Consider the following 140,854-nt stretch of genomic DNA (forward strand, 5'->3'; position numbering starts at 1 on the left):
CTGAACCGTGACTGTCTGTCATTGACCAGGCTGGTGCCTGGCGAGGGGGAAAGCTTTCTTCCTGTGGCTGGGATGGTAGAATCAAAATCATGTGCAAGGTCCTTCTGTTCCTGTTGGATCTATGATTGATAACCAGCGCTGGGAGTGAGAGCTCCTCCTGCTGGCCTCCTGACTCTCTACGGTGAACTACCTTTCCTTTTATTACTTTCCACCGCGCACAGAAGTGATTCATTAATGCTGGGACACTTCTTCATGAGCTCTCTTCACCGATCATGTATGAATATCCAGCTAGAACATGAAAAAGAATTCAAAATCACAAATCACTAGAGAAATGCAAATTAAAACCATAATAAGATACTACACCATGCCAAGAATGACTGAAGTTAAAAAGACTGACCTAAAAAAGGAAAAAGACTGACCTATCAGGTCTTGGCAGGAATACATAGCAACTAGAAATCACAGACATTGCTGGTGGGAATGAAAGATGACTTGAATTTGAAAACCTGGTAGCATCTTGTAAAGTTGAACATAATCTTAACATACCACCCAGAAATGCCAGTCCTGGGTATTTATCCAAGAGAAAGTGAATAAGGGACAGGCGGGGCTAGGTAGGGAGAGAGAGGTGTGTGTGTGTGTGGGGGGGGTTACATGACCAGGCTCACAGAAATCCCAGATGTGGAAAAATGCTAAGGGGTAAGAAACCAGAGATAAGAGAACATAACCAGACCACCCCTTTTGTCTTAAATGTCAGAGATGAGATTTTTTAAAAAAAAGATTTGATTTATTCATTTGAGAGAGAGAGAGAGGGGGAGAGCGAGCAGGAACAGGGAGGGGGAGGCAGAGGAAAAAGTGGACCCCCTGATGAGCAGAAGACCCCCCCCCCAAAATGTGTGGCTCAATCCCAGGACACTGGGATCATGACCTGAGTTGAAGGCAGGCGCTTAACCAACTGAGCCACTCAGGTGTCCCTGGAGATGAAATATTTTTTATGACAGTTACAGACTGACAATTAAAAGCCACTAAACTTCAAAGGAGAGGTAAACTTGGTGCTATCAGTGGTAGAGACGTTAAGAAGATTTCAGTTCCCTGGTCAGTTTTAAATGAAAGACCGACCATTAAAACCTTCAGTGGCAACCCACTTGGGACGCTTCTCACTCTGGAGAACTTTTCTTTTCTGTTCTTAACTTCACTTAATAAACTTTCACTTCACTTCACCTTTTTTTGTGTCCTCAAGATTCATTCTTCAACCCCCCGAGACAAGAACCCTGCAATTCTGCAACAAAAGGAAAACTATGTTTGCACAAAGACTTGTATGTGAATGTTCTTAGCAGCGCTAAATAATCAAATAACCAAAACTCCAAAGCAATCCAAGTATCGATAAACTGGTGAATGGATAAACAAATTATATTATGAAACACTACTCAGCAACAAAAAGGAATGACATATTACTGTATGTAGCAACATGGATGAATTTCAAAGTCTTTATAGAAGAAAAAAAACACAAAAGACCATGTCGTGTATGATTTCATTTATATGGAACTCTGGAAAAGATAAAATTATAGTGACAGAAAGTGAATCAGTGGTTGCCTAGGGCTGGGGTGGGGAAGGAGTAGATTGTAAATGAGCAGGAGGAAATACTTAGGGAGCATGCACTGTTATATACCTTGGTTGTGGTGCAGGAGCATAAATGCATCAATCAGTGTACTTAAAATAGGTAAAATAGGTGGAGCTTATTGCATATAAATAATAATCAAATATAAATTTTAAGTTTAAAAACTCCCACACCTAGATACATCATGGGCAAATTTATAAAAACCAAGGATAAAAGGCAAATCTTGAAGGCAGCCAGATATACACAGAACAAAGGACTAGAGAAGACTTCTCTTCAGAAACTATGTAAGCCAGAAGCCAGTGGAGTAAAATCTGTAAAGCAGCGAAAGAGAAAAAATGTTAACCTAGGCTTGCAAATGCTGTGAAACAATCTTTCAAATGTGAAGGTGTGATAAACACTTTCAGACAAAGGAAGGCGACAGAGCTCATAGCCAGCTGACCTTTGCGAAAAGAAATTAGTAAAGGAAGTTCTTCAGACAAGAGGAACATGATACCACATGGAAATTCGAGTCTATGCAAAGAATGAAGAGCGTTGAAAACGGTAAAAATAAAAAAATAAAAAAAATAAAAAAAAAAGAAAACGGTAAAAATAAATGTTAATAAGTTATAAAGATACCATTACAAGAACGAAATGGATGAAAGGGGTCAAAAGGTGTAAATTTTCAGTTATAAAGTCAGTCATGGAGATATAAGGTGCAGCAAGATGACTGTAGTTAACTATATTGTGTCACATATTTGAAAGGTGCTAAGACTACATCTTAAAAGTTCTCATTACAACAAAAACTTTTTGTAACTATGGTGGTGGATGTTAACTAGACTCATTGTGGTCATTTTGCAATAATCACAAAGATCAAATAATTATGTCGTACACTTGAAGATAATGTCCCCTCTCTCAATTATTTGTCAATAAAAAAAGATTTGAAGATGCAGGGGCAATCGGCACCTTTTTATAAAAAAAGAACGAGAAACAGGTCATAAAGCCTCCAAATCGCCAGAAGGAATTCCGCGGCGAGCCTGTGCCCGGTGCGTGGAAGACAGGTGCCCGGAATCAGCGACACCTAGTAGATGAATAAGGGCGTGGCTTGGTCCCGGTTGCCAGGCGCGGGCAGGACCTTGGGTACAAACCTCTCAGCGCGCTGCCGGCAGGGGCGGGGCTGGGAGCCGCCGCGCGTCCGTTGCTAAGGTCGCGACGCCCTGGCGACCGGGGCCCGGCGTCCCGCGCATGCGCCGCGGCCGACTCCGGTGCACTGTGGGATGGGAGCCCGAGCGGCGCGTCGAGGCCGGAGCGGGCGGCGGCGGCGGGGCCGGCGGCGGCCGGGGAGCGCGGCTTAGGCTCGGCTGACCGGCGGGGGCGCGGGCGCGGGCGCGGGCGGCGCCGCCATGAACGCCGCGGTGGTGAAGCGGACGCAGGAGGCCCTGGGGAAGGTGATCCGGAGGCCGCCGCTGACGGAGAAGCTGCTGAGCAAGCCCCCGTTCCGCTACCTGCACGACATCATCACGGAGGTGGGTGCCGGGCCGGGGGCCGGGGGCCGGGTGCGGGCCGGGGGTCAGCGTCCCGGGTGGGGGTCGGGACCCAGGCGCGGGCCAGTGCAGGTGCAGGTCGGGACCCGGGTGGGGGTCGAGGCCCAGATGCGGGCCGGGGGCCGGGGTGCGGGCTGAGGGTCGGGGCCCCGGGGTGGGGGTCAGGGCCGGAATTCAGGACCCAAGTGCGGGCCGGAGTGGGCCCCCAGGTGCGGGTCAGGGCCCAGGAGCGGGCGGGGCGGGGGGGGGGTCAAGGGTAGACGTCCTGGGGCAGGGCGAGCCCGGGTGGGGGGTCAGGGCCGGGAGTCAGGGCCCAAGTGTGGGGTGCGAGCTGGGGTCCGAGCCGGGAGTGGAGGTCAGGGCCCATTTGCGGGGTGCAGGCCGGGCCGGGGCCAGAATCAGGGCTGACGTCAAAGTCGGACCTCCTATAGCCTAGTGCAGGTCCTGCCAGAGGAGCATCCACTAGGCCCAGTTCTGTGGTGCCACTGTACTGAGTTCCTTGCCCTCATCTCTGCTCTCCCCTTCTCACCCCTTCTCCTGGGCCGGCTCTTCTGGCTCCTTGAGCATTCTTTCTTTCCAGACTACCCTTGTACCTGTTAGCACTCTTCTAACACCGTGCCTGGCAGAGTCGTTTCTGGGATTCTTTTCCCCCTTCAGTGCCTAGCTCATGAGAGGTGATCAAAAATCGTTGGGCAATTAAGTGATTTATTTTTTTATCCTCATATCCTCAGTTTTTCTGCACACTTCTGTCCATGGTGATCACGTTTAGGATGCTTAATAAATACCTGTGGATAAACTTGCTGAACGTGGTTGTAGTGAGACCCACAGGGGAAAACTGTACGAGAGCAGGTTGATGTTGGCTGATGAAGGGCACAGCTTCACCTCCGTTGAGATTGGTCGTCTGTAACTTTTTCCCCGTGGAAGGTGAATTACTGGCTGATGGAGACTGTACTTGTTTGTTGCCATATCCTGGATTAGCTGAACTGGGTAAGGTACACAGAAGGTGCACAGCACACATTCTTTGTTGAAGGAGGCTGTCTAGGCTCCTGGTAACTCATCTCCATGGTGCACTTAAGAGCATTGAACTCAGGGACTTGGGCGTGGTCTCTGGTCTCTGGGAGTTAGGAATCAGGCTGAACTTGCAGATTTCCAAGGGTTCCACATATTGGTCCTCAAACTTCATTTCTTACTCTTGCTAACAGGTTGGGTGTATTATTCTCCACAAGCTTTGCTTTATCATTTGCTGCCTCTACTTAGTTTATAATGTGTGGCTCTGTGTTGAAAACCCTAACTGTGCTTAGAACTCTCTGAAATCCCACACACATTCCAGCGCTGTCTTGTCTAGCCTCCTGTAGCTGGGGCAACACTTCCACCTGTCACTAGACGGTGTTTGGGGAAGGGACACGGCTGTGTGCTGCATTACTTTCGAAGTAGGCAGGTAGTGCCCTTGAACCCGGAAGGGAAGAAGTGAGTTAGCAGTGACTACAGCACTTACCATACCCTCACGCTTTTATCTTCTGTTAGTTCTGTCTCCCCACTGAAGTGGAGAGCTGGGGGGCAGGTGGCGGGGATAGGCCTCCTTCTGTGGGTCTTGGTGTGGCACTGGGCTCCTGGAACGTCAGAGTGCCTCGAAATGGGGAAGGGGGAGGGACTTTCAGGCAGGAACTGACTTGGTGAACCAGCAGCCAGGTTGTGTGGAGGCAGTTAAGAAAAAGTGGTCTGCTTTTCTTTCATGGTTTTTTCCTAATCTAATGCTGAAATGAATTTCTCTGCTTATGGAAAGGTAAATACATTAATTGTCACCTGCTTGTTAAGGATTTTAGAATGATCGACATATTGGAAAGCATTTTCATATAAGAGGTAAAGAGCCTCCTGAAAATCTTAACTCTGACTGTTGTTTTCACAAGTCACCACATTAGTAATTTAGCCACAGCTAAACTGTTTCTTTCATAAATCAAAGCATTGATCTTGTAAGGTTAATGTTTCTGGTCCCTTTGCTTGCCAGCAATGTAGGAAAACCTCAGAAGAGACAAAATGAAAAGGCTCTAGGAGTATTAAGTGTAGGATACTCTTAATATTCCATCTGTCTTCTCAGGAGAAATGATAGCACGGCTCTTAGGTAGTTGATGAGAGTGAGAGCCAGCTTACTAGTGAGGTGTGCTTGGTCTCAGAGAAATTGCCTCATGTTAGCATGGGACTGTCCATTTTCCAACGAACATGACTTGCATGAATACATGTGCTTTAATTCCACCCACAACACAACCATGTAGGTGTATTCATACTTCCTGCATACAGGGCAGCTGGCACTTTCCTTTCTGGTTTATTTTTTGAAAAAAGAAAAAGAAAAGAAAAGAAAAAAGCTTGTTGCTACTCATTTTGTTGACTTTACAGGGACTGCTTGCATTTTCAAAAGCCCTGGTCTGAGAGAACGAGGAGCCTGGCTATCTGTGGGCATGGGGAGGAACAGGGAAAATCACCACCCCTAAAGCTGGTTCAGGGTAATGGGGAGCTACAGGTTGACTGAGGGGAGGGACAGGAAGGGAGAAAACAAAAGTGACAATTGCACAGAGCATCCCCCTATTGTAGTAAAGTGAGTGAGAAGAAAGACCTTTCCATCCAGGCTCAAAATCCAGGCTGAGAGATTCCTATTCTTTCCAAAGTCCATTCTCGCCCTTGGGTCTGAGTGACCCTTGTAAGATGCTATCCCCCTGCCTTTGAACCTTTCAGGGCCTCCTCGGGGTCCCAGGTGAAAGTCTGTATTCTTGGTGGCTTTGACAGCCATCTGGATCAGGCCCTGCCTGACACCGGCCCTGCCAGACTCTGGCCTCAGACTCCTCCTGAGCTGAACTTGTTCTGCTCTCTTGAACAGGACCTTCTGGGCCCAGGACCTTTTGTAGGGATTGTTTAGCCTGGCATATGGGTCCTAAACACCCCCACCTGCCACTCAGCCCGTGGGCTCAGTGTAGATCCAGCGTCTTCCAGGAAACTTCCCCTGACACCCTGGCCTCTCCTGTGCTCGGACCAGGGACTGATCCTGTGCTCCCTCAGCACTCTGCAGGTCTGTTGCAGTGTTTACCCGTCCACACTTCCAGGCTGGGTTCCGCCTGCGTAAGGTCTCCAGGACAGTAGACACTCAAAAGCTGGCTGAGTTATGTGGGAGGGAGTTAAATCCTGGATATGGACAGACTCCAGCTCTGACAGTGTGTGGTTCCAGGGCTGAGGCTGACACAGAGGCTGCCGTGATAGGTGCTGACCACGGCCTTGATCTTTTGAAGGTGATTAGGATGACCGGTTTCATGAAGGGCCTCTACACAGACGCTGAGATGAAGTCCGATAATGTTAAGGTAGGCCGGGGGGTGGGGGGCACCCCTCGTCCTAATAGTGGATGTGTATCGTTTGTGTGCTGATGGGTGTTGAAATACAAGGTCGATTAATTCATGAATTATGCTGTACTCTTTCTCATTTCATTTTCTTATTCTTGACAGCTGCATATCCTGCTAATTTTATCCACTGAGAAAGGGAACTAGTGTTTTAAAGGTCCCTGCTAGCCTCCCACCTCAAACTAAATGCTTTATTTGTTTTTCTTTTGTTACGAAGAGTGAATATTTCCACATCTGACCTGCTTTAAATAGTAAGTGTGCCTGTTTAGCAAACTGAAGATGATGGAGACTTTCTTGGATGGGCTTTTCATTTGCATTTTAAATGGAAATCTTTCAGGATAAAGATGCAAAAATTAGCTTCCTTCAGAAGGCCATAGACGTGGTGGTGATGGTTTCGGGAGAGCCACTGTCAGCAAAGCCAGCGCGGATCGTGGCCGGGCACGAGCCTGAAAGAACAAATGAGCTGCTGCAGAGAATCGGCAGGTGCTGCCTCAGCAAGGTAACGTGGAGGGGCTGGAGCGCAGATGCAGCAGTCCTGAGAGACAAGTCGGGGTGACAGGCGCCCGCAGGGCCGGGGGCAGGGTCTCAGGAGGGAGCCCTGGGTGGTGTCTGCCAAGCGCAGTGCTTTGGAGCCTCAGAGTTCGGGGAGGACTGAGTCAAAACTATACAGTGAAACAAAGGTCTGCCGTACCAGGTTCTTCAGGTGCTAAGTATGAATGAGGGAACTTCAGGGACACTGGCTCTTGGGGTTGGAGTGGCGTGCCCAGCAGCCAAGCCCTGCCGGCTTTCTCCTTTAGAGCCTCCTTCCAGGGCAGAGGCTGGGGGCTGGATGACTTGCTGGGCTGCTTCCTCGGGGCTTATGGCATGGCCCTGAACTCTGTCTGCCTTTGCAGCCTCTGGTGTCTGCTTCTTTCCTTCCATTCCTTCCTTCCTCTCTTCTCTCTCCCCTCTGCCCTCTGTTTTTCCGATCCTCTCCCTTATGGCTAGTACTAACAGCGGAGCTGCGCTGCCTTCAGAGAAAGCCGGTGTCACTACATAGGGACTGATTCGCTACTTCCTGAGATCCTCATTGTGGATTGGAGACTTGGCCTCTCTGCTTAGATCCAGCCCAGGCCATGCTTACTAGGGACGCCAGAGGGCATCTCGGCTTGACGATGCCAGCTGGGCATCTCCAGGGCCTTTCTTCTTTGTGGGACCTAAGTCAGAGGACAGAGCTAATCCGGCCCTTCATGTACCTGATGGGTTGTGGGCTGGGGCTAACCTTCCACGTTTCCAAAATAGGCAAGAGGGTGGGTTTCAGCCTGCATTGCAGGGGTGGGGTTGGGGATGGGGATGGGAGCTGGTGACATCAAGGAGGCCTCCAGTGCGTCTTACCCTGATCTGCATCCAGATCTCAGGTTCGGAGGCACACAGCTGATTTCGCCCGTGCCCTGACTTCGTCCCCACTCCCCACCCCTGCCTCCTTCCTGTTACTTCTTTTTCAAAACACTTTTGACTCCCATATTCCCTGCTTAATCCTTTGCCAGCTTCCTGTTGCCTGTGGGCACATCCAGCTCTGTGACCTGGCTCACTAGGGTCCTCGAGCTGCTGCTACCCCCTCTCCTCCTCTCTCAGCTCCCACATCCACGCCTGGACGCTGAGGTCCCTGGCCTTGGTCAGGCCTTTCGTTTCTTCGTCTGGCTGTGGTGGTGGATAGGTTGTTTCCTGGAGCCCTGGCCTTTCCTCTCTCCCAGGCTGGGTAGGCACACTGCTGTTTAGCTGCTGCCTCTGTCCTCTCCTCTGAAACCCAGTGTGTCCTCAGCATGACATCTGGTGCCCGGTGTGATGGTCGCTCCGTGTATCCTTGGGGAGCGAGTGAGCATGTCACTGAGAGGGATGCCTGCCTGGAGGTGTTGGAAACTTCTGCGTGGAGTCAGGAAGGCTGTGGGAGGGTTTTGCGGTTCAGTCGAGCTTGAGTCAGATCATTCCGGGAGACCCTTTCAGTGCTGGGCCTTTGCGATCCTGTGGGAACCATGTGGCATCTGTGGAGTCACGCGCGGTAGCCGTGTTGTCCTCCAATGACATGCATGTCTACACTTGAGCCAGTTTGGGGGGGTTGAAGTGGGATTCGCTTAGCTTGGGTCAACTCTTCTGGTCATGTCCGGAGTGGTATACTTGGTGACTGATAACAGCATTTCCTTCTAGTAGCTTATCCTTTGACTTTCACATCCACATGTTTAACGTGTTTAGTGAACTGTCCACGAATGTGGACGCTTGCATTAGTCTCTTGTACTGATCTCGTTTTCACCTTGTGTTCCATTTCCTCCCATTTGGACCACAAGCTCTCCAGTGATGAGGCGGTGAAGAGAGTGTTAGCTGGAGAGAAGGGGGATCTGAAGGGAAGGTCCTCACTGATGTCAAAATCTCAGGAATTGGACAATAAGAATGCACAAGAAGAAGAGCCCAGAGTTCATAAAGATAAAGAGGTGAGATGCAGGTTGCACATATTTGAAAATAATGAGTCTTTCTAGAGTTCAGGTAAACGCATTTATAAGTGATATTGTTGTTTGACCTTCTTTTCAGGATAAAAGGAACTCTGAAATAAATGAGAGGAGTACAAGCAGAGATCGGAAACAGAAAGAAGAAGTGAAGGAAGAAAGCAAAGCAAGAGAGAAGGACAAAGAGAAGGAGAAGAGGAAGGAGAACGACCATGAGAGACATAAAGATCCTGAACGAGACAAGCACCGAGATGGGGAGAGAGAACGAGCCAGAAACCGGGCCAAGCAGGACAGAGACCGAGGCAACAGAGACCGCGACAAAGATCTGGACCATGAGAGAGAGAGAAGGAATGAGGGAGGAAAGGAGAAAGAGAGGTGGAAAGACCGGGAGAGAGAGCATGAGCGAGACAAGGCCCGGGACAGGGACAGGGACAGGCGGAAGCTGAAGGATGGGGAGCGCTCCAGGGACCCTGACAGGGAGAAGAGCAGAGAGCATGACAAACCCGAGAAAAAGGTAAAGTCCTGCTTGAAAACCTCTGTCTTTAAGACAGAGTTTGTGTTATTCTCAAAGGTGTTTCCTATCTTTGTCGCAGTGCGATGGGGACTCTGCTTCTCTTCAGCGCTACGGTAAAATGATGCCACTCAGGCATTCCCAGTAGAAACCCAGACTGACACCAGTTTTGCAGGGGCTCTGAGCCTCTGGCTGCCTGTGTGCGTCTGGGTGCTTTTTGAAGATGGGGGGGCCCACCCTGTAGCTACAGGAGCAGTCCTTCCAAGCTGCCTTGGTTATGTATGTGCTCCTGGGCGTGGCTCAATGTATGGAGCCTCAGGGCTCCTCTCTAGGTCTTGTGGGTGCCAGCAGGTACATACAAGATCTCCGATTACTGTAATTTTTGCTTAATTAAATTTTCAGGTATATTTGTGGTTGGCCAGAAATTTTGTTCGGTTGCCGTGTTTTCTAAATGTGCAAGTTACTTTTGGGTTCATTATAGGTGGTTCAGGTCTCTGTTAGGGGCTGGCCCTGCACATGGCTGTTCTCATGGGGACAGTGTGTTACAGAGTGACTCTGGAGGGTTGTGTGAAAGTCTCTTGGTCTCCAGCTGCCAGGAAGGAGGGAGTGGAGGTCTGGACAGATTCAAGGTCAGCAGCGTGGGGAGGGGCAGGGCCTGTGCCGCACTTATGACTCCTGTGGTGAAGGACCAGGTGTCTGGCTGGTGGTGCGGTGCCCCTTACCCTAAGGGGACAGCAGGCTGGGCTGCGCAGAGCCTGGTGCCTCCAGCAGGAAGTTTCAGAACCATCGTTGAGCTTGACGGTCATCCCTTGTTTTTCAGTCTCCACCGGGCACAGGGTCCGCGGCCTAGTCTCTTCTAGGCCTTACGTCAGGACGTGTTGGTCAGAGACTTGACTGTGGCTCTGAGCTGGGGCTTGCGGGTGCCCTGTACTTCCCTTTGGGAATATTTCCTGATGGAGAATCTGAAGCTTTTGCTTGACGAGAACCCTCTGTTGGAAAGTTGCCCCCCCCCGCCCCATAATGAGCCGTGGCTGTGTTTCCTGGTAGCTGGCAGTTTCTCTTGTTCACTCCTTCCCCTGTTTCCAGATTTCCACCTGTTTTATGGGGGCGTGTCCAAGAGATTTGGCCTGGTGTGGGCATCCCATGGGTCCCGCTGTCCCAGAGTTTCCTGGGAGGTGCTGCCCCAACCCCCTTTGACCCTGGCCTGCCCCCCTGGGAATGATCTGGATGGCCCTTGCAGAAGCAGGCCACGTACCAGCCGCGGACGCTCAGGCCTGGAGGGGGATGGATGCTCGTAAGGGAAGGGTGCTCTTACTGCTGCTCAGCAAGAAACATCTTGCACCTCGATGTGGTTTTAGGTGTCACAGATTTGAGTCATTCTAAGAATATGATGAAATTTTTTCTTAACAGTCCTCGAGCTCAGGGGAGGTGTCCAAAAAGATGCCAGATGGATCTTTGAAAGACTCCAAAGCTGAGACAGAGGTAAACTTTGAAGAATAACTTCCAGAGACATGAACCATGGCTGTGTTGACGTGGTGACATCATGCTATGGTCTCCTCTAGTCTGTGGGGACCCTGGGGTGGGGGGGATGTGGTGCAGGCTCTTGCATGAGCCCTAACTTCTATGCTGGGCTCTGGGCTTCCCTTATGTACTTATTTGACGGGTGTGACGTGGGGTACAGAGGGATGTGGGAGTCATTTGGGAGAGGGTCTGGGTGAGGATCCAGTCTCCAGCCAGGCTGGGACAGCTAGGCTGCTGGAGGGATCCCTCCGAGTTCTGTTTTGCCTCTGTGAGGTCTGGTGGCGCATGTCCTGTGGCCGGAGCAGATCGTCTTCCTGGAGGTTCGACGCAGGCCGACTTCCCTAAAGCACTTTGCACTTCTGGGAACGTGTCCAGGCAGCTGCAGGGAAGGTGGACTGGGCGTGGCACAGAGGCTGGGAGGCTGGTTAGGAGGGCGTCATGGCAGGCTGAGCAAAACCTTAGGGCTGCTGTGTGCTCGGTTTGAACGCGTGTGTATTTGCACCCAGAGCTGTCCCGATGCATGCGAATAATGAGCAGATAGCAAGGGAGATGGGGTCCTCATAAACATATCTGGTAAGACCATACTCAGTGTGGTTGGCGGGTTGCTGGGCTTTAGAGAGCTTTGCAGAAAGAAGGATTTCTGAACTTAGAATAAGGGAGGCCTGAGTGTCCTCTGTTCACCCTCAGGTCTGGGCTGCTGAGCTGTGCGGAGTTAGTGGTTGGTGTGTCCTGTTGCCTCTTTGTTCTTCCTCTAGCAGCGTCTGCCTAGTAAATCTCGATGCACTGCTGTGTCGTGCCTCAACTAATTCTGTCTGTTCTCCTTTCTTTAAGACCGAGATTTCCACTAGAGCGTCCAGGTCAGTGGCAACGAAAGCATCAAAACGGCGATCCAAAAATGCAGTGGAAGGTACTGAGGATTTATCATATAAGGAGCTGAAAATACGGGTATTAATCATAGTATCTAGTAGAAAAACCACCCTGTGGTCAGAATGCAGATCTGCCATCGGGGGGAGCAAAGACTATGTGAAAAGGATGAAGATATGTCTCTCTTTCTCGCTCTCTCTCTCACATGCATACACACACACACCCACGTGCGTGCATGTGTACGTGTGTGAGCGCATGACACCAGCGGCAGAGTACCACCTCTTTGCTGGAGATCTGTCACGATCTAAAAGATGCGATCGAACTGTAACTTTCCAGAAATAGCTATCAGTCACCCTTGTTTCGTTGACTCGTGTCTTGGAAGTGGTGGCTCAGTGCAGTCCTGACTCAGTGGCCAGCAAGGACTTGGGGTGGGGGGATCACTTGTAGGTGATGTTCCTGCATTTCAAAACAGCAGGCCCCATCTCCTGGGAGTTGTGCTCCTAAGAGCTGAGGTTGAAGTGAGCAAGCCTGGCCGGGGGTTTGTCTGAGGGTCGCACCGGTTCAGCCCAACCAGCACGTAGGACAGGAGGGTCCATCCAGGGCAGGCAAGTGCTGCCCGGGGGCCAGTGCTGTTGCAGGTTTTCAGATGAAGCGTGAGGTTACTCTGAGCAGTGTAATATCTGAAATGGGGCCCTTTTTCTAAACTGTTAGAGCAGCGTGGCAAGAGAACCATGGTTGGAATTTCTCCTTCAGAATAGTACATGATGCTTTCATGAGCTTTTCCCTCTGCGGGCCATCTCCAGGGACAGGTTCCCCAGGGAGGCCTGGCACAGAGGGCAGGGATGTTGGCCGTGTCGGCTGTGGGGTACGCTGACCGAGCCCTCTGCCCTACGCCTTTCCCACGGCTTCCAAGGCTTGCTGAGTCTGGGAGGTGAAAAATGAGTGGTGTTAGCTCTTTTGAATTGCTAGGGAAATTGTGCATTTTTATGTGTGTTCGTAATTTTTATTGACTCCTCGGGCTTGTCTGTCCTTTGCAGGACTCCTCACTGCTGTGCTGGCCCTTGCAGTGTTATTCTTAATTTGCATAATCTCACTGTATGTTAAGAACATCTGCCAGTTTTTACATGAGTGTCCCCTCCACCCCCAAGTTCATTTCTACTCATTATGTTAGTTCCTGACTTGCCTGAGTGTTTAATTTTTATGCACTGGAAGTGACCAGTCTTTTTTTTGGTTTATCCAGAGATTTGAGAGATGAAGATTTGTGTTTTGTCATGCATTTTTGTATTTAATCTTTTTAGTTATTTATTATTTTAATTCATGCTATAAGGTGACATTTATTTTTTCAGAGTAACTCACCAGGTGTTCCAGAATCATTAATTTGAAGCCATTTTATGTGTTTATTCTTCTAGATTATTTTAAAACCATTGAGCCAAAGAATCTCCCCTCCCATAAACAGAACTAATAAACTGGTCAGGTTTGTGTCAGACCCATGTTAAACTTACGCTTTCTGGATTTGGGGAAGATTGGATATTTCTGACCCCAAGTTAGTATGGGTGTCTCCCTGTGCACGTGTGGGGCTGTGTCTGTTTGTCATGGATCATGACAGTTTGTTTTTGGTTGGTTTCAAAGTGGCATCTCCTTCTCCTTGTCCATTTCTCTGTTGACTGCTGGAGTGTAGAAGCGTAGTGGACTGTGGTCCCTGCACTGCAGACCTCGCCTTGTGTTCAATTGTAGCCCGCAGCTCTTCTGTTGAATTGTGTTTTTTGGTAAGCGGACAGTTGCTATTGTCTGCTCTTCTAGTATCTTGGCATGTGCATCTGAGTTTGCTGGTGAGCGGGTTGCCCACGGGCTCCTTTTCTGTGGCCACTAAGAGAGATGATCACCGAGATTTGCAGGCTTCCTGATACTAGCCTTCCTGAGCCAACAAGCTGATGGCTTGCCCCGCTGGCGAGCTGGGCACAGACCTCACTGTGCGGCTGCACCCAGCACAGCCTGTGCTCCACCCTGACCTTCTGCCTGACTTTAATGGGTCGCATTTGGGTGACTGTCCAGCATCTGGCAGGAGGGGGAGGCACCCCGCGGCCCGAGAGGATCAGCCTTGCTTTTACTGGAGTGTGGGGTATCCTGTTTGTTAAACATATTTAGAATCTTTTTTTTTTTTCTTAAAGATTTTTATTTATTTATTTATTTACTTGACAGAGAGAGGGATCACAAGTAGGCAGAGAGGCAGGCAGAGAGAGAGGCAGGGAAGCAGGCTCCCCTGCTGAGCAGGGAGCCCGATGTGGGGCTCGATCCCAGGATTCTGAGATCATGACCTTAGCCAAAGGCAGAGGCTTAACCACTGAGCCACCCAGGCACCCCCATATTTAGAATCTTAAAGCTATTCTAGGATCTCTATAGAATCCAAAAAACATTCTTCTCGAAAGTACAATACTTTCGATTTGTTGTTAAGTGGCAATTATAGCAGAATAAGGTACTAAGAATGGGTATACTCTACAGCATTATGAATTAAGCTTAATATGTACTTTCATTATGCAATTTCATATCAGGAAGAAGGGGCTCTAGAGCCAGTGAAAATAGTCTTTCCCCTGAAAAAGAACATAACTCTTCCTACAGCAAAGCTAAGAAGGAGCACACCGTGAAGCAGCTTGGTAAGACGATTCAGGCCCCAGTGGGGGCTGCGACTGTTGGGGAGTCGGCACCTTGCTTCCCTTTGACCACCGAGCAGGTGGAGCCCTGTGGGGGGTGCCCTGCTGGACGTGGGGGCTTGGGCCAAGAGCGGAGCTGGGGCAGAAGGGCCGTGAGCCTTGCCCGCTGAGTCGCGGGGCCACCCCAGCCACCAGCCTAGCACGGATCAGTCACGGGTGGGATTGTGTACTCGGGTCTGCCCTTCTTTGTTCCGCGGATATTGATGGAGGACCTGCCCTCTTGAGTGCACAGTGTGGAGGGACCGGACACGTAATCAGGAGACCACAGGGTGTGCCCTTCCACGTTAGCAACGAGTCTTCTGATGTCAAATGTAGGGGCGGGTGCACAGGCGGAGAGGCTCTGGGGAGGGGACGTCTGGACAGAGAGTTGACTGGGGGAAGGAGGACCTGTGAGTGTCCAGGCTGGGGCAGAGGCCCTGAGCTGGGGACACCCTTGCCTGTTGGAGGGCAGGAGGCCTGGCAGTAAGGATGGGCGGGGAGGCAAAGCGATAGGGTCTGCAGGAATAGGCAGGCCCGAGGCGTTGGGCCACGCAGGCTGAGAGTTTTGTAGTGAGCGTGAGTAGACATTCTCAGAGGACAGTAAGCAGGACTGAGGCATGACTGGACAGGTGTTAGAAGCATCCCCTTTTCAGAATGTGGAGGCATAGAGGTTGGACAGCAGTTCGTGTCCCAGTGAGACTGACGGCCGGGACCTGAGCGTCGCTGCTGAGGATGTGCTCAATGGAAGGGATGACGGAGTCGCTGTGACTAGGTGGCCCTTGTTAGAGGAGAGGGCACAGTGAGAAGACCCATGGAGGGGTCTGGGCACCCAGGCGGTGCTCTTACTGGAGTGCAAAAGCTTTGGGGGAAGCCTGTTGCTGGGCTAGGGGGCAGTGCCAGGAATTCTCACACGTGGAATGTGAGGCACCCGCCACCGCATGGCCCAGCAGTGTGTCCAGACAAGAGTGGAGCTGGAGGTCCGCTCTTCAGGGAGGGAGTTGGGGCGACTAAAGGTAAAATCAAAGAAGTTGGGGGGTTTTTCCGTGATGGTGTTTCCTGCTGTCACATGAAGATCCATGTGAAGTTAGTGTAGGGGAGCGTCAAGACAGTGAGCCCCAGAGCCAGCCAGGACCCATGGCGAGGGGCGGTCCAGCACGTGGTCCTGGTCAGAGAGCCCTGGGAGGGAGGAGCGGCGGTCAGGTGCGTGTCCTGGGGCCCCAGAGGGGAGCAGGTAGTGTGAGCCTGGTGTAAACCCATTTATCCTGACCAGAGCCTCCCATAGGCAAAAACCTCTTCAGTGTTTTAATCTGTCACTATTTTACATCAGGAAGAAAGGAAGATAATATTTCAGCTAAAATGTTAGATCCTGTAGTGTCTGGATTAAATCATGAAGCAGATCAGGAAACTACAACTTCAGAAATTGGTAAGAAAAAGATACTCTTTAGTTTATATTTCTCAGCACCTTGATATGAAATATTTACCTCTCAACGTAATTGTATATATATTTTAAGATTTTATTTATTTGAGAGAGAGAGAGAGAGAGAGAGAGAGAGAGGGAGTGTGAGAGAGAATATGAGAGGGGAGAAGGTCAGAGGGAGAAGCAGACTCCCCATGAAGCTGGGAGCCCAATGCAGGACCTGTCTCGGGACTCTGGGATCATGACCTGAGCCGAAAGCAGTGATGTAACCAACTGAGCCACCCAGGCGCCCCAATAAAAAAAAAGAATATTTTTTTATTCTTCTAACCACAGGATAGTGAAGATCAGAAATGACTTGATACACCACTTGCTTTAATTTCTAAATTATATGAGAAAGATTAACTCAGTTTTAGTTAACTCTTACGTGCCTTTCTAGGTGTGACTTACTTTCGTATCTAGATAAAGATGCTTGCTTTATCTTGCTGCTGGGATTCCGCACGGTGATGTAGATGGTCAGAGAGAGAAATGGTCGTTCAGCTTTCCCATTCTGCTCTGCTGTGTTGTATTAAGAAAATGCCCCATAATAAGGATTTTAAGGTGGTTGCCAGGGCACGCTGGGGAGGTTGTTCCCCGTGGCAGGCGGTGCAAGGGGTATGCGTGCATCCCCACCCTGGAACAGTGAGACATGTGGACTGGGGATTTCAGATGGGCTGATCCTTGATGAAGAGCAGAATTTGCCGTGATGTCAAACTAAATTCTTAAGAAATACTAAAAATCTTGAGTGACATATAGGGGAAAATAGAGTGTAAATCTTGACTCCAGGAAAAGATAAGAATTTGTCTAGGCTGAACTCGTATCTTTTTGACTTTCAAAAATTCTGTGCCTGTAGCTAGAATCATGGGAAGCACATCTTTTGGGCACGAGCTTTCCCTTTAAGAGGTTGGGCCCCGGAGAGCAGCTGTGTTTTTGGGCAGACAGCTGCTCTGTCCTGTGTTCCCTGGGCTCAGCAGGGGCGCAGGGAAAGGTGGGCCTCTTGAGAGGTGGTCCCCACTGATCTTATTCTGAGCAGGTCAGCCTTTCATGGTTTATGTAGGTCCTTAGTGGTGTGTGGTGACCAGTGTGGGGTGACTGGGACTGGGGGTGCCGAATGGGAGCAGAGGATGAGTTCTCACTTGACCTCGGGCTTGCACCGTGCAGGGCTGTGCAGTCCTCCTCGGGGGGCCTTGTCTGGGCTGCAGGCTGGTCCGTCCAGTCTGAGCAGGGGAAGTACCAGGTGGTCCCTGTGCAGCAGGAGGGAGCTTGGGTAGTGCTGCCCATGTGGGCAGATGTGCCCACATCCCAGACCAGTGGGAAGATCCTGTGCCTCCCGTTTGCCCACCTCTTGACCTCGAGCTAGCTTCATGGCACGTCCTCTGAGCCACAGTGACCTCGTGGTAAGTGACTCTTTAAACGTCTGCCATGAGACTCAGTGAGGTCTGTCCACAAAGTGGCTGGCATGTCGCATGTGTGCCTGGCAGATCTGCTTCGTGGATCCCAAATTTAGTGACTGCAAGCCCCACGTCAGGGTGAGGCATTGCATCCTGGGATGGTAACGTGGATCCAGAATAAAGTGCAGAGGCCACTCAGACTACAGTAGTACTAATTACTACTGTAGTACCCAGGACTACCAAAGTATCCTCACTTTGTAGACACTACTGACTGCTCAGTGTTCAGGGAGCGTGGTTCTGGGTGGAGAGTCGGATGGAGCCTGGTGCCATCTGGTGGTCAGAGTGGAGTCCTGCACCCTGTCCTGGTGGTCCTGTGACCCCTGGTGCTTCCTCCCCTCTCCCTGCCACTGCCTGGGCCCTGGGTCCCTGTTGTCACTGTCAGTCAGTGTCATGCCAGTGACAGAGGTCACCTGTGCTGCCAGTCATTTGACTTTGGGATTCGGGGTTTGTCGGAAATTGTCACAGCTGCGGAGTTTCTCACTGAGTGTGATTTCCAGGTGCAGTGCTGCTGGGCCTGGTCTGGGAGCCTTTCCCCCTGCTTGCCCTTCACCTTGAGCTGGTGCGTACCAGCCTCACCGTGCCCCTGCTGTCTCTGGGCCTGACGGTGGCCGCAGGGCCGTCACAGGAGCACTTGTGCGCTTCCTCTTTCAGGGACACTAAAGAGCTCAACAAGGAAATTACCCATTTCTTTCTCAAACATGAGCCACTTCTTCCCTGCTCCATCTTGGAATGCTTGTGGCGTGATGAGCCTCGTTCTTTTTACAGTCGTTCGACAGTCCAGGTTCTCCTGGAGCGCTGTGCCGTCCACGTGTCTTCACCTTGCTTGGTTTCTGTCACTTACGTCATTTTGTCCAGTTGTGTAAAGGTTTTTACTATGAAAATGCAGAGGAGTAGGAAGAACTTTGAACCCCCTCCGACTCCTCACACAGATTTAGCGGTTCTCATGTCTCATCATATGTGCGTTGTCTAGAGCCATGTATTTTTATGAATGATTTCAAAGTCTATTAAACATCCCAACACTTTAAATACTTCAGCATCAGCTCAGAAAACAAGAGAGATGTGCTGGGACGCGCCCCAACATGGTTCTCTGTAGCAGGGTTACTGTTACCCTGGTAGTGTCAAAATCTTCATGTTTCCAAAGTATTATTTAAAAAAAAACCCAAAAAACAAAAAACAGGATTCCATTAAGATGAACACACTATATGTTTTTTATTCTTTTACTTTTTAAATGAGTCGAATCTCCACAGTCCCCTGACCCCGTACGCTCCCGCCTTACTTTTTTAGTCTAGCGCGCTGGCTGTGAAAGAGATGAGGTGGCCAACCTTGTAGAATGCTCCGCCCTCTGGACACTTGTCCATTTCCTTGTGATGTCACTTCACTTATGACATTCCTTTGCCCCTGCTTCTCCCCGTGTTTCTGTTTGATCTAAAGGCCTCATTAGCTTTGGGTTGAACATCTGGCTTCGCTCTGACCCTACATAGGCTAGCTGTGCCTTTGTCTTGTGTTCTGTCTGGTTACACTAGTGCTTCCGTGTCCCATAACAGGATGCTCACACTGGTCGCTGGGCCAGGCGGAGCCCCTTGTAGGGCCTGGGTATCTGTTCGCGTTTACACTTGGATGTCATCAGCAGCCCTGTGCTGTGAGCATTTGCACAGCATGCAGGCAGAGTGGGAAGTGGCTTGTGGCGGTGTGGGGGGCTCTACCTGGTGAGTTTCAGGGATGATGATTGACAGGCAGGCGCTTGGCCAGGCACAGTGCTCCCTGCTTTATAAAGCACACGGTCCCATTACCAGAGCGCCATAAACTGGGGGAAACCGAGGCTCTGAAGAGGCGAGGAGCCCGCTCAAGCTAGGAAATCAGGACGCTGGGACCACACCCTTCCCGGATGGGTTCATTCATTCATGGTGATTCGGACAACAGATTTTTTTGCCAGTTCATAATAATTTTTATTTTCTAAGGGTGTGTTATTTCTTTTCTTTAAAGGTGTTATTTTGCAGACTGGTTAATCTGTCCTCTGATTAGGAATTGATTGTGGTATTATCAGAACATATAGTCTGTTTCTCTGTGTGTATTGGAGTTTTAGTAAAGCTTACTTAAGAATATTAGGAAAGACATTAAAACGACCATCATAGGCCTCTCAAAAAAAAAGTGCCACTAGACCTTTGAAGAGAGGAATGGTGCAGAGTGTCATCAGTCCCCTTGGGCTTTGGACAGAAGATGTTGCATTTGGAAGTTAGTTATTGTGCTGGTAGGCTTTGAACGGTGTAGGAAATTTTTGACACTTTCAAATAAAATGTAACAATCTAAAATTCTTGCATGTTTTCTTTTAAAATACAGTTGCCAAGCATATGTTTATTTTTACATTTGTTTTAGAATTTAGTATTTCATATTGATTCTTTGGCTACCTTAGATTTCATAAATAATTACTTGAATCACTGTTTAAATGATCATTTTTATAGATTGAAAAAAATTTCCTTAGAAAATTATGTCATCTACTCTGTGAAGTTCTATTACATAAATCCAGTTCTTTGATAATGATAGGTTGATTCTGATATAAACTGTTTATTTGAATACTTTTAAGAAATTATAAGATTGTATTTTAGGAAAGGGAACATTTTTTGAATTTTATTTTTGTCTTCTCCTTGTTTAATTTTAGAGTGGGGTCCTTTAGTGGTGGATTAGTTTTCTACCCTGAGTCCTACCACATTAAAATCTTTTCCTCCAGCACCTCCCTGCCCCCTCCTTTATTTTTAATATAAAAAAGTTATTATTTCTCTGGTATTTGATATTTTTTTGATTTTTATAGACATTGATACATTAGTTAGTAGTTCACGGGGGCTTGGGAGCTTTCAGTGTGTCTAGGACTATGGACTGTAGCACAGGAATCTTTCTTTCCCTCCTGCTTTGCTACAGTTGTCACTTATCTGCAGCTTCTCATCTGGGCCTGGCTGCAGTGAGGAGGTAGTGGATGGAGACAGGTAGCGTCAGGAAGTTTCTGGAAATGGGGGCAGAGGGACCAGTTTGCTTTGGCTTTGGGGATCCCAACCTCCTCCTGGGCTGAATGGGCCTGGGTCCTTCTCCTGTTCTGGGCACCCCTTTCCTCTTCTGATCCCACAGCCGCAGCTGGGAGGAACATTCTTTGGTCAGGTGTGTGTAAGCTCGCAGTGCGGGAAGGCGTGGACAAGTAGGCATGCTCTCTGCTGTCGAAGCCTAGAGGACCAGCCTGCCATGAACATTGTCCTGATTCGTTTTACACTGTTTTCTGTCAGGAACAAAAGAAGCTAATACTAACTCAGCTAGTGTTTCAGATGATAACTCAGCGAGTGTGTGGCGGGAGAATGTTGAGCCTGAGCCAGCAGTGAAGCAGAAAGGTAAGAAGGACGCCCTGTCTTTGTCCCTTTCCCGGTGAGGGAGACCAAGCCACTGCACTTACACGCTGAGGGCACCTCTCTGCTATGGGGTCCCCACGGCTCTCTGACCCGCATGGGATGCAGGCCCTGGTTCTTCACACCAGCAGGACCAGATGTGGCAAATGACCCCCTTGTGCCGTCTTACGTCAGCCAGGGTAGGGCATGCAGTCCTGCTGTGGTGGCCCTGGCCCCTCCCAGGTCCCCGGTGCTCTCGTGGAGGTCGCGTGTGAAGCCTGGCAGTGGTGAGAGGCCCCAGACACAAGCTTCGGGGTCTGTTCTGGGGAGGCCCACGGGCCGAGCCATGCACCCCCACATTTTTTGTTCAGGGAGGACTCTGAAGCAGCTGGAAACACTGTCCTGACCCAGTGTTTCTGTCTGTAACGTTCTCTGGGTTTCTTCAGCTGTGCCTAGGTGACATTCTGCTTTTGGCACCGTCGTTGCCAGCACTTAACACTGTGGGGAAGGACACATTTGGACCCCGGAGCTCCTGGCAGTCGTGGTGGGTGCTGGCACCTGGTGGCCCAGTGTGTGGCACCCCGGGGCCAGCGCCTGTCGGTGTGTTTGCCTTGGTGGGCAGAGCTGGCCTGGAGGATGCCCAGGGCTCAAGGGATGTCGCCCCGGCGTGGGGGCAGGGAAAGCCCCTGCAGGAGGCTTTATCCCATATGCATTACGTTAGTTTAGGAGCCTTAGCAGCCTGGGCTAGAGTGGGGGATGGGGGGACGGGCAGGTTCCAGGGTACTTCGGGCAAAGGTTGTGCCAGAGATGGCCCATGAGTGGCCCGGGGTGTGGTTTCCAGGGCGAGGGAAAGAGGGCCTGCATGCCTTGCTGGAAAGAGGCTGTGCTGGTGAAGGGTCCAGAGAAGACCCGAGTGTCTGGGGGGCAGGAGCCCTTGCCAAAGGGTGGGAGACCCCCATCTGTGACAGGGGGGTTTGCTGTGCACACTCTCCCTTTGGGTGTCGGCCCTGAGATCCAGCAGTTGCACCCCCAACACTGATGGTAGGAGCTTGGAAGAAAGCCCCAGGGTCTGGAATCCAGGGCCCCATGCCGCACATTGGCTGCCAGATGCTGGGCTCTGTCAAGCACACTCCAGATGGCGTGGCATTGAGGAGAGACTGCCACTAGCTGCTCTGGCCCTGGGGCAGTGCTGTCCCTGGGTCGAGCTCCAGTCCTGCATTGCTGTCACCCCATCCTTATAGTGGCGCTGTCTGGAAACGTGATTTCCAGGCCCCTCCTAACCCACAGTTTGTGAGGCTCTGTGGGTGCTGGGCCGTTCTCTGCTCTGTGCAGTGTGCCCTCTCGGAGGTTCCTGTGTCCCATATCCAGAGGTCCTGCAGGGCCTACCACTTCCCCTCGCCCCATAGGCCTGGCTCTTCTTCCCAGAGTCACCTTCTTTAGGGCACCATTTGTGTCGGTCTTTGACTAGTAAACAGATATCTGAAGTTCATCTCAGCAGACAGACTGTGGTGTCTGAGGAGTGCCGTGTGCCCTCGGGAGCCCTGGACTTGGTCCTCATGTGTGGGATAGGTCCCTGTGTGGAGGTGGGCTTGTAGTTAATGGGGGATGCCTGGCAGCTCCCCGGGGTCCTTGGCTCCGACTTGGACCTGTGCCATCCTGGTGCATCTGAGGGTTTGGTCCTGTGTCTCAAGTGTGTCATGCAGAGTATCCTCTTGGGACTTTAAGTCCACCCCCCAACAGTGCTCTCCAGCCCATGTCCTTGTGGCCACGTAGGTCCCATTTGTCCCTAAAACACAGCACTTGAAGAAGGAAGTAGGCCATGGGGAACTGGAGAGATGTCCTCGTTCAGGAGCTGATGGAAGAACCCTTGCTGATGAGTTCGGGAGGGAGGGCCCTGCTCGCTGTCACCCCGTCATGGAAGGGGCGTCACATCTTCTTGTCCCTCATGCTCCCTGGCTTACCAGCTGTTGCCTCATCTCAAATCTCTCATTTGTGTCTGTGACCCACTCTCTTCATACTCCTGTTGCCTCTCTTCATTAATAGCATTTTAGAATTCATAGTTTGCTTTGTTCTCTGACTTTTGATTTTTGAAAATAAAGTATTGGTAGTGGGACACTAGGAATGGCTCTGTGTTCCCTGACAAGTGTCCACTGTTACTTGGTCTGTGTTTTTCCATAGGTCTGCTATTTAGTGCACTGAGCTTTACCAACATGGAAGTCGTTTTTTCTGATGTACCTTATTATTATTATTTTTTTTTTTTGCAGGTGACTCTCCTAGTGATGCAGGTGAGGAACGGCCTGAACTGGGTGTTTGATATAAATTTTGCATGTGTGTGTAGATACTAACATGTACTCTCAGATTTGTTTTACACACTAAGTTAGTGAAGTAAATTAGGGAAACATAACTATATTACTTTAAGATTTAATTTATGTATCTTATGTTCCAGAAGAATGTATTTCACTTCCGAGAATAAAACGTGTATTTCTAAATTCAAAGTCTGATTTATCCTATTTTCTAAAATACAAAGCCCTTTTACTTAAAATGCAGGAGTAAATTTAAGTTCCTTAGTAATTAGGGGTTGTTACTTATTGATTTAATCTTTTTATTAAAATGAAGAAAGCTTTACTCAGATTATAAAAACCATTTGGCACATACCCAAAGTAGAGTTTTTTAAATGCAGAAAGATATCAAGAAGGAAGCGAAAAACACTGTTTCTAATCTAAATGAATGTCCATCTAGAACCCCCATTGTGTGTGTGTGTGTGTGTGTGTGTGTGTGTGTGTGTGTGTGATTAAATATGTTACTATCCTCAGTTACGTGTTAGGACGGTGACACTGTTTTATGCCGAGGGTCTGCTGACGTGACCCACCGTTGACACTAACACAGGTGGTGGGTGGGGAACATCTGGACACACAGATCACACGCGTCCGTCCCTGTCAGGTTGTATTTCCTTTATGTAAAATTGCTTGACTGGATGAACCTACCTTTTGCATTCCATTTCTTAAGAAATTGAACCAGTTTGTATTTCCAAGGTTTGAGTGCACCCGTCTCCCCAGATCTTCACCGAATCTAGACATGAATCGTCTGTTTTATGTTGATGAAAATAAGAGATGAATAAAGCTCATGTATATTTGCGATTATTGGATTGCTGTGTTTTCAAGTATTGATTACCTGTTTGTGTTTCTTCCTTCGTGAACTGCTCACTGGATCGTCACGCTTCAGAAGGAGAAGTTGGACCTTCTGGCCCAGAGAAGCCTGAGGTGTCTGAGAGCTCTGAGCTGCCGGGCGAGCTTCCAGCCAATCTCAGGTTCGTGGGCCCCTGTCCAATGCCCAGGCCGCCGCCGCCACTTCTTTCTGCATCTCCCCCAGTTCGTTTAGTGCTTGAGCTCAGTTATAAGGAGATACTTGTGCAAAGAAAGCAGAAACCATTTAATTTAGTTTTCCTGCGTTGGATAGAAGTTACTACACATAGGACATTATAAAGATTTAGGGACATTCATAATTATGGTATTTGATTACTGAGAGTTCCATGATTCCTTTTGAGCCTTAAAATTAATGAAAACATAAGATTAAGAGATGGACACTTTTAAACCTGTCAGATTAACGGGATGTTCTTAACATTCTGCAGACTGTGTCCCGACGAGCATGTTGATGGCGGGAAATTAGGGGTGTTGTTGATCTTTGTTTCTTGTCCACTTTGAAATGTCCAAGTGTGTCATGTCCCCTCTTTGGTTTTCCCGTGTTTGGGTTTAGAAGAATACCTCGGCCTGGGAGTGCGAGGCCAGCACCCCCCCGTGTGAAGCGCCAGGACAGCGTGGAGGCGCTGACACCAGACAGGTGAGTCCTCTGTGGGGGGGCTGTGCTGGGTGGGGTGGGGGCGGGGCGGGGCCACTGCCACCTGACATGTGGGTAAGCCGGGTCAGGCCACATGCCCCCGGCCACACACTTTAGTTAGCTGAACAGAAAATGTGCTTTATATTTATAGCATGGGGTGGGGGTGTAGGGAGTTATTCTTTGAGAGAAGTTGGGGGCCGGGGGGAGTATTTTCTAAGCATAGAAGCAACAAGGGGGAAAATAGGAAAAAATAGATTTCAAGGCTTAATTGCACACAAATATAAGATAAAAGGTCAGAAAGTCATAAAGTATGTGAAAGCAAGCCACAGACAGGGTTCTCTAAGTGTTACAACTATCCCTGTGGATGTAGTGTGATCTTTAGAGGAAAGTACAAGAAATCAAAACATAAAAATAGAAAAATAAAGCAGGCCAGACCGGCATGGTTTGAAATAGAGCAGGAGGCAGGAACTGGGGACATGTGTGGCTACATTGTAAGGGACATGAAGGATTGATGCAGGAGGTGGCAGGAGGGAGAGGTTGTGGGAACATTACTCTTTACTGTTTCTGAGATGAGGAGACTGGTGCATGTTTCTGGTGATGGGACCGATCTGAGGAGACGGGGAACTGGGGAGGTAGGAGCTACGGGGGTGGGAGGATTGTTGGAACATCGTCCCCGAGGGGTGGAGGGGACACAGAGGGACTGGCTTTGGAGGGGATGGTGCATGTCAGTGAGTTCTAGAAGCTGACCTCCCTCTCCCCCACTCCAGAGCTCCACTTGTCTTGTGAACCCAGAGCAAGTCTGGGCAGGGAGGCCCAGAGCCCCGCTCCCAGAGATCGGGTGTCGAACTGAGCAGAGGGTCCTCATCTGGGGTCATATCCTCCCCCAACCCCCAGCCTTCTGTGGGGCTATGTCTGGAGATCCCGAGTAGTGTCAGGACTGGGAGGGCCTAGAGGGAATGTTCTTGGCATCTAGCTGGGCAGTGGGGCAGGGGTGAGGTCGAAAGTCCCCCTCAGACTGGCAGCCCCACCCAGAGGACCGTAGGCCCAGAGGTCTGTGGCACAGCGGGCGAAGCAGGAAGCTGGGCTGCCTCCGGGTGCACGTGGTATGAAGTGCTGCCGTGGACTTTGTTCTCCTGCCGTGGGCAGGTGCCTGGTGCGGGCTCTGGGCGGGCACAGAGACAGAAATGTGGGCGATGGTGGTCCGAGAGTGGGGTGCTCAGATGTGAGGTTGGGGGCATGCTGCCAGTGGCGGTGCCCAAGGGTGACCCTGGATGTGTAGCTGGGTGATGGAAGCAGGATGGTGGCAGGAGGGCTTGGGGACCCTAGAGCCAGGCTTTGGGAAGGGCTATTTCTCAATAAAGACATGGTCAGTGTTGGCAGGGAGCCAAGAGTGCAGGGGGGCTGCCTGGCAGCTGGCAGCGGTGACCAGGGGTTGAGGGCCAGAGAGGCTGTGGTGTGGAGTCAGAGTTGGCAGACTTGAGAGAAAGTGATCTGGAAGACACAGTAAGCACAAGAAAGCTGCTTTCCCTCTGGGCCTGGCCATGGGAGGCTGCTGCTTGAGGCAGGGGAGAATGGAGAGGGCTTGCTGATGAGGGATGGTGTGTGGGAGGGGCTCGAGGGGTACAGGGCTTGGGGGAGATATGGGGTGTGGTGAGGCTGGCCCTGGTGGAGGCAGGACATTGCCTGTGAGGGTTGAAGGGCCCAGCGAAGAAGCTGAGGGTGTTTTGGGGGAAATGTGTACTGTTTTGAGAGCTCATACCCAAGTGCACGGGTTTCCTGCTGACCTTGTGTGTTGCCCTAAAGCAAGGGAGAGGGTGTGTCTGTGAACCAGTGATCGTAGGGCAGGGGGAGGTTAAGGGCACTCAGTAAAGCAGGGTTGTGTTATGCTGCTACGTGAGAAGTGAAGGCAGGTGGGACTGATGGGGAGCTGGTGGTGAGTGTCTGGGTTTGGAGCCTTGTGACCTGGGCCCAGTGTGGTTGGCGTGAGGGCCTAAGCAGAGGGCAGCTGACTGTGGCCTCCAGTGGGGTGACAGTAGGTAGGGCTGTTCCAGTGGGTGGCTGTAGGAGGTCTAAGAGAGCCCTTGGATGGACATAGTCACCTGCGAGGACAGGTCCAGGCCTACAGGCCAGGCATTTGGGTATTGGACTGGCCCAGAGTGATGGTAGGTCTTGGTGGAGAGGAGGTGCTGGGCAGGGAGTTGCAGCCAGGAGGCCTCTGTGTTGGGGCAGGGGTCTGGGGCCGCATCGCCACCCCTGCCTTGATGTTTGTGACTTGGAAGACTAGGGCTCCCTGGGTGAGGGGCTACAGGTGGAGGGCTGGTGTCCAGAGAGTGCAGCCAGGGGAGGAGTGAGGCTCCGAGGGCCCTCCGGAGGTAGAGGTGTAGGGAGGGGGCAGGGGTGGAGGGAGCACAGAGGGCAACTCTCATAGGGACCCAGGCGTGGGTCTGCGCTTGGCTTTCACACCTGGGTTTTGTGACATTCTAGAGGCAGGTAGGCAGGAAGTGGTTAAACTCCTCTCTCCGAGCCTGGGATGCAGGGGATTGATGCTGGACAAGCGATCAGCAGCTCTTCTGATGTAACCTGATTCCTTTTTCTCTTTAGGACCGGAAGTGGGAAAATTGTTGCCAGTGTGATCATAGACGCGCAGAACTCTGACAATGAGGACGACAGTCAGTTTGTGGTGGAGGCGGCCCCCCAGCTCCCTGAGACATCGGAGCTGGAAGTGGTGAGTTAATGGGAGCATCGGTTTCTGGCGTTGCCCCTGGAAGGCCTTGGAACTCCTAATCCAGCATTGAGGTTTATGTAGACAAAACGAGCCTCTGATTTTTCAGTCAGATTTCTGCCTTCTTTAACCGTGTCATTGCCTTGAGGAGATTCATGGAAGCAGCATTTCAAGAATCAGCTTTTTCCTTCTTGCTTTCCTGCCCAGGTGCCTGCGGTAGACATGGAGGCCGAGGAGAAGCACGGTGAGTGGCAGGCGTGGCTGCGGGAGGGTCTTGCACACGGGAGCTCCATGCACCCCGCATTGGTCCTGGTGGTATACCAGGGCACGGATGGGCTCCTCCTCCATTGTGGGTTTAGTCTCAGAGCCGATGGGTGCTGGGCCCTGGGACCCTGGGGCTGTCTGTCAGTGGCTTCTGACGTGGCATGCACTTAGATTAAGGGTTAGACCTCTGGGGTCGTTCCCAAATCGACAGTATTTGTAATACTACTTTTCCTTTTCCCAAGTATCTTCTTTGATTCCAAACATTTGCAGAAGCAGAGCGAGTAGTCCAACGAACCCCCTGTACCCGTCACATGGTGTCCATGGTTGTTGGCTCATGTTTTCTGTAAGCCTCTGGCTGCTGCAGACCCCTGCTCCCTTAGACTGTTCTCAAGTCCCAGAGAAGATCGTGTTTTCGGTTAACATGTTAGATGTAGCTCTAAAAGATAAGGGCTGTCTTCCAAAAAACATAACCATAAAAACAAAATACTTTCCTGATATCATCACAGTTTTTCTAGTTATTTTGTATATTTTTTTCTAGTTTGAGTCAGAATCCAAATAAAGTCCTACCACTGGATTCGATTGAACTCTTGGGTCTCTCTTAACCTGTACGTTCCCTCCCTCCCCTTTCCCTTGTAATGTATTTGTGGAGGAAACTGGTTGGTTGTCCTTTGGGTTTCCCATAGTTGAGTGTTGCTTATTACATGCCCATGGTATGGTTTTTTACATATTCTTTTATTCTTGTAACTTGGTCCTAGAGACTTGGTCAGATGCAGGTTTTGAGCAAGAATACTGATAGGTGGTGTTGGTTTTTCCTAATGTCTGCTTGTGATGTTAGCCTGGATCATTAAGGGCTGCAGGATGGTAATGTTCTCATCTACCCACCCTTCTTCAGGGTTTGGCTGGAGGATGCCGTGGTGCAGGGCTCCCCACCCCGCCTAGCCTCTGACCCTAGTAGCACAGCCCCTAGGAGGAGGGTTTTCCTCAGAGTCAATCTGTGCCCTGGCACCATCATTGTGTCTGAAGAGGTCATGTGGGGTGGTGGTTGCTGATAGCTGTGTGATACCTGTGTGAAATCATGGGTTTACCTCTAACGCATTTGAGGGGCCTCATTTCACACCAAATCGGTTCTCACCGATGTTCAGATTGCCCAGCATGTAATTGGTGGGTGACTGTTGGAGCTGTTCTCTGGGGCCTGTTGACACAGCCTGGGAGACTTTGCAGCTTCCTTGTTTTCTGAGAGGAGCAGATGTTCCAGGCTCATGTGGTGTATTTCCTGCCCCAATGCTGGAGCCCTCCGTTTCTCCAAGATGCCTGACTGTACTTTACTTCTGGGTTGTTGTTCTTAAGGGCATTCTTACCTTTTTTTAAAAACAATGAGAACGTGTATCCAAGCTCATACTGATATTTCCAGTGCAGCTTTACTATTCTAGACTCTGTTCTAAATTTTTGATTTTTACATGCATGTCTATCTCATCCCAAAAATCCTGGCTCCCAGTGTCGGGCATCTGTCTGCTTCACCCTGGGGCTGGCATGCACACGCAGCACCTTTGGAACACCACCAGCTATCAGCGGCATCAGTTTGCCGGACACCGTGTAGGGTTTCTGTTGGGGTCTATCTGTCCTCAGGTATGTCCCTTCAGGGATGGAAAGCCAGTTACTCTGTTGTAAGTTTCCAGAACAATTCTGTCAGGCTCTGCTTGCCGGCGTGATGTTCTTAGGTTTATGGGTTCCATTTTGGTTTCAGTTTTTAGGCATTGAAAAATCGGATATAATTTTGTTTTATTTCTGTAAAATAGTCCTATTTCCAAGGTCAAATGTACCAGAGGAGGCATATTCTGAGATTGGGGCTTCCACCCTGTCCTCTCACTCCCCCTGTAGGTGACAGTAAGGAATAGGGCTTACACTTTGATTTTAAAAATTACAGGTTATGGGGCGCCTGGGTGGCTCAGTGGGTTAAGCCGCTGCCTTCGGCTCAGGTCATGATCCCAGGTCCTGGGTTCGAGCCCCACATCGGGCTTTCTGCTCAGCGGGGAGCCTGCTTCCTCCTCTCTCTCTGCCTGCCTCTCTGCTTACTTGTGATTTCACTCTGTCAAATAAATAAATAAAAATAAATAAATTAAAAAAAAAAAAGAAAAAAGGAATAAAAATTACAGGTTAATACCTGTGTGTGGTGCGCGCGCGTGTGTGTGTATTTGGCAGGATCTCCGTGTGTCCCTCTTGCTCTTGTGACTGGGCAGTGCGTGCTGACATTTGTCCCTTGGCAGTGTGGACGAGCCCTCACCGCAGCTCCCAGGACGCCGTCTCGAGCGTCCACAGCCACTTTCCCGTGGCTGCGCGTTTGGGTGAGGCCATATGCTAAAGACAGTGTTTTGTGTGATATTTACCCCATAGGCAATTCTTTTCTTCCTTTTTCTTTATTTTTTTTTTTTAAGGAAGTTGAAGATTCTTGACCTCATATTGAAGGAGTATTTCTGCTTAGAAACAGCTTAGGATTGCCACACCTGTTTGACAAAAGGTTATCATCTGGAGTGTTAATCTACATTTCCTCCTAACTGTTTTCTATTTCCAAAGTTTTTCTCTCTCTCTCTTTTTTTAAACCTTTGAGCTGATTTCTTTGAAACACTCTAAAGTTTTATGGTTAATTTCCATCACCCGCTGTATCAGTCTGCAGTAGACCCTTTTATCAAAAAAAGATTATTTGAAGCTGTGCTCATTATAGAAAGAGGAAGAACACCCCTTCACCCATTTAGAGTAGAATAGCTCCCTAGAGAATAACATAAAACCACTGATTCTCCACAGGAGGACTTGTGAAAAAGATTCTGGAGACCAAGAAAGATTATGAGAAGTTTCAGCGGGCACCCAGACCTGGAGAGAAGGTAAGGAGTGATGTCTGCGCAGGTGCTGACGGACTTCAGCGCTCCCTCCCACCTCCTCATTTGGAAGGATAGAAAATCCAGGGCTGCTCCTGAGTGTCCTAGAGTCAAGGTCACAGGCCAGTTCTGCTCTGACCCCATGGCTGTCCCCTTCCCACCTTATCCAATCCCTTCTCCCTGCTTGCAGAGCTGGGAGGCGGGCCGCCTGGCCCTGGCTGATTGCAGAATAAGAGATGGGGGAGTTTTCATGTCTGGCTTAAATCCAGGTGCTGTTGGAGACTGGCCTCCCCGCCGCCTTCCTTGCAGTTGTGGTCTTGTTGGGACCCCCAGGTTCCTGCCAGCCGCCACCCCTGGGCCTGTGACTCTGGGATAAATACCTGCAGGCCACGCAGCGAGCCTCAGAAGTCACGGCTAGGCTTGTTACAGCTACTTTCAAAAATAAGAATATGTCTTCACTTAACCACTTCTGTAACAGAAAGACCGTTCTATCGGCAGCCGACGTTTCCAGTATGTTTTACACACTCACACGCAGAGATGATTTCGCCTACAATGTCCTAGTTTTTCGTGAATCTGTGGCCAGAAACAGTTGGTGAGGGGACCGTGTAGTCGCGAGCGACATCGGAGGGGTCGGGGAACAGTCCCAGGAGAAGAGTGCTGTCTGGGGCTTTAGTTGGCGGCACCCCGTTCACTCGTCCGGAGGGCGAACTGCCTTTGCACGGGCCGTGGCCTCTTGCTGTGGGGTTTTAGCAGGGCCTCGTCCTTTTCATGGCCAGAGGGCTGCCCTATGGCCCTGGTGGTATTTCTGGGAGCCGCTCGGAAACCACGAGTGTGTAGCTTGGGGCTGTGATGTGGGCGAGGGCGAGGCTCCGGGGGTCCCCATTTACCACCTGTGCGTGCCCTGCGCAGTGCTCTGGGTCCATGCCACAGGCTGCCCGCGGGGGTGCGCTTCAGGCTGGAAGCTCTGACTGCAGGAGAGGCGGGGAATCCGTGTCCTCAGTGGTGGACACAGGCTGCTCTCAGACAGCACAGCCAGTCGGGTCGGAGCCGGGGCCGCATGTCTGTCACGGCCCGGGGCATGAGCCAGCCTTATCGTTGTTGGTGCGCACAGGGGCATCAGGCTGCAGTTCCACTCGGGGGCCCTCAAAAAACGGCTTTGAGGTTTTGAAATAAAAGAAATTAAAACCTTCGGGGAGACTTGATGTCCTTTCTGCCTTGGCCGCAGCCCTGCTGTCCCCAGGGCCCTCGGTCCCTGGGTCAGAGTTGGCGGCAGCCTGACCTGAAAGGCCACTGCCTGCGCTCGGCAGTCGTGGGTCTTGCCTGGGGCAGACCTTTGACACCAGTGCTGGTCTTGGGTGGCGTGCTGTTCCCAGGCCCTCCCAGGGTGGGCGCCTGGCGTCTGGTTCTTTGGTCTTCGTTAGCTCTGGTTCTGGGGACTCCGGTGTACCTGCACTCTTGGGCTCCAGGGCGCGTTGGCCGGCCTTCAGGTGCCCACAGGTCCGCCAGGGGGAGGGGATGTGCACGTGTTCAGGGGGGGCCCCATGGGCTGTCACGGCTTCTCGGCCCTACAGACAGCCTGGCAGTGGCTGCAGCGCCAGCAGCAGTGGAAACTTGTGTGGCTGTGTGGCGGGAAGGCTTCACAGCCTGGTGCTGGCATGGGCCCAGAGTCAGGGACAGGGGCCGGCAGTGCCCGGGTGCGCTCCCATGTCTGAGAGGCTGTGCCGCCCACGCTGGGGATGGAGGACGTGGGCCTTGCCGCCCACAGGTCCCGGCGAGAGGGGACCCCCTTCCTGCCCGGTCCAGTGGCTGCTGCTCTGTTCCTGGTCCCTCAGGTTTGTTTCCCAGATGTGTGGCCGTGTGGGCTCGGTACCTGTGCTCCTGTCCTGGCTAGCCCCTCTCTGTCATCGTCCCCATTGGGGTGATGCTGCTGGAATAGCTCCTTCCCTTTTGTTGTGGGTCATGCCTGTTGTGAACGTGCCCTGGGTGTGTGTCCGCTTGTCGGGTGAGGGCGTGGGGGTTGTTGGGGGTTCAGTCCTTTGGAGGGAAAGTTGTGGAGAGCATCCTGCATGTCCTATGTGCACGGAGACCGCTGGTCCCTTGGGGCGGACCCGATGAGCAAGAGTGCGGCGCGCGTGGGTCTTTTTGAGAACCTGCTGCGTCCTCCTTGCTCCCTCCACAGTGCCCGCAAGCGCAGTTCTCCCGCCCACGCCCCACTCACGGTGCTCAGTGTCTCTAGTTTCTTGTGTAGTGATGTGAGTTCCCTTCATGGCTGACGTGATTCTGTCCCACTGCCAGTTCCTGCTCTTTTCTTAGCTGGACGACTTGGGTTGCTGTAGCTGTTCTGTTCTTTCAGACTGACCCTTTGTTTGTCTCACCAAGGCAGTTTCTTGAGTGGGTGTATTCCGTTTTTCTGTTCCTTTGGGTTGGGTTGGGCTGTGAGTGAAGGAGAGACCCCAAGTGTCAGTGGCTTAGATGAGCGGGGAGTGCTTCAGCTCCCGAGCCAGAGGGTGGATATAGCAGTGGCCCAGGCATCTTCTACCCATCCCCCATGTGCGTGACTCCTGCATCTTGGCCCCTCATGGCCCATGGAGACCGTCCAGGTGCGGCTGGCAGGAAGGGAGGGGATGGAGGAGCAGCGGACAGGAGCGCGCCCCTTTCCTTTGAGGCTTCTCAGAAGTTGTGCGTCCCACTCCCATGTCTGTGGTTCCGGCCAGATCTTCACTGCGAAGGCGCGTGAAGTGAAACCGTTATTCGGTGCATTGTTTTGCTCAGCCAGTGATCAGGATAGATCTGCCCAGTCGTCTCGCTGCCTGGTGCGCTCAGAAAATGACAGTATTTGCAAGGCACGTGGGTGGGTGGAGGAGACCGGCCGCCTGGCTGGGGTCCGAGGGTTTCTGGAAGCAGCCTGTCCCCCACGTGTGGGCTGCGACCAGGGCAGGACGCTTGGCCGTGGGAGGTAGAGCAGAAGCCAGCGTCGCCAGGCCCTCCCCAGCCTCTCTACAGCCAACTGTTCCTTCTCTTTTTACTAAGTCATGGCATCGGATGGTTCACCTGTGCTTTTATGATTTTATAAATATATATCTACAGTTCACAGTTTTCCTGCTAAATCTTTTTTTGTTGTGTTTTGTTTTCTTTGATGAGACTTTAAAGAAGCTATTGAAAAAGTCACCCTCTAGCAAAGACCCAACTTCTGGTCTTGTAGATACTCGCTTTGGTTTTCATTTCACCGATTTCTATTCCTTATTTTTCCTTTTAATTTCTTTGGTTATTTATGTTTTTAGTCTCTTGTGGAAAATACTTGGCTCGTCCATTTTTAGTCTTTGTCACTTTAAATGAATGTTTAAGGCTATGCTTTTTTTTTTAATTTTAAAATTTGTTGTAGAGCACACACGTGCGTGCATGTGAGGTGGGGAGGGGGAGTGGGGGGCGGGGGGAGAATCTCTGGCAGACTCTGTGTTGAGCACAGAGCTGGATGTGGGCTTGGTCTTAGGACCCTGAGATCATGACCTCAGCTGAAATCAGGAGTCGGATGCTCAACCGACTGAGCCACCCTGGTGCCCCAAGGCTCTACATTTCTCTTTAAGCATGATTTATTTAAATTTATTAAATATTAATATAAAAAATTCTTTGAATTTTAATTTGAAATACTTTCTTTTTATCATGTGGGCTATTTAGGAGTCTGTTCTTTAGTTTTGAAACATAAAGGTTTTTAGAAAATCTTTTTATGGATAATTCCTAATATAATTTCGTGTTCGAAGAATACAGTCTGTGTGTTATTGATTATTTGGACTGAAGCCTTTCTTTGGGGTCTGGTCTGAGGTCGGTTTTTACAGCTGTTTCTGAGAGCTCGCAGACCGTCTGTTTCCTGGGCTTTCGGTCCATTCTTCAGTGCTCCTGGTGGATTTTGCAAAGAGCTGGTGGTGAGACTCTGTGCTCAGGCCTCTTGTCATACTTGCTTGTCTTTGGTCTCACGTAAACATTCAGATGGTAGATGTTTTCTCTGCTTTTCATGTAAATTGTGCTTCTTGTCTTGGACTTCCTGTTGTTTTGGGGGAGCACTGTTTTTTCAGTGCTGAGGAGATAGGAGTTTGTAGTCGAGCCGTCCCTCAGGCCAGCCTTTGGCGTTGCCTTGGAAGGAAAGCTACCTCTTATTATACCGATGGACTCGAATAATCCATTACAGAACCAACATGCATCAGACGGAGCATTGTCTTCATTAGCCTGGCCGACTCGCTGTCTTCTCAAGAGGAAATATAAACTTTGTTAATAGTAAGGTACTAGCTCATGCCAGCATTTTTTTTTCCTTCATATTTACGAGGAAGTTTTTGAAAAACAACCAGAAAAGCAGTTTTATTAGTGTTTCTTCTGCTTTAAAAGTACTTGCTTTTTGAACTTTATAAATGAAGATGCTTTGGATGCTAGCTGGCCATTTCAGAGACGGTGCCCTCCCTCCTCACTCCTGATCCTGTACATTCTCTGGGTTGGGCTTCTCTGCTTTGGGTCAGTTCTAGTCGAATGTTAGTTTTAGATGCTTTTTCTTTTCACTGAAATTCTTTATTTTGAAATAGAGTATTTCTCTTAGTGGGTTTCTTTTTTAGTTCATTTAAAGCTTGTGTGATTTTACTCTCCCCCTTCTTGCTCACATAAGCCGTGTCCTCTGGAGGTTGTACATCTCAGATGAGACCTTGGCGTGCGCTTAATTTGACGTGAATGTATGTATTTGATGCCCTTCTCGGTGAGTGTTGTGCGGTGGGCCCCGTGGAGTTGTGCTTCAGTCTCTGGACAGTGATCTGAAAGAAGTGTGTATTTGGAAATGTGCATCTTGAAATGACTCTAGGTGGATAAAGTGACTTTACCCTGAACATGTTCTGTTTCAATTACAGCAAGTCGTGTGTAATGAACAATTGTCAGCTCAATTCTGTGAAAGGCAGGCATTCTGATTTTCTCTTTGGTGATCCGAGTAGACCTTCCAGTTATTTCTTATTTTGGTCACGAGGTGGTGCAGTTTCATCACAAATACTTAAACCCTATTAGAAAAAGTCTCCTTAGAAATCACGCCTTAGCTCAAAGTCTGTACCTGATGAAAGTATTTTTACTTTGCATGTTTGTGGTCCTAGTATTATTGGATGGGTGTTCTTTTGATAGAAATACTGTTTCCATTTAAATTGCTTTGAAAGAAAGGGGACATATGCTACGATGTCCTTCGCTGATGAGACGTTAGTGGCAAAACTGGCTGCTGCTGACACTGACTTCAGCTGTAAAGAGTGACTTATTTATTTTAGGAAACAAGGCGATAGTTTTCTGTTCCCAAGTAGTACAGTGTCTTCCAGTATGCTGGCGGGGGATTTTAGGTTTCCGATATAAAATTGTTGCTAGCAAATAACCAACAATATCACCTAAAGATGCTTGGAGATGTGTGGCATGGAAACATTATAGACTGGGACAGTGGTTTGGGAAGCATCTGAACGTCATACGTGTGAACTTCATGGCAATATTTATGATGCGTAAATGGGCCTTCTTTGTATACACAAAGGCCATGATATGGGTAAACTATCAGAATACTTTATCTGCAGGGAAATGTGTACATGACTTAAGAAAACGGGATTCTAAGGATGTGATCAGCTCTGGCCTGACAAACATTTCCAGGCCGAGTGGTCCTCCTCTGCTGGGTAGTATGCTTGCACAGTGAGTGATCATACGGCGAATAATGATTTTATTCTTCGAGCTGGGCTCCACACTGAGCTTGGAGCCTGCCGGGGACTCTCACTCCCTCTCCCTCTGCCCTGCCCCCTGCTTGTGCATGTGCGTGCACTCTCTCTCAAAAAAAAAAAAAAAAAAAAAAAATATTTTTACCCAAAATGCCAGCTTAACATTCACATCATTTTGTATTTATAACTCTTCCAGATTTAGTCGGTTGGGCCTGAGAAGCCATTCTGGCCTTATTTCCGTCAGTGTCCTATTTGCTGTGCACAGACGCCAGCCTGAGTGCATAGCTGGAACTCAGGTCCCGGGTGGTGCGAGTGTGGGTGTGGGCACTGTCCCTGTGGCACATCCCTGAGGTGGGAGGGTTGATGCTCTGGTGGCCTCAGGATGAAAAGGATTAGAATTCAGATCCAAGTCAATCAGGGACTGTGAAAGTCGCATGAAGCTCCGCGGAAACCAATGCAGGTTGTGCAGAGAGCAGTAAGTAAGCAGAAGGGACTCTGTCCCATGAGTCCTGGAATCTGCAGCCTCCTGGCAAGTGCGGGCCCGCGGCAGGGGGACACTGAGGATGGCCTGGCCCTGCTGAACCTTTCTCGATGGTCTGGAGAAGCATGAAGACTTTCGAATGTAGCTGGTGTGACATGAGGAGGGTGTGTAAAGGAAAAAGGACCTTGGAAAGCCCTGCATTGTGGCTGAGCCCAGGCGAGCTGTTGGCGTGGTCTGGCTTCTTTCTCTTCTGCTGGAAGTGGCGCCCCAGGCCGGGCCTCCCACATCTCTGCTCACCCAGGTGGTTCGCAGGTAACAGTGGTACAGGGAGCCACAGCGGCTTTCCTCTCTCAGCTGTGTGCCCGCATGTGACCTCATGCTCTAGGCCTGCGTCCCTCAGCTTATCTGGCTTCCAGGCACACGGGCTCCTTGGGGATGGCAGGTGCATGTTGGGACACAGGCCCTGTCCTGTGTGGAGTGGGCACACAGGCATTTTGTTAGCGTTTGGTAGAGCAGCTGCTTCCAGAATTTCGGTCCTGAAATTCCACGTTTCTTTGGCTTCTCTTTGAACAAAGGAATTTATTTCCTGGTAACTTTTTCCCTTATTTCTTAGTTATTTTTATTCTTTCTAAAACACACCCATTTGTGCTCACTGTTTGAAATGAGAAATGCCTTTATTTTCCTAGTTCCTGTCTGTCCACTTCTCAATTTGAGGAGTGGCTTCCAGTGAAGCGAGCTGCTGCTGGAGGGATGGGCTCTGCTGCTGAGTCAGGCTTTCTTGGCTTCAGCTGAACCTGAGGAAGCAGGCTCAGAAGGGGCTGACGTGGGCAAACCGGGGCCACAGCTTTGTCCTGTTTCTCCAGGAGATGGGTTTCCGGGTCTTTTTACAGTAGTGGGAAACTGAAGCTCTGGATGTCAAAATACTTTGATTTCCTGCTTGTAGTAGTGATGCATGCATGATTTTTCATATTGGAGCATTATCAAGGTTTCTGGGTGGAATTCTCTGAAGCTTTCTTTCTGGCCGAAGAGCCCTCCCCACCAGCTGGGACCCCTTTACTAATTAACAGTGCCCTTGAAAAGTCATGTCCCTGAGGCCATGACTGACAGCCACTTTGCCAGGAGCTTTCATTATGTCAGGGGTTTGCCAAATTTCACAGAATATTCTTCAATCCCTTACAGGAAAAAAAAAGATATTAAAATAAAACAGAAATGTGTTTATTTTAGATATGAAGTTATTTAGACATTGTAAATAAAGCACACTGTGTGTGGACATGTCTGAATTACACTATGATGTGCACACTCCGTGTTACCCACAAGATGCATTCTGAAAGCTCGGTTAGATTTTGAAACTCAGGAGTAATTTTTAAATACTCGTATTTTTGGTACTGATTAAGTTTCCAGGTAGCTTATGAAAGCTTTATGGTACTATAGAGAGTTCATTTGCAGGGGAAAATGATAGAAAATCATGCTGTAAAAGGAAAAACTAAACAGACTGAATAAAGTAAATGGTTTTATACAACGTTAAAAACAACTTCTGAAGGCAAGCAGGTCAGACATTTAAAATTATGAAGGTTGAGAACTCTCAACTACTTCAGAGATGCCTGACCATGACATTCAGGGTCTAGAGGGAGCGTGTCGCGCCATCCTCCTTGCGGGGTCTGTGTTGCCAGGGTCCTGTTGGCTCAGTCGGGGTTCAGCCAGCAGTGCCCGCCACAGCTCTGGTTTTGGGAAGGCCAGCCCTCCCCACAGCCCATCCTGTGGGTGGCAGCCAGAGTCCTCCTGCCCCAGCACAGGATGAGCTGCTGCCACGTGGGTCTGGGGTAGTGGCACGTGCCAGAGAGGTTGTGGGTCTGATACGGAGAAGCCCCCCCTCCCCCTGCACTACTTGACTACAGATTGCTGACCTCACTGCTGAGCACTTGAGTGAGGGATTTCTGCAAACCAGGTCGGGGGAGGCCGGCTCTTCCACCTGCACCCCGTCACCGGGCACACGTTTTCATTTGTCCCGTGACAGGTGGGGTTGGGGGTGGATTCTGCTGGCTTCTCCACCATCTCCAGCTTCCGCTTCCCTTTGTAATTACTAGCATGTTCTGGGACACGTAAGTCTCCTGCTCTTCACTAGCTGTCCGTTTTGTCACCTCTTTCTGTCATCGTGGGCTCACTTCCCAGTCTTACTCAGGGGCTGACACACTGACTTGTGTGTTGGTGCTCAGATTGCCCCCGATTTGTCCCGCGGGGGCTCCTTTAGATTGGCGTCTGTGTCCTCACAGTCTGCCCTGTTGTTCTTCGAGTTCTTCCTTCCTTTTTGGCTCACGGAGATTTTCTAGGCTCATCTTGCCTTGCCCTGCCCCAGGCCCAAAACCAGCCATTTCTTCTGATTCCTTTTAGTGGAGGTTGGTGTCTCAAAAGCAGGATCTGCTGTTGGGCACACTTGTTCCTCTGTGGTATTCAGCTCTTGGGCCCTCCTCTTGGTGGTCAGAGCTACAGGAAAAGTGTGTGTGCGCGCGCATGCCCACGTGCTCGCACACACCCCGGGATCATCTTAGTTTCCTCCCGTTCTGTATTGATAATTCCCTTCTCCACTCATGAAGAGCATGACGGTCATTGTCCTGGTAGATCACCTCAGTGAACGAACCCCATCTCCCGTTGCTGCTGATCCCCCGGCCCGCATGCCTGCCCTCTTCACCCACCTCACCCACCTCAGGCTCCAACAAATCCTGCCGCGTGGGTGGGCTCCTGCTCACCCCTGGGGTAGCCATTTGCCCGTCTAGGACTCCTTCTGCCCTGTGCTGGCTGCTGCTCCCCTTGCCCACATGGATGTCCTTACTCTGGGCCCCGTGGCTCTCCCCCTCCCCACTCTGGTGCAGATGCTTCTGTGCTTGGCCTGTGTACAGGCTTTAGGACTGAGTAGCCAGGAGGAAAAGACCAGCCACTGACTCTCTTCTGGAACGGAATCTCGTCGGGGAGACCCGTGACTCTCCCGTGGCTAGCACAGTGCTAGACGTAAGTTCTCTTTAACTTGTTCCCTAGGTGAGTTCAGCTCCTGGAACAAAAGTTAGAAGAGACAGAGGGAGACAGAAAGGAACAAATGATCAAATATGAGGCAGCACTTGGCAGAATGAAATAAACAGACCTGCATTTGGAAGGTCGGCGGATGTTCTCACGGTGCTTCTGGAGGAGAAGAGGACGTGGCGGGGGTGCTGTAGCCTCAGTGAGCCCCTCGCTGACCAGCAGGTGCTGCCTTCAGCTGCTCACATGCACCTCCTGACCTCAGGCCCTGGGAGCAGGCACAGCCCTCTTGCAGAGTGGCTCTCTGCCCCAGTGGGGGTATTGGAGTTCGGACAGCAAGACAGATTGCAGAGTGAAGTGTGATACGAGTGATAAGCTTCCTGACCTAGTTAATGGGATGTTAAACGAAGTCTGATTTTTTTTTAGAGGCACTTTGGTACTTTAACAGAGAGCAAGAATGGAACCTGCTGTGGGTCTACCCTTAAAGGGGCTTTCATGTTCCAGGAAAGAACATATTGCAAGAAACCGTGGGTTCTTTTCAAAAGAACAAAAGTCGGATTTGCTTGTACCTGTGCTCTGCAGCTGTAAGCACTCAAGGAAGAGGGGACAATAGCCACAGCCTTTGTGGAGGAACAGGTTGACTCAGGGTTCCTGTTGTTTAGTCCAGTTGGCATTACACATGTAGAAATAAGGAACAATGCGGTCAGGGTAATTCCAGGGCTCAAAATGTGCTGCTCTCTCAGGATCTTGGGGGAGGATGGCCTACGACAGAGCCTACCTGGATAACTAGGAAAAGCTAGCATGACACTGCTCCTGCCCTGGGGTTTGAGCACGTGGAAAGCAGCCAGGCCAGCCTGAACACAGGGTGAGGATAAAATATGCAGTGGATTCCAAAGACTTAGGGGAAAAAAAGCATATAAGATGTCTCATTAGTAATTTTTATGTTGAGTACATATTGAAACAGTATTTTATATGTATTGAGTTAAATGTCTCGAAATTAATTTCACCTCTTAGTTTTTAACGAAGCTAGTAGAAACTTGTAGTAAATAAAACTGGTTAAGCAAAAAGAGTTGAATGTACCATCACTATGGAACTGAGTGCAAAAGCCCTAAAGCAGTTTCTGAAAAATCGGTTTTATGGAAAAAAATAACCTCATAAGACTCGGTGGGTGGGGCAGAGGGTTAAGGGAGGTAAAATCACATTAAAACCATTGTCCAAAACTTTTCCCATTTGCTTTCTTTATTTTTTTATTTTTTAAGATTTTATTTATTTATTTGACAGACAGAGATTACAAGTAATTTGAGAGGCAGGCAGAGAGAGAGGAGGAAGCAGGCTCCCTGCCGAGCAGAGAGCCCAATGCGGGGCTTGATCCCAGGACTCTGGGATCATGACCTGAGCCGGAGGCAGAGGCTTTAACCCACTGAGCCACCCAGGCGCCCCTTGTTTGCTTTCTTTAAAGTGTCTTTTGAGGACTGAGGTCTTAACTTTAATGTAACTAAAATTTCTCAGTCTTAACTCTCAGGATCAGGGTTTTTTTTGTGTCTTAGTTAAAAAATCCTTCTCCTAAGGCCAGAAAGATATTTTTTCTTTTTAAGTATTTAAAGCTTTGTTTGGACCTTTCCGTCCTTAGTCCACCTGGAGCTGATTTTCCTGTGTTCTGTGAGATCGAGGTGCAATTTTTCCTCTAATATGAATAACCAGTGCTTCCTCCTTTCCACGTTACTCCGCTGTGTGTGGAAGTTACGTGTCCTTTCTGGACTCTGTATGCCAGAGGTTAGCAGACTTTTCTAGCAAGGGTCCAAAAGCACGTGTTTTTAGCTCCAAGCCGTGTGCGCTTGGTCACCACTATTCAGCTTTCCAGAGCGGCCCTAGACACCTCCCAGGTGAACCAGTGTGGCCAGGTGCCGATCATTTGTTTTTTTGTGTGGGTACCAAAATGCAGATTTTATAGAACTTTCATGGACCAGAAAACACTACCTTTTAAATATTGTTTTCAGCTATTTGTTTAGTAAAAGCTGATCTGCACTCATGGGCTATATAGACAGCTAGGCCACGGGTCAGGCTGTGGTATGTGTCTGTCCCACTGGCCCTGCCTGATTCCACGCTGCTCTGATCGGTTTATAAACAGGCCTTGTCTTGGGTGATTTGGCTATTTATTCTTGGTCCTTTCCGCTTCTGTAGAAATGCTGTCGGCCGCTGATGGAGCGCCAGGGGGCACTCTCTGGTGAGCTGAAGAGTGTGGGCGAGCCGTTATCTCTCCGTGTGTTCGCTCTTAATGCCTCTCAGTGAGCGTTTGTGGCTTGTTTCTATAGTGATTGTGTCTGCTGTTTGTTAGATTTGTATGTGGGCACTCGAGAGGCTATTCTGGTACTGGAAATACTCTGTTTTAAATTTCTTTTCTAATTGTTGGTGGGGAGGAATGCTGTTGACTTATAACCACTTCCTTGACAAACCATTGTTTTAAAAACTATGTGTTGGTTCTTTTGTGTTTTCTGTGTTATAGTAGCCACTGGATACGAACACGGAACATAGCAAGATACAGGTACTGTTGTCACCCCCATCTGGGGGATCAGGACGGGAAGGGACTTGTCTAGGGCCTCGGGACTGGTGAGCACCAGAGCAGGGATGTGAACGCATGCACCTGGCCTGAGTCTGTGTTCTTCCCCCTGAGCTGCGCCCTCGTTCCTGTTGCCCCCAGTCTCCATGGCCCTGTACCTCCTCTCCAGGCCTCATGCCTTCTGTACTGTTATCTGATCGCTCCCATGGGGCCTCCAGGACCCCTCTCCCGGAGGGGTAGTAACGATCATAGTGCACCACTTTCTGCCTTTCTGGTTTTTAATGACAGTTCTTCTAGAATTTACTCTTTTCTGATGATACTTATTGTAGCACTTAATAAAATAGATTGAGAAAGTTTGATTTTTTTTTCCCCACTGTGGGACTTTATCATGAATGGGTGTTGAATTTTATGAAATGCTTTTTCTCCATTGAGATGATTCCATTATACTTCTTTAATTCACTAAATGACATTTACAGCTTTTAAGTGATCGTTTCTGAGGTGAAACCAACGTTGTTACACTCTATTATCTTTTTCATCCATTGGTAGATTCTGTTTGCTAATTAGAATTTTTCCATTTATATTGATGGATGAATTGGACCCACGATTTTCTTTTCCTCATATGATCCTTGTCTTGTATTAGTGTCAAGGTTGGGAGTGAACTGGAGAGAGTTCCTTCTTTTCTTTTCTTTTTTTTTTTTAAGGAAGCTTCTTTAAAAAATTTTTATTTATTTATTTGACATATAGATCACAAGTAGGCAGAGAGGCCGGCAGAGAGAGAGGGGAAGCAGGCTCCCTGCTAAGCAGAGAGCCAGATGCAGGGCTTGATCCCAGGGCCTGAGACCATGACCTGAGCCGAAGGCAGAGGCTTAACCCACTGAGCCACCCAGGTGCCCCTCTTTCTGTCTTTTCTAGAAGAGATGGTAGATGATGGAATGGTGTGTTTCTCGATAGTTTGTGGACTTGTGTGTAGACCCATCTGAGCATGATGGGAACTTTTAGGGCATGGCTGTTATTTTTACATTGGGAAGATTCAGGCTTTCTCTTTCCTCTTGAGTCAGTTTTGGTCATCAGTGTCTTTTAAATTTTCAAGTTTCCGGCAAAAGCTCTTGATAGAATTCTTTAAACATGTGCTTTATTTGTCATTTTGTTTTGTTCTGTTCTTATTAATAATACTACTAATTTGTACTTTTTCTTCCCTTTTTTTGAAGCAGTGTTTTCAGAAGTTTGTCAGTCTTTTTAAACCACCTGCTTTTGGCGTCACTGGCCTTCTCTTTTGTATTTTTATTCTTTTCACCGATTTATCCTGTTTTCTTCATTTCCCTCTACTTTCTTTGTGTTGATTCTGTTGTCCTTTAGATTTCTTAATTGGACTCTTACATTCCTGGTGTTTATTTGGCCTTTTTTTTTTTTTAGCCTTATATAAACTTATTTGTGATTACAAGTTACTGTGTGGTTTAAGTCAGGATTTATCCATCACCTCCATATGTGGGCACTGTTGCAGGATGATAATCAGAAATGGCTGTGCACGGGGTGCCTGGACACTCGGTTATGCCTCTGCCTTTGGCTCAGGTCGCGATCCCAGTGCCACATCTCTCCCTATCCCTCTGCCACTGCCCCCTGCTTGCACTTTCTCTGTCAAATAAATGAAATCTTTAAAAAGAAGAGAAAAGAAACGGATGTACACGTCATCAAACACCATTTTCTTGGCAGCCGTTGGGATGGTTGCGTATTAATAGAATTCCTGATGTCGAGCGGTTCTTACGCTCCCGAAGTAACTGGTGCTTGGTCATGGTCTGTCATTTGTCTGATGCAAAATCATATTCAGTTCACTAGTATATTTATTTATTTATTTATTCATTCATTCCTAGGTTTTATTTATTTTTCAATAATACGCACATCCATTGTGGGGCTCGAACTTACAACCCCAAGATCAAGAGTTACGTGCTCTTCGAACTGAACCAGCCAGGCACCCCAACTTAATAATCTTTTAAAACAGAAGTCCATGGTCAATGGACATTAGCCTGTTTTGTGTGTGTGCTGTTGCTGTTAGGTGTTAGAATCAAGATTATGTTAGTTTTATGTAGTTAATTCTTATAAAAATACTTCCTGTGTCCTAGAACAGTTGAAGTCTGAGGAGTGACCTGGTTCACAGAAGTTGGGGAGCCTTGGGGCTCCTTCTTGGCAGAAGTTGTTCCTCTCTGGGGGCTTGTCTCCCCAGGGCCACTGGTCAGAAGCAGGACCTTACATCCCATTCCATGGCTTGAGATCCTGGGAGCTCGGAGCCCACGTGCTTCCCTGGTTAGCTGTTCCTGACTTGTCGCAGGTTCCTTGACTCTTGCCTGCAGGGTACATGGGTCTGAGGCCTGGAGCCCTGGAAGGGTCCTTCTCTGGCATGCTCTCATGTGACTCCTTGTGCAGTCCCCATCCCATCCTCACCCCAGAAGCCATGAGATGAACAGTGGGTCCAGCTACCCTTACCCCATGGCAGGGGCTCAGCAGGATCCCAGACTTGTGCAGTTTGTTTCTTCCCCGATTACTCTTTGGTTGTCTGTGGGCAGTAGGGAAGAGTAGGTGTTTGTACAGAATTACAGGCCTGTTTTCCTGTGGGCCACGTCTCTTCTTGCCCTTGTTTGTGCTGGCAGTCCAAAGTTACCTGGAGGCGGGCTGCTGGTCCCTTGGGCCTGGTGGACCGTAGTAGGACCCATCAGAGAAAACTCTTATTTTGCTTAGTCAGAGACTTCCTGTCACCACGCATGTCCCTGCTCACATGCCACCTCTCCAGAGAGCCCCCGCCCCCGGCCAGCTTCTTTAGTCCTCCACCCCATTGCCCACCGGGCTCCAACCCTACTTCCTTTTCTTCCTGACCTCAACCGCTCACTGAAATTTTGTGGTTTTGGATTAACTGAGGCATGGTGAGCACAAATTGAGTGAAAGCTCAGCCCCGTATCTGTATCAGGTCAGAACACCGTCTGCAATGCATCATTGCCATCTTGGCCCCGCTGCTTGCAAGGTATTGGGTCTGACTGTCCTAGTTTTGAATTTTCCTCTGCTCTTCCAGTCTTTGGAGTCATGCCTTCTAGTCATCATTCTGTGGAATGTATTTTCGTTGGAAGGCTCTGACATCCTGACTTTTACGACGGGTTTGAGCATCTCTTTTTCAGTTCACATGCCAACCAGAAAGTGGGTTTCATGTTGCCCAGAAACTGCCTTGTAGGATTGATGGTTAATTTGGGTGTGATTATTTTGTCTGGTATTTTTAGAGAATTTAGGAGGCTAAATATGTAAAAATAAAATGAACCAGAATTAGAAGAAAGATTGTAGCTATAGCTTTGGTAAAAAATGATGAATATTTTAGCAGGACATTTAAAGTAGTAAATCCAATTAGTTCATAAAGGGATGGAAATCAAAAGCAAAATAATTTAATAATCCTAATGTTGTTTCCAGAGATGATAGTGAAAAGGAAAATAAAGTGTATTGTTTTTTTTTTTTTTTTTTAATTTTATTTGTTTGGGGTGCCTGGTTGGCTCAGTCGTTAAGCGTCTTCCTTCGGCTCAGGTCATGATCCTAGGGTCCTGGGATTGAGCCCCACATTGGGCTCCCTGCTAAGTGGGGAGCCTGCTTCTCCCTCCACTCCTCCTGCTTGTGTTCCCTCTCTCACTGTGTCTGTCTCTGTCAAGTAAATAAAATCTTAGAAAAAAATATTTTATTTGAGAGGAAAGCATTAGTGGCAGGGCTGGGAGAAGGGGCACAGAGTAAAGTATATTTTAAAACTTAGATTCTTTTGCTTTCACTGCCCGTAGCAGGGAAATGGTTATAAAATGTAAAGCGAGGGGCGCCTGGGTGGCTCAGTGGGTTAAAGCCTCTGCCTAAGTCTCAGGTCATGATCCAAGGGTCCTGGGATCAAGCCCCACATTGGGCTCTTTGCTCAGCGTGGAGCCTGCTTCCCCCCACCCTCTCTCTCTGCCTGCCTCTCTGCCTATTTGTGATCTCTGTCTGTCAAATAAATAAATAAAATCTTTAAAAAAAATGTAAAGCGAGTGAACTTTAGAATCTTTTGTCCTTTGAAAGCTACTTGAAGGCGCACCTGCTTAGAGCTGCTGATATGTTAGAACTGTCCAGAGTTTTTATGAAACACTGGAGCCAGGGCCCCTTCTCAGACCCAGGACATCCATCTTTGGGCAAGGTCCTGGCCTTGGTATTTTAGAAAGTTCCCTGGGTGATTCTGATGCACAGCCGGGAACCAGAACTTCTGGTCCAGATGGTTGCTGACCCTGGAGGAGTAAGGTGGGAGGCTTCCTACCTTGTCCTTTGGTTCCTGTGCATAAAGGCTGATCCTTTGAACCTCTTGGAAGACCAGGGGAGGAAAGAGCCTGTCCCCACCTGGGTCCCTGGGTGGTGGCAGTGCTGGTGGCAGTGCCCCGTGGACCTGGCTTATTTGAGGGGGAAGCTGGGCAGTTGAGGCAGATCTTGGGGTGTATTTCCGACCGGTAGGAAGTGGGCACTGCTACCCTGCCCAGGTGGCCCCAGCGCGGGCCAGTTACAGCAGCTTCTGCTTGCTCCCATGAATGGGACGGGGGACCTGGATGGATCCTTTGCTGAGCTGTCTGCCCTGCCGGCACTCCACTCTGCTCTCCAGGCAGCAGCGCTGTGAAAGGGATGCCTGCACATGCCTGCTGGTCTCTGGGTCTCTGAAACCTGCGTGACAAATACACAGTTTTAGAGAGATGAGGGCAGTGCACAGTGGGATGGAAGCTCGAGAAGGGCATATCCAGGACTCGGGCTTGGACTGCATGTGGACGTGGGGTGGGTGCTTCCGTGGGAACGCAGCAGCCGGCGTGGGATTTCAGCTCCAGCCAGGGCTTGATTCTAGTCTTCCCGGTCTGCTGGTCTTCCGAGGGCAGCCCCGGAGTCAGCTGTCCTGTTTGCAAAATGCTGCTGGGTTTCTCGCCACACGTGTGCACTCAGGAGGGTGTGCGGTGTCTCTGGGGCTTCTGAGTGCACAGAGCTTCGGGTCAGGGCGGCGGGAGTCCAGACGCGCTCTTCCTCCTCTGTCGGTGTTTGCATGGTGTGTGCAGGTGCGCAGGGCTGGCCCTGACTACTACCAGCGCTCCTGTCCTCTTGATGAGGGAACCCCATCCACAGGTAATGACATGACCTTCCCTGCCTCTCATCACAGTTTTTGGCTGAAAGACTGTTCTGGCCAGTGTAATGTGTGGAGCCCCTGCTGCTCTCCCTCGGTTTCCATGTGCACTGAATATCTTTTTCCATCTCTTTGAGCCAGTTTGTGTGTCTGTAAAGCGAGAAGGAGTCTTGTCTGAAGCATACGGCTGGGTCTTGCTTTTTTAGGTGTCCAGCAACTCTGCATATTGATTGGAGATTTGAATCCACTTGTATTTCGAGTGATTAATGATAGGTAAGAACTTGCTAATTCCATTTTACCGTTTTCTTCTCTTGCTCTGCCCTTTGTGATCAGATTTTCCACAGCGGGGACACTTTGCTTCCCTTCTCTGTCTCTTGGGAATCGACTGCGGGTATTTGCTTGGTTGTTACCACGAAGCTCACATGAAATGTCTTATAGGTTAAGGGCTGGTTCATGCTGATAACAAGCTAATTTCAGAAGCTCTGCCCTTTTAGTCCGTCTTTCATGTTTTTGAAGTTGGAGTTTACCTCTTTAGGTTGTGGTCGTTAACAAACTGTCATAACGGAGGTTATTTTCAGGACTCTGTCCTTTTGCCTTTGTACAGAGTGGCTGATGGCCCTTCCTCCTCATCCCCCAGTTCTGAGAGGTGCTCCCCTCTGCCCCCATGTTCCCTGGCTGTGCCTGTGCTCCTGCTCCCATCTGTGCCCTTCACTGCAGCCTAGGGACTCCTCTTGGGCTTTCCGGGGTGGGGGCAGGGCCTCTGCTGGCTACCTCCTCCTCAGCTCTGTCTGGGAGTGGCTTTCCCTCACCTTCATTTTTGAAGGACAGCTTTGCCAGGTCGTGTTCTCATGAGCACTCGGTTTCCCTCGGCCTTCAAGTGCATCGTCCCACTCCCTCCTGGCCAGGAGTCCACTGTGGTCCCGCGGGGTTCCTTGGGACACACCAACTCTTCTCCTGCTGCCTTGAACAGTCTCCCATTGCCTGTGTTTCTTTTCTTTTCTTTTCTTTTTTTAATACATTATTTGTTTACTTGAGAGAGAGCAAGTGTAAGAGAAAGAGAGAGAGAGAAAGCACTGAGGCAGAGGGAGAAGCAGACTCCCTGCTGAGCAGGGAGCCCAGTGTGGGACTCAATCCCAGGACCCTGGGATCATGACCTGAGCTGAAGGCAGAGGCTTACCCGACTAAGCCCCCCAGGCACCAGGAGGTCATCCCCCCACAGCCAGCAAGGTCTAGGGTGGGCTTGCCCCTGTCCATTCACAGGCCCTCAGGTTGATTGGTTCCACTTTATGTTTCCTAGTGGGTTCCCGTTTTCTTATTCTGCCCAAATTTACTCGCTCTATTTTCAAAGAAGTATAGAACCTTAAAAATCTGTAGCTAGAATGGATTAGAAGAACCAAAAGTTCATGATTAGGAACTGGAAAAAAAACTGATTTTTTTCCCCTAAAGCATGTATTTTATTATATAATTAATAGTAAACTAGAACATATCCTAGGAGCGAAGATGTGCATCTGTTAGCCAAGTATGGTTCTGTTTCCGTCAATGGTCAGCACTGCCTGTCACACTGCTGCACGGCCTTTTCAGCTAAAAATAGAGCTCAGTGGCTGCTGCACCCTTCAGGCATGGCTTACTTCTCCTCTGCTTAACCGAGAAGCTGTTCTTGAACCAAGTCGGGTCACTGGGAGCTACGTTTTCTCTCAAGAATAAACGGCACATGTAGGATTCAGCTTCTCATATGACTGGACACGTGCAGTGAACGAGGATGGAGGAGCGTGTACCCTGGGCAGTCAACATCCTGGGCAGCAGTGAGTCTGCATGTGTTCCCCCTGAGTGCGGGATGCAGGCTGCGGAACGGTCCTGCCAGCTCTGCTCGGGGGTCCTGCCAGCTCTGCTGGGGGCTCCAGCCAGTGCAGGACCACGCGAGGCACGTAGGTCTTCATGGGGGACATGGGATCACTGTCATTCCACAATGACCACGTTGATCTCCAAAAGGTTAATAGTTCGAAACAAATGTGTATGCTGCCCAGTGTCAAAACAGACACTCCGAAGTCCATACTTCTCCTGCACGTCAGCAATAGCCTGTTGAAAATACTGTGCATGAAGTTCCCCTCGGAACTGAAAACAAAAAAGTGACTTACAGAGCCACACGGGTTTTTTTTGTTTTGTTTTGTTTTTTTTAAGATTTTATTTATTTGACAGAGAGAGATCACAAGCAGGCAGAGAGGCAGGTAGAGAGAGAGGAGGAAGCAGGCTCCCTGCTGAGCAGAGAGCCCAACACGGGGCTCGATCCCAGGACCCTGAGATCATGACTTGAGCCGAAGGCAGCGGCTTAACCCACTGAGCCACCCAGGCGCCCCAAGCCACACGTTTATAGGAGATTTATAGCAACTATTTTGAGAAGCCACAGAATTTTACCAAGAAATATAAAAGGTCTGGAAAAAGTCGAGAGAGTGTTTCTGGATGGGAAACTCGATATGATATGTGATTTTCCTCAACTTAGTTTATAAATTTAATGGAATTCCAATAAATATTCAGGGGATGTTTTGGACCTTGGCAAATAATATTCTAAAGTTCCTCTGAGAGAATAAATATGTGAGAATAGGCTTTCATAAAAATGTTTGAAGGGACCAGTTTTAGGCCAGTCTGGTCGTATTCTTCACTTTCGTGACTTTAAATAGAGAAGGGGCTGTTGGGGCTGAAAATTTGAGTCCTAGGTTTCCTTGCTGCCTGCCAGCTCTGTTAGTGGCCATCTGGCCCACTGTCCATGTTATCAAAGATGGATTTTAAACTACTTTGGATTTTCGGGGCAGTCAGAAGGCCGGTCTGAAGAGACATCTTCTCTGGCCTGCACGGAACTTCGGCTGTGGCCCCAGTGACCCCAGTGGATGCCGGCTAAGCCACCTTTCTCGCACTTCCCACCCCTTCCTCTCCAGAGACCCTCCTGTCTATGCAGGGAGCGAGCATGGGGCCACCTTCCACCCTGTGCCACATGCTTGGAGGTGCCTGGCACATGTTTTTCCTCCTGTGGAGACTTGCCAGCTAGTTCTTAGCTGTGGACAGTTGTCCCGGCAGCTGCCATTGCTGCAGACTCCTTAGGACGAAGGAGATGTAAACATCGCCCTGCCCACGGTGATTGTTTAGCTGAGCCCCATCCCCGTCTCCAAGGCTCGGAGTTCCTTTGTCTGATGCAGACTGTCAGTGGCAGAGGTGGGACATTCCCCAGGTCCGGGCGGCCCTCACACCGCGTTCCCTCCATAGGCATGCACGCTGACCATGTCCTGCTTGCACCGTGCGCTGGTCTGGAGGCGCTTAGGTGATCCGTGTCTCTCCTGTGGAAGGTTCTGTGTCGCAGCTGGTCCCCCTCTGCTGCCCGTGAACTGATCCTGCAGCTCCTCTGCTGGCCACTGTCGGATTGTGGTGATGCCGCAGGAGTCGCTCTTCTTGTATTTTATGCACAGAAACTAAAAACTGGTGCGTGAAAACTATTTGACGTCACTGGTGCAACCATTTTGGAAAACCATTTGATACGTGTTACAGAGTTGGAGATGTAGCCTTTGGCCCACGGTGCCACTGCTCACACGTGTCCCCAGAGTCCTGCACTCGTATATGCTGGGACAGAGGGAAGCTTATTCACGGTTGTGCCTCCTGACCACTGTCGTAGCTGGGGTTTTTTTGTTTGTTTTTTTTTTTGTTTCGTTTTGTTTTTATTGACACTGACAACGTCACTGCTCAGAAGACTCACTTTCTCTGGGCAGCTGTTCCAGTAGCCCCAGACCCTGAGTCAACCAGACGTCCCGAGGCGGAGTGGGTAAACAAGTCACGGTGTGTTCTTGTCACGAAATACCAACGGCGTACACATGCTTGAGCAGAAGAGGCAGAGGCTTGTGGCTGTGCCCTTTGTGGTTCTGTCCATGCCGTACGGGTGAGCCAGGCACGTGGGCGAGCCCAGCAGACCAGCTGCTCGAGCACACAGTGGGCAGTGTGGCGGTGGCCTTGGGCTTTCGGGACCCTGGCCAAGTTGGCTTTCTTGATCGAGGCAAAGGTTGCTGGGGTCACTTTTACCATCTTGTCCCACACATTTACATTTTACGTGCTTTTCTGTGTGGACGCAGAAGGGTTGGAGTACTCGAGGGCAGACTGTTTTATTTTACCATGCGCTTAAGGCTTCCGGTCTGACCCACATGACAGACGCGTGTTTGGTTGACATAGTTGGGTGAGCGAATATTTCTGGATGAGCGAGACATTCAGAATGGTTACGCTATCAGTCTCTGCATTTCTCTTGTAACTTGGATGCAGGCATTCCTCAGTTTGTAAGGAAAATGAACTTTTGGCAGGTTGTATATAAATCAGTTCCTGAGGTCATGGGAGCGTATGTTATTTAAAGCAAATACTCACGCTCTGTGATTTATGATTCCCTCCCTGCCCTGCATTAATCAGGCCCTTGTTTATTGGGTTTGCTGAGTGTGGGGAAGAGTGCTGCTCGGCGGTGTGACCTCTCGGATCTATGGCCCTCTGCTTGTACCCAGAGCCTGCTTCCGGGAGACTCCTGGCAGGGTCAGAGGGCTGGGCTCGTAAGGCGTGATCTTAAAAATAGTACTTTTTTCTCATGAAGCACTGTGACTGAACTTGAAAGAAACAAGTTTTTAGCTCATAGTTTTTATTTAAATGACTCAGAATAAATCAGTGTAAACTTAAAACTCACCATAAACACAAATGCTCACATTCCTGGGGACTTGTGTGTGTGTTAAATGCAAATCCTATTAAGTCCCAGAAGTAAGTAACTGGTCCCCTGAAAAGTCTTGGAAAGTCACTTTGAAGCACAGGTGTAAGCAGCCAGCCAGCCTCTGGAATACACTTTGTCAGAGGTTGTCTGGCCAGAGAGCAGCTGAGTCCATAGTCTGCAGCCTGCGCCAGAGAGGGGGTCAGGCAGGTAGGGGGCAGGCAGCCCCAGGAGACATGCTCTGCTGCCTCCCCTATGTGTGTCCCCCATGGGAAGGGGGGCCATGGCAGGGGCGCAGTGGGTCGTGCCCGGCTCAGAGCCGAGGTCCAGGTCTTCCAGAAAGGGGTTTCGAGGTTGAGTTTCACGGGAGTGGGTTATCTGTGTTTGTGAAGTGCAGCTGGGGAAGGGGGCGTGGCAGTGAGTAGGGGGTGTTTTCTGTGGCAGAACTCTCTGAAGCAGGACATAACGGCTTCTGGTTCATGCTGACACGGTACGAGCTTGTTCTCTGAATGTGCCCGACCTGGAGCGCTTTGTCGCTGATGAGATAGCTCGCGGGAAGGGAGCCATGTCCTGGCACCGAGGGATGAGTGCGCCTGCGTCCCTCTGCGGGGCTTGCGCTCTGGTTCCTGTGTTGGGTGAATTTACAATAACAGTTAACGTTTACTGAGGGTTTACTATGTGCGAGACACTGAGCTGCTTGTTTTATATTATCCCATTTAATCTCAACCTGCAGGGTAAATATTATGATTTCCATTTTATTGGGACGAACCCGAGGTACAGAGAGGTCAGGTCAGGCTCCCAGGGCCGTAAAGTCAGGAGGTGGTGAAGCCAGATCAGCACCAGCTTCTCACCTGCTGAGCACGTGTCCCGGAGCCCACACCCCATTTCCCCAGAGTCCTCCTGCGCTGCAGGCTGTTGTAGGTCCCACTTTGTGGAATGATATAGTTTCATTATTTTTTTCCTTTTCTGTTTCCAGAAATTAAGCATATTTCATATGACTCATTCCTGGGTGGTGAATATGGTAGTAGATTCTCATATTTTACTATACGTATTGAAGTCTATAAACCAAGGGTTTATAATGGTTATGTTGGCCTGGAAATTTGCTGATAGAGCTGTACGGGCTACATATAAATCAGCCTATCGTCAGAGAGGTGTGCTCTTAAAGCAAACAGTCGTTGACTTATCCACTCCACCCTGCCACATTCATTTAAGTGAAAGTATTTTTTTAAACACTAGAGTTTTGGTGTTTTGCGGCTGTTTGCAGCAATAATACAAGTCTCTCCTGACTGCCATAACCCTAGCCCAAATGCATTTTGTTTTGAATTCTTAATCCCTTAAGAATAAAGTTATAAATTGAAGGCTAGTATTCCCAAGTCTGCTTGATGCTGTGACACAGAACTCTGAGGGGGTTTGACCAGGTGACCTGGGATAGGAGGCAGCTACGCTGCTTAACCCCTCCGTGTCATGGTCTGCCTTATAACTCACCAGTTTTGCTGGACTTTTTCGTGATTTTTTCTCCCATCCTAAGTTCCGTGCCCCGATCTGTTCTGTATCAGACTCAACACAAAAGGCCAAATGCATAGGAACTACTTAATAAGCATTGTGAACAGCTTTTAGTAGAACTGCATGTATTTATTTTTTAAAGGTTTATTTATTTATTAGAGAGAGAGCGTGAGGGCCGGGGTGGGGGGGCAGAGGGAGAAAGAGAACCTCAAACAGGCTCTGCACTGAGCATAGAGCCTGATGCAGGACTCGATCCCATGACTTGGAGCTGAAATCCAGAGTCAGAAGCTCAATCGACGGAGCCGCCCAGGGCCCTTGAATGGGTTTTAGAATTTTAAAGTGTTCAACTAAATTAATGAGAGATTTACTAATCTGTGTAAAGTCAACACTTTTCCTTGAGAAATCGTTTTTTATTGTCTGGAATTCATGTTAGTCATCTAGCATTTTAATTTAAAGGCATTTCTATGGCCACTAACTCTTCTCCAGCCGAACGTATCTTGAGATAATTGTGGGTTCATGTGCAGTTGCAAGATGTGATGGGGATTTCCCACGTACTCTGTTTTCCCCACCGGCAGCATCTTGTAAAGCCACAGTACAGCGTCAGCCCCAGGATACTGACCTTGACACAGTCGGGATACACAACAGCTCCATCACCACGAGTGACTTCCTTCTTGCCCTCTATAACCACACCTCCTCCCTCCCTCCCACCTCACCCCTCTTTAACCCTTGGCAACCAGTAACTGTTCCCTGTTTTTGTAATACCGTCATTTCAGGAAGGTTCTGCAGATGCATCACAGAACACGTCTTTGGAGATTGGCTGCTTTTGTTCAGTGTAGCTGTCTGGAGAGCCGTCTAGGAGGTTGCATGACTCAGCAGCTCGTCCCTGTTTATTGCCGAGCAGATTCCAGGGTGTGAGTGGAGCACAGATCATTTAATTGTTCACCTGCTGAAGGGCATCTGGGTTGTTTCCAGTTTGGGGCTGCTCTGAATACAGCTTCAGAAACGTTCGTGCACAGGCAGTGTGTGAACGTGACTTCTCATTCCTCTGGGCTAAGTAAGTGTCCAGGAGGAGGGTTGTGAGGTCAGATGCTAATTGCATATTAGTTTTTAAAGAAACGGCCGAACTCTTTTCCGTAGGAGCCGTTCCACCTTACACTCATACCAGCCGGGTATGAGTAATCGTGTTTCTCTGCGTCCTCACCAGCATGTGACGTTGTCACTATTTTTTTTTTTTAAGATTTTATTTATTTATTTGACAGAGATCACAAGTAGGCAGAGAGGCAGGCAGAGAGAGAGGAGGAAGCAGGCTCCCTGCTGAGCAGAGAGCCCGATGCGGGGCTTGATCCCAGGACCCTGGGATCATGACCTGAGCCAAAGGCGGAGGCTTTAACCCACTGAGCCACCCAGGCGCCTCTTTTTTTTTTGTTTTTTAAGCCATCCTGGCAGTGATATCTCATTGTGGCTTTATTTTGAATTGCCCTGGTAAGTAATGACTTTGACCCTCTTTTCACGTGTTTATTGGCCATCATGTATCCCCTTTGATGCAGGGTCTGTGTCTTTTGTTCATGTCTAATTGGAGTGTTTGCTTTTTGCTGATGAGTTTTCAGAGTTTACATATTTAGATACTAGTCCTCTGTCAGACACTTGGTTTGAAAATATGTACTTTCACTCTCTAATTTGTCTTTCAACCTCTCAGTAGGATCTTCTGCACAACAAATATTTTTAGTTGTGATAGAGTGTACTTTATCAATTTTTCCTTTAATGAATCATGCTTTTTGGGGACAGTGTGAGAACTCTTTGTTTGGCCCTAAATTCCAAAGATTTTCCTCTAGTTTTTCTCCTAAAAGTTTTGTAGTTTTACATTTTATATTTAAGTCAGTGATCCATTTTGAGTTAATTTTTGAGTAAGATAGGAGACTGAGGTCAAGGTTCCTTTTTCCCTGTGGATATCCAGTTGTTCTAGTACCACATATTTAAAGACTCTGTTTCCTTCATTGAATTGCTTTTTATACCTTTTTCAAAAATCAGCTGGGCAGGGGCACCTGGGAGGCTCACCCAGTTAAGTGGCTGACTTCGGCTCAGGTCATGATCTTGGGGTCCTAGACCGAGCCCCACATTGGGCTCCCTGCTCAGGGTAGACTCTCCTTGTCCCTCTCTTTCTCCCTCTGTCCCATGCTCTGTTCATGCTATGTGTCTCTTTCAAATAAATACCAATTAAAAAAAAAAAAAAACTGTTGGGTATGTTTGGGAGGGTCTTTTTCTAGATTCTTCATTCTGTTCCATTGATCTGTGTGTCTGTCCTGCCAGTACCACACAGTTTTGATTGCTCTAACTATAAAATCCCGAAATTGGATGGACTGATTCCTCCCTCTTTATTCTTTTCTAAAACAAATGTTCTAGCTATTCTAGTTCCTTTGCCTTCCCATATAAATTTTAGGATAATCTTGTCTATATTTCCAAAAAATTTGGTTAGGATTTTGATAGGAATTTTGTTAAACTTGTATATCAACTGGGGGAGAATTGACATCTTTACAATATTTGAATCGTTCAGTTGAGGAACATGGTATGTCTTTCCATTTATTTAGGTCTGCTTTGATTTCTTTCATCCACATTATGTAATTTTCAGTACACAAGTTCTGCACATACTTTGTTAGATTTACACCTAGGCATTTCTCTCTTTTGTTTACATATACAGCTGTGAATGACACTATTTTTAATTTCAGTGTCCATGTGTTGATAGTATGTAGGAATATAACTGATATTTGTATGTTTTATCTTGTCTCCTGCCACCTTACTGAACTGACAGGTTTATGAATTTTACCGTTCGTTGCTCCCCCTGTTTATTGAACAGTTTGCGTGCCAGGCATCACGTGAGGGCTTTCCGCGTGCTTGCCGAAGCCCGGGAGGCCGGGGAGCTGGCCTCTTGGCGGGTGGGTTAGCCAGTCACTCCATTGTTCATCTGACAAATATCTAAGGAGAACCTCTTGTGGGGGGATGCAGGCAGGGGCTCCTGCCCGCCCGGAGCCTGCAGCCTGAGGCTGGCATTACCAGTAACGCAGATGGTTGTATCACTTAATAAAACCAGTTCATTAGTTATACTTGAATTAAAAGCGGCCGACTCAAACTGTGAGTGGGTGAGGCAGTGACACCTTAGCCAGCGTGATGGAGTGGGAGCATCCAGGGAGGGCTTCCTAGACGGTGTCCATCTCCTAGGAAAGGTTTTCCAAGAAGCCAAACTATTCATTGCTTCTCACCAACTTGCATCAGCTTCTGAAATTCGGAGAGGCCTGTGATAAAAGCTCACATGAAGAGAATTCCTGGCCAGAACTGAATGAAGTTCTCAGTTGCTGCTGTCTCTTTTGCTGCACCCCTCTGGCCCCCATACCTGGGTTCCCACGAAGGGCACCAGGCCGCCTGGGTCCCCTGACCAGCCCACTCTGTCCAGCCCTTCTTATTCAGTGGGCCCGCTGCCCAGCTTGGTGCTGTCCACCATGTCCTCCTTTGCAAACCTCCCATCCCTTCACTCCCACACCAGTAGTTTTCCTCCTCTCTAAAGGGTTCCTTTCCCCCTTTCTTGGGGAGATGGGTTGCAGAGTCCTTTGAGATGGAAAGGAGGCCCATGCAAGGACTGAGACGCAGGGGGTCAGGGCCGCTTTCTGCCAGTCTGTCTGGGAAAATCATCAGCGTCCCTCAGTTCTGGTGACAGTAACTACAGTAAGCTTCTGGCCAGTTGGGAAAGAAATCTTACTACATAGAACTGTGCCCCTCTGACAGCCTTCCAGGTGAAGACCCCTGTACCTCTGAGAAGAAAAGGGATGGACCGTCACTGGGCACAGTGTCAGTCCCCGCACCTCGCTTGGTACCTCAGGGCTGCTGCTGGCTCGAGCCAGTGCAGTCCCAGCTCCCATGGCTCTCTACCCTCAGCAGGTCCCTGTCCTGCCTCAGGAGTGAGGATGCTTCCTTCTCTGCCTGTTTTCCCCACTAACTGTAGGAGAAGTCGCTTGTCTTTGAGGCCGCGTGGAAGAAGGAGAAGGACATAGTTTCCAAGGAGATCGAGAAGCTGCGTGTGTCCATCCAGACCCTGTGCAAGAGCGCGCTCCCCCTGGGGAAGATCATGGACTACATCCAGGAGGATGTGGATGCCATGCAGAATGAGCTACAGCTGTGGCATAGCGAGAACAAGCAGCACGCCGAGGCCCTGCAAAAGGAGCAGAGGTGGGCAGGGGCTGGGGGTGGGGTGGGTGCTGCTGAAGGAGCAGAGTTGGGACCCATAGTTGGGGGGCTGCAGAAGGAACAGAGGTTGGTGGGGGGCCAGGGGCAAGGCTGAGCAGAAGAAGCAGAGGTGGGCGGGGGTGGAGGCTCAGGGAGCCCAGGGGGATGCCTCCCAAGGAATCCCCCTACCCCCCCACCCCCCCCACCCCAAGGAAGTATTTTCCTTCTGCATTTGTATGGCACAGGGCACACCTTTGCAGCCTTGAGGAAAGTTATGGCGTTAACGTTCACACGCAAGTGGTACAGGCAGTAAACAATACGGGGAACTTTGCAGTATGGGAATTATTGTTTTATGTGTCTTACCAAAATCCCCAAAGTTTGGTAACTGTTTGTACTTCGAAAGTATTTTAATTTTTTACTCTGAAAAGACATAAATGCTGGTGAGCCCATTTTGAAGTTGCTATTGTAAAGGAAATATAATGGCTACTAAAAAGAGATTTATTTTAGGGGAATGTTTGATGTTCTATGTTTATAATCAGGGAATCTGGAATGCATGACACTTTATTACTTGTTGTTGTCCAGAAACGACCTGAGTGGAACCAGTGCTCGTCTGCAAGCCCGGCGATAAAATGCTGTGTGATAAGAAAGCTGCTGTCTTTATTATCAGCCTGCTTACTCCTAAAAAGCCCTTAAAAGTTTAAATGGCCAGCATTAGAAGAGTTAGGAAATCTCCGAGAACTTTTTGGTGCCGAGCCCAGCATGGTGGTTTGTCGGCCCTTCCTACACTTGACTTTAGGTCTAAGAAGTAGCACGCAGATGCTTCTTCCTGAAAGAACCTGAGTTCGCTTTGTGGTAGGATGGTTGGAAATCGTCACTCTTCGTTTGTTTTGTTTGTTTTTTATATAGAGTCTTTTTAAAGATTTTTATTAATTAGAGAGAGAGAGAGCATGCACATGAGCAGGGGGAAGGACAGAGGGAAAGTGAGATGCAGACTTCTCTCCGAGCAGGGAGCCTGACTCGGGGCTCCATCCCAGGACCCTGAGACCATGACCTGAGCCCAAGGCAGATGTTCAACTGACTGAGCCATCCAAGTGTCCCCATCACTCATTTTTGTACTTATTTTGTATTTACATGTTTAAAAAACTAAAGGAGAGGCCAGTTTGATCTTTGCTTTCCCAAATATGTTCTAGATCTTTCCTGGCAGGTAATCCGGCACTGAAAGGCCTCATGCTTGGAACTTGTGAGTCGGAGGGGCCTGGGTAGGGAAGCCCTGGTGGTTGGATGAACCTGCTTGGGGGACGGTGGGGTTCGTGTCGGGCTGCCGGGACCATGGCCCTTGTTGGTAGCCACGCTGCTCCCCTCCCTGCTGTCCCAGGGCTCTGCTTTATGTGACGTGAGGCTTTAGAAAGAGTAGGCCGCTTAGTAGATTGGCATGTTTGACTTTACTTTTGGCTGGGGGCGGGTAAAATAATGTTTTTCCCAGGTGTGAGGACCTCGTCCCTTTATATCCTTATCTGAGTGTGTTTATATTTTTACCCTTTTTCTTTGGATGCTGCGAATAACTTAACTTTTGTCATCTTTGATTGTTTCAATCAAGAAGGTGCTCTAGGGTGCCTGGGTAGCTCAGTTGGTTGAGCATCTGCCTTCAGCTCAGGTCATGATCCTGGAGTCCTAGGATTGAGTCCCACATCAGGCTTCCTGCTCCATGGGGAGTCTGCTTCTCCCTCTGACCTTCTCCCCTTTTATTCTCTCTCTCTCTCTCTCACTGGATAAATAAAATCTTAAAAATAAATAAATAAATAAACAGCTCTAAGCTGAGCCCGGCGCTCATGAGCCCCTGTGTTGTGTCCCACCAGCATCACAGATGGTGCAGTCGAGCCCCTGAAGGCCGAGCTGGCCGAGCTGGAGCAGCTGATCAAAGACCAGCAGGACAAGATCTGTGCCGTGAAGGCCAACATCCTGAAGAACGAGGAGAAGATTCAGAAAATGGTCTACAGCATCAACCTGAGCTCGAGAAGGTGAAGCTCACATGTTTCCAAAGCTGGAAGTCCTCCTCAGTCTGAAAATAAAAAGGAAGATAGAACGTCACCACTCTCTCAGTTCAGTTTCCTGAGAAAATGAAGCTTTCCGTGTCCTCCCTCCAAGGTGCAGAGCTCTTAAAACGCAGGCATATCCGTGTGTTGAGGGCCGTGTTCTGTCCCCTTCCTCCAGCGGGGGTGTTGCCTGCCGTGCGGACATGTTCTCTGCGTCTCTGCGAGGCCCGTTGTGCTCAGGGCCATGCCAGAAGTTGCTAGCAGGTGAGTGGGGGTGGCATGCGAGGAAGCCATGTCCTCAGTTTCGGGTTTTACGGCTGGTGACAGGACCCTGAAGGGAGTGGAGTGAAGGGTTGCTGCCTTCTGACGGCACTTACAAACAGAAATGGGGCCTGACCATGAGTCCGCTCTGTTTTGAGTTCATTTCCCCTTGGAAAGGGTTCATTTCAGTCTGTATCTTTATAAGGTACACCTGAGGTTTTTTTTCTTAAAGCTCTTTGCAACTGTGTATACCTCTTTGTCATTTTCTCATTCGTCCCTACGGCCTCTTGCTTGTGTTTGCAGCCTTAAAGTTCATATATTTAGGAGATTTCAGTATGTCCTTCATGGACATTCGGCCCCAGGGTTTTCCCCACGTAGGTAGCAGTGAGCTGCTCTGGGCCTGTACTCGCCTGGGCCTGTGGCCTCGGTGTCTTTCCTGGTCCTTCCTGTAGATGTGCATTCTATAGAGGCCCGTAGCTCGAGGCAAACAGCTGAAGGAATACTTCAGGGGACACACCAATTTGCAACATTTTTTGATGTTACCATTTTTTTGGAAATTATTTTGTAAAACAAGGTTTTTTTAGAATGTGGTTTATATTAAGTTTTTCGCTCACATTTGATAATTGTAAATACTAAAAAAAGTCTGAAGTTTGTATATAAAGGATTCCAGTGTTTGGAGGCATACGGTTCATATGGTCTGGGTCCTGATGCTGTTATTTCTAGACACTTACGGTGTGAACCATGCAGTGCCATTTAAATGTTAGAATTGCCTGAGAAAGTTCTGCTTCTTTAAGTCTTAGCACAAACGCACAGATTAGGTTTCCTTACTGTCATTTCCAAAAGAAATCCTTTTCTGAGGTGGTTATGTGATTTTACCAAGCTGAATCAGTTTAAGGTCAGATTATGAAACTCTGCTGTTTTGACACATTGGTCACTTGGTCATTTCTATGCTGCACCGTAAAATTGATCAGATTGTACTAAATGCATTATTGGAGGCGGGAGGGTGTCCGTTAACAAGTCCCCCCATGTACTTGTCTCTCTTCTTCTGATTTGAATGACTTAGACATAACCCTAAATGGACTGTTTTGCTTCAAGATGTGTTTGCCTTTTATGAATTTGTACATACGAATAGGATTTTTGCATTGCAAAAAAAAATTGCATACATTTTATGTGAGTAAAATTTTGTATGAAGTAGTTTATTGAATTGTATCATAAAATTTATTTTTATTTTATACATAAATCATTAAAAACAGTCACACATTTTTTCTATAAGTGTATGGGTTGCACAATTCACTTCACAGCTAGAGAAAATATAAGCATTTGGATTTTTGTATTTTCACATGTATATTTTATTTTTCTTGTGAAGAAAGTTCAGGGAAATTTATCTTTTCGTTCCTATCATGACACTTATCCATGTTCTGTATGAATTAAAGTTTTATAAGACTGATAAGCATTTGTCAGAAATTTCAAGGTCACTCATGAAGTTTTAGACAGTCTCTGTGATGATTATGGTATCTTATCAGAGACACATTAAGTCCTGATATTATCTGTTACTTTGAGAAAGTATGCAAGGGGGTTATTAAACCTTTAGCTCTGCTTTGGCTTGGACCTTCCCAGGAAGTATGGGATCTCACTGCGGAATTTTAATCTAAAAGTAGAGCTGACATTAATTTATATTCAAAGAAAATGTGTAAACCTTTGGGGAAAAAATTCAGGACTAAAATGTGAACTTTCTGCTTTGATAGTCATGCTTATTTTTCTTTTCAATAAGCAATTTAAACAAATACTGGTGACAGGTTGGTGACGAGAGATGATGTCACTCAGTGACATGGAGTGTGTTTGGGATGTTGGGTGGTCTGGAGTCCCACTCTGCGTCCCGACCGGCACCCCAGAGCATGCTTGCCCTCCTTGTCTGCGCTGTGCTGAGCTGACTGCGTCTATCTGCTCTTGGCACGCAGGGTCAGGGCACACGAGTGGGTCAAGGGTAGCGGGGCTAGACCAACCTGTGTGCGAACACGCAGATGTCCATGGTTACAGGTTTGGCATGACCAGCTGCGGGAGCTTCCATGAGCATCGGCTTCAGTGGAGGCCATGCACAACAAGACCGTGGGTCGGCGTGCCCGCTGCGAGGGTGCCCCCAGCTCCAGGATCTTCCATGCCTACCCAGCGATGCCTCCCCAGGAGCCAGCCACAGCCTCGAGGGCAGGCTTCCTGCCATGCCTTCCTGCCTGGAGGGAGCCGGGTAGTCACGTGATCCGCTGAGGAGGGAGGTGGGAGGCGGGAGCGCCCCCTCAGGACCAGAGAAGACTTGTGTCCTACCCTCGGGTTCTGAGTTGAACCATCTCATGATGCACTTTATATAAACCTTTTCTATTTTCCCAAAAGGTGTCTTGGTAAGTATAGTTTTACCAGCCTTGCAGTGGAGCAGAAGTGAGGCCCTGTTTGCTTGTTTTGGGGGTTTTCATGAAGGAAGATTGGGAAGGACTTTTTTTTTAAATTTGGCTAGTGAAGGGAAATGTAAATGGTTTTTAAACTGTAACCTTTTTAAGCCGTATTTAGAGCTGAGTTCCAGATTGACAATCAGCTTCTTAAACCAGGCAAGTGGTCTTCCTGGTAAGAAAACGGGGTTCAGACAGTGCAGTCCATGAACCATTAGGAAGCTGGGCCCAGTGAGGTGGGCAGGGCGGGTGGTCGGGCTGCGTAAGCACCTGTGGTCCCAGCGCCTGCTGCTCTTCCCTGAGACCCCAGTGCCTCCTGCCAGCCTGTCGGGAGGGGTGGAACAGCGGGGCCGGCACACTGGACCTCCCAGCGCCTGTGCTGGCCTTTGCGGTTTTCTCACGTCTCCGTGCAGGTCTCAGGAACAGCTCTGTGATGCTGCTGTCACCACGATAGAGCAGTTAGGTTTCCCCACCAAAACCTCCATCAAGGCCAGTATTCTACTGGACGACACCAGCTGGTGTGTGCAGGACTCCGTGCCAGGTCATTGGTGTGGACATTTGCGGTGCTTACAGTCCCCGGCCGGGCTCCGGGGGTGCTGACAGGCCCCTGGAGGGTGGTCACCATCCTGATCTGCTCAGGGCACGTGCAGCTCTGGCTTCTCTCGAAGTGAGAATTTAACAGCATTCCCCTGCCACCTGCAGCCACATTCTGGTTTGGACAGCAGATGACGTGCCCCTCTTCCTATTGGAAACCTGCCATGCCTGGTGGCGTGTGGCTGCCAAGAGGCAGAAAGGGCTCTCGGGTGCCCACGGAGCACTGTGTGGCCCACAGCGGGGTCCACTGCTGAAGTTAGTAAGCTGGATTGGGGGATGTGCTCTCAAGACCTCGGACACCTGGCGAGGTTTCTGCTTCTCTGTGGGCAGACGTGGGAGTGTGTTTGCCTTCATCGCTAGTGGAAGGACCTTGCCATAAAGGCTCCTGTATGTGAACCAATGTTGCCCTGAAGCGAATTCCTGGTGGGTCTGTTCTCTCTGATGTCTTTACTGGTGATCTGGACAAAGCTGGGGGAAGTGGCTCTGTAATTCACAACTGTTGTGAACAAGTGGGTAGGCCCCATGTGATGAAGCATCGACTCAGGACATGGGAACATGAAGCTGGGCCAACCCTGACTCGGTGAAAGATGATGGGAAGAACCGTGAGGACACGGGTGTCCAGACGGCACCACACTTGGGATGTGATGGGCGGGAGCATCGGTGGAAACCTCTCCACCCCACCACGGCCACCGCTGTTCTCTGAAGAAGCCAGCTGCTTCGATCTTGGGAGGCGCTGGAGGACGTGAGGCCTGGCTGGCCCTGTGCCACCGCCTGCTAGTCCAGGGTCCCTTAGAGCCCAACAGGACACCCTGGTGACAAAGTTGTGTGTAAGAATGATTTTTTTTTTTCCCTTTAAGAAACTTACCCTTTCTGGGGCACCTGAGTGGCTCAATAAGTTAAGTGTCTGCTTTCAGCTCAGGTCATGATCCCAGAGTCCCAGGATTGAACCCTGTGTGGGGCTCCCTGCTGAGCGGGGAGCCTGCTTTTCCCTCTGCCCTTCTGCCTGCTTGTGCTCACTGTCTCTCAAATAAATAAATAAAATCCTAAGAAAAAAAATGCAAGTTAATGAAACAGCATTAATCAACTTCTGACTAGATATATAAATTGGGAATTTAGTGTCGGATAAACATGGCATTTCAAAGGAGAAGCGTTTCAGATTGTTGTCCAAATATATGGTATTGGAGCATATGGTCATCCATGTGGCAAAAATGAAGTTATATTCTTGCCTCATACCACATACAAAAACAAGTTCCCCCAAATTAAAGAACTTTAAAAATAGAATACTAGAATGATTGAAGAACATTTTGTATTTATCATATTTGTAGAAATATTTTTATTTATTGACATGCTAATACATTTATGTTATTATTTATTATAGTTTTATTTTGTGAGAGGTAATATATAGGAACAAAGCACCTAGGAGAGAGCAGAGTAAGTGCTAAATGTGTTTTGGAGTGAAGAAGAACTTTCTAAAATAGACATAGTTTTCAGAAGCCATAGGTGAAAAAAAATCAACCATAGGCTCATAAGAATTAAACGTTTCTAGCCAAGCAAAGGTTAAAAAAGAAAAAAAAAATTATGTCCCACTGGGAGAAGTATTTGCAGCATCTCTAGCACAGGTAATAGTCATAGTAGACAGACTTCTAATAATAAGAAAAATACTTAGGCACAGTTGGATGACGGAAGACGGATAGAGTTCTCAGAAGTGCATGAGACCTGTGTTTAACCTTACGGTGGGGAAACAACGTGGCCGGGAGTCTGGAATCCAGACAGGCAGGAGTTACCTGGGTGGGAATCCCTGCAGGTCAGGGCGCCCTGCCCTCGGCCTGTGGACGCCGCAGGTACTAGCTTGTGACTGGGCAAGTGGCTGAAACCTCTTGCCTCACTTTCCTGTGTTTGGGTCAGCCCGCAGGGCGCCTGCTTTATGGTGTGTGGTCAGAGGGTAGTTGCATTACTGATTGTAGAGCACAAAGATAGACAGTTGGCCCACGGTACGCTCCACACAGATACTGCCTGCTGTTCTGATCTCTGTTCATACCACGCCTGCACAGTTTTCAGCTGGTGAAAGTTAGAAGATTATATTAATACACGGTGTGGTTGAGGATGTAGTGGTGGGAATTGTCCAGTTCTTTTAAAGGGTATCTTGGAAGTCCTTCTCAAAATTAAAGACGGGAATATTTTCCTGATCCAGTAGAAAGCTGAAACAGACATGACCGTTGTCTTCAAATACAAGGTCTGGAGAGGGGGAGGAGGAAGCTGTCCTCTGTGGCTGTAGGACTGACTCATGGGTGAGAAATTTGGAGTGATAGACCTTGGGTCTGAATAAGGAAGGAGTCTCCTCTCATACAGGATGGTTCCAAGATGATGTGGATGGTCCAGGTAGATAGTGAGCTCCCCATCACAGGAGGTGTGCAAGCAGAACTGGTCAACCAGTTCTCAGGGATGTTGCTGAGGATTCCACTGGATGCCCCCATGGCTACTACCTGGCCTTGCCTACCCTGATAAGGAATAAACCACCCCACCATCCCAGGTCTCCCGCCCAGCCCCCTACTGGCCTAGCGGCTGACCCAACATGTTCACGGGCTTGAGCTTCAGGAGCCCCCCAGCCTAGCCTGGCTGTCGTCGCTGCCTCTGTGAGGCCCCTCGCACTGCATACAGTGTACCCTCCTCCAGCTGGAGGAAGTTCCTGTCCCTGTTCGCCCCTGAACAGACTCTACCTTCAGGGGCCTTCTTCTCGGCCCTGGGAAGCCAGGGGGACGTTGCACGCAGTTTTGGGACCAGATATGCCTCTCCTGGAGCAGGTACTGATCCAGACAAATGCGTTTGCTGGTTTTCCTGCCCCCCTCACAAGTGGCTTGTTGGAGAGCCTTCCGGGATTGTCGTTTAAATTCCGGGGCAGCAGCGGCCTTTGCGGTCACATGCCCGGCACTGGCTGGGGGCCTGGGTTGGCTGCAGCTGCCCCTGTAGGTTTTCAGCGCTTTGAACCTAAGTCAGGGCTAGAAATGCCCCAGATGCCCCTCTGCTGTTTTGGGGGGCTGCAGGAAAAAAGACCCCTCCTGGTGGGGAACTGTGTACAAAGATCCTTCACTCCCACTTTGCCACGTGAGCCTCTCCAGGGCTGGGAGACAGCCCTTCTACCCACTTTACAGATGGGAAACCGAAGCTGTAGGAGCAAGTTACCGGCCTCTGCCAGCTCGGAGTCCCTGGCACCTTTGGAGTAAATGGGCCAGGGGTGAGCTGCAGTGAGCGTGGCTGCCCCAGGGCCCCGGGGAGCCTTCGGGAAAGGGCTGCTGCGTGATGCCCTGCTCCAGACCCCATCCCCAGGGTGGCCCTTGGCACTTGGCCCAGCCACGCGAGGGCCCCGGCTGCTACATCTGGGCGAGCCTGCGGTGCCTCCAGTACTGTAGGGACCCAAAAACGTGTTTTCACTTCTTCTATAATCAGAAAATAGAGCGAACTTCTAGGTCAGAGTAGATGTTTTAATAGATGCTATTAATATATCAACACAGTTGTATAATAACGATTTTTAGTAATTTCTGTGGAGGAAGGGCCCACAAAGGCCCAAGTTGTAATGTGGGCACCGGGACTCGCACCGGGCCCCCGTGTGGCTGGACCCACCCCGGAGCTGGCCTCACTCCCCTCCCCGCCCAGTATGCACCCCCGGACCCAGCAGAGCTGCCTGCTTCTGGTGGGTTTTCCCTTTCCAGGGATTATGGCTCTGAAGGCAAGTGTCTTTGGGGCAGTTTCAATACAAACACGGGGATGCATTTAAAAATAGAACGCTCAAAGAGAAACTCCCAAACTACAGATTTTAAGTGTGCAGCTCGTTCAGATAGTTGTGAAATCAGAGCCTCGGCCATGGACTTGGCTGGGGCAGCCTGAGGCACTGTGCACCCCCCTCCCCTGTGTCCCCAGCTGCCCTGGCCCCATTGCCCCTGCTGCCCCATGGGGCCTGTGCACCAGGCCTGGCTCGTCTCCTGCAAAACCGTTTCTGTGTGTCCCTGTCTTTACAGCTGCCCCGACAGCCATGTGGGGCTAAAAGGCCTGGGTCCCTCTGCGGCGGGATGAGGAAGGTCACAGTTTGTAAGGGGCAAGGTGGTCTCTGGGGTGAGGTGGACCATGCGTGTTGGGGTTCCCCTCACTATCCCCTCAGCCACGGGGTGCCTCCTGCCCCTCCGGGCTGCCCACAGATCCCCAGATGGTGACACCCCAGGTCGCTTGCACAGGGCTGGCTGGAGCTGTTCGTTCCTGCGAGGGTTACCCTTCGGGAATTTTGGGGAGACCTTACAGTAAAAACAAAGGCAGTCGATCCTGAAAATGCGTCACTTAGTGACCTTCCACATTTTCCGCTTGTCAGAGCCCCTGAGGCTCTTTGTAGCCCGATGGCTCATCTCTCTCCTGAGGCTGGTCCAGTCCCGTCCCCTTCAGCCCCGGCGGGAGTCTGGTCCCACGGACGGTGACGGTGCGTGCTGGCTTGGGGTGCTCTCCCTCTCTACCGCCCCGTGGACAGCACAGACACACGCAGGGATGCCTTCCCGGATTCAAAACCACCTTTCAGCCCAGCAAGGAGCCTACTTGTGCCACCACAAGGCACACAGTCCCCGTCCGCGGGTCTTCCCGGCCTCCCTCTGCTCTTGCTTAGGAAAGAAATGAATGAAAGCACCAGCCTACATTCACAGCACAACCACACTTGGGAATCGCAGCCTCTGGCTATGGGACAGGCGCTCAGCAAAATCAACAAGAGCCTTTTCTGGGGCTGATTGTATGGAACTGATGGTAAACGGTACCGTGTGTGATTTCTGAATTGTGTGCTACGCATCTTTATGTCGGTCATGTTTTTAAAGAACATCCGTATTATATCACCATTAATCTTTATAATGAACCTCCCCTGAACTAGGGGAGAGGACAGTCTCTGGTTTGGGTCTCCTCACCCTTCAGGACAGCCCCCCAAAATCTCCCTTTTTGAGTGGGATTTTCCTCCCCTCCCAGACCAGCTTCTGCCATGACTGGTTCTTCAGGTGGCATTTCCCCTGAGCCCAGCAAAACCACCGCTTGAGGTCACAGCTCCTTCAGGCTCCGTTTTCTGGAACAGGTGCACTGGGGGGCTCCAGATGTGGCCACCTTCCCCTCAACTGAGCGGGCACCAGGCTGCTGAGGTTCTCCTAGGGGTGTGTCCAGAATTGGAAAGAGCCCGAGGACTGAGGTTAGGGGGGATATGGGACGGGGTGGGGGGCACTGCAGACTGAGCAGAACATGCCTCATCAACTCCAGGGAAGATCCAGGCTGCTCCCACCCATGGTGCTGCCACCTGGGTAGGCAGGGCAGGGGCAGTGATGCCAGTGTCCTTCCCTGACCACCAATACCTTCGTTGACTGTGTGTGATGGGCATCGGGCCAGTGGCGGCACTGAGTGGATTAAAAGTTGGGTGGGCACCGGTTTCTAGTCCGACACCCTGACAGCAACTGCTGCTTCCATCTCAAAGACCTTTGTGGTTCTAGCTTTCTGCTTGCTTAATACTTGTTCAGTTAGAAAGCCGTGCCAAGGAGATAGACGTGGCTCATCGTCTCACCTTCTGAAGCCAACCACCACCCACATGCCGCTTGCTGCTGTCTCCTCATCTTTAAAACATGTGTTTTGCAATTTTGTCTATTTTTTTTTAAGATTTTATTTATTTATCAGAGAGAGAGAGAGAGTGAGCGCACGAGCAGGCAGAGGAGCAGAGGCAGAGATAAGCAGGCTCCCCACTGAACAAGGAACCTGATGCAGGACTCGATCCCAGGACCCTGGAATCATGACCTGAGCCGAAGGCAGCGGCTTAACTGACTGAGCCACCCAGGCGCCCTGAATCTCATCTATTTTTTATGCATATACAACGCATACACAAAAGCACACATGCACGCTCTTGGGATCATACAGTTTCTATTGCAATGTCACTTTGATGTCTTACTGTGAGTAAACAATTTATTCCGTTTCCCCCTTTTCCCCAGGTCTTCTCTTCGCCATAGTTTGAATGGCTGCATACTATTTCATTGAATGGAGACGTTACTGTGATTCCATTGCAAATATTTTCTCAGCCCGTCGTAATTTATCCTTTGGCCCTATGACAGATTACCTCACCGCCACCCGGGTCCTCCTGCTCTTGACTTGACTTCTGGTTGGGCTGCGTCACGATGAGAGAAGTTTCCCTGCCTGGACCCCACCCTCTGAGCCTCACGTGTACTCCAGTTCATAAAAGCTCCAAGTAGTTTTTTTTCAACAATTTTTCACTTTCTAGGGTGTAACAAACAACACCTGTCATGTCATTATCCCCCTTTTTTATTGTGGCCAAATACATATAAAATGCACATTTTCATCATTTTTATGTGTCTAGTGCAGGGGCATTAACTATGTTTGTGCTGTACAATCCTCATCACGGTCTGTCTCCAGAATGTTTTCATGTCCCCATGAAACCCTGACTCCCCAACCCACCCTCAGCCCCCGGTGCCCGCCCTTCCGCTCTCTGTCTCTGTGAGTGTGACGGCTCTAGGTTCCTCGTGTAACTGCAGACATGCAATCCTTATCCTTCCGTGGCTGGCCTGTTTCAGGGGACATGGTGTCTTCAGCTTCATGTCTCCCCGTGGGTCAGGATCTCACTTCCTAAGGCTCACAAATATTTCTTCATGCCGATGGACTGCATTTCGTTTAACTCTTCATCTGTCCATGAACACCCAGGCTGCTCTCACCTTTGGCTCTTGAAATACAGCTGCTGTGTATGTGGGTGTGCAAAATCTGCTTGTGTCTATTCTTTTGGAGACGCGCGCGGCATTGGAGTTGCTGAATCATATGGGGGAGTCTGTTTGCAGAAACTCTGCTCTGTTTTCCACAGCAGCCGCACCTTTTTGAGGTCCCGCCAGCAGGGCACAGGGTCCAATCTCCCTATGTCCTCGCCCACACTGCTTATTGTTGTGTTCTGTATACTTTGGGAAGGAATCCCGGGCACCGTGTTGTAGGCGATATGCCTGTTCCGTCAAGCCCATTGGTTGTCTTATCCGAAGTCAGATTCTTGGAGATGCTTTTCCTACTTGATTCTTCACTTCCTGACAGATGTATTTTAAAGTCTTGCACCCACAGTGATAGTTAATGGAGTTCTCCTTGGGATGTGTTTTCATCCTTTGCCTTTAAATCTCTCTGAATTTTCATATTTTAATTGCGTCTCTTGTAAGCATTCTGTCGGGCATTCTGTTTTCACCTGCAGAGTGTGTTCCATTTGGATGTATCATATGGTCTTATTACATGGGCTCTATTTTTCCCACTTTTCGTGTTTTCTTAGCTTCACTTTTTTTTTTTGCCTTGTTTTGGAAAAAGAAAGGTTTTTATCCTATTTTTTGTATTCCATTTTCCTAGATATATCTAGTTTGAAAGCATAACTTTCAAACTATGGTTGTTGTTTTTTTTTTAAAGATTTTATTTATTTATTTGACAGACAGGGATCACAAGTAGGCAGAGAGGCAGGCAGAGAGAGAGGGGAGGAAGCAGGCTCCCTGCGGAGTAGAGAGCCCGACCCGGGGCTCGATCCCAGGACCCCGGGACCATGACCTGAGCCGAAGGCAGAGGCTTTAACCCACTGAGCCACCCAGGCGCCCCTATGGTTGTTATTTTTATTTTTTTTATTTTTTATTTATTTATTTATTTTAAAGACTTTTATTTCTTTATTTGACAGAGAGAGATCACAAGCAGGCAAAGAGGCCCGCAGAGAGAGAGAGAGGAGGAAGCAGACTCTCTGCTGAGCAGAGAGCCCGATGCGGGGCTCGATCCCAGGACCCTGAGATCATGACCTGAGCTGAAGGCAGCAGCTTAACCCACTGAGCCACCCAGGCGCCCCTGGTTGTTATTTTTAAAAAAGATTTTATTTATTTGAGAGAGTGAGAGAGCATGTGCATGCATGGGGGGAGGGCAGACGGAGAGGGAGAAGAAGACTCCCCGCTCAGTGGGGAGCCTGATGCAGGACTCGACCCCAGCACCCCAGGATCATGACCCGAGCTGAAGGCAGATGCTCACCTAACTGAGCCACTCAGGTGCCCAACATACAGTTGTTATTTTAATGGTTACCTTAGCTGCTTTGAACTCCTTACAGCTTACAAAGCCTATGATTAACCCGTATCTTTAGCTTTCTTCCAACAACACAAGCACAACCTCAGCTGATGGGCTGGAGTAGCTGGTCTTTTAATCTTACCTTGCTCTTTTCAGCTCACGATTTGCTTTGTTGTTGCTTCGGCAGCCACGTTTGGTCCAAATTTATTCACATATTCACCGATATCTGCTCATCATTCTGTCCTGCATCTCAGACCTTCCATCTGGGGTCCGATTGTTCCTTGTAAAATTGATCCCTTAGAATTGTCTCTAAGGAACACATGAAGCAGTGAGCACAGTTGGGTGGGCATAGGTCCCAAGGGCCCCTGAGGTTCTGCTGGAGTCCATGGAGGCCGTCCCGCCCTCAGCCAGACTGCCTGCCTTCAGGGGTGCCCGCCTCTGCCCCCTGCCCTGTGCCCGGGCCACGACATCCGACATCCCCATCCCCCAGGCTGTGGGCAGCCTTCACCGTCCCCCTCCCTCCCTAAGACGTGGTACTAAAGCTGGGCCTTAAACTCAACAGACTTCCTACAGGAAACGCACACACACGATCACACAGCCGCTAAGGTTGCTTTTATGGACATTTCCCCAAGAACTATTTCTCTCTGGAAAAATAAATGCTCAGGATGTAATGAAAACCACTCTGTGTGTATGTTGGCCTGGGCGCTTCTTAATTGCTTCACCAAATGGGCCACCAAATAAAGAAATGAAGGCCGGCTTTGTTCACGTCCAGAAACAATGATCCTTATTAATTGTAACCCAGGGCAGTCTTCTGTTACTTTATGGATACAGAAGCAGCCAGCACATGCCCTGGGCCATGACCCCAGCGTGGCCACTTTTGCGGGGAGATGTCCAGGGGTGGCCCTGGGTCCCCTGGATCAAGACTGCTGAAGGTTGAGGAGACTGTGTTTTTTGGCTGTGACCTTTGAGAAAATAAAATAAATTCATCTATCTTCAAAGAGCAGAAAAATTGATTTCTGAGAAAAAGTTACCAAAGCAATGCACTTGTGAGTAACATGGCAGAGAGGAGCTCTGTGGGCGTGTTGGCTTCTCTGGCCCTCTTCCTGTTCCCCTTGGTTCATTTCTTTGAGGGGGGGAACCACCAGGCTCTGGTGGGAGCCCCCATGGTGGGTCGAGGCCCACAGCAGGGCACTCACAGCTTTCCCGGGCATGGATACGGCATGTGAGCCAAGAGGTGGTCTCTCCCGCAGCTGCTGAGCTAGGTGTCCGATGGTGTGTGATGTTGCCACGTGCAGGAAAGTTTCACCGTGGAGGCTGCACATGGAGGAAAGCAAGCCTGAAGGTGGATGAGACCAAGGGCAAAACTTAGAGTTCCAGCAGCCAGCTATGCCCAAACACCAGCCCGTCCTGGACATCCCTGTTCTACAGATGTCTTCATGGGTGTGATGGTTCCACTTTATGTCGACTCAGCTAGGCTGTGGTCCCCAAGTTATGTGGTGCGTTGCCAGTCCAGAGTTGCAGGGAAGATATTTTGTAAATGGGATTAGCATCTACAATCAGTGGACTTTACATGAAGATTACCCTTAATAATTGGGGTGGGCCTCATCTCATCAGTTGAAGGCCTCACTGGCAAAAATCGGTTTCTCTGAGAAAAAGTAGTTCTCCCTCAAGACTGCGGCATACAAACTCTGTCTGAGTCTCTAGGCTGCCAGACTGCCCTGTGAATTTTGGACTCAAGACTACAACATCAGCTCCTGTCTGAGTTTCCAGCCTGCCAGCCCGGATTTCAGACTTGCCAGCCTTTGCTGTCATCTGAGCCAATTCCTCAAAATAAATCTCTTTGCATATGTGTATATGTGTATAGTATATAAATGTGTGTGTGTTATGTGTATGTCTTGATATATCATGTACATACACATAGAAATACACACACAGACACAGGCGCGCGCACACACACACACACACACACATCCTGTTGGTTCCATGTCTCTGGGGAACCCTAAATGACTTTGTGAATCCTGCCTCAGGTGAGGGATGGAATGCCCAGGTACTTCTTCCTCTCTTGCCTCCTTGCGTGGTGGTTCTAAAGCCTGAGGACACCAGCAGCATCTGCTTCGCAGGTGATGATGCTTTTTGTCTGCAGCTTTGAATTGAGACTCTCCTTTGCAGTGGCAAGTCCTGACAAATCACGCACCCACTGTGTGAGGGAGGGAAACCTCCTCCTCCATGGACCGCGGCCGAGGATCTTAACTATCCAAGTGGTCAGGCTTTGCCAGTCAATACAGGCCTGGAGCAGGGGCCTCTGGGCCAGAGAAACCTGACCCTGGCCAACTGGCCGGCCAGGATTCTGCCATAAGAACGTGAACTGAGAGCCCTGTGGTGGAGGTGGCTGCCCGAGCTGATGGCCACGTGGGGTCAGGCTGGACTTTCTGACTCCGTGAGACCAAGAGTCTCACTCTCAGAGGGGCTGACGCTCAGAGAAGGCCAAGGGGCGTGGGCAGAGGAGAGACTGGTGAGCTGCGAGACGGAGAGCAGGACGGTCTGGGTGCCAAAGAGAGAGTGAGCCATCGGGACAGGGCCAGACCGAGGCTCAGGGAGATGGTGAGAGGCAGAGATGGACGGACAGAGTGACAGGGAGGGGTCAGTGGAAAGGCAGAGACTGAATCGTCCAAAGTTAGCTGCAGCAATGTGTGTCCATCGCCCACTGCAATCCTGAAGGTGACACTGACGATCCTGACTGAGAGGTGGGCAAGCTCCGTGCACACCTTGAGCTGCAGAACTGGGGAACTTCTCTAACCACTGGAGCGCAGTGGCTCCCACCTGGCCCTCTCCCTCTCTCAGACACTCGCCGGGAAGCCAGCTGCCACGTTGTGAGGAACCCCAGCTTGCAGGGAGGCCGCATGTGGTGCCCTGACTGACCGCCCCAGCCTGTGGGCCAGCCCCCGAACTCAGCTATCCTGAGGCACAGACAAGCCTTTCCTGCTGGGCCCCATCCATATTCCCTGGGAGAAGACACGTGATCACTGTCCTTGGAAGCTGCTGAGTTCTTGTTCACCAGTCATCGATGAGGAGAGACAGGGAGTGGGAGACACAGAGAGAAAGACACGGTGCCTCAGAGGCAGGCGGAGGCAGAGACAGAGAGACGCATGTACCTGAGCAGGGTGAAAGAGACCGCGTAAGAGTCAAGAGAAGCTTCCGGGTCCAGGGCGGCCTGTCTTTCTGTCCCTGAACCAAACTGAAGACTTTTTATTTAAAGATTTTTTAAAAATTTATTTTCAGAGAGAGGGAGCAAGAGAGAGAACAAGCAGGGGGAGCCTCAGAGGCAGAGGGAGAGGGAGAAGCAGATTCCCCCCTGAGCAGGGAGCCCAATGCGGGGCTCCATCCCAGGACCCTGAGATCATGAACAGAGCCCAAGGCAGACACTTCACCAACTGAGCCCCCCAGGTGCCCCTGAAGACTCTTTTTGACTGAAACCAGCTTCTGTGGGTCTGGCCTCACAGGAACAAATGTAACCTTCACGTGCCTGATGCTGCTGGGAGGTGGGCGTTTCTTGTCCTCTGGGCCCCCCCTTGGCTGGTGGGGGGGGCAGGGGGTCACCCTGGGTCTCCTCGGAGTCAGCATCCTTTCCTTCTCTTCTCCCTGCACACAGCAGACAGTGTGCCCCTTTCCAAACCTGATACCATCATTGTGCCCTGACGACTTCCCTGCGACATGGGGACGGGTTCTGTCAGTCTCTCCTCCGTGGTCTGGGGAGTGGCCTTTGCCGACCATCCAACTGTCTGTCCCCTGGGCTCCGACGCTTCCTGTCTCTTTGTGGTGAACTTCACACCCTTCTCTGACTCCATGCCCCCCACCCCCGTTCACAGCCCTGGCTCAGCTGGTGGTCTGTGATTCTGGTTCCATGCCTGGGTGAATGCGTTTCTTGTGGCTACCCCCAAAGTTACCGTGCACTTGGCTTAAACACAGAAATGTATTCTCGCACACTTTAGGGGGCAGAGGTCTGGGACTGATCGAGGTGTGTGCCCTGCTGGGTTCTGCACGTCCTTCCAGTCTCTTCCAGGTCCTGATGGCCCCTGGCTCCCCTAGCTGGGGCCTCATCCTCCAGTCTCTGCCTCACGTGGCTTCTCCTTGGGTGTCTCAGTCTCAAATCATGCCTTTCTCTTATCAGCACACCTGTCTTTGGATTTAGGGCCTGAGTCCAGGGTGCCTGAAATCATTACATTATAATTACATCTGCAAGACCCCTTTCCCAGGGGCACCTGGGTGGCTCAGTCATTGGGTGTCTGCCTTCAGCTCCGGTCATGGTCCCGGGGTCCCAGGATCAAGCTCCCCTCCTGAACAGGGAGCCTGCTTCTCCCTCTCCCTCTCCCAATGCTTGTGTTCCCTCTCTTGCTGTGTCTCTCTCTGTCAAATATATAAAATCTTAAAAAAAAAAAAAAAAGACCCCTTGGGCGCCTGGGTGGCTCAGTGGGTTAAAGCCTCTGCCTTAGGGATGTCCGTTATCACCACTGCTATTCAACATAGTACTAGAAGTCCTAGCCTCAGCAATCAGACAACAAAAGGAAATTAAAGGCATCCAAATCGGCAAAGAAGAAGTCAAACTATCACTCTTCGCAGATGATATGATACTCTATGTGGAAAACCCAAAAGACTCCACTCCAAAACTGCTAGAACTTGTACAGGAATTCAGTAAAGTGTCAGGATATAAAATCAATGCACAGAAATCAGTTGCATTTCTCTACACCAACAACAAGACAGAAGAAAGAGAAATTAAGGAGTCCATCCCATTTACAATTGCACCCAAAACTATAAGATACCTAGGAATAAACCTAACCAAAGAGACTAAGAATCTATACTCAGAAAACTATAAAGTACTCATGAAAGAAATTGAGGAAGACACAAAGAAATGGAAAAATGTTCCATGCTCCTGGATTGGAAGAATAAATATTGTGAAAATGTCTATGCTACCTAAAGCAATCTACACATTTAATGCAATTCCTATCAAAGTACCATCCATTTTTTTCAAAGAAATGGAACAAATAATCCTAAAATTTATATGGAACCAGAAAAGACCTCGAATAGCCAAAGGAATATTGAAAAAGAAAGCCAAAGTTGGTGGCATCACAATTCCGGACTTCAAGCTCTATTACAAAGCTGTCATCATCAAGACAGCATGGTACTGGCACAAAAACAGACACATAGATCAATGGAACAGAATAGAGAGCCCAGAAATGGACCCTCAACTCTATGGTCAACTCATCTTCGACAAAGCAGGAAAGAATGTCCAATGGAACAAAGACAGCCTCTTCAATAAATGGTGTTGGGAAAATTGGACAGCCACATGCAGAAAAATGAAATTGGATCATTTCCTTACACCACACACGAAAATAGACTCAAAATGGATGAAGGATCTCAATGTGAGAAAGGAATCCATCAAAATCCTCGAGGAGAACACAGGCAGCAACCTCTTCGACGTCAGCCGCAGCAACATCTTCCTAGGAACATCACCAAAGGCAAGGGAAGCAAGGGCAAAAATGAACTTTTGGGATTTTATCAAGATCAAAAGCTTTTGCACAGCAAAGGAAACAGTTAAAAAAACCAAAAGACAACTGACAGAATGGGAGAAGATATTTGCAAATGACATATCAGATAAACGGCTAGTGTCCAAAATCTATAAAGAACTTAGCAAACTCAACACCCAAAGAACAAATAATCCAATCAAGAAATGGGCAGAGGACATGAACAGACATTTCTGCAAAGAAGACATCCAGATGGCCAACAGACACATGAAAAAGTGCTCCATATCACTCGGCATCAGGGAAATACAAATCAAAACCACCATGAGATATCACCTCACACCAGTCAGAATGGCTAAAATTAACAAGTCAAAAAATGACAGATGCTGGCGAGGATGCGGAGAAAGGGGAACCCTCCTACACTGTTGGTGGGAATGCAAGCTGGTGCAACCACTCTGGAAAACAGCATGGAGGTTCCTCAAAATGTTGAAAATAGAACTACCCTATGACCCTGCAATTGCACTGCTGGGTATTTACCCTAAAGATACAAACATAGTGATCCGAAGGGGCACATGCACCCGAATGTTTATAGCAGCAATGTCTACAATAGCCAAACTATGGAAAGAACCTAGATGTCCATCTACAGACGAATGGATAAAGAAGATGTGGTATATATACACAATGGAATACTATGCAGCCATCAAAAGAAATGAAATCTTGCCATTTGCGACGACGTGGATGGAACTAGAGGGTATCATGCTTAGCGAAATAAGTCAATCGGAGAAAGACAACTATCATATGATCTCCCTGATATGAGGGAGAGGAGATGCAACATGGGGGGTCGAGGGGGTAGGAGAAGAGTAAATGAAACAAGATGGGATTGGGAGGGAGACAAACCATAAGTGACTCTTAATCTCACAAAACAAACTGAGGGTTGATGGGGGGAGGGGGTTGGGAGAGGGGGTGGGGTTATGGATATCGGGGAGGGTATGTGCTATGGTGAGTGTTGTGAAGTGTGTAAACCTGGCGATTCGCAGACCTGTACCCCTGGGGATAAAAATATATGTTTATAAAGCTGTAAAAAAAAAAAAAAAGAAAGAAAGAAAGGATGAATCCCCAAGTTTTGTAGCAACATGGACGGGACTGGAAGAGATTATGCTGAGTGAAATAAGTCAAGCAGAGAGAGTCAATTATCATATGGTTTCACTTATTTGTGGAGCATAACAAATAGCATGGAGGACAAGGGGAGATGGAGAGGAGAAGGGAGTTGAGGGAAATTGGAAGGGGAGGTGAACCATGAGAGACTATGGACTCTGAAAAACGATCTGAGAATTTTGAAGGGGTGGGGGGTGGGAGGTTGGGGGCACCAGGTGGTGGGTATTGTAGAGGGCACGGATTGCATGGAGCACTGGGTGTGGTGCAAAAATAATGAATACTGTTATGCTGAAAAAAAAATAAAAAAAAATTAAAAGGCAAAAAAAAAAAAAAAAAAGCCTCTGCCTTTGGTTCAGGTCATGATCCTAGGGTCCTGGGATTGAGCCCCACATCAGGCTCTCTGCTCAGCGGGGAACCTGCTTCCTCCTCTCTCTCTCGGCCTACTTGTGATCTCTGTCAAATAAATAAATACAATCTTAAAAAAAAAAGATCCCTTTCCCAACAAGATCACGCTCACAGGTTTCAGGGGTTAGGGGGTGGACTTGTCCTCCTGGGGAGCCACCATGCCCCCTACTGCCTTGCGCCATGGGTTCTGTGGACAGGGTTCGGGTGGGCTCATGCCTGCCTGAGGGTCCAGGCGCAGCACCTGGACAAGGCACCCTGTCAGTTCTGGCTGATAAATGGCTTTATCCATCTGTTCAATAACAAGTCCTGAGAGAGAGTCAAAGTACCCATCCGACCAGAGGCAGCTTTCAAGGAACGCACGGGTCTGCTGGCAGAGATAGCGTCAGCCGTGTGGGGCTGTAAGCCCAGGTGGGGAGAGATAGACGTGGCCATGTGCAGGAGGAGGCTGGCAGAGAGCCCAGGCGTCAGCTGCCCAGTGGGTGGGACGGGGAGGCATCTGGGGAGCCGGAGGGACATGGCCCCCTGGGCTGCTTATGTGGGGACAGGAGGACCTGCTGTGGGCAGACCCCAGGTTCTGGATGTGTCTTGGGAGCTGCAGGAGGGAGGACGTTGGAGCGTGTGTATGAAGGGCCCCAAGTGTCCAGCTAAGGAACATGTGGGACTTCCGAGGATCGCTTAGGAATTGTCAGCCCCGGGGGACAGAGGCTGATCTCAGCAAGTGGCTCAGCAGGAAATATTAACTTGGTGGGGAGGGAGGGAAGCAGTGGGAGGCAGGCTGGTTGGGAGCAATCTGAGGGGTGGGGGGAGGGTTCTCAACCCACTCCGGTTTTAAAAACTGGGAGTCCTATGTTCGGGAACCCGCCGAGTCTGGGGCAAAGCCGTAAGGTTGGTCTCCTGGGAGCAGGTGAGTCATTCCCTAAGAGTCTGCCGCTTCTGCTGTGAGTCACTACCTGCCCCCACTACTCAGGCGTAAGGGCTGAGATTTCCACGCCAGGGACTCTCCCCCTCCCTGTGGTGAGGGCATAGCAGATCCCTGCTGTGGGATCTTTAACATGGGTGTTAAAAGGAGAGACTAGGGGGTGTCTGTGTGTTTCGGGCACAGCACCAGCCTCTTAACCTCAGGCTCGTGGAGGAGGGTTAGTGCCACTTCCAGTATAGACAGCATTGGTCCCCGTTGGCAGGCATTGTGGAGGAGGGTGGGAGGCTGTGCATACAAGTGGGGCCTCTGATCTTTCTTACGAAGAAACAGCATTCTGAGGGCAACCTCAGGGCCAGGCTTCGGCACAGAGTGATCTTCTGCTAGGGCAATGTACCCCTCAGTGCAAAGGCACTGATGCCAGCACAGCAGAAGCCCATGGGACAGGGCTCCCAGGCCACACCCCAGACCAGCTGTGTCAGGACCTCCGCAGTGGGGGTGGGGCGGGGCCAAGCTTGCTAGCTTGCTTCTTTCCTTCATTTACTTATTTTTCAATTTTTGTAAGATACACATAATAAACTTTACTCCTTTAACCTTTTTATTATTTATAATTTTAACCTTTTAAAAGTGTACAATTAAGTGTTAAGTACCTTCACACTGTTGTACATTGGTCAATCTCCTGAACTTTATCATCTTCTCAGACTGAAACTCTGCGTCCTTTAAACTGCTCCCCGTTCTTCCCTTCCCCAGCCCAGGCACCCACACTATTTTCTGTCTCTATGAATTTGACTCCTCCAGGTGCCGCATATAAGTCACATCATACAGTATTTGTCCTGTTGTGACGGGCTTATTTCACTTAGCATGATGTCCTCAAGGTTCATCCATGTTGTAGAAGGTGTCAGAATATTCTTCCTCTTTTTTTTTTTTTTAAAGATTTTATTTATTAGAGAGCGAGCGAGCGTGAGAGCATAAGCAGGCGGAGGGCAGAGTGAGAGGCACAAGCAGACTCCCCACTGAGCAGGGAGGCCAATGAGGGGCTCCATCCCAGGACCCTGAGGTCACGACCCTAGCTGAAGTCAGACACTTAAGGAACTGAGCCACCCGATGCCCGTTCCTTTTGAAGGCTGAGTATCATTCCACGATGGCCAGACCACACTCTGTTTACCAGACCACACTCTGTTTACCGATTGCACCGCTGACGGACACTTGGCTTGTTTTCATGCTGGGGTGTTTTGGAAGCTCCCGGGTGTTCCCCGTGGCAGCTGTGGTGGAGGGCCGGTGGGCTGGGCACGCCCCTGGCTCTCTGCCCTGTGGCACAGAGGGCGTCACCCCCAAGCCTCTGACAGGGGTGCTCTCTGCCCTTATCGAGTGCGAATGCATTGCAGGAAGCCCTCTACCCGCATCAAACACCCTCGCAGGGCCGGCTAGCTCTGCAGCCAAGGGAATCGCGCTCAAGAATGCAAACTCTATACACACCTTTTGACAACGTTTAAGCGCGAGAGTGCAGGAAGATGCATTCCTTTGTTCTCCAATTCATTCAATAAATGCTTAGTGTGAGGCACTGGGCAGTATTTCACAGACGAGGCCCCCCCTCATGGAAGAGATTCCGGGAACGCACTCCTCTCTCAGTACGTAGATATATGCTCACCGCAGCGGCGCCCAGCCCGCACAACCTGCTGCGGTGACTAGGGCTGGACGTCCGGCACCTTCGCAACCACGCGCTTCGCGGGGCTGCTCCAACCCAAAGAGGAGCGCAGGGATCACCTGAACAGCGAACTACGCCCGGCGCGGGACCGAGTCCGGTCCCAAACCACCGCGCGACTCGCCAGCAGCCCTGCCCACAACCGCGAGGCGGTCCTCGCGGGGGCGGGGACGGGTTCCACCACCCAGAGCTCCCGGGGATGAGTTAGGCTCCGCCCCCCAGGTGAGCGTGTTTTCCCAGACTCCTCCACTCCCTCAGAGAAACCACCGCGCTGCCGGCGCGCGCCCCCGAGACGGCGCGCCTCCCGGCAGCGCGCGCCCCCCTCTCTGGGTCTCACGTTCCGACTGGAGCCCGGAGGCGGAGGCGCTGGCTCCCTTCGCAGAGCCCCATAAGCCCTTGAGGGAGGGGCGCGCCCGTCGGAAGCCGCGCCCCTGACGCGGCCCACCTGCCCTCGGCGCCGGAAGTGGCCTCTGCGCTCTGCTTCCGGTCGGCGGGGCGCGCTCGGGCCAGTGCCAGGGCCAGGGCCACGGACGGGGCGAGTCTGGGGCACCCATGGCGGAGGGCGGCGGCCCCCACGGGCGGGCCGGGCCGGGGCCCGCAGGTAACGTGCGTGTAGCCGCCTGGCCGCGGGGGGGGGGTGCGGGGCGGCAGAGGACAGGGGCCAGCGCCCTGGCCGAGGGGCTCTGGTGGCTGCGTGTGGGCCGGGGCTGTGCCTTTCCGACCCCTGGGGGCCAGGCCCACGGAGCCGCGCCCTGCCGCCGGGGTCGGGTCAGCGCAGCACGCCGGACGGGGCGGCCCGGCTGCTGCGTGTGCCCGCTCCTCGGCCTCGCGGGGACATCGTCGCGCTGGGAACTTGCTTTCTAACTGCCGGTCTGTGAGCCGGTGGGGATGTGATAGGACCCTAAGAACAGGACACGGGTTGTCATCCAGTTCTGAGCGCAGGGGTCTGGGAAGCCCCCAGAGGCCGGTCCCTGGGGACCGCAGGTGTCTTTTCTCCGCGCCGCCACCCACGGCTTGACTGGGCTGCTACCCACACGCACAGGCAAGGGACAGCGATAACAGCACCCTCAGCGAGCTGTCCGTGACACAGCATGTCCAGGGGCCCGTGGCCCACCTGCAGAGCCGGCAGCTGGAAATGCTCACGCTCACCACTCAGAAGAGCCATCAGACGCAGGGTTTTCACCCCGAGACCCAACTACTAAGCAGATGTGAAGTTGCAGGCCAAGTGTGTTCTTTGCTGTGTTCAGGGGAGGTTCCTTCTTAACCTGTGGTGGGATTTCCTCTGTGCTCGTTGCTGAATTGGCCCTGTGTACCCAATGCTTTTCTGTGCTCTGGATCTCACACGTTCCTCTGGGTATTTGCACAGCTACCCCTCCAAGGAGTTGACACTTGGGGACTTGCGCTTTTCGTCCCTCCATCCGTGCTTTCAGCAGACCTTCCTTGAGGAACTGCTATGGACCAGACCTTGCCTGGGGTGGGGACACCCCAGTGAACAAGGGCAGTTCAGACAAAGCCCCTTCTCTCCTAGAATTTGGTTGATACTTTGAATCAGGACTTTAGTGTCTGGGATGTCATTTGAACGTGAGAGAGAGATGGAACGAGAGGAGGATGGATGGCGGCTTCCCAGTACAGAGGGGAGTCGTGTGGAACACAGGCTGCTCTGGCCAGTAAGCAGCACCTCTCCTGTCTGGGCAGTACTGTTTCGTTATTTACAGTGTTGCAGGCCTGGGAGTGGAGGGGCACAGATTTCCAGGTAAGGTCTGAGTCCTGTGTGGAGTAATTGCGTTGACAGTGAGATGCTGATCAGAGAAACGCTAACTTGAAGTGTCCTTGGATCTGGAGCTGGGTGTAGAGGAAACTGCCTAGCTGGGCCAGGGAGTGGGTTGAAAAGAGGCCGGCAGAGGGAGGCCCAGAGAAAAACTTAACGTCTGTAGCTCCCACTTACCTGTCCATCTGGCGCTACACTTCCTCAATCTTATTCGCCCCTGCTTTGAGCCTTTTCACTCAGGTGGGTGAAACTGCAGGATAACTGCTGTGGAGGAGAACAACTGAAGGAAGATCAGGGTGGAGGCTGCCCTGAGGGTTCCTTGAGGCTGCCTGTTGATCGGCTGCAGGCGTGGATGTGGGATCAGCTCGAGTAACCTGTGTGTGTGTGTGTGTGTGTGTGTGTGTGTGTGTGTGAACACCTGCCAGTGTTCTGTTGAGTCCTGAAGGGCAACGGTCAGGCCTTGTCTGCAGTAGGTATTTCAGAGATTTGATGTGAATGTAGAAGCAACTTCATCATCGGGAGGAGTCCCAGTGGAGGGGTGTGCTTTCCACCGGTGCCTGGTCACAGGCTGGGAGTCCACGGTCATGCTCTTTCCTTAGGCCCCTGTCTGTGACGATGTCCGCAGAACTCTTGATTTCTGGGCTCCAGTGTGAGGGGAAGAACTAGATAATTTGTAAACAGGGGTCTGATTTTACAGATTTGTTGACCACTTATTTTTCATAGCTCTGGAGGCTGGGAAGTCCCAAGACCAAGGCCCAGCATGTTCTTTGTCTGCCAGGGGCCTGCTTCCTGGTTCGAGGGGGCAGTGTTCTTACTTTGTCCTTTCTTACTTTGTCCTACCCTGTGGAGGGTGTGTGGAGCTCTCTGGGGTCTCTCTTATATGGATGCTAATCCCATTCACGAAGGCTCTTCTCTCATGATCTGTGCAATCACTTACCACAGTCACTACCTCTTAATACCATCACTTTGGGGAGTTTAAGATTCCAGTACATTTTGGGGGAGACAAACATTCAGTCTATAGCAACTACTCTTTCTATTCCTCAGATTTTGATACCCATTTATCTTTTTTTTTTTTAAAGATTTTATTTATTTATTTGACAGAGAGAGAGAGAGAGAGATCACAAGTAGGCAGAGAGGTAGTCAGAGAGAGAGGGGGAAGCAGGCTCCCTGCTGAGCAGAGAGCCCGATGAGGGGCTCGATCCCAGGATCATGACCTGAGCTGAAAGCAGAGGCTTAACCCACTGAGCCACCCAAGCACCACTTATACCCATTTATCTTTATACTAAGGTCTTTTTTGGGCAACTGATTCTGTTTTATTTTTTATTCTGATAAGAGATAATACATTCTGTTAATGGGTTGGGTTTTTTTCTCATATGTACTAAAAAACGTGATTTTTTTTCAGTCATGTTTCCACATAAACTTTTTTTTTAAGTAAGCTCCACACTCAGCATGGAGCCCATAGTGGGGCTTGGGTTCAGGACCCTGACATCAAGACCTGAGCTGAGATCAAGAGTCAGATGCTTAACTGACTGAGCCACCCAGGTGCCCTTCCAGATAGACTTTTGTCATATTTCTGTCACATCTCACATAAAAACCCAAAGAGATTTGTTAAACCACTTAATTTATTTCTTATCATTTAAAATTTTTCTAGCATTGACTCACCCTGTCCAAGCACATGGTACGGTTGACTCTAGTTAACTTTACTGTTTTCCAGTTGTATAGCCTTCATTATGTGAAGCTGGCTTTCTGTTCATATGCATATATTTTAACATTTTCCTTCTTACTGAGGTGTAACTTACATTCAGTACAGTACACCCATCTTAGGTTACGGTCTCATGAGTTGTGCATGGCGACTCCTGTGGGGTCATGGCCCAGGTCAGCTCACTATAGTCATTCATGTTACAAGCAGCAGCATTTGTGTGCCTGTTGAATTTTGCCAGATGCAAGTGTCTTCTTGTAATACAGGTGATGATTATTTTTCCCCCCAATATCAAGACACTGTTACATCCTTGGGATAAACAGAGTAATATTGTGGTGGGTTTTTGGTATGTATTTTAAGTTGCACCTTGCTATTTTATGTAGGATCTTCTGTATTCTTTAGTAGGATTGACTCCTTGCCTCCTGTCCCACCAACGTTTTAAAAATTATCGCCCTTGTCAGGTTTGGTGTCAGGAATGTGCTTGTTTCACTAAGGGAGACATTCTGTATTTTTCTCAGCTCTGGGCATTTCTGGAGGATGGGAATGGTTTATTCTGGAACGTTTGAGTTTAGTTAGTTAGACCTTTAGCCTGAAGACAAAGGGCTCGAGGCAGAAGGCACCCCCCCCCCGCCCCTGCCTCGTTTGGTGTCAGCATGGTTTCCCTTAGCTGACAGGAGCCCCTCTCTTCAGTGCAGGTCCTAATTTGAAGGAGTGGCTGAGGGAGCAGTTTTGTGACCATCCGCTGGAGCACTGTGAGGACACGAGACTCCATGATGCAGCCTACGTGGGGGACCTCCAGACCCTCAGGAGCCTGCTGCAGGAGGAGAGCTACCGGAGGTGAGCATTGCTGTCCTGGGGCAGGCCCGCTGTTGCTGGAAGCTGAGGGGTGTGATCCGTGAGGGCGCTGTGTCTCCCTGGTGAGCAGGTGAAGACGGGTGGAGGAGGAGACGGAGGGAGAATGGTCAGACTAGTAGGAGATAGCCACTGGTGAGAATAGGGAGACCTGAATTCGAGTCCAGCTCGGTCATTGACCTTGGTATTTTCTGGAAACTTCTGGCCCTCTTTGATGTCAGCTTTCTTGCTATTAGTCCTGATGGCAGCACTGTTACTCTCTTCAAGAGTGGTCCTGCCTCCTTCCAAGTCTCTTGTGGCTCTTTACCCTAAGCTGTATACGTGAGTTCCCCTAACTTTGTTGTTTTCATGTGCTTACCCCGCTGTGGGTGCAGATTTCCTGATGTACCCTCCTCTGGTGTCTCTGGTCCTCAGGTGTCTGCCCTCCCCAGGCCTGGCCTCAGACCAGCTGTCTCGTCACCCAGGGATATGCAGTATGCTCACCTTCTTCTTCCCTGTGTCTGTAGTGCCCGGCCTGCTGCCTGCCAGAGTCCACCTGCTCCTCCCTGCTCCTCCACACTGGCTCGGGCTCTTCCTTCACAGCAGCGGGTGTTGATATTCCTCCTTTTTTCCCCGCCAGGGACCCCTGGCAGAGCACAGAGTCTGCCTTCCCTCTGGGTGTTCTCAGATTGCTTTGTGGATTGGAGATTGGAGCCCTAGCTAGATTAGCAGCTGACCTGCCACCCAAAACTCCTTCCTGCTTTGTGTTTCTTTTCCCTTCGGGGTTAAGATGGTAGTGAATTGATGGAAGAAATGTCTGCGTGTCAATATTGAAATTAATGCTGCTTTTTGTAATAGCTCTCAAGGGAGGTATTCCTAACAATTCAAGAATAGGTTTGTCTGTCTTTCTTTCTTTCTTTCTTTCTTTCTTTCTTTCTTTCTTTTTTTTTACTTCTGATGCCCTAGCATTATTTCATTAGAATAGATATAAGTATTTTTTTTTTAAAAAAGCTCTAAATATCCAGAAAGGAATTGTCATACAAAGACGGCAGATGGATTCCTCATGAATAGTTAATGCAGATGACTCAAGCCCAAAGGAAGACTTAAGTTTGTAGATGCAACAGTACAATTAAAACAATAGAATAAAATAGAGTTCAACTAGGTATTTTCATATTGCTTTTCCAAGTACTTTTTTTTTACCTTTCTTCTTATATTTGGCTTTAGTAAATCCATTTCTTGCTGATGGATTTTTGTTGCTCTGTACTGTGACCATGAGTACTTTGGTCTTCTGGGCTAGTGGGAACCAGGGCTCAGCTGGAGGAGGAGCCCCTGACCCACTGCGTCCTTTTGTGTCACTCTCTTGTGAGCTGGATGGCCAGGCTTGTTCACAGCTGCCCTGGGAGCTTGAAGTGAACTGTCTCAGTTGGTGATAAGGTGGGTCAGTGGGCTGCATGGCCGTGGCATTCCTTGACAAGGAGTCCCAGTCTGATGGTCACTTTTGATGAGGGCTGAGCATAGCCCATTTTCTTCAGCTGATATTGGCTGGGAGTGGAGTGCTGCGTGACCTTAGCAGTTCCCACAGGCTGGCATTTGTGCTATGCTACAGGTAGGGGGACCACAGGGGTCACCCGGTCCCAGTGAGGGTGCCAAGGCCAACCTTAGGCCACCATAGTGAGAAGGGGCCTTGGGACCCTGGCAGATTGCCAGTGACTGTCTGCCGTTCATTCTGTGCTGCCTCCCTGGGCAGACCCTTCCATCCTTTGTGGAGCTGGAGTTGAGAGGTCTGAGGTCTTAGCTCTGGGCCCATCAGTCTGCCTGTGCCTCAGGGCCCTCCGCTGTGGAATGGGCTCTGCAGTTCTGCTCTGCCCCCACACGTGGAGCCAGCGTTTCATAAAACAGCACATGCAGAGGCACTCTTGAAGTACCGCGGTGTCTGTCTGAAGAGGTTGCCCTCCTGCGCTCTGTTCCCGGCATGGACCAGTCTGCAAGGAAGCAGAGCGGTGTGTGGGGTTCCCAGCTGCCCCCACAGCCTGGCTCCCCTGTGCTCTTTCTCAGCCGCATCAACGAGAAGTCTGTCTGGTGCTGTGGCTGGCTCCCCTGCACGCCGCTGAGAATCGCGGCCACCGCAGGCCACGGCAACTGTGTGGACTTCCTGATCCGGAAAGGGGCCGAGGTGGATCTCGTGGACGTGAAAGGACAGACCGCCCTGTACGTGGCTGTGGTGAACGGACACCTGGAGAGTGCTCAGATCCTCCTGGAAGCTGGCGCTGACCCCAACGGCAGCCGGCACCACCGCAGCACCCCCGTGTACCATGCCTCGCGTGTGGGCCGGGCCGACCTTCTGCAGGCCCTCATCAGGTCAGTGCTGTGGACACCCGGCCACCGTTGCCTGGCTTGGGCCCTTGTGGGGGACGTGGCCCCGTGGCCACTACCTCCCATGGCGGCTGTCTCTTTCCCTGTTGTCTGTATTTACCCCCCTCTCTCTGGAAAGTTAGATGTGTTGGAAGAATTGTCTATTAGTCTTTTTAAAAATTAATTAATTAATTAATTAATTAGACAGAGATCACAAGTAGGCAAAGAGGCAGGCAGAGAGTGAGAGGGAAGCAGGTTCCCTGCTGAGCAGAGAGCCCAATGCGGGGCTCGATCCCAGGACTGTGAGATCATGACCTGAGCCAAAGGCAGAGGCTTTAACCCACTGAGCCACCCAGGCGCCCCATCTGTTAGTCCTTTTAAAGAGCTACTTCTTTGCTCTTGTCAGTTCTCTTCTTTTTCTGTTTACTAATTTCTAGTTTATTTTTTTCCCATTTTCCTTAATTTTACTTTATTTTTCTCCTTTTTCAGTTGAATGATGGATGGATTATTCATTACTCTTCTCAGAGTGTCCGCTTTCAAGGTTATTATTTCTTTCACCTGTAGCTTTGTTCTTACCTGCTAAGCTTTTCCCCCATATTTAAGTTAGGTATTATTGAAGTTGATTTCCTCTTTGTTCTTGTGGTTATGGAGGAGAAAAATTTAATGCACATTTTTATGAACTACTTTTATCTTGTTGTGCTCAGGTAATGTGGAACAAATAATTTGCATTTTGGGGCTTCTTTTGAGTTTTTAATTTTTTTTTTTTTTTTTTTTTTTACTGTCACATGATGTGGATGCTTGTAACAAAGCATGTGACCATGGGTATTTATTTGCAGGAGGCAGTGTGGTAGCCTCAGTCGCCTTACTCATGGTCCCTCTCTTTTTTTACATTTTTAGCCATCAGCTCTGCCCCAAGTTCAGAGAAGTCTGTTAGTCTCTAATTGCTGTTGTGATTTGTCATTTTCCCCTTTTATTTCTAGTGTTTTTTGCTTCCTATATTTTGATGCTAAAAGTTGTTTCCTGTGGTTATGCTCACTATCAAACCAAAAGGGAACTGTAGGTCTCATTGAAGGCTCGTTTCCATATTCTGTCACATTCAGTTTTTAATCTTTGTGGGCTTAAGTAGTTCTTTGGGTGCTCACCTTTCTTATTTGACCATATAGGATTCTTTGTTTTTTAAGTACAGTTAACCTAATTGCCACAGCTGATGTTAGGTCTATGTCTCTCTCTTGGTTTCTTAGCTATTCTTTATTTTGTATCTTTGTTCCATGATCTGTATTTGTTTGCTTTCCCTTTCTGTTATTTTAGATGGTTTATGGTCTTATTTTAGTTGTACCAGTCGTTACATTTTTAAAGAATTTGAACCAGATTATATTTTCATTTTCTGTGTCTCCAATGACTTCTTTCTACCTAAGATGCTTTTTTCCCATGCTTTGCTCTGGAGGCATTTCTTGTGGTTGGACAGAGTACAGTTTAGGTAGACAATTTTCAGTGTGGAAAGGATTGGGTGAGGGTCCTGTTGTTACAGGCGGCAGTGGGCATGGTTCTGAGGAGCAAGAGACCTGGTGTCCCCTTGCCTAGGGCTGTGCGTGGTTTTTGAATTAGGTACTGAGGATATACTTTGATTAAAAAGTTTGTTTATTTTTATTTTTTGAATGACTGTGGGATTGGCTTTTGGCAAGACAGATGAGGGTATTATGATATTTCCCTTCTCTTTAAAAATTTTTAGCCTGATCATCTAAGCCACCTTAGTCCCATATCTTTGCATCTTAGAGAATATAAGTCATTAATTTGGAAATATTTTTGAATAGGATCAATCAGTGAAATTTCATCTTGGTTCCAGAAATCCCGTTAAGGCCTTTCAGTCAGTTCATGATGCACAACTGCTTTGGATTAACTGCAGGCTTGACTTTGAGAAGTGCATGTACAGATGCCCTATTTGAGAAAGTGTTACCGTTACTAAGACATTGCATTCCCTCATGGAGCTAGGACGTTACTATTATAATGAGGTAGCGAGAACACATGTCAGAAAGGTTTCTCTTTTTTAAATTACCAGGTAACTGACTTAGTGACTGTTGGAAAATGAGAGAGATATGGTTGAGTTACTGAGCAAATACTACAATCTTAAATCTGATGTCAGCAGCTGCCTTCCTAGGTCATTGTTCTTACACGCAGGGTTCTCTGCTGTCATGCCATGATTTGCTGTTTCTCTGCAAGTGAATTCCATTTTGTTACTTGTAAATTCCCTTGATAAATGTTGCTGGTGTTTTTTTAAAAAAGGTAAAGGAGTGATGTTTCTGTGTGTGCAAAATTTATATTGATTCACTGAGTTGTCCCAGTGGTTCCTTGCCAAAGATATTAAAAACAGGAGGGGAATTTTGGAAAATAGTCAGGATTAAAATTAACTGGATCCTATCCAGCGTATTTTTATGAGTGGATGAAGGGCTGTCTTTCCCATCGCCCAGCTAATACCAGATTGTCATATTGCCCAAAATTACAAACATTTTGGAAGACCTATCCCTAACAAGAGAAGGAAAAAAAAAATCACTGCTTAAAATTTAGTTTTCTCTTTCTTTATTGGTTGAGTGTGTGAAGTGAAATGGCAGTTCTGCTTGGTTTGGTGTGTGGTGTGGAGCGTTTCTCCTGTCCCTGCTGGAGTGTCTAGGAGGCTGGGTGAGGTTTACGTTTGTGGTGTCTGACGGCGGCTTCAGTGGGGAAAGGACTGTCCTGGGAACACATTGGTCTGTGTGCCCCTCCCTTCTCCTCCTCAGGCCTGCGCTGCCTGCAAGCAGGCGTGTAGGTTTCAAGGAGAGGTTCCTTCGTACACTCCAAATGTGTTGAAGAGACAGGCCAGAGAATAGGACTGCTGGCTGGCCATTTAAAGCATGGCCTGGAAAATGGGGCTGTTTCCTGTGCCCTAGGCATCTGCCTGCCTGCCTGCCTGCCCATCTTCTCTGCTTCTCCATGCTAGCATTTCCTAATTCCATGAAACATGTGCCGATGAAACCTGGGTGGCATCGGAGGGCTGTCTGGCATGATGGAAGTTCAGGGAAGCCGGTGCCATCTGTCTAGTGGTGACTCAGAGGGGATCCCATAACGTGTGCCTGGCCAGGCTCTCCCAGAAGCAAGGCTGTGCTCTTTATGTCCTCTCCGGTTGCACAGGGTTGTCCTTGGGCCCGTCACTGCTGATGTCAGTGTGATCTTTTGATTAAGGTGGTGTCTGTTGGGTTTCTCCACTGTAAAGCTACTCTTTTTCCCCTCTGTAATTATTTAATTCGTGTTTTGTGGCAAGGGACCATGCAACACATATATATCGTATTTCTCATCAGATTTTTAATTTATTTGTGTTAGACTTACAGTTTTGTTTATTATCCAGGGAGTTATAATCGCATAGTAGTATTACTTATTTTGATGCTCAGATTGTCTCCGATTTGGCTTTAAACTGGAGCCTAGCTCTGTCCTTAGGACATGTCCCCTGCAGCCTTTGACCAGTTTCTTGCTTTCTCTTTTAACAACGTAGTCTAGGCTCATCTAGTACTGTGCCTGTCTTAGCCCTGGAATGACTCATTTCTTCAAAGCATCCTGGTTTCTTTTAGTGGAGAGTGGTGCTTAGAGGCCAAGATGTGGGTACCGATAGTGTTTTTTGGTTATGGGCTGTTGCTGTTTTCAGGGCCTCCAATTGGACAGAGCTAAGGTTACATGTACGTTTCTGTCTATATTTCTGTATCTACGTACATTGACAGTTGAGTTCACCCTGATACTTCTAATCTAGTCTGGTACATCCTACTTCTCCGTTTCTGACTTTATTATTTGCTTTTCCAGCAGAGACCTGATTCCCCTTCTCCTTAACACATTTATTTATTTTGCCAATCCTGATCTGTAACAGTCTGATGTTGCTGCCACCTCTCACACACGACTCTTCACCCGGTGTGGGCTCTCACGCCCCACGCCAGGCAGCATTTTTTTTTTTTTTTAAAGATTTTATTTATTTATTTGACAGAGAGAAATCACAAGTAGACGGAGAGGCAGGCAGAGAGAGAGAGAGAGGGAAGCAGGCTTCTTGCTGAGCAGAGAGCCCGATGTGGGACTCGATCCCAGGACCCCGAGATCATGACCTGAGCCGAAGACAGCGGCTTAACCCACTGAGCCACCCAGGCGCCCCAGGCAGCATTTTTAACAAGCACACTCTCGGCTTTGCAAGGACTCTGATACCCTGAGCCAGGCCGCCCTCCATGCTTGAGTCCATGGCCTCTGCTTAGATGAAAGGGACCGAGATTGGTAGTTTGCACTTGGGCTGGAGGAACTCCAAACTCCCGGTAGTAAATCACACATTTAGACTCCCTTGAGGGCAGGGACAAGGGCAGGTCCCTTGTGGAGACCCGAAGCCCCTGCCTTTTTAGAGTCATTTAGAGATTGGCTCTGCTGAAGAATGCGGCTGGCAGGTCAGGCAGCTCCCGCACCTGTCCCCTAAGAGATGATTTCCTCACGTCTGGGCAGGGATCATTGCAGGGACAGCTGTGAGCATGAGGCCGGCGAGCTGTGCTTCCTGTCTCGGGGCCTTCCAGAGGACTCTGCCGCTGGGTCTGGTGGTTTAGTACACACAGAAAGAGGAGGCCCCCAGCAGTCAGGACTGCATGGCACCATCTGGATACACAGTTGGGCTAAAGTGGTTTTCTTTTTGCTTTTAGTTTTGGGGGATTGCCTTTTATTTAATTTGTTTTATGACTTATTTATGTGGTTCCAAAGTCAAGCCTGTAAAACAACATTATTAAAAGAGGTCTAGCTTCTGTGTCAGTCTCCTTCAGCTTCCCTGTAGATGACCATTTTTAAGCTTTCATAGTCGATCCCTCCATTGTTGAAAAAATAAGCATAACGTGCATATGTCTAGGTGTGTATCAGATACACAAATGTATTGTAACCACTTTCTCTCCGATGAACAGTAGCATAGTACACACTTTGTCCTGCCTGAGTGTGTTCTGAGGTCATTCTGGAGCAGTGGTGACACTCCTCACACCTTTTCACAGTGGTTCAGTGCTGCTGTAGGTGGGTGGGCCACGGTTTGTTCACCCAGTCTCCTCTTGAGGGACCTGTGGGTTGTTTTTTGCCTTCAGCTGTTACATATAACATTTTAATGAATTGCTGTGTGCGTGCATCTTTCTGGAATTTTGCAGATGCAACTTGGGAAGAGATTCCAAGGGTGTGATTGGTGGGTCAGAGGGTAAATGGATATGTAGTTTTCCCAGTTCTTGCCAAATTTAGTGGGTGCTAGTGGGATTGTTCCAGTGCTAGTGGATTTGTTCCATTTTGCATCACCCCCAGAACTGAATGAGACTTCTTGTTTCTTTGAAGCTTGGTTAATAAAATTTTGATTTTCCCCAGTGTGATAGGTGAGAAGTAGTATCTCAGGGTAGTTTTTTTTTTTTTAATTTTAATTAAAAAAGCAAAATGTTACATTAGTTTCAGGTGTAAAGGTGGTTTTAATATGTGTTTGTGTTACGATGAGGCTGAGTATCTTTTCAGATGACTGAGAGATGCTTGCCGCTGTCAGCGTCTCTAGCTCATTTTCCTGTAGAGTAGTTAAGCTTTTTTTTTTTTTTTTTTTTTTTTAGATATACTTATTTATATGAGAGAGAGAGCGCGTGAGCAAGCAGAGGGGAGGCGAAGAGGGAGAGGAGAGTCTCAGGCAGACTGGGTGCACAGCATAGAGCCCACCTTGGGGCTCGATCGCAGGATCACGACCCTTGGATCACAACCCTGAGATTACAACCGGAGCTGAAACCAGGAGTCAGATGCTTAACTGACTGTGCCACCCCGGCCTGCCCCCACCCCCATCATTCCCTTTTGTTGGCTCTCTCTGTGATAAGGCTATTAATCCCTTGTAACAGCCCCCCAACTTTTCCACTTACTGCTTTACTTTGCTTATGCTGCTGTTTGCCATGCACAGGTTTTTCTTTGTTTAATTTACATGTTAAAAAGCTTTGCTTTTACATCTTTTCTTCTTTGATCTTCCAAATGAACTTTATCATCATCTTCTGGAACTGCAGAGATGTTACTTTTGCTTATATTTATAATCAAGTTATTTAGCTCCAAGAATGGGATTTTCACTTATACAGTAGACTTCAGGAAAATTGAGCTCTTACTAGTGTTGAGCCCTCCTCTCCAAGGTAGCGGTGGGGCTCCCCATTTCTGAGTTCCACTTGTTTGACTTTAGGCGTATTTTTTAACTTCCCTTATGCAAATTTTGGATATGTACTGTTAAGTTTATGCTTAGATCTCTCATTCTGAAATTTATTTTGCTTTCATAAGTGAGGTGTTTTCCATTTTGTATTTGAACTTATTTTTGTATGGATGAAGGCTGTTGGTTTTGTAACTTTACTAAAGTATTTAATAAATTCATTGCTTATTGTATTTTCATTAATTACTCAGGGCTTTCCAGACATAGTCATATCCTCTGAAAATAGGGAAAGCTTTTTTTTCTTCCTTTATGATCTTCATCAGCTAATTACTTTCTCTTGTCAGATTGCACTAATACCCTTATTTAAAATGCCTGAATTAGGGGTGCCTGAGTGGCTTGGTTGGTTGGTTGTCTGACTCTTGATTTCGGCTCAGGTCATGATCCTCAGGGTCTTGAGATCAAGCTGTGCTCTCTCTCTCTCTCTCTCTCAAGTAAATAAATAAATCTTTAAAATGCCTGAATAAGAATGGGCTGGAGAGTGGGTGTAGATGGCTCGCTCCAGCCTCCATAGGAGAGCCACCCCGGCCCTATTAGGTGAGACACCAACATCTGGGTTTTATCTTGTGAAGGAAATGTCTATCACTTCTTATTTTATTGAGTACTTATAAACCTGCATTAGTGTTGGGTTTTGTCCCATGCCGTGTTTTTTTCCATCTATAAGGGTAATCATGATTTTCCCCTTAGTTCTGTGAATATGATGGACAGGGTTCTTAGAATTTCTAATATTGGAACCACCCTTGCATTCTTGAAATAACCTGCATGAAGTCGTGGTTTATACTTTGGATTTGCTTTGCCAACATGTTATCGAAGGTGGGTAAGTTGATACTCACAAGTGAAATTAGTTGGTAGGTGTTTTTGTTTTTGTTTTTTTTAATGGTGTGGCTTTTGTCAGGTTTTGGGATTGTTCTGCTAATTTCATAAGATGAATTTGGAAATTTTCCTTTTTTATTCTTTGTTTTGAAGTAGTTTGACTAGTCATAAGATTGTCTGCTCTTGAGAGGCTCTGAAGAGTTCACTGATGAGTGTTTGTGAGTGGGTTCCAAGTTGTTCGGAATGGTCTCAACTCTGCAAGTCAGGAGGCCGCTGTGATTGGTGGTGCCTCCTCAGTGGCATCCCGGTGCTCACAGAGGTCAGGCCTGTCACCAGTGCTATGGGGGTCTGATGGCTTCGGTAGTTCCACCGTGAGGTCTCACTGTCCCTGTGTCTCCCCTGTAGGTATGGGGCTGACGTCGACGTCAACCACCACCTGACTCCTGACATCCGGCCCCCTTTCTCCCGGCGCCTCACCTCCCTGGTGGTCTGCCCCTTGTATATCAGCGCGGCCTACCACAACCTCCAGTGCTTCAAGCTGCTTCTCCAGGCGGGGGCGAACCCCGACTTCAACTGCAATGGTCCTGTCAACACGCAGGGCTTCTACCGGGGCTCCCCCGGGTGTGTCATGGATGCTGTCCTGCGTCATGGCTGTGAGGCAGCCTTCGTGAGCCTGCTTGTTGAGTTCGGAGCCAACCTGAACCTGGTGAAGTGGGAATCCTTGGGCCCAGAGTCAAGAGGCAGAAGGAAGGTGGACCCCGAGGCGTTGCAGGTCTTTAAAGAGGCCAGAAGTAAGTGGCCTGAGTTCCCTTCTGACTTGTGTGGGTCAGTTGAATGAATTGAGCTGTAGTGATTTAAAAAAAACCTCTTCCAACGAAGCACTTAGGATGTGCAGTTAGGGCTAGGCTGTTTCCAGAATGCTTCCAGAGTGGTCTTTTCAAATTCCTAGACACCAAGAATCGATACAAAGAAATATATAAAAGTTTACCTTGGAAGTTCCTGGAATTATAGTCTCTTTACCTCTCTGCTCTGCTTTTTGACCCCAAAGCCCTTCACTTACGCATGGTTTTTAAATGGTTGCCTGACAACAGGTGGCAGGCCCTTCCTCCTCTAGGTGTCCTCATTCCCTTTCTTCAGTTCTACTCAAATTACCGTTACGTTTATTGTGTGATACCTCTGGTTTTTGTTAGAATAAACTCCATAGCTTGTTTATTTATGAAGGAAGATTTTGCTAATGAATTAATCAATCAATGGCCAGGTTGTTTGCAGTTGATCTGGGCTGGGTCTTCTTGTCCGAGGCCCTCTCTGGGGCTTAGAGGTGGACCTTGTGTGCCTCCTGCTGGTTGCTGTGGGCCGTCTGTGACCTGCCTGCATCCGGCCTCCTCATCTGGGTCTCGAGGGCATCTGAGTTGAAAAAACCTTTCCCTAACCCTTGCCTCTCACAGAACCTGAGTTTATTGTGTTTTTGTTGTTGGAGTTTCCTAAGCCAGTCATTAAGACATGTTCCCGTTGAGCCTCCCCCAAAGGGGCTGGTTAATGGTCACTTGGAGTCCTGCTGAGAGAAGCTGCCTGTGTCATGCCTGCTTCACAAGGCAGAGGCCCGGCCGGGCTGTTCTGACCCAGAGCAGAATTGTCAGCCTGCTCTCCTCATAGACTGCTCGGCGTGTCTCTTCTGGATCCCCCTGGAGTTTCTGGAACTGACAAGAGCAGAGGCTGACAGGAGGTGAAGGTCCGTCATTCACACCTGCCAGGGCCTTCAGCGGTCAGCTCTTGTTTCTGTCTAGGAAATTAAACCCGGTCAAGGTGGTGCCGTCCTGGTGAGCAGGTGCCGCAGGTGAAGTTCGAACTCCTTCTGCAGACGGGAGGAGCAGATGACAAGACCTTCCTCCCCAGGCACCGCTCTCTCCACTGTGAAATTGGGAAATTGGCTGCGGGCATTCAGTGTGGTTCTGTCTGTCCCTCTCAGCGAGCCTTTGGTTAACCTCCCTCCGTCTCCTTTTCTTCCCATGGCATTCCAGGTGTCCCCAGGACCTTGCTGAGTCTGTGCCGTGTGGCCGTGAGAAGAGCTCTTGGCAAATACCGACTCCATCTGATTCCCTCGCTGCCTCTGCCAGACCCCATAAAAAAGTTTCTGCTTTATGAGTAGAATTCAAGCGTGGCGGTTGCTTACAGTGAGGAGGAAGGTGATCTGCAGTGAAAGTTGACACCGATTCTTGCCCTTGTGAACCACATCCTGTCTGTGCTGCTGACGGAATCCCATTTGGCTGTTGGTGAAGCAGAAGTGGCCTTTTTCTCATGGATTGTAATTCCATCTCAGGTGCTCGGGACATTGGACAGTCCTGGGGTCATTGTCAGCTGAAAAGTCCATACAAAACTTCATTTTGTCCTTCCTCAGTATCTCTGTTTTGGATTCTCATGGTAGCATGTTCACGAAGTGGGCCTTGTGGTGTGTGTACGTAAGGGCTGAGTTGACCTGCTCATAGCTCCAGTGGGGAGGACACCTAGCACTTTCCAGAACTGTGCTTCTGTTTATATTTTTACTTCTCAAGTTCATTGTTTGATTAAAGCCTTCTAATATCTAAATGAAAAGAGAGTTTTGGTAAAAAAAAAAAAAAAAGAAGAAAAAAAAAAGGTAGAGTACAGAAATGCAGTTCACGAACTTGCTAGTCTGTTTTCCCTGCTCCTGGGGGTGACCTGTGGCATTTGTCTACACTCACTCTTCCCTACCACACCCATGTTCTCTCGTGGCAGTGTCGTCTCTTAACTGCCTTCCTCCCAGGATGGTTTCTTGGCTGCATGGACCAGCTGTGGTAGCTCAGTCAGTGCCTGCATCTGGCCGGAGTCTAAGTGGAGGACCTCCCGCAGCGCTGCACCTGTTCTCGTACCTACCTGTGCCTCGCATCACGCCAGCAGGTCTCGTGAACTCTCTGCCCTTTCCCTTGGAAGAGCTTCCAGACACGAATTGATTTTAGGAGGCCCGCACCGAGGAACTAGCCAGTCAGATGACTGCCTGCATTAGGACCAAGGACGCTCCCACAGCATTCACTGCCAGTTCTAACCGAAGGAGACACCTGCGGCGCTGCCTTCTGGTCCTTGCACGCTCCCGGACGGGGGACTCGCGTGTCCTCGGGATGGCTCCAGGCTTTCTGTTGCTTGGTGTCCAGTGGACAAAACATCTAGCGTGTGGTTGATTGCTCTTTGCCTTACTGGACCTCATGTCTTGGTAGTTGCTCCTAGAACCTGAGCATGGGGGTAGCAGCCAGGTCAGAATTCTTCCCCCGGCCTGCTGGGCTGCTGGGGGTGAGGCGAGCTGAGTTCTTATCCCCGAGTCTGTGGCCATGGGCAGGGCTCACCCACGCCCAGGCTGTGCGGCTCAGTACGTGGCTGTGTCCGCAGAGGTGGGCCATTGGCTGCCTCTTCAGAGCTCCCCAGGTGATGCTGTTTCCTGGGAAACCACTCCTGGTGACCACTGGATGGAATCGTGGTGATTCTAACCTTCAGAAGTGTTTAGGAATGGGCAGATTTCAAATCTGTGCCTAGGTTTTCTGTCCTAAGAGCTATCTAATTTGTAATGATTGAATTAAGGATACAGATTTACTTAATTACTAACAGCCTTGTAGGTTTTAGCCAAGGAGACAAGCAGTGTCTGTCATTGTCTAATGCGGCTTGAGGATAGGATTCTAAACCCTACCTTGGTATCTTGGATGGCTTGGCCGGAAGGCCAGGCTGTGACCTGCAGGCGCATGCATGAGGTCTGAGGGGAGAAGAGGCCCTGGATGATTCAGAGGGAGGACGCAGTCACCGGAGGTGCTGTGGGGCTACAGTGACCCTGTCACAAGCTGTGACTGTACCGGAAGTGCGGAATGGCTGGCTGAGCCTGAGGTTGGGTGTGTGTGCTGCTGCTGAAGGCCTGGGCCCCTGGCTGCTGGGGCTTGCGTGGAGCGGGGCCGGTCGGAGTGAGGCCGTGAGCTGCAGGTTGTGGGTGCTGATGAGAGTCCTCAGGGTCAGAGGCAAGTGCTGCCAGCGCTTCAGCTGAGAAGGGACTTGGGTGTTCTTTGTGGCAGTCTGGGTGGGGCCGAGACCACGCTTAGGCTGTGACAGGAGCTGCGGGGAGGTAGGGCTCACTGGATATAGGGAAGTTGGAGCTGCCCACGGGTGGACTGGGCCAGTGGCGGGGGCTTCCTGTCCCTGGAAGTGGGAAAGCAGTGGCTGGTCACCTTTTCGGTAGTTTTAGAGTGGGTGGTAAGTTGACCTTCCCGTTCAGCTCTTTTAACTCTGGGCCTCCCTGCTTTGGCCCCTTTGGCTCAGGTTCTCTCCAGATGGGCCATGTTACAGATGCGTGGCACACCCTGAGTCTGCCCCACTGGGTGCTTTCTGCAGAGGTGTGTTAGGGTGGGGCCTCCCCACTCCTGCCCCGGGTGGGAGGGTGCCTCTGTCCCTGGACCTTCTGGAAAGCCACGCCCGGGAATGGTGCCGGTGCAGAAGTCGCACACTTGTGGGCACGGCCTCTGGGCTGCGGGAGGCGAGGGCCCGGCGCAGGGTGGTACGGGGTCTGCTGCCGGGCGAAGCGGTTGCCGGGCTTTGTTCTGGGGATTGAACCATTTTCCTGGGGTCTTTTGAAAGGAACGGACTGAGTTGATTCTCGTAGTTGGGTCTCCCCACGACCTGGCCAGGAGGTAGTATGAGGCAGGAGAGGGTGCCAGGGAGTAGGGGAGCTCCTGCTCGGCCCCTTGAATGTGCTGTGCTCTGGGCCAGTCTGCGTGGGCCCGGGGCCTCCACCCTTCCCGTGCAGAGTCCAGGTCTGGTCGTTGGTTCAGCCAGACTTGGCCGATGCTTTCGGAGTCCTGAGAACCGTGAGGTTCAGCCTGTAGTGTGAAACTTCATAGCTGCCAAACATGAATCTGAAAACAGTGTAGATAGCTGCTTAAGGCCATTCCTACTTGTTCGAGTGACACTTTACTAAAGCCCCCTTTCCTTTCCTTGGCCAGGATTGGATACTAAAGAGGAAAGAGTAACTCTCTCAGAACACTTTAGGAAATTGTGTTTCTGAGGCATGGGGCCCGAGCATCCCCTGTAGTAGGGAAACGTGGTGGTACTTGAGGAGGCCTCTGCCCACCGGGCCCCAGAGCTCTCCCTGGGGAGGGCACGACGGACCCCTGGGAGTGAGCTGGAGTGTTCCCCCAGCCTGGGCCAGGAGTGTCCTGACTGTTCCCACTCGGGGGAGACCTCCTGGGCATTGAACTGCTAGCGTCCTGTGGTGGGCCTGGCCTGCTGTGGACATATGGCAGGGACTGCGGTCAGGGGCAGTGTCGATGGCCTCTGAGAATTCCGCTTTGGCATCCTGGGTGCCGGTATTGAGTCTGTTTCCCAGACCCATCCAGGCCTTTTTGAATTACTTATGTTATTTATATATTTATTTATGTCCTGCCTTGTTCCCGAAAAGGGTTTAAGGCAGTGATGCTGGGTTTTTGATGTTCTGTTTTGATATTTGGTAAGTTGCTGCTGGCATGTACTTGTTAGGTGAGTTTAAAAAGAGGATATTAGCAGTTTTTTGTTGTTGACTCTGTTTCTGTTTTCAGGCTTAAGGGCCATCCTTTCTTCTTTTTTTCTTTTTCTCTGAATCAGTTTTTTAAATCAAGCGTTCATGCAGAAGTAGAAGGGGAAGAACATGCGGTGAGTGAGGTCAGAGCTGAGGAAACTCAGTCTTAGAGACAAGGGCTTTCCCATGCTTTTCCGCAGCCCTCTGGCTGCGCGTGCCCGCAGGACCTGTGCGAAGGCGCTCTGTCCCCAGCGGTCCCTGTGGCTGTAAACTGCTGGTGTGACTCTGGTCCTTCCTCCCAGTGGGGGTGCATTGGAGGTGGTGATGGTGCTGGAAGAGCCTGTGACCTTGGGGACCTCACGGGGCAGTGACGGTCATGGGGGCCGACAGCATCGGCCCCTGGCACCGAGGGCTTCTTGCAGGTCCATAAGGATAAGGACACGTATTAAGTAACTGACAGAGTCAAGTTTATTCAACCTGAAGATTTATATTTTATTCTGAGATAATGTCCTTCCTAATTTGGGTGATAAAATTACTTTTATGTAACGAAGGTGCTAATAGAGGGCAGTATTTTTATTTTTTAAAATGCTCTTGGTTGGAAGATAAAATGTTGGCTGTTCTCTGTCAAGCCCCAGAAGTTCTTAAGGTCGCCTGTCACTGGAGTCGCAGCGTCAGGGAACCCCAGTCTAGCTGCAGAGTGCACTGTGTGTGGTGTCGGCAGGTGCGAGCTTACCTTCTGGCGACAACAGAGCCTCCCCACAGTTCCCTGGGGCAACGGGCCTCTAGCTGTTCCAGAATCCAGGAGAAGCACACCCCAGAAGTGTTGTGTGGCCTTCTCAGTGAGGGCTGCCCTCACCTTAGGCTTTGGGGGGCGGCGGGCCTCTGAGTGCCCATGGCTCCCTGGCAGGTCGGGGATGGCACTTGCAGTGGGTCTTCTGGAACTGAGGCTTCCGCCCCTTCAGCCGCCCGCCAGGCACTTGGTGAATAGTCTTGAGTACTCTGGATTCCGCCCCAACTTGGAAGTGCCTCATTTGGCCATGTGACCTCTTTATCCCTGGCTTACCTGTTAACTCCCCACTCTGCCCAGCCCCTCAGAACCTGACCCCTCAGTGTGGAATAAAATAACCATTGTCACTCATGAGTGGTTAGTGGGACTGTGTCCCGAGAGAATTCCACGGGAAGGACATGCAGATTTTGGAGTGTGGTGGTGTAAAGAACACATACTATACATTCTAGGCAGACAGTCAGATGCAGAGCTGAGGCAGGGAGAAGGGCTGACTTCTGTGGCCTTAACACAGGATTGCACAGTGTCTGGAATGCATGGGCATCCTTTTTTTTTCAGTTGCTTTGATTTCGGATCTCTAGCAGGTAATGTACGAATGTACATCAGTGCAGTGTGAGTGTGGCGTTTGTGAATGTGGGGGGTCCTGGCTTGCTGCTCTGCCCTGCGGCATTTGCATAGCTCCCGGGCCTTGTTTGGTGGTGGGCACAAGAGTGTGACCTGCAGTGGGCCTGTGCCCCTGCCGACAGGCTGACGGGAATGTTCCTGGTGGCTCCTGTTTGTCCTTCCTGCTCCGGGAATGAAGGTGTGTTTGCCCTCAGCAGCCGGGGTCACGACTGTTCTCACACTTGTGCCTGGTTAAGCATTTCCAGAAGTATGACGGGTCTCTTTGAGATGTTATTGTAACTTTAATAAGTGCTTTATTACCCTTTCGTTCAATGCCCCCCCCCCACGCCTTAATTTTTTGGACTGCTTATCTCAATGGGTAGAAATTGGACTTGTGAAATCTTTGAATACACGTTTCAGCCAAGTGACTGGCTGTCTGGAAAGTTATGGAGAGAGGAACTTTTTTGAACTGCTTGGAGGGATCTTAGCGTTCTAGAGAGGCACCCAGAATGTGGCACAGATAGAAACTTCCAGCCAAGCCTGTTTTACTTGGTGGGGTTTCCAGTTTGAAGAGGATGTGCCTGTAAAGTGTGTGAAATCCATGGCTTTCAAACAAGGTGAATTGTCCCTACAGTGCTCTCCAGGGCGGAGGAGGTGGAAAAGTGTGGGCAGAACCATTGTTTCTGGGCTTCTGTTACATGTGATGTGTTCTGACAGCAGGAGGGGGAGGTGTGAAGCTTTGGGATGAACCCAGGAGGGAAGGAACTAAATAAAGACATTTACTCCTATTTCAGGGACACTAGCATGTTCTCTCTATCTGCTGTTTCAGATATCTTCTTCACTGTTCACACCCTGATCCTCCCACCCCCACCCCGCCCCGGACGCACACACACATCTCCTGCTTTGCTGGAAAGGTGACCTCACTTTCTGTCTCAGATTTGTGTGGTAGAGATGGGTGGCTTTCCTTCACTGTCCAGTGTTCATCTGTGATAACAGCCCCCAGTTTTAGCTGGACATTTAAAGTCCCAGAATATTCTTCATTTCCCAGCCTTCTGTGCAGTAGTTGTGGCCATTTGCCATAACTCCTTTCTGAAATCCCATTGAAATGAGAGCGGGATTTTACTTTTCAAAAAATGTACAAATATACTGAGATGACGGAATAGCAACAAAATTTAGGAACAAACCTCTCAAGAAAACAGATGAATGAATGATAACTGACCTAGATGCATCTGAGAAAGCCACCTTGTCAAAAGAAGTGAGTATTTAAGAATCTGATTTCACTGCAAAGCTCCTGAAGGCTCTGGGATGGGCAGCTCAGGTACCTTTGAAGTGGGTGTGGGTGAAAGTGGGAGGATGGGCTGAGAGCCAGTTAAGACTCTCCTGACCCAGCTGGGCAGCTGTAGCTGTCCCAACCAGTGAAAGATGAAGGAGGCTCATAACAGTCAGTCTTCCCTATGTCTCTTCCTGTCCTCTTCAGGTGGGAATCAGGCTCGTATCCTGCCACAGGAATAGAGCAGAAAGAGGCTTCCTGGGGAGTATCACTAGCCTAAGGTGCAGAACCAGAAGAAAACGGAGCCCCTTATGTGGGATGAAAGGTAGACCGTCGGTGCTGGTGTTGAAGGCCATTCTCAGTCAGCAGAGGACACCAGCTAGTTCCCAAATGCTGGGTCTGTCACTCTACCTCTGGACTTCTTATTCCCTGACTCAGCTACCCTTATCCAAATAAGAACACCGCTAGGCAACCAATCAGCTGAAAAAGCAAAGTAATTTTCATATTTGTCCCATTAAAGCCGCTTAGTCTGTGAGCAACTCGGAGCTCATTGCTTTTGTAGCCTTGAGTTACCTGGTTTTCAGGCTTAAAGCCTTGCAAGAGACTCATCTTGGTTTTGTTTTATTCAGTATGCAGTTTGGTTTTTGACAAAGGAACACCTAGATGCCAGTACTGAATGTGGCCACATGCTCACACGTTGTACAGTAGATGCCTACAAATCAAGAGAATTCTGAGAACAAAGGCCAGGGTTGGTTTCCAGATCACAAGAGCCAGTGTAGTGCTGATAACAACAGAAGATACAACAGGAGATGACTTACTCTCACCTATCACTGGAGAGAAAAGATCCTACAACTTGTGGCGAGAATGAACAGGACGTGTACAAAATACTGGGGACCAGAGTAGCCCTGGAGTCCTCAGATGCCACACTGGGCCATAGATGAGGGTGGGCCTTCACTTTTGTTAACTCTGGCAAGAATATTTGCAGCTACATTAAAAGCCAAGCTAAAGGCTTGTAGTGTCTTTAAAAATGTGTGTTCCACCTACACTTAGGAAACCACGAGAGGACGTACTCCTCCAAAATGAGAGGAAGTGGAGATTTAACCGAGGAAGGCGAAATCATGTTACCCAGGAGGTGGGGGACCCGACCCCAGGAGGCGAGGGAAAGCTCGCACAGTGAAAGGTTCCCGGATGGCGGCTGTGCAATGGGCATAGACAACACCAGTCTGGAGCAGATGTGAGGAAAACCCCAAGAGGTCTTCGTTCTTAGACCGCCCCAGCCTCTGGACGTACCTGGAGAGGAACTGAGATTCAGTTACTGACACGTTCCGGGGAAACCACCGGACCCAAGTCCAAGAAGGAAACCACGGGCAAGAAAGTTATCCTAGTAACAGTAGCAGGCGCAGCGGTGGTTAGTGTTGACCTGGTTCTAGTAGGATAGACCCTAAGGTTGAGCCCCACGGATCCTGCAGCCTTAAAGCTCTGCTGAGAGGACGGAGCGTGGGGAAGCGGGTGGGTGAGAGCTGTCTAGTCCTCCAGTTCCTAAGGGAGAGGTCAGAGGCGGAGCGGAGGGCCCGAGGTCAGGAAGGGAGCAGAAGGAGCTGGAACTCCTTAGAGAACAAAGCAATGAGGCAGCCCCAAAGCCGCAGCTGCCGCTTCCTGGGTGCATACACCCGCGGAGAGACCAGTGCAGCCCAGGCAGCAGATCACTGTGGGAAGGGCAGCGCTACACAGTTGATACCCAGTGCTAAGGGTACCATCAACAAGTTTGTGGAAGGAAAGGCGAACATCCCGTTTCCAGAGAAACAGTTTCCCTGAGGAGGCGCTCGGACAGTAACCACACCCACGGCTCCGCGGGAAGTGGGGAGCAGCCCCCGCCTGGTAAAGCTTGGCGCGTCTCCTTTAAGATAGGGCGAAGCCCCGCCCCTCCCATCAAATCCCGGCACCCATTTTGATGATGTCACACGGTGCTGGGCCAATGGGAACCCGGGAGGGGGAGTTCCCTTGCGCGTGGTCCGGCCGGGGGCGGGGCTTGTGGCGCCGAACTCTCGGCTGCGGCTTGGTCTCTCGAGTTGCTGGCGGGAGGACTCCCGAGGGTGTGGCTGCGAGTTGCTACGCCGCGGAGGCTCCCGCGGCAGGGTGTTCTGTACTAGCCCCCTGGCTGAGGCGGTCCCGGCGGGTCGCTGCGGCGCGCGGAGTACCCGGGAGAGTTCCGGCCGGAGCCACGGAGCCCGCACGCCCGAGAGGCCTCCGTATGCCTTCCTCCAGCGCCGGGCCGCTCCGTGGCGGGAGCCCCGCCGTCCACAGCCGCCGGGGACGCCTTTCCCACCGGGCAGCACAGCGAGCCGGGGAGCTTCCCGCAGCCACCACGCTGGAGGCCGGCCTGAGCGCAGCGAGTGCCGCAGCTCCGGCCTCACGGAGCTACGCAGTTCTCGCCGGAGAGCAGCCTCGAGAGCGTGGCCGAGGGGCAGGACGCGGTCAGGGTGGATGCGTGCCGCGGGCGTCAGAAGCTCCCCGCAGGAAGGGCTAGGGGAGGCGATGGTGCTGGGGCCTTCGCCGCACCTCCAAGCTCATTCCTCAGCAGAACGTTCCCACCTGAGAAAATCCGTTAAGCGCTCGGAATGAAGTATCGCTCGGATTTAGCACGGAGCGTTCGCAGCTGGAAAGACGTTAGGAGTAGGATGTGGGAAACCCTGCCCCAACTTCAGATTTGTGCGGCGGGAGAGCCTTTTAAATAGGACTAGTGTGGGGCCGTATTCAGCTGCCGATCCCGCCTCTTTCACCCCTAGCAAGTTCACACTCGGAAGACACGAAGGCGGAGATGGGCCCAGTGCCTTGCGCCAGAGAGGCTTCCATCGGCACCAGCGAACTCGCCACTGAGAAGCGCCTTGCGAGCACAGCCCGTGTGGGAAAACCTTCAGCCAAGGGCCGCATCGCACTCAGCATCACACTGCAGAAAGCCTTAAGTCGTGCAGGGGATGTGTTCCCTCCTTCACTGTAAGGGGAGGAGCGTGGAGAGAATCTCTGAGAACAGCCTCTGAGAGGCTGCCTTGGGCCACAAGTCCAACACCCACCCTGGGGATATTCCTCGTGGTGTGTGGGAGGCTGCTGGGGGCCATGCTGCCCTGTCCCACCCACCCAGGACCCTGGCCACAGTTCCCTCTTGTCAGTGCCTGTGGTGAAGGCCGTCTCGTGGACTCTTGCCTGCTGGGAGGGACGCACTGGTGGACTTCATTCTATTGTTGCCAGTTATGGCATGGGTGTGACTCAGCTTTGGTCACGAGGACTCAGTTGGGGTCTTTCTGTGGCTGACAGAGATGGTCTACCTTTTTTCATAGATAGTATTGACCTCATATGACTTCCGTTGGATTTGTCCAGCTTCCAAGTCAGACTTCCAAAGGAACTGCCTCCCTCCCATTATTCTGCTGGGTATGGGAATAAAAGCCTTATTGTTCAAGCCACCTTTTATCTGGCGGTTTCTGTTTACTGTGTGTGTGGGCTGAGAGCAGAATTGGGGTCTGCAGCATTGAGGGAATGGGTGGTGGTGGGGAGCAATGATGACGGTAAAGAACTCTCAGTCCACTTTTGGCTTGATTTGTTCTGCCACCCAAGACCTTTAGGGAATAACTGAAGGGCTTCAAGATGGTCCCCTCCCCCTACCTCCTGCCAGTGCATCTCCAGGCTGTTTGACCTGGTCTATTGTATCCAGGGTCTGTCCCACATTTCCCAGCACTGCTGAGGGGAAGCGTTCTTCCCAGGACCCATGCAGGAGCCATGTCCTCTGAAGTCCAGAACCAATAGGCAGGTACCATTGACTGTAAGACCTACAGGGGCTGCATAGGAGCCATAATTAGTGCAGAAACTAATAGGGCGGAGTGGGGGCGACTGTGGCAAAGTTCGGGGGGATGTGCCCCTTGTAAGTAAGCATTCACAAATGTTGTAGTAACTAGCTTTGCGAGATGAGATTGCACAGAAGTTCTCAGCATCTTCAGACCTGCGTCTTTCCTGTGGCTGTGCTCAGTCAGTAAATACAGGTGTTGTCTGCTTTCTGAAAGTTTGAATCACACCACTTTGCTTTTACTAAAGACCTGTATTAGTCCCCACTGTTGCTAACTGAAAGAACTCTGAAGAGGATTTTCACTTTTATGAAGAAGGTGAAAAGTGAAAATAGTGTTCCGTGTTCATTTTGCAGTGAGCCGTTGTAGAGGGGGGCGTACCCTCAGCAGAGAGCGGTCCTGCAAACTCCTTCCCCAGGAACGATACTCGGCATCTCAGCCTCAAGCAGTCTGGGCTTTGAACTGTGTGAACATCTGTGTTTTGTCTTGATATATTTTGTGTATCTGTTAGCAAGATGTGTCCTAAGGTAATTCGAAAAGCCTAAGAAAGGTGATTTTGGGGTCTGGGAACCCTCAAAAAATTTCCATATGACTGAACAGTGATTGCTTCTTTGCTTTATGCCATTTTGGTTTACCAAAGGTTTCGTGGGACTGCTCATCTTTTGGGTACCGGGGGAAACCGATGCATGTTCTGTAGTGTTGTACCCTACTCTAGGGCAGAAGTCCCCTGGGTTGTCCACCTGCTGGAGTGTGGAGGGAATTTGCTGGGCAGCTGTTTGCAGGGGCGAGGTTGAACTTGGTGGGAAGCTAGCTGGAGCAGGCTGGACTCCCGTGGGAATGCGGTGAAGTTGCCTGCTGGGTGCTGCTGAAACTTGCTGGAGGGGAGCTCCACTGCTGTAGCAGTCACCTGCGGAGGGGGTAAGAAGGAAGAAGTCCAATGGAACTCTGAAGAGCAGCACCCGCTTCCCAGTGCCCCTCTAGCGCCCTCTCCTGACAAGCCTAGCATGCCACGTGGCAACGAAGAAAGGTTCTAGCCTTGCAGGGTTCTTTTGCCAGGGACCCAGCCTCCCCTCCAGTCCAGGGGTCTGGGCCTGTAAACTGGGTTAGATCTAGGGACTGGCTGAGAGGCAGTCATCCCCAGTTGTGACTCAAGGCAGGTTTTTGGCTCCTAGATCTAAAGATTGTCCCCCGTGTTGTATCACCAGCACTCTTGTATTTCTAGGGTGCTATATTCAGTGAACCACTGTTAGAGGTGCCCGTGGACTGTGTGGTATTATGATTCCCGGTATATACCTGCTGTTCTTCCTGACAGAGGCAGCCCCTTGCCTCTGGTGGTCACGTCCTGCCACCTGGCCTCTGGCCTCTAGAATCCCGGCATCCCTAGGGAAATAAGGCCATCTGCCCATCTCTACGGCAGTGTCCCCCCACACCCCACCACTACACCCACCTGCCAGGGAGAAGAATCACAGAGGTTTTCAACGGTGTGGATACTCCTCTTCCTAAGGTGTTTCTTAGTGCCTTAACGAAAGGAGTCTCTCCTGGGCCTTCTTGAAGCATGTACTTAAGAGATAAATTTGTGGTTCACAACATAAATCCATCTGACATTCCTATCACCTTGTTAATTATAGGCTATTTTTTGAGTTTAGGTTTCAATCAAGTGATCAAATATGCTGCTAGAGTCACCCCCAGCTGCCCAAGTGAGCAGCTTAAATCTGGATCTTCGGTTACTTTACCATCATCAGTGAATTTGGTCTGACTTGGTGTTATATTCCATCTGCTTTGGTCTAACACCCTCAGGATCCACGTATGTTCTCCATGTTTCTACTGACAGATATTAGCAAAATCTCACTTATTTCCTAGATGGGCAGGCTGTTCTTCCAGGGGCACAGCGTGTAGCTGTCCCTCTGAAGCACTCTGTAGTCTGACCCTAGCTATGCATCTGGCGGCCGTAGAGGGTGTGGTGGTGTTGAGTGTCCCATCTCAAGGCACCTACCTGCCCCTGGCAAGGCTGTCACAGGACTGATCTTCTAAGACACCTCAGGGCAGACTTACTATTGGTAAGAAAGCCTCGGAGTGACTCAGGGTTTAGGATGGTCAGTTACATCTGGGTCTGACCAGATGTCCCCACTCTGTGTTTCCTGATCCTTTCCCAGTCAGTGCCCTGGCTTTCCCTTGAAAAAGGTGAGGTTGTGAATCCAACTGTTATTCTCAACAAATGCAATTAATTTTTCCGTGTGATTTTTAGAAATAGCCCCGTGGCTACGAGTAGAAATTTTCCTTTAGAGTGGTTATCATTGTTCTCTGGTTCTCACTCTACCTAGTCGTTTTCTTTTTGTGAGCCACTCTCGTGCACTGGAGAGACTCCAGCCCATGTCGGAGTTTCTGTCGTCATCATAACCACCCCGGAAAGACAAGCTCAGCCACTACTGGGGCTCCAAGGCCCTTGCTTTGGTCAGAATCACCATCAACCAAAGGTGATAGCTTGATTAAGTCTTACGCCAGTGCACGCCACAGATTACTAGGGTCCAGTTTCCCACTGGTAATGAACGCAACACTGCCTAAGATTAGGAGTACAATCACTTACCAAATCCCATCTGTGCAAGCCTGTCCCTTGTGATTACTCCTGGTACCAGGTACCTCTGGGTCCAGGCCAACAGAGAGTAACCATATCACATTCGGAGCAAAGCAGGTTTTGTATAAAGAATATTAACTCTTTCCAGTGATTTCTCAACTATGTGGGGATGAAAGAGGATTCTAAGGATCAGTGAAGGAGGGTACCACAGAAGGAACAAATCTGGAAGAGAGGAATGAATCCCTGACGCAGGGTGTGGGGATTGAGACCTCGTTGGAGATGGTGTCATTTCAGCTCAACAGATGGCAGAGGAATTTGTGGGGTCGATCTGGACTGGAGATGGTCCATGTCTACTGGGGCAAGACTGGTGGGCAAGAACTACCAGCTAGCAGAAGGCAGAACTCCCCCTCCCCAGGTACCATCCCCCACCTCCCAACACACTGTGGGATGTCTACACGATTCACCTGGAAACTGGCCATGGGGAAGGGAGGTGCCATTGGCTTGCTAAGAAGCCCGCTGGGGACATGGCTGGACTTTTGCTGGTGAGCCACTCACAAGCCCTCCAGGGGAGTGTTCTTGAACTCTCCAGAAGCGGTGGGGCGGGGGGGGGGGGGGGGGGGGGGGGGGGGGGTGGAGCACATGCAGAACCTACAGGAAACTGCTCCCGGGGGTGCCACTGAATTGTCCACTAGGAACCCGCCTCGGGTGCCCTGGCACAGCATCCCTGGGTGCGCAGCGTTCCACCAAGGGCCTTGGGACAGGGAGCAAGGACAGCCGCGCGGTGGCAGGAAGGGAAACGTCCTCCTCCAGCGGCCCCTGCTCCCTCTACCGGCATAGCCTGGTACTGCAGCAGCGGGCTAGGGTGCGGAAGGCGCGCTCCTGCTGCAGGGCTGCGCTTTTGCAACCGGTAGAGTCGATTCATCTTAGGAGGTCTGAGTACCTTGGACGACACAACACACCTTGGACGACACAACCCACCCAGTACGGCAGGACAAAAAGTACTGGCCTATCTCACGTAGGATAGGTGCGAAATCCTAAAGAAAACCCAGAACACTTGCTTTAGCGATCTATCAACTACCGTGCGTGAAGCCCGCCTCGGGTTCATGTCAGCGGGGGCTGGCTGGACCCCGGCCTCCAGGCGACCCTCTTTCATGGTCGGGGCTGCTCCGAGGAAGCGCAGGGCCCAGACTCTTCCCCAGGGGAACGCCTGCCCAGGTTGAGGCTACTCCAGGTCTGTTCCCTTTTGGGCTTGCTCCCTGGGTGTGGGTGAGGACAGGTTCCACGGGGTAGTGGGGTCCGAAGGGGAGAGCTGGAGGGCGCAGAGGAGCTTCTTCCCGTCCGGAACTTCCATCTTGGGCTATCACACTGGCGATCAACTTCCAGTTCTCTGAGCTCCTACACACTGTGAGGTCTCTGTGTGTGTTTTTGGGCTTCCTAATAATGTTTATGTTACACAGTAAATTATATATTTCACAATGTTTATAGATTAAGGGATAAAAATTATATGATCATACTAGTGGATGCAGAAAACCTGATTAATAAAAGAAAAACCTCAACAACTGGGGATGGAAGCAGGTATCTCTGCTCTGACACAGGTTACTTGTAAAAAAAAATCCAATTCCTATGGCTAGCATTATAACAATGGCGAAAAATTCCAAGCCTTGCTTTTGAGTTGGGGGCACTTAGGCAATTAACAAAAAATAAATAGATGGTCTAAGAATTGGAACAGTGAAAAGAAAACTTGTTATCTGATAATATATATATAGAGAATCCCAAAGTATATATTTTATATACATATATATATATTTTATATACTTTGGGATTTTCTATATTTATATTATCAGATAACAAGTTTTCTTTTCACCGTCCCAAGTATTTATAAAATATATACTTCGGGATTTTATATATATATAATAATATATACAAGTATATGTTAGGGTCCGTGATCAAAGGAATGAGACTGATACAAAGCAAAGGTCAAGCAAAGCTTTATTTCGTGCCAAGCATCAAGAATCAAATTGACCGGTCAGGGCGGTCTCTTACGAAAAGGTGACGACGACAATCCCGGCAAGTCCGCTCCCAACGTGGCTGCTCTGGACAAGGTTGCTCCGCAGATGAGGCCACTCTGGACGAGGCTGCTCCCAACGACGAAGAGGTGATGACGACAGTAACGATGACAAGGAGGACAACAACCCCAATGACACAGACTCTGCTTCCCATGATGCCACTCTTGACAAGGCTGCTCCCCAGAGGAGGCCACCGCTCCAGACTAGGCCGCTTACCGATAAGGCCGCACCCCAGACTAGGCCACTCGGGATGAGGCTGCTGCTCCGGACGAGGCTGCTCGCCGACGAGGCCGCTTGCCGAGGAGGTCGCTTCCTGGAATGACATCGCTCTGGCGAGGCCCCTCGCAGTGAGGGCTGCGGTTCTGGGCAGCGGGGCCGCTGACGTCGGGGCCACTGGCGTCTCTGTGGTGGCGAGACTGCTCCCTGCAGCACCGCAGCCGAGGGCTGTGGCTCCGGGCGGTGGGGCCGCTGGCGTCTGCAGCGAGCTGCTGAGCTGCTCCACGACGTGGCCAGGGTCTCGCGGGGGATCGCCCATAGTGTCTTTGCCTGTGGCTGCCGGGCCCTGCGCCTTGCCGCCCGCCAGCCCCTCGCAGCGTGCCAGCTTGCCCGTGAGCTCGTGGATGGCCTCGCGCTGTGCGCCCAGCGTCTCCTTCTGCTGCATGATGGTCTCTGCAGCACTGAGGCCCACAGCTCCTCCTCGGGGCTCAGCATACGGCCCTGCATAGGCATTGCGGGCAACGGGCAGCGCCGTGCACACGAAGTGGCTTCTGGGCAGCGGGCTGTCTTGGGCGCCGGTGGCCACGACGAGTGCCAAGCCAGCGGCCAGCAGCGCTAGCATCCCGTTGCCGCAGTGCTCACTCCAGCATCAGCTGGCTGGCGGGCGCCGTTGGGGCACGCGGTGGAGGCGCCTCCGATGCGGGCTGAGGCCCGGCGCGCCGTTCGAGGGCAGCTTGAGCTTGGGAGCTAACGGAACCGCCTGCCTCCCGCAGCTCGCAGTCTCCGCTCCACGTACAGCTCTAACAGCTCTTACAAGAGCTCTTACAGCTCTCCTTCTTTCTCCAAAGACTCTTCTGCTCCTGCCGACTCTCCTTCTGCTCCCGCCGACTCTCCTTCTTCTTCCTTCTTCTGCCTTCTGCATCCTCCGACTGCTCTGCTTCTTCTCCTCCCGACAGCCTCGCAGACCAACTTTATGGGGGTGGTTGAGCCCCGCTCACACACAGGTGGCCAATTGAATTTCAATTCACCCTAGTGGATATACTTGCACCCCACTGATTGGATGTCTTCATCCGGCCTGCCCCGCCCCTATATCCCGGGTTTACAAGTAAGTTCCTCTGGGAGGGGCAGGCCCTTACAGTATATATATTATTAGAATTAGTAAGAAAGTTTATAAGGTTGTTGAGTGCATAATCAGCTATAAAATCAGTCTGGGATGCCTGGGGGGGCGGCTCTGTCAGCGAAGCATCCGACTCTCTGATTTCGGCTCAGCTTATGATGTCAGGGTTGGGAGATTGAGCCCCGGGTCGGGCTCTGTGCTCAGCATGGAGCCTGCTTAAGATTCTCTCTCTACCCCCTCCTCTCCCCTTCCACCCTCCTCCAACTAAAAAAATTCAGTCTCATCCTGTGCATCAAGACCAGCAAATTAGAAATTAAAGAAGGTGCGGTTTATAGTGATGGAAGGCAAGTAGCCAGGGCTGTGTGCAGCAGAAGGCGTGCAGGATAGCTTTGAAGGACATCACTGTTCAAAGACACTATACAAAACTGTCAAATTTCTCCATGTTGGGACTTAATGCAACTCCAGTTAAAATGTTTCCTGGCTTCCTTTTTGAACTGGAAAGGCAGTTCTAACAATTATGCAGTAACATAAAGGGATGAAGCTAGCCGGCGGGCGCTGGAGAAAAAGATGCTGGGAGTCTTGCTCCTCCTGACCTGAGGAGTTAGCCTGAAGCTGTGATACAGATAGTGAGTGCCGGCATGTACAGTGACAGATGGACCAACCAGTAAGACCAGTAGACTAGCAGCATAAGGAGCCGAGAAACAGATCGACAGATCCATTTGTGCTTGATGCATGAGGTCACCCTGGGGGTCTGTACGTGGCTGTGGCAGTGAGTATGGATGCTGGTTCTGACCCTCCTGGTTTCAGAGAAGGCCTTGGGCGGCCAGCGGGGTCCCATGTAGCCTGACTTTGGGCAGGGATGCTGAGGCTCAGGGAAGTGAGGAGGTGTGGCTGGCCACTATCACCCCTCCTCCCACGTGGTGCAAGCCTCCCAGCTGGATCTGCACCACAGCCTCTGCTAGAACTTTGCATACCTTCCAGGCCTAAGCTGAGCCTGTTCTCTGGGGAAACAGAGTGGGAGCTGCTGTCTCCTAGGGAAACTCATGCCCTTTGATTGGAAGGAGCTTCCTGTTTCATTTGCTGTATATCCTGGGCCTGGGTTATCGCAGATGCTCCATGAAGCTGTTGAGTGAATGAATGAAAGAACGAAAGACATGTTTTGACAAGAATGAATTCATTTTCTAGACTGAAATAGCCTCCAGAGAATGCCTTGCCGATGGCCTGATGTGCAGGCTGCCCAGCCCAGGGTAACAGTGCACCAGCAGCTCCCCCCAGCCTCCTTCTCTCCCCAGGTCTGTGTCGGGGGTGTCTGGCTTCATGTCCAGGAGCCTAGGGGAAGGGGTTTGGGAAATGCACACTGATGGTTTTGAAATCTGCCTCACCTCTGCCCGGCTCTCCATATTGTTTCAGAAGAAGCATGAGCCGAGCATGGTGAGCTGGATGAGGGGGTGTGCTCAGGAGGTCCGCCTTAGAGAAACCCCACCAGTGTTTGCCTGACAGTAGCTTAAAATCTTTCATTTCTTCTCTAAGGTCCCTAAGACCGGATAATCCTTACTCTGATGAATTAAAACTTTGAAGAACCCAGAACTTCCTGATGTGTGGAAATGGGACATTTCTGAACAAGACTGGTGGTACTGAGATGACAGGTCCCTTGCTTCTTGCTGAGAGAGGATGAGGTTCTAGAAGGGCTTCTACTCAGGAGAGCACCCATTCTATGGACCTCGATGATTGAAATCCTATGGGGTTGCCAGACTGACTACAGGAAGCCCAGTTACATTTTTAATTTCAGGTAATTTTTAGCATTACTGTGTCCCATATAATATTTACATTTAACTGGACAGCCTGTCTTTTTATTTGCTAAATTGAGCAATTCTATTTGGAATAAACTTGGCACTAAAATGAAAGATTTTATGAATATGTAATTCTGTCAGTGGGGAATCTCCCTTATAAATGAGGATGGTGAATATTTTGAAGAGCAAACAAAGCAACCAGACATTGTTTTTTATTTGTGAAATCTGAATGAAACTCTTCCAAATTAGCTTTAAAAAAACATCTAGGGGTGCCTGGGTGGCTCAGTGGGTTGAGCCTCTGCTTTCAGCTCAGGTCATGATCTCAGGGTCCTGGGATCAAGCCCCGCATTGGGCTCTCTGCTCAGCGGGGAGCCTGCTTCCCCCTCTCTCTGCCTGCCTCTCTGCCTACTTGTGATCTCTGTCAAATAAATAAATAAAATCTTAAAAAAAAAACCATCCAGAAGGTATCAGTGATTTCCTAGGTGCCCACCATCTGTGCATCTCATAATACTGTTTTAAGATCTGAAAAACATGTGTGTTTTGCAAAATAGTTTCATAAAGCCCAATTTATTGTATTTATCTGTATTTTTACTTTTTCTGTTGTTGTTTTCCGTCCTGATGTCCCAAGATCCTTTGTTTCTCGTTTTCTTTCTATTTTTTTTAAAGATTTTATTTATTTATTTGACAGACAGAAATCACAAGTAGGCAGAGAGGCAAGCAGAGAGAAAGGGGGAAGCAGGCTTCCTGCTGAGCAGAGAGCCCGATGGGGGGCTCCATCCCTGGACCTTGGGATCATGACCTGAGCCGAAGGCAGAGGCTTTAACCCACTGAGCCACCCAGGTACCCCTCCTTTCCATTTCAAGAGCTTCCTTTAGCCATCCTTTACTCCAGGTTGGCTGCTGACAGACTCTCTGAGTTCCCCTCCATGTGAAGCTACTCGGGGTCCCCCTTAAGTTTGGAAGATGTTTTCGTCGATGGTTCTTTCCTTTCAGCACTTGCTGGATATTGTGCTGCTTCCGTCTGGTCTCCATGGTTTTGGATGACAAATCATGTCATTCAAATTGTTTTTCTTATATAGGGGAGATGTTTCTGGGGGTGCCTGGCTGGCTTGGTAGGGCATATGACTCTTGATCCCAGGGTCATGAACTCCATGTTGGGTGTGGAGATTACTTAAATAAATAAACAGATTTAAAAAGAGAGATGTTTCTTTCTTGCTGCTTTCAAGGTGTTTTCTTTGTCCTTAGCTTTGAGGAGTCTCATGACATGTTCTGGTGCAGGTTTTGTTGAGTTTATCCTTTTCGGAGTTTGCTTAGCTTCTTGAATCTGTAGGAGTGTTTGTGTGCCCCCCTCCTTGTTCCCATTACTTGGATGACATGAGTGTTGCGTCTTTCCTTATCATCCCACAGGTCCCCGAGACCGTTAATTTTTGGGGCTAGTCTATTTTTTCCTCTGATGTTCAGATTGGAGATTTCTACTGCCCTCTCTTCCAGTTCACCAGTTCTCCCCTCTGCCTTTTCTGTCCTGCTGTGGAGTCATCCAGTGAATTTTTAAAAAGCTTTGGTTATGGCATTTTTCAGTTATAAATTCTCCTTTAGGTTCTTCACGTCTTCTGTTTCTTTGCTGAGGCTTCTACTTTTTCATTTATTTCAAGCATGTTCATAATTCCTTATTGAAACATACTTGTGGTGGCTGCTTCAAAATCCTTGTCAGATCATTCCAGCATATGTGTCATCTTGGTGTTGAGATCTTTTGACTGTCTTTTCTCATTCAAGTTGAGATTTTTCTGTTTCTTGGTATGAAGAGTCATATTTGGTTGTATCCTGAACATTTTGGGTATTTGGGATTTTGTTTAAATCTGTTTTAGCAGGTGACCTCTGATGCCTTGTCACTGAGAGAAGGGGGTGTGGCCTTGTTACTGTCATGTGGGGTGGTAGTCCAGGTTCCCTTCTTGGCCTCTGTTGACACCCTGGGGTATGGAGAAGATGACTTTCCAGAACCTGTAGAGGGTGTAGGGTGGCAGGATGGCCACCTCATTACCACTGGGCAGTGTTGGGAAGTCCTGACTTTCCACCAGGCCTCCTCTGACACCAGCATGGGGTGTGTGTGTGTGTGTGTGCATGCTGATTTCCTTGGGACTACGTTTATATTTTAACATATCAGCCATCTCAGGGGAAGCCCTGAACCCAGTGCTACCTTGTCACTGATACTTAGAAGGACCTTAGATTTCAAGCATTATCTTAATCTATATGGAAAATAGGGTGAAAACCAAAAAGCAGTAGGTTTCCAGAGCCAGGATGGACAAGCAGAAGGCCCCTGGGGGCTGGTGATAGTGTTGAGTCCTATAGGGTCTTCCTGTTGAAAGAGAAAAACATGCCCTAGCATGAGTCTTCCTGTGGACTGAGAACCACTTAGAGGGTTGGAGGACTCTGGGTTTGATGCCAGCTGGGTCTCTAGACTTAGGAAGGATATCTATACTTTGGGTCCTATTTTCCTTATTAACAAATCAAGGGGAGGGACTGACAGTCTCTGGTGAGTAACTAAGCATCTTTGGCATTTCCCCTTCTTGTCTGTGATGGCAAAGTCAAAATTAAGGAGGCCTCAGAGGGGTGGGGAGATTGGATTGACCTGCTGATTAAGCATGGGGAGTGTGTGTAAGTTCAGATCCAGTGTAATGAGAACAGTGGGACCGAGTGCCACCTTGGGGGTCAGCATATCAGAATGTCACCATCCACGTCTGGTTTGACTCTAGAAACAATAAACATTTCCCTCCCCAAGCCCTTCAAATCAAAATCAACTTTACAAGTCATCCAGCTCAGATGCTGGCCTGTTTTGGGTCATTTTGGGGATGGGGACTCTGGGGAGGGCTTGCACCTCATTCTTTGGGCTGGGCCCTGACCTTGTCCTGGACAGGTCAGAGGAGACAGTGTTCCCGAGGCATTTCCAGAGACCCAGAGCTGGTGCCCGATGTTTCGAGCTTCTCGGGGGACCCTGCACTGACTTCTGATAAGTCCAAGATAGAAAATGCTGGTCACTCATAGAACAACAAGGTGCAAATTGGTATTTGGACAGAGCAAGATTTTCAGCTACTCTGGGGGTGGGAGACTTTGAGTCCTTTCACCTAGATAAGAAAGTTTAAAAAGGTTAAAAAAAAAAAAAAAAGCTGGGAAGCATGAATGGGCTGATGAAAGAGACAGTGCTGAGAAAGGCCTTGTCCCTTCTCTGCCCAGACTGTGAGACATCTGGACGCAACATCTCCATTGGTGCGGGGATGGGCCTGGCGCCTCCCAGCTCCAAGTGCGGCCATGCTGTCAGCCTGGCCGAACTGGTCCATTCGGGTCGTGTACAGTCACAGTCATGCATTCAGCCAAGCAGGTGCATTGGACCCAGTGCAGAGATAGGGAAGGGATGGCTTTCAGAGCCCTAGGGACATTGGGCCCCCAGGGCTTCCAGTGGAGGGAACCCAAGCAGGCATAATGCAAATTTTTACTTCTAGCAAGAAGGACATTTTTGTCAGCAGTCACCATTGTGGGAATTGATCAGAGTCTCTCCAGGGTTTGTATCTGCCCTGGCTGGGCAGGAGCCTGGGGAGGGCAGGGAGGGGCTGAGCAGATTGCCCCCCATGTACAAAAGCAATGGAGAATGATGACTTCAGCTGTCCCTCCCACTCCATTTAATACAGACCTCAGCTGGGGTTCCAGCAAGTTAAATGTGGCCCTCATCCTGAGTTCTTTTGTTCAGTCGTTGGTCCTTTATTGTGTAATTTGGCCTGATGTAGGGCCGAAAAAATGCTTTGTCTTATTTCACCCTTGACGCTTTTATTGCAGGGAATTTTCAAATCTGTGGGAAAGACTGTTCAGGCAGCTTCCTTGGGAATTATTAAAAGAGAGACAGGTTAGCTACTGAATGCAGGGAAGGAGGAAACAAGTGAAGGAGAAGAGAGAAAGAGAATATGTGGGAGGGAAGGAGTTTACAAGTAAGGAAGCCCTAATCACAGCATTTTACTTCTCTACCTGTTCTTAGTATCATCATTTTCTAAGTGAGAAGTACTTTACTGATAGTTTTTCTCCCCGTTCTGTTCATCAGATATATCCTGAGCCTCCCATTCCTTCAGTGTCCCCAGCTCTGTGACCTTGGCATTTCTCTTCACTCCTCTGGGCCCATGTCTCTTCATATATAAGGGGAGACTGAGAATGTCCTCTACTGCTTAGGCTTATTTCAAAGGTTAAATGAGCCCAAGCAGGGGATGCCGAGGAAAGGAGTACTGTTTAGTGGGGCATGTATTGGGGGGGGGGCTTCTAGGGGGAAACCCCCAGCCAAAATCTAGGAGTTTCCTAGGAGAAGGGCCGGGTTTGAGGGTGGAAGGAGGGGGGATCTTGTGCAGAGGCCCACAGTGGTAGGGTGCCCACTAACCCCAGGGACTGAGAGGAGGCAGGCCAGAGAGGCTGGAGGGAGAGAGGAGCAAGGGAGTTGGTGGGGGCAGCAGGTGGAGACTGTGGAGTGTCTCCTGGGCCAGGTAAGCACTCTGGTCCTCATTCCAGGAGCCTTGGAAAGCAACCGAATGGTTTAATTAGGGAAAGTTACAAAAGCACTTGTATTTTGAAAGGAGTGTATTGGCCACAAGAGCCAGTCTTGATGTCTAGGGGTGGGGCCAACAATTTGCCCATTTCCTGAGGCCAGTTGAAGATTCTGCAACTTGGATTGTGGTGGTGGTTGGTGGCGCAGGAGAGGGGAATGGAGAAAAGTGGGCTGATACTAGAATTGCTTAGGGAGTCAGATCTTCTGGTCTTGGTGACTGATCAGATGGTGAGTGGTAAGGAGGGGGAAGGGATCAAGGTCTGGGCCTTGATTTCTACTTCATGCAACTGGACGGAGTCTTGTCATTCACTCATGTGGAAGCTACTAGACCAGATTTGGTCTTGGTAATGTTCAATTTGAGGTATCTTGGAGACATCCTTGTGAAAAATGTGGAACAGGTCTAGTTGGATGTACAATTTTAGATTCAGGGTTGAGATCTGGCCCCATTTTCACCTTTTCCTGTGTCTACACTGACCCCACGTGGCTTTCCAGTTCCGCCATTGAGCATGAGAGTAAACTTCCCTGACCCTTCACTGAGGGTCATAAACCCCATGCCTGCCAACTCTTCTCAACCTCTCATTTCCTCACAGCTGTACCCACCAGATCCTTTTCTTTCTCTGCATGGGTCAGACTCCTCCAAGCGTGCCGTGCTCACCACAGTGCTCTGTAGATTCCAAGTTCTGGAAGGACAGCTCCTCGGGTATCGTTCCTCTCCATCTTCAGATCCACGAAACTAGAGCTGAGTTACCTGTTCCTGACACCTAACGCACGGTGGTGTGACCAGCATGTCAAAAAGTCACTACAGATATCCCTCTTTAAATAGGGGGAAATAGAAGGTGCAAACAAGTTGCTGGTCCATAGCAGTTCTCTCATCCAACTGGGCCAGTGTTGGAGGTTCCTTGATTAGGTCTCCAGACTCAGAAATGATTCTCCAGAGTGCTTGGCTCTGTCCTTTGGCCTCTTGGCTCCACCCTCTGAGTCATCCTTTTTGTAAGAAAGATGGTGCATATCTGCAGTGGAGTCGTTTTCACAGTCTTATTCTTGTTAGTGGAATTTGGGGATCAAATCAGCTCCTTCAATTTAGTTCTGTCTCTATCCCCTTTAGTCTATGTCTTCACTGGCGGAATTCTTTCTATAGTGTGGCTCATGTGTGAATCTTACTGGGGTTCACTTTATTAGACAGCCACATTCACAAGTTGCTTCTAGATAAGACTTTAAGCTTTGTTGCTTTCTTCTTTGGGTTTAATTTATTGTTATTTTTAAATTTCTTGAAATGTTGACTTTTTTGATGGATTTTTAGCCTCTTTTCTTTTTCTTTTATGTGCATATAAACTTAAAAAATTTTCCTTTGAGCATGCCTTTGACTTTAATCTCTTAAATTTTGATATTTCTACTTTCATTTTCATTCATTTCAAAATATCTCTAATTTCATTATTTTTTTAAAGTGTTTTAATTTTTTTCCACAATTGTAGGTTAATTCCACTATAGGGGGGAAATAGAGAATACAATGTGTTTATTTAAAATTATTGAGATTTCGGGCGCCTGGGTGGCTCAGTGGGTTAAGCCGCTGCCTTCGGCTCAGGTCATGATCTCAGGGTCCTGGGATCGAGTCCCACATCGGGCTCTCTGCTCAGCAGGGAGCCTGCTTCCCTCTCTCTCTCTGCCTGCCTCTCTGTCTACTTGTGATCTCTGTCTGTCAAATAAATAAATAAAATCTTTAAAAAAAATAAAATTATTGAGATTTCAATATGTTCCTCAAGTCTTTTTTTTAATTTTTTTTTTAAATTTTTATTTTTTCAGCATAACAGTATTCATTATTTTTGCACCACACCCAGTGCTCCATGCAATCCGTGCCCTCTACAATACCCACCACCTGGTGCCCCCAACCTCCCACCCCCCACCCCTTCAAAATTCTCAGATCGTTTTTCAGAGTCCATAGTCTCTCATGGTTCACCTCCCCTTCCAATTTCCCTCAACTCCCTTCTCCTCTCCATCTCCCCTTGTCCTCCATGCTATTTGTTATGCTCCACAAATAAGTGAAACCATATGATAATTGACTCTCTCTGCTTGACTTATTTCACTCAGCATAATCTCTTCCAGTCCCGTCCATGTTGCTACAAAACTTGGGTATTCATCCTTTCTTTTTTCTTTTTCTTTTTCTTTTTTTTTTTTTTTTTTTACAGCTTTATAAACATATATTTTTATCCCCAGGGGTACAGGTCTGCGAATTGCCAGGTTTACACACTTCACAACACTCACCATAGCACATACCCTCCCCAATATCCATAACCCCACCCCCTCTCCCAACCCCCTCCCCCCATCAACCCTCAGTTTGTTTTGTGAGATTAAGAGTCACTTATGGTTTGTCTCCCTCCCAATCCCATCTTGTTTCATTTACTCTTCTCCTACCCCCTCAACCCCCCATGTTGCATCTCCTCTCCCTCATATCAGGGAGATCATATGATAGTTGTCTTTCTCCGATTGACTTATTTCGCTAAGCATGATACCCTCTAGTTCCATCCACGTCGTCGCAAATGGCAAGATTTCATTTCTTTTGATGGCTGCATAGTATTCCATTGTGTATATATACCACATCTTCTTTATCCATTCGTCTGTAGATGGACATCTAGGTTCTTTCCATAGTTTGGCTATTGTAGACATTGCTGCTATAAACATTCGGGTTCACGTGCCCCTTCGGATCACTACGTTTGTATCTTTAGGGTAAATACCCAGCAGTGCAATTGCAGGGTCATAGGGTAGTTCTATTTTCAACATTTTGAGGAACCTCCATGCTGTTTTCCAGAGTGGTTGCACCAGCTTGCATTCCCACCAACAGTGTAGGAGGGTTCCCCTTTCTCCGCATCCTCGCCAGCATCTGTCATTTCCTGACTTGTTAATTTTAGCCATTCTGACTGGTGTGAGGTGATATCTCATTGTGGTTTTGATTTGTATTTCCCTGATGCCGAGTGATATGGAGCACTTTTTCATGTGTCTGTTGGCCATCTGGATGAATTCTTTGCAGAAATGTCTGTTCATGTCCTCTGCCCATTTCTTGATTGGATTATTTGTTCTTTGGGTGTTGAGTTTGCTAAATTCTTTATAGATTTTGGACACTAGCCCTTTATCTGATATGTCGTTTGCAAATATCTTCTCCCATTCTGTCAGTTGTCTTTTGGTTTTGTTAACTGTTTCCTTTGCTGTGCAAAAGCTTTTGATCTTGATAAAATCCCAAAAGTTCATTTTTGCCCTTGCTTCCCTTGCCTTTGGTGATGTTCCTAGGAAGATGTTGCTGCGGCTGACGTCGAAGAGGTTGCTGCCTGTGTTCTCCTCGAGGATTTTGATGGATTCCTTTCTCACATTGAGATCCTATATCCATTTTGAGTCTATTTTTGTGTGTGGTGTAAGGAAATGATCCAATTTCATTTTTCTGCATGTGGCTGTCCAATTTTCCCAACACCATTTATTGAAGAGGCTGTCTTTTTTCCATTGGACATTCTTTCCTGCTTTGTCGAAGATGAGTTGACCATAGAGTTGAGGGTCCATTTCTGGGCTCTCTATTCTGTTCCATTGATCTATGTGTCTGTTTTTGTGCCAGTACCATGCTGTCTTGATGATGACAGCTTTGTAATAGAGCTTGAAGTCCGGAATTGTGATGCCACCAACTTTGGCTTTCTTTTTCAATATTCCTTTGGCTATTCGGGGTCTTTTCTGGTTCCATATAAATTTTAGGATTATTTGTTCCATTTCTTTGAAAAAAAAAAAAAGGATGGTACTTTGATAGGAATTGCATTAAATGTGTAGATTGCTTTAGGTAGCATAGACATTTTCACAATATTTATTCTTCCAATCCAGGAGCATGGAACATTTTTCCATTTCTTTGTGTCTTCCTCAATTTCTTTCATGAGTACTTTATAGTTTTCTGAGTATAGATTCTTAGTCTCTTTGGTTAGGTTTATTCCTAGGTATCTTATAGTTTTGGGTGCAATTGTAAATGGGATGGACTCCTTAATTTCTCTTTCTTCTGTCTTGTTGTTGGTGTAGAGAAATGCAACTGATTTCTGTGCATTGATTTTATATCCTGACACTTTACTGAATTCCTGTATAAGTTCTAGCAGTTTTGGAGTGGAGTCTTTTGGGTTTTCCACATATAGTATCATATCATCTGCAAAGAGTGATAGTTTGACTTCTTCTTTGCCGATTTGGATGCCTTTTATTTCCTTTTGTTGTCTGATTGCTGAGGCTAGGACTTCTAGTACTATGTTGAATAGCAGTGGTGATAACGGACATCCCTGCCGTGTTCCTGACCTTAGCGGAAAAGCTTTCAGTTTTCCTCCATTGAGAATAATATTTGCGGTGGGTTTTTCATAGATGGCTTTGATAATATTGAGGTATGTGCCGTCTATCCCTACACTTTGAAGAGTTTTGATCAGGAAGGGATGCTGTACTTTGTCAAATGCTTTTTCAGCATCTATGGAGAGTATCATATGGTTCTTGTTCTTTCTTTTATTAATGTGTTGTATCACATTGATTGATTTGCGGATGTTGAACCAACCTTGCAGCCCTGGAATAAATCCCACTTGGTCGTGGTGAATAATCCTTTTAATGTGCTGTTGAATCCTATTGGCTAGTATTTTGGCGAGAATTTTTGCATCTGTGTTCATCAAGGATATTGGTCTGTAGTTCTCTTTTTTGTTGGGATCCTTGTCTGGTTTTGGGATCAAGGTGATGCTGGCCTCATAAAATGAGTTTAGAAGTTTTCCTTCTATTTCTATTTTTTGGAACAGTTTCAGGAGAATAGGAATTAGTTCTTCTTTAAATGTTTGGTAGAATTCCCCTGGGAAGCCGTCTGGCCCTGGGCTTTTGTTTGTTTGGAGATTTTTGATGACTGTTTCAATCTCCTTACTGGTTATGGGTCTGTTCAGGCTTTCTATTTCTTCCTGGTTCAGTTGTGGTAGTTTATATGTCTCTAGGAATGCATCCATTTCTTCCAGATTGTCAAATTTGTTGGCGTAGAGTTGCTCATAGTATGTTCTTATAATTGCCAGTATTTCTTTGGTGTTAGTTGTGATCTCTCCTCTTTCATTCATGATTTTATTGATTTGGGTCCTTTCTCTTTTCTTTTTGATAAGTCTGGCCAGGGGTTTATCAATCTTATTAATTCTTTCAAAGAACCAGCTCCTAGTTTCGTTGATTTGTTCTATTGTTTTTTTGGTTTCTATTTCATTGATTTCTGCTCTGATCTTTATGATTTCTCTTCTCCTGCTGGGTTTAGGGTTTCTTTCTTGTTCTTTCTCCAGCTCCTTTAGGTGTAGGGTTAGGTTGTGTACCTGAGACCTTTCTTGTTTCTTGAGAAAGGCTTGTACCGCTATATATTTTCCTCTCAGGACTGCCTTTGTTGTGTCCCACAGATTCTGAACTGTTGTGTTTTCATTATCATTTGTTTCCATAAATTTTTTCAATTCTTCTTTAATTTCCTGGTTGACCCATTCATTCTTTAAAAGGATGCTGTTTAGTCTCCATGTATTTGGGTTCTTTCCAAATTTCCTCTTGTGATTGAGTTCTAGCTTTAGAGCATTGTGGTCTGAAAATATGCAGGGAATGATCCCAATCTTTTGATACCGGTTGAGACTTGATTTAGGACCAAGAATGTGATCTATTCTGGAGAATGTTCCATGTGCACTAGAGAAGAATGTGTATTCTGTTGCTTTGGGATGAAATGTTCTGAATATATCTGTGATGTCCATCTGGTCCAGTGTGTCATTTGAGGCCTTGATTTCCTTGTTGATCTTTTGCTTGGATGATTTGTCCATTTCAGTGAGGGGAGTGTTAAAATCCCCTACTATTATTGTATTCTTGTCGATGTGTTTCTTTGATTTTGTTATTAATTGGTTTATATAGTTGGCTGCTCCCACGTTAGGGGCATAGATATTTAAAATTGTTAGATCTTCTTGTTGGACAGTTCCTTTGAGTATGATATAGTGTCCTTCCTCATCTCTTATTATAATCTTTGGCTTAAAATCTAATTGATCTGATATAAGGATTGCCACTCCTGCTTTCTTCTGATGTCCATTAGCATGGTAAATTCTTTTCCACCCCCTCACTTTAAACCTGGTGGTGTCTTCGGGTTTAAGATGAGTTTCTTGTAGGCAACATATAGATGGGTTTTGTTTTTTTATCCATTCTGATACCCTGTGTCTTTTGATTGGGGCATTTAGCCCATTAACATTCAGGGTAAGTATTGAGAGATATGAATTTAGTGCCATTGTATTGCCTGTAAGGTGACTGTTATTGTATATTGTCTCTGTTTCTTTCTGATCTACTCCTTTTAGGGTCTCTCTTTGCTTAGAGGACCCCTTTCAATATTTCCTGTAGAGCTGGTTTGGTATTTGCAAATTCTTTCAGTTTTTGTTTGTCCTGGAAGCTTTTAATCTCTCCTTCTATTTTCAATGATAGCCTAGCTGGATATAGTATTCTTGGCTGCATGTTTTTCTCATTTAGTACTCTGAATATATCATGCCAGCTCTTTCTGGCCTGCCAGGTCTCTGTGGATAAGTCTGCTGCCAATCTAATATTTTTACCATTGTATGTTACAGACTTCTTTTCCCGGGCTGCCTTCAGGATCTTTTCTTTGTCACTAAGACTTGTAAATTTTACTATTAGGTGACGGGGTGTGGACCTATTCTTATTGATTTTGAAGGGGGTTCTCTGAACCTCCTGAATTTTGATGCTTGTTCCCTTTGCCATATTGGGGAAATTCTCTCCAATAATTCTCTCCAACATACCTTCTACTCCCCTCTCTGTTTCCTCTTCTTCTGGAATCCCAATTATTCTAATGTTGTTTCGTCTTAGGGTGTCACTTATCTCTCGAATTCTCCCCTCGTGGTCCAGTAGCTGTTTGTCCCTCTTTTGCTCAGCTTCTTTATTCTCTGTCATTTGGTCTTCTATATCGCTAATTCTTTCTTCTGCCTCATTTATCCTAGCAGTGAGAGCCTCCATTTTTTATTGCACCTCATTAATAGCTTTTTTGATTTCAACTTGGTTAGATTTTAGTTCTCTTATTTCTCCAGAAAGGGCTTTTATATCTCCCGAGAGGGTTGCTTTAATATCTTCCATGCCTTTTTCAAGCCCGGCTAGAACCTTGAGAATCGTCATTCTGAACTCTATATCTGACATATTACCAATGTCTGTATTGATTAGGTCCCTAGCCTTTGGTACTGCCTCTTGTTCTTTTTTTTGTTGTGAATTTTTCCGCCTTGTCATCTTGTCCAGATAAGAGTTTATGAAGGAGCAAGTAAAATACTAAAAGGGTGGCAACAACCCCAGGAAAATATGCTTTAGCCAAATCTGAAGAGATCCCGAATTGTGAGGGGGGAGAAAGGGGATAAAAAGTGGTTCAGAAAGAAAGAAAAAAAAAAAAGAAACTATTAAAAAAAAGAAAGCCAATAAAGAAAAAATATAAAAAGAGGAAAAAAATATATATATTAGATAAACTATTTAAAAAACGTTAAAAAAAGAAAACGGTAAAAGTTAAAAAAAATTTAGCAGAAGAAGAGAAAAAGAAAAAAAAATTGAAAAAGAAAAAAAAATTAAATTAACTGCAAGGCTAAAAAATCATGGGGAGAAAGCCATGAGTTCCATGCTTTGCTTTCTTCTCCTCTGGAATTCCGCCGCTCTCCTTGGTATTGAAACTGCACTCCTCGGTAGGTGAACTTGGTCCTGGCTGGGTTTCCCATTGATCTTCTGGGGGAGGGGCCTGTTGTAGTGATTCTCAAGCGTCTTTGCCCCAGGCGGAGTTGCACCGCCGTTACCCAGGGCCGCTCTGAGTCATCCGCTTGGGTTTGATTTCGGGAGCTTTTGTTCCCTGAGCGCTTTCCGTAGAGTCCGGAGGACGGGAATAAAGATGGCGGCCTCCCGGTCTCTGGCCCGGAGGAGCCAAGAGCCCGGGGCCCCACTCCTCAGTGCGCCCTCAGAGAACAGCGCCCAATGACTCCCGTCACCCTGGCCTCTGGCCGCGCTCCGAGCTGACCGAGCCTGCGACTGGTTCAAGGCAACCCCGAGCTGAGAGTCACTCCTTGGCTCTGTCTCTGTAGCCGGCTTCCCCGTTCTATTACCAGTAAGCTCTGCGACACTCAGACACCCCCGATCCTTCTGCGACCCTGCGGGACCTGAGGCCGCGCTGACCCCACCTGGGCTTCACCCCAGTTAAGCCTCTGGAGCGATGTCCCTCAGTGGAACAGACTTTTAAAAGTCCTGATTTTGCTCCGTTGCTCCGCCGCTCGCCGGGAGTCGGCCCCTCCCCCCGCGGTCTATCTTCCCGTCGCTTTGGATTCACTTCTCCGCCAGTCCTACCTTGCAGAAAGTGGTTGATTTTCTGTTTCTGGAATTGCTGTTCTTCTTCTCTTCAATCTCCCATTGGATTTGTAGGTGTTTGCAATCTTTAGATAAGCTATTTAGCTGATCTCCCGCTACCCGAAGTAGTCTCAGCCTGCTACTTCTCCGCCATCTTGACTCCTCCAATGTGTTCCTCAAGTCTTCTGTGTATTTACTGATATTTTTGTCTGCTTATTTTGTCCACTTTGAATAGATATTTATTAAAGTATTTAATTTTGGTTGTGGATTCATCTATTTGTGTAATCTATTTGTGTAATTATTTTCTTTATATATGTGTTATATATATTTTAATTTATTTTTAGAGAATGAGAGTGTGAATAGGGGGAGGGGCCGAGTGAGGGAGGAGAGAGAGAGAAAGAGAGTGAGAGAGAGGAGTAGACTCTCTGCTGAGCACAGAGCCTGACTTGGAAAGCTGGATCTCACGACCCTGAGATCACATTGAGCCAAAACCAAGAGTTGGATGTATAACTGACCGAACCACCGAGGCATCCCAATTTGCTTTATATATTTAAAGCCTGTATTATTAGGTGCATATATATTTGGAATTGTCAATACTTCCTGACCCTTTTATTATGAAAGATCTCTCTTTATTTATGCTTCTTGCTTTTGAGTTTAATTTGATATTAGTAAACTTCACTGGCTTTCCTTTCATTAGTGTTCTTTTTGAACACTCCTTTTACTTTCACAATCTCTGAATCCTTATATTTAAGATATGTCTCTTGTAAGTTTCAAACTTCATCAAGTTGAACTTTGTATTTTTATCTAATCTTATAGTTTGTCTTTTAATTGGTGTATTTAACAAAATTACATTTATTATAATTGCTGATATATTTGGGCTCAAATCTACCTACCACCTTGTAATTTTTTCTTTGTTCACATATTAAGTGTTCCTTGTCCCAGATTTCCCTAAAAATGATTTCCTGTATTTTCAACTGTATTTTTCTTTTCTGTATTTAATTTTCTACTGACTTATCTTCTAGTTCTTTAATTCTCTCTTCAGCAATGTATAATCTGCTTATAAAGTCATGTGTTGAGTTCTATTTTTTTTTTTTTTTGAAATACTATTTCTCTCTTTTCTTTTTTCAGTGAGTTATAATTTAGGGGCAGCTGGGTGGCTCAGTCAGTTAGGCAGCTGCCTTTGACTCAGGTCATGATCCCAGGGTCCTGGGATCAAGCCCCATGTTGAGCTCTCTGCTCAGTGGGGAATCTGCCTCTCCCTTTCCCTCTGCCTGCCACCTGCTTATGCTCTCTCTCTCTCAAATAAATAAATAAATAAATAAATAAATAAATAAATAAAATCTTCAATGAGGTATAATTTGTACATGATAAAGTGCACAAATCCTGTGGTTAGCCTGATGAATTGTTACACACACATGCACACACACATCTCTGTCTCAGCCTCTATCTCTATATCATCATTTACCAATATTTATATCTGAATAATCACCTCTCTTAGGATATTTTATCTTCCTAGTACCCCAGCACTCATGTTCCTTCCATATGATTTTTTACTTAAAGACTACCATTTTTTTTTAACCTCTATCACTATGGATTAGTTTTGTCTATTTTTGAATTGCCCATAAATGGATTCCTTAGTATGTATTCCTTTATCCCTGAGTTGTTTACTCACTATTATGTCTGAATTCACCCATGTTTTCTTGTTTAGCAGTAGTTTTTTATTATCATGTAGAAATCCATTATATGACTATACTACATCTTATTTGTTTATTCAACTGTTAATGGATATTTGAATTGTTTCTACACTATTATTCTCTTGTGACTTTTTCTCTTGATCCTAAGTCCAATGTGTCTGGTAATTTTTGATTGAATGTTGGGCATTGTATCATAAACTGATGCAGTTCTGAATGATATTGTCTTCCTTTAGAGAATGCTTACTTTTGCTTATGATAGGCAGTTAGATTAGGGGCAGACTGATTGAATTTAATCAGGTAGTGAACTGATTTGAGGTGGTTTTTGGTCTTTGTCAGGCCAATTCAATTCCTGGATCATCTTTGCTCATGGGTATGCTTCTCGATGTACCCTGAACTCCAATTACTCAATAGTGACAGTGCCTGAAGTTCTGCTTGGCTTTTCAGACTCTTGACTTTTGTTTTCTCCAGGGCCTGTCAGCCCATGGGCTGCTGTTTGTACAAAAGCAATCAGTCTGAGGAGACAAGTGGTGAAGAGTGTTGGGCTCCCTTCTATGTGTTCTCTTCTATGAATGTCTTTTAAGGTCCTCCCATTTTGACTGAATTGGTACCTTGGACTATAGTTGTTTTTCTTTCTTTTTTTTTTCTTCCCCTCATAGACCTGTGAAATTGTTGAGAATCTGCTTCTGCGGATAGGAACTCTGCTTCTCTTACTCAGAGCCACTTTCTGCTTGGCTTCTAATCCTCTCACATCCATGCTGCTTAGGAATTTCCAAATACCCAGAGGGTGGGAGCAGCACTCAGTGTCAGACTCACATCAGTCAGTTTTCTTCTCCCTGGGATCTTTGTGTTTTATCCAGCTTTTCTTGTTCTTTCTGGCAGGGAGTTTGGTCTGGTACAAGCCATTCTGTCACACAAGAGCAGATTGATGGAATAATTCCAGACTACTTATATCAGGAGCAGTTTGAATTTTGTTATATGATTTTTAAATTTGATTTTCATAATTGTCCCATGAAGTAGTTAGCAGAGTTATTGTTGCAACTTTACAGATGGGGGACACTGAGGCTCAGAGGGCTAAAGTGGTTGTGGGAGTTTGTATAGTTACTGTGTGGTAGGCCATCTCTAACCCTTACTCAACACTTGAGGCCCTCTTGCACTATACCTGACACCATTTAATAGAACCCAAACTGCTCAGGGAACAGGAAACAGCAGTAATCGAAGAAGGGGAACCTGGTGGGTGGTGGTTCAGTCACCGAGTTAAAAGGAAGGTACTCAGTGAAACATGAGTGAAATTCTCTATAAACAAATGCCATGTGGATGCAATTATTTTCACTCTAAGTGACTGGAAAGTCCCAGCAGCAAATTAGCCAGCTCCATGTGCAGTGAATGGGGCCATCACCACCTCCTTTGAGCAGAGGTGCTGAGAAGCATAGCTGGAGACACCAGCACCAGTTGAGCAGAGAATTGAGGCCTGAAGGGGTGCCCTCTGCTGGTTGGCTGCTTCAGGATCCCCTCTTCAAATGCAAAGGGCAGCACTGGGTGAATCATGGGTTTTTCTTGGCCAGTATTGGTGGTTGGCACAATGATTTCATGAGCTGAGTACCGTTTGCCCATCTTTCCTGAGAGAAGTACCAACCCACAGGTGAGGAGGTGGGGGCTCGGCGAGGGTGTGGTGCCCCTGAGACACAGAGCCTGGTCTGAGCCACACAGAGCATCTTCTAGGGAAAGGTAGCAAAGGGGAAGGACCCCCTGTTATTGTCTTTGTACATCCATGAGGGAAAGTAAGCCGCCCCCCAACTTTAGGTGGCTTCCTGGGAGTCCTCTGAACTTGGCATATTCCAGGGTGGCTTGAAGAACAGTCTGGAGGATCTGGAGGCTGCTACGGATCTGGCCCCCAGGGAATGTTTGAGGAAAGCCCAAGAAAATGGGTGAACAGCTCATATCTGGTATGACTTCCTGCTAGAACCCATGCCCTTCTGACCATCTCTCATATGTGCTGCATGAGAGTGTGTTTGCTGACTATGGGAACATCATAATTAGGTCCCCTAATCACCATGCCTTGCCTGGAGTCCCCTTGGCTCTGGGCTTCTGTGAATCTGTGTGTGGTCTCCTGGGAACCCCTCCTTCAGTCCCCTCAGCACATGGTACCAAAGTTACCAGGAATCCTGTGAGGGAGACTGGGGTGCTGCTTTCCTCTCAGACACTCACTCTTCACATCCCTCACAGGAGCATCGGGTCCCCTTTAGGGAGCCAGGAAACTCCCTGTGTTTCTAGCAGGTGTGGATCCAGGGGTCCCACTTCTGTGGCCTCATTAGGTATTCCTGGAGCTCCTCCCAAGCCAGTCACACTTCCTGCCTCATGCCTCAGCTTCCTAGGTGAGGATGCACCTTGTCCCACATTCTTTCAGCACTGTTCAGGTGTCCTTTCTCCTCGGTGCTTTACGCTCTTCCAAAGAGAAGTGTTGGCACTCATATCTCCTCAAATTAAGTCTTATTATGGACTGAATTGTGTTCCTCAGAATTTGTATGTTGAAACCCTAAACCCCCAATATTTGGAGCTAGTGCTTCTAAGGAGATCACTGAGGCTAAAAGAGGTCATAAGGATGGCACGCTGATCTAATCTTACTGATATCCTTATGACAAGAGATGGAGGCAGGAGAGATCTCCCGCTCTCTATGAATGCACAGGGGACAGGCCGTGTGAGCCCACAGCAAGAAGGTGGCTGTCTACAAGCCAGGAAGAGACGTCACCAGCAGCTAACCATAATGACCCTTGATCTTGGACTTCTGGTGGCTAGGACTGTGAGGAAGTAAGTTTCTCTTGTTGAAGCCCCCTGCCCCCATGGTCCTTTGTTATAGAATTCTGAGCTGACTAATATAACTACCATTTACTACTGACTGCAGCCGGAAAAATATCATTTCTCCACCTCCCTGCCCCACTGGGAAAACTTTCCTGGTTTCTTGGAAACATTTTTTTAATCTAATGAAGCACATCAAGTCCCTGAAATCTCTCAAGGTAAGCAGAATGAGGCAGACCTTCAGCTGTCCACACACACCCACACCTGTATCACATATGGCCCTCATGTCTCATACACGCACATACGCACCACACTCACACCTTTACCCCCACGCCTGTGTTCCCACAACTGTGGTGTGGTGTGTGTGTTTGGGATATGGTTATGATTAGTGACTGAGGACTCACTTCCAGTTTGGGATTTCAGGTGTGGGGACTGGACTGTTCCCTTACTGGGCAGCACTGCTGGCCACCTGGTGTCCTACACTCACCTTTCCAAGGGCAGGAAGTGCTCACCACCTAAGGCCTAGGAAAGTGGAGGGAGATGGGATGCTTAAGGATACTGCTTCTGGGGCTGGGACTGACCTTCCCTCAGGCATTGCCTCAGTGCAGTGAATTGTGTCCTGTCCTAACCCCTACTACCCGTGGATGTTGGCCTTCATTGGACGTGAGGTCTTTGCAGATATAAACAAGTCAAGATGAGATCATACTGGAAGAAGAGTGACCCTAAATCCAATGACTGGTATCCTTAAGAGAGGAAGGAGAGGGAGTTTTGGACATGGAGACTTGGAGGAGACCCAGAGAGAATGAGGCCACATGAAGAGGGAGGCAGAAGTTGGCCTCATGCAGCCTCAAGGAGTGCCAAGGGTTGCTGGAGCCCTCGTGGGCCAGAGGAAGGCCTGCCAGAGAGTCTCCCTCACAGGCTCCAGAAGGAACCAACTCCGCCCGTGCCTCCATCTTGGACTTTGGGCCTCCTGAGCTGGGAGAGAGTACATCTCTACTGTGTTCAGCCCCCGAGTCTGTGGTTCTTTGTGTCAGCATCCCCAGGACACAGACTCAATTCCACAAGCATTTCTGGAGGCCCAGTCAGGGGGCAGCCACTGCCCTTGGTACCCAGCCAATAGGACGACCTGGCCCTGCCCTCTTGGGACCTTCAGCCCAGTGACCCAAGGGAAAAAAACGGGAAAAGTGGCTTGCTGGCTGTCATGTGTGCCCCAGAGGAGGGATTCTGGCTTACGTGGTGATGTCCTACGGTCTGGGGAATCTTGCAAGGAGGGGATTTTTCCAGAACAATCTAGTAGATTAAGGATGGGGGTGGGTGGACAAATGGCGGCCTGTGCAAAGGCCCAGTGGGATGAAAGGACATCGTTTAAGGTTCAAGCTTAATGAGAGCATCCTGGCCCTGGTCTGAATCAGGTTTCACAGGGCCCTGGCTCCCCAGGTGCTGCTTGGGGTGCGGGGCTGGCTTAGGTGCCTTCCTCCTCCAGCTGCAACTCCGCCTCTTGCCTCCATCCTCACGTTCCATAAGTTGTTTTAATTAGCCTCACCTTTGGCCTACGTGGCCCGAGGCCCGAGGTGGAATCCACGGTCTTACAGAGTGTTGAGAATTATTCCAAAGCAGGAGAGGCCGCCCTTTGATCACAGTTTGAGCGCTTCATTGTGTTCTGGTAATCATCAGTCTTGACAAACTTCCCCTCCTTCCCACGTGCTCCCTTCCTCCCCCAGAAAGTCCCCGAGTGGAGGGTGAGTGACCTCAGCCCACGTGGCTCCTGCCGCAACCTCACTGCAGTTGGCCCTCACCCTGGCGCCCTAGCGCCATTCCTAACCGCTTGCAGGAGAATCCTAATTTCCACTTGCGCTGACCCCACCCCCCCTTGGCAGGGCCTGTCCCCCAGGGGCGACGTTTAGAACTGTTCTGGTTCCTCTCAAAGGAAAAACGCACCAGCTGCCAGCAGCATTTCACAGAAGGACTTCGAAATGAGGAATTCCTCTGTCCCAGGGTTGCCACCCCTCTGAATGGCGTGACCCCCTTACGGGGGCTGATCCGGCCGTGGGGTTGTGTCGGTGCTGGGGCCCTGGAATGTTCCCTCTGATTCCGATGACTCGTTTTTGTTTCTGTGCCTCTGCTTTCTGTGGAGCCAGGAGGGGTGTGAATCACGAAGGAATGAAACCTTTCTTCAAAGACGTTGACCACGAGCTTTGGTGAGGACTCTGGTTGGGTGGCTCGGAGGGGTTTTTAGGACCCTCCACTGTGTCCCCACTGCCTGATGCCTTGCCTTGAGTGAAGTTCTCCATATTCTCAACCCCCTCCTGCCGTCACTGGAGATCTGAAGAGCCTGCTGTCTCATGGGACCCAGATGATAGCGATATCATGTGGTCAGGCTTTCCAAGCTGCTGTCTCTGGGCAGAGGCTGGCGGGCTCCCTGCAGCCCTGGTCACTCCCGGAAAGCAGGGACGATCTGCTGAGACCAGCCTGGAATCCATCTTGAGCCCTGTCCTCACAACACGTGGCCGGAAAGGTGGAAGGCCATGGCCTTGTGGCTGTCACATGGGTTCCCGGCCTCCCGACTTGTGTGGCCCCTGTTCCGAGGTATCTATTCATTTGTACCTCCTGGCCGGTGGCTTTCTGTGGGATGCGTGTGTGTGCGTGTGCACATGCTTATATGTGTGTGTGTTTTATAAAGAAAACAGAAGTGGTTTGGAAGAAAGTAGCTGTGCACCAAATCCTAAACGTGACTGAGGTGGCTTCCAGAGCAGTGGTCCTACCCGCTTGGGACAAGTGGCCGTGGCTGGATGCATTTCTAGGTACCACAGCCGACGGACTGGCCACCAGAGCAGGCCTGCCAGGCACAGGGCCTGCCAGGCACACGGCAGCCCCTCGACGCTGAGAGGCGGGGCCCGGAATATCCGCCACTGTTGCTGTGGACAGAGCCCCACCTGCGGCTGGCTGCCCCGGGCACAGGCAGCCAGGTCTTGGGGAGGACATCCTCGTGCTTCTCCATTTCTCTCTAAAGGGCAGGCAGGTGCTGCTGGAGAAGTTGGCCGGAGGGTATTCCCACTCTAGGAAGGGCACAAAAAGCTCGAGGCCCTTCCATCCTGACCCTCCCGGCACCCCTCCCCACCCAACTCAAGATGCTCAGAGAGCCTTTGGATCCCGGAGTTCTGCACCTTCTTCAGGCCCCATGGAGCTTGTCTTCATGATGCTGGGGGAGCAGGCGCCCGGGGGGCAGTCCAGGAGAAAGTAGGCACAGGCTTCCTGTGGCTTTGCTGGTGGTCACATAGACACACGTAGTCTCAGCAAGGATGCGTGATAGCACGCATAGAGCGCTACCAACAGAGGAAACTTGCTGAGGCTTTTATTGGGGTCGCTCACGGAGGCATGCAGTGTCCGTGTGACCCCAGCCCGCAGAACAAAGACAGGTGCTCACCCCTAAGCACACTGTTGGCATGAACGAGCCGCTGACCCTGGGACAGTCTGAGTCTTTCTGCTTTGCACTTGCCTTCCGGCTCTCTGTCTCTGAAACCGTGTCTTCAGAGCCTGTCATCGGTCTCATCTGGATGCTTCAAGATTTAGCCCTCTCGCCCCTTACCTCTACAAGTGCAGGTGTGTTTTGTTCCCCTGGTCCCTATTTGCTACCTGAATCCCAAAGTTTTTGAAGCTGGTCCCATGGGGAAGAGTGGGGTTTGGAAATTGCCTCTCTGAGGGCAAGCCGGTGCTCTTGTTTTGCACACAAGTCAGCTGGTGGTTGGGGGACCTGTACCTTCTCTCTTCCCCACAAGGGGGAGCCCCATGCCCTCTAGCTACCCATGCTCTGGGACCTCCTCTCCCATGATTACTTTGGAATCCCTTTAAGACACCTGTGCCCCACATATCATCCTTCCTCCTCTTGACGGTGGGACATTCTCCCATTCTTGTTCATTCTCCCATTCTTGTTCTTCCTTTGGATTACCTGTCCACGCTGGCAGCACCTGCATAGGATAGACTCCATCTGGCTATGCCCTGTTCCTCTACGGTGGCCTCAGCTTAGGGGTCTGCGAATGTACAGTGCTGGGACAGCTCCGATGAGTCCAGATGGCGGTTACTAGTAGTGATAGGTTAATATAAGACTCATACAGGTAGTGTTGATGATGGGAGCCCAAACATCCTTTGCATGATTCCCTAGTCATTCCCTAACAGGTCTAGGCCTTCAGAGCAGAGAGCAGTTTCAAGTCACGGCCAATCTTTTCAGGTGACTTTCAGCAAGAGGCATATGGCTTCCCTTCTGTTTGCAAGAGGTGGTGGAAAGGATAGCCCTCTGCCAGGAAAGGGGAGTCAGCCCAGCAGCCTCCCCTGGTGGACAGGGGCCTAGGAACCCCTTAGGTGCAGATGTTCACCCTTAGTTCAGTCTGGTGGGGGGCACTGGCACCCTAGAGGCAATGTTTCAGATGGGGTTAATGGGGTCCCTTTCTGCTGAATGAAGTTAAGTATAGAAATCTTACCTCTCTTTATGTCCCTTTACTGTACCCCATCTATGATATCATCCTTTTAAATATTTACTCTAAATCTATTTAGAACCACCTCACACAGTGTTATAATTATAAACATCAAACATAATCTCAAAATCTCAGGAGGAGAAGGAAAGCCTATGGTCATTCTCTGTGTCTTTTTCTTATGTGTGTTTTTCTTCCTTACTGATGTCCCAAGTTCCTTCTTCTACTGTTTGCTTTCTGCTCTGAAAACCTCCATGAGGCATTCTTTAGGACACGTCTGCTGGTGACAGATTCTCTTAATAGTCTTCCTTCATCTGAGGATATCTCATTTTCCCCCCTCATTCCTACCCAGGGCAGTGATTCTGGGCAGACGGTTCTCTCTTCAGCATGTGAACAATCGTGCTGCATCCTTCTGGACTCTGGTTTCTCATGAGAAATCCATAGCCATTTGCATTGTTCTTTTCTCTTGGAGTACGATGTTGTTTTTCTCCAGCTGCTTTAGGATCTTTTCCTTGTCTTACTTTTAGACCTTAGTTATGATGTGTCCACAGATTTCTTTGGGTTTGTCCTGTTTGGAGCCTACTCGGCTTCTTGAATCTGTAGGTTTGTGTCTTGTCAAATCGGTGAAGTTACCAGCCACTATATTTCTGAATGTTTTTCAGCCCCTCCTTCTTTCTCCTATCCTTCCAGGACTCTGATGACATGGACATTTGATCTTTTGTTGTAGAGCAACAGGTTCCGGAGACTCTGTAGTGTCTCTTCCCAGAACATTTTCTCTTTGTGCTCAGTTTGGGCAATGCCTGCTGCTTTGTCTCCTAGTTTACCATGTCTTTCCTCTGTCCCGTCCATTCTGCTGCTGAGCTTATCCACTGAGCCTTCTATCAAACTTTTTAGTTCTTAGATTTCCATTTAGAATATATTTGATTTCTTTGCTGAGGCTTTCAATTTTTTCATTTGTTGCAATCATGTTTGTAATTGCTTGTGGAAGCGTTTTTGTTATTGCTGCTTTAGAATCTCTGCCAGATAATTCTAACTCCTCTGCCACTTTGCTGTCAACATCTCTTGGTTGTCTTTTTTCACTCAGTTTGAGATCTGCCTGGTTCTTAGTGTGATGAGTGGTTTTGGCCTGAAGCCTGCAAAGCTGGCAGGGGAGGGTGGAAGTAGAGGTCTGGGCTCCACTTGCCCTTGCTTTTATGCGTGAGGAGGGGCCACGGCTTTCTCCATCGTGTTTGGCTGAAGTAAAAGTGATTGTCTAATAACTTTCTGCCCAGCCAGGTGACTTCTTTCCTGATCTTCTGGCTAGAGGGAGCAGGCTTTTGTTAGGGCTTTTTGGGTCTTTGCCCATTTACCTTTCTGGGTTGCAGCTTCCTTGATCTCTGAGTCTGGAATATACTAGACAAGAGCAAAGCCAGGAAACCTCCTCACCAATGTGTCTTCCTAGGGTCCCTGGGACCCTACCTGGTCTACCACCTTTCAGGAGGTTTTGTGTTTGTTTTGCATACAATGTCCAGAGTTTTCAGCTATTCCTAGTGGGGGAAAGAGGGAAAAAGCAGGTCTACTTCATCTTCCCAGAAGCAGAAAGAACATGAGTTTCTTTTACAATCAGAAAAAATAAAATGCAAGAGTGTTTGATCAACTGTTACATGTTAATTGGGTTGAAGGCATTAGAGAATGAACAGAAGACTGCCTTTAAGCTGAAATAAATCTGAGCAAAAACTCAGGGGGCTGGTTGCAACAGAACTGAATAATAAAATCACTCTTTTGCTCATAAATTTTTCTATTTAAATATTTTGACCAGAATTGCCAATGAAATTTTGTATGTTTACATTCATCCATGACAAAGGAAGTTTGCTGCAAAGAGAGACGGCAACCCCATGTAGTTCATAAAATTAATAACTGAGACCTTGGACTTTGCTTCCCTGTTCTTTTTTCTCTCCAGCTTTTAGCTGCACCAGTGATTACTTTTCATACCAGAAGTCCTTCCCAAAAGGTCTGCTTAAGTGTTCCAGCAGATCAGGAAAGCAACAGAGGGGGAGCGTGCGGGCGGTCTCTGCTAGCCCCAACTGTTTCCTCCTTCAGAAAGGAGAGCACGGATGGGGTTTCCAGATTTGAAAGGAGGCTGAAAACGACTGTAGTCCTTTCTCTGGTTCTTCCTTTTCTGGCCAGCCCCTGAGGGAGAGTCCATGGGTCTGAAGATGGAAGGGGGAGGCAGCAAGCCCCTGTTGTGCTCCCCAAGTCCCCTGCCTTCTCTGTGCTCCAGCAATATCACCTCCAGTGTCTCAGACCTGAGCTGCACCTTATGGATTCCAGTGAAGAGAAGGATTTCTGTCTTCCTCTTTTCACCGCGGTCACAAGGGCAGTTGGTGCCATTTGGTCCTAGCAGTCAACAATATGGTTTGGGTCCTTGGATGCCTGTCCTTCCTCCTTCCCTCCCTCCCTCCCTCCCTCCGTCAAATGTGCTCGGAATGCTGACTCTCAGATTGTGTGTCTCATCACACGCTCTGGTGATATCTTGCTGGGAAAACACATACTTGCTCCCTTATTGTGCACACATGGGGCTGTTCATAGCTTGGTGGCCAAAGGGAAGCAGAGACTAGATGTGTTATGTAAATGGCCCAGGCGAGCACCTGCTGGGACTGGGCTGTTCCAGTGAACACTGGTCTCATTCCTGCACTGCACACATCCTTTGCCTCCCCTTTTCTTGTCGTACCACTTCTTTCAAAATCGGCAAATTGTGTGGCTGGATGTGCACCCCTAGGCCCCCACATCTGTATACACTGAAGATCTAGGTTTTATTTTGCACCAAAGGATGTCTTCTTCCTTCCTGTTCTCTGTCTCCTTCTCCAAGAGGAACAAAAGCAGGTTAGGATTATATCCCATTTTCTTCCATCTTTCTTTGCCCCCACATAGCTTAAAAAACCTAATAAACTAGGGGAAAAAGGTGAGGCACCCTGAACCTCAGCTGTGTCACTTGGGGAATGTCAGTCACCTTTCCAGAACTTCAGTTCCTGATCGTCCTAACTGATGGGCTGGGTCCTGTGGCAACACCTCAAAAGGGCACTTGCTTTGGGCATCAGCTCAGACCTTGTTCTTTTCACTGGGACTCAGACTGAAAGTCGAGGAGAACCCTTTTCTTGGGCACAGAATGTCTTTGGATTGCTTAGATTCACTTCAGATACGTTTTAAGAATTGTCTTCTGCTGCTCCAAAGGGAGGGGGCGGAATTCACAGGGCCAGAACTGTCTGTTCTGTGTGGGAGGTGGCCGCTGTCTAGATGGAAGGTGCCAGAACCTCCTGGCTGGTGACTTGAAACAGCCTCCTCCACTTACGATCTCATTCCTGGGGTGGCCTGAGCTTACCAGGGAGGACTGTCAAATGAGACAAGTCTTCTTGATCTAGTCAGTTCCCCGACCCTGAGATAGGAAGAGGCTTGTTTGTTATTCCTTTTTAACATGTAGCTACAAAATTGAACACCGTGTCTATGCCATGTTAAAATAGGAAGAAGAAACAGGTGACAGTCATTTTATTTTTAATTTTATTTTAAAATTTACTCTCTTTAAAACATTATTTCAACCTGTAAACCATATAAAAATCATCAGTGAGACAGTGTATGTCCTTGTTTCGTACAGAGTCTTTGATACCAGTGTGTATTTGACACGAACAGCACACCTCAGTGGCCTCCTGTGTCCAGTGGCCACTGTCTGGGGGGCACAGGTCTAGGAGGTGAAATGGGGATGGGCAGGGAGCTTGGTGCTTGGCTGGCTCCGTGGGAGGGTCAGGTCTCCACGAAGGGAGGGAGGGTCTCCCTTGGGCAGATTCTCTATGGAGAGGAAGGTGAGTGCTGGGGTTGGGGGGGATTGCCCCTGATTGGGAGCACCCCACCCCCCTTCCTGGGCTGTTCAGCGACCGAATCACATTTCCTCAGACATGCCCTCAGTCTCTGGGGAGGTGGGCTGAACACAAGAGGGAGCCACCTCAGCGACTCGAGCCCACAGCTCCTTGGGGAGCCCTTTCCCATCAGGCTGGGGCTCTTGGATGAGGGCTCTGGGGCCTCCTCTGGGGCTCTGGTCAGCATGTGACAGGAAGAGAATGGCTGTCCCTTCCCTCCTGCGGGGAGGAGAGGAAGGCTGGTTAGAAGTCAGGAAGGCGGGTTGGGCTGATGACTGCATGTCAGGGAGTCTGCTTCCCCCAGCGAGGACACCGTGAGGACACCTGGACTCTTCCTGGACATCCCCGACTCCCAACTCCACCCACTCCTGTGATGCTGGCACGTTCCCTAGCATCTGCTGTGACCGTTCATCCACACAGATCACATCACAAGGCGCTGCTTTCCAACCAAACCCAGGAAGAGACTCACTGCAAACTCGGGAGCTTTGGTAACGTCCCGTTCTGTCTCCATTCCAGTGGTGTCTGTGTTGGTGAGCCCGTTCTGGAAAGCCTGCCTCCCTTGCAGACCTTACTGGCAAGTTCGGTTTCTTTTCTCACTGCTTTGTCTTGGTCTTCCTTCGGCATAATGAAGGTCAGAGCGAGGACAGAACGTACCTG

The 140,854-nt window shown here is 49.0% G+C and overlaps 2 protein-coding genes across 7 annotated transcripts; both read left to right on the plus strand.

Annotated features, from left to right (window-relative positions):
- Positions 1–2,851: 2,851 nt before the first annotated feature.
- TRAF3IP1 (TRAF3 interacting protein 1) lies at positions 2,852–61,894 on the plus strand. 3 transcript variants are annotated; one of them, XM_047721529.1, is made up of 18 exons: positions 2,852–3,114; positions 6,408–6,476; positions 6,850–7,011; positions 8,834–8,977; positions 9,075–9,503; positions 10,911–10,982; positions 11,853–11,928; positions 14,435–14,536; positions 15,900–15,995; positions 20,746–20,847; positions 23,106–23,126; positions 24,064–24,148; positions 24,595–24,678; positions 27,277–27,400; positions 27,605–27,641; positions 30,461–30,537; positions 57,638–57,861; positions 59,715–61,894. In XM_047721529.1, the coding sequence occupies exons 1-18, from the start codon at positions 2,992–2,994 to the stop codon at positions 59,878–59,880; spliced, it is 2,193 nt and encodes a 730-aa protein (XP_047577485.1). In that variant the 5' UTR covers positions 2,852–2,991; the 3' UTR covers positions 59,881–61,894. The 3 variants fall into 3 exon arrangements, with proteins under 3 accessions (XP_047577485.1, XP_047577486.1, XP_047577487.1); XM_047721530.1 differs by lacking the exons at positions 14,435–14,536; positions 15,900–15,995 and having other exon boundaries at positions 2,853–3,114; XM_047721531.1 differs by lacking the exons at positions 14,435–14,536; positions 15,900–15,995; positions 20,746–20,847 and having other exon boundaries at positions 2,854–3,114.
- Positions 61,895–81,190: 19,296 nt separating this feature from the next.
- Positions 81,191–102,363, plus strand: ASB1 (ankyrin repeat and SOCS box containing 1). Of its 4 annotated transcripts, none has more exons than XM_047721533.1 (5): positions 81,191–81,549; positions 85,111–85,252; positions 87,302–87,604; positions 95,049–95,434; positions 96,662–102,363. In XM_047721533.1, the coding sequence occupies exons 1-5, from the start codon at positions 81,501–81,503 to the stop codon at positions 96,787–96,789; spliced, it is 1,008 nt and encodes a 335-aa protein (XP_047577489.1). In that variant the 5' UTR covers positions 81,191–81,500; the 3' UTR covers positions 96,790–102,363. The 4 variants fall into 4 exon arrangements, with proteins under 4 accessions (XP_047577489.1, XP_047577491.1, XP_047577490.1 ...); XM_047721532.1 differs by lacking the exon at positions 81,191–81,549 and adding an exon at positions 81,662–82,701 and having other exon boundaries at positions 85,106–85,252; XM_047721535.1 differs by lacking the exon at positions 87,302–87,604.
- Positions 102,364–140,854: the final 38,491 nt, after the last annotated feature.

This window comes from Lutra lutra, chromosome 3 (assembly GCF_902655055.1).
Source record: "Lutra lutra chromosome 3, mLutLut1.2, whole genome shotgun sequence".
Lineage (NCBI taxonomy): Eukaryota > Metazoa > Chordata > Mammalia > Carnivora > Mustelidae > Lutra > Lutra lutra.

Excerpts from the sequence above, each read along its gene's own strand:
- ASB1 (XM_047721532.1), top strand. The coding sequence starts at position 82,517 with ATGTCATTTGAACGTGAGAGAGAGATGGAACGAGAGGAGGATGGATGG. Across the intron at positions 87,605-95,048 it reads CTTCTGCAGGCCCTCATCAG|GTATGGGGCTGACGTCGACG; the intron begins GTCAGTGCTGTG and ends TCTCCCCTGTAG. Across the intron at positions 95,435-96,661 it reads GGTCTTTAAAGAGGCCAGAA|GTGTCCCCAGGACCTTGCTG; the intron begins GTAAGTGGCCTG and ends ATGGCATTCCAG.
- TRAF3IP1 (XM_047721529.1), top strand. The coding sequence starts at position 2,992 with ATGAACGCCGCGGTGGTGAAGCGGACGCAGGAGGCCCTGGGGAAGGTG. Across the intron at positions 9,504-10,910 it reads ATGACAAACCCGAGAAAAAG|TCCTCGAGCTCAGGGGAGGT; the intron begins GTAAAGTCCTGC and ends TTTTCTTAACAG. Across the intron at positions 27,642-30,460 it reads GGAGGCCGAGGAGAAGCACG|GAGGACTTGTGAAAAAGATT; the intron begins GTGAGTGGCAGG and ends GATTCTCCACAG.